General features: G+C 35.6%; 3 protein-coding genes across 3 annotated transcripts; all 3 read left to right on the top strand.

The window, feature by feature from the left end:
• Positions 1-28,841: 28,841 nt before the first annotated feature.
• On the top strand, positions 28,842-44,269 carry LOC128982084 (uncharacterized). The gene is made up of 5 exons (XM_054401126.1): positions 28,842-29,279; positions 30,027-30,200; positions 35,784-36,011; positions 36,906-37,043; positions 43,891-44,269. Exons 2-4 carry the CDS (start codon positions 30,033-30,035, stop codon positions 37,035-37,037), a joined length of 528 nt encoding a protein of 175 aa, XP_054257101.1. The 5' UTR covers positions 28,842-29,279; positions 30,027-30,032; the 3' UTR covers positions 37,038-37,043; positions 43,891-44,269.
• Positions 44,270-54,930: 10,661 nt separating this feature from the next.
• LOC128982083 (protein C-ets-2-like) lies at positions 54,931-98,098 on the top strand. The gene is made up of 8 exons (XM_054401125.1): positions 54,931-55,429; positions 70,593-70,698; positions 75,475-75,852; positions 80,625-81,221; positions 88,652-89,098; positions 89,980-90,105; positions 90,929-91,121; positions 91,838-98,098. Exons 2-8 carry the CDS (start codon positions 70,647-70,649, stop codon positions 92,010-92,012), a joined length of 1,968 nt encoding a protein of 655 aa, XP_054257100.1. The 5' UTR covers positions 54,931-55,429; positions 70,593-70,646; the 3' UTR covers positions 92,013-98,098.
• Positions 98,099-108,192: 10,094 nt separating this feature from the next.
• Positions 108,193-117,828, top strand: LOC128982080 (ETS-related transcription factor Elf-3-like). Its single transcript, XM_054401121.1, has 5 exons — positions 108,193-108,214; positions 108,998-109,444; positions 110,326-110,451; positions 111,275-111,467; positions 112,184-117,828. The coding sequence occupies exons 1-5, from the start codon at positions 108,208-108,210 to the stop codon at positions 112,356-112,358; spliced, it is 948 nt and encodes a 315-aa protein (XP_054257096.1). The 5' UTR covers positions 108,193-108,207; the 3' UTR covers positions 112,359-117,828.
• The last annotated feature ends 26,351 nt before the right edge of the window (positions 117,829-144,179 follow it).

Raw genomic sequence — 144,179 nt, 5'->3', positions numbered from 1 at the left:
ACTAATTATTTATGTTTTATAGTGACTGTAGGAAAAATATTAAATAGTAAACATTGCTCTCGTGTGCAGCAAAGTGCCACTTTCACCACTAGTTACACAAATAACTATTTCCTACAGTCACCTGACAAAGTAGACTTCCTTGCATTGATCATAGTACAGAAAGTTGCTATTTGCGGCATTTACTTTCTTTTGCCGCACGCTTTTTTTTGTCCCACACCAGCAATCCACCCAAACAATAGAAAACAGAGTGGTTTTATTAAGCACGTAATTCGTGTACGCTTCGAGATACTTCGACTACGATCAGCTGTTGCAGTGATTCTTATCTTCTATATATTAATACGCAAGCAGTTTTCTTTTCACAGTCATAACTCAATAACGGCTTGATGGATTTTAAAGTTTGAGGTGTCAAATCAAAGGTATTTTCACGTAGATGTGCAAATACGTCTGAGAAAATTAAGATAGGGCACCACTTAAGTACACTTTTTTTTTTTTTTTTTAACTTAATTTTATTTTACAATCTGTTCAATACTTTGAACAATTAGTAAAAGGGATAATATAAATAAGTGTCTTGACCAAGAATCTTCCCTGTGAAAGATCTTGCAAAATTAAATAGCCATGTCATAACTAAAACTATACAAATCGGTATGGGAGTTCTAGAACTTTCACAATTTTCAGTCTGTTGGGAAAATCACTATTGTCCAGCAAATTAACGGCTATATTGTTCGGGTGGGTTTCGAGTTTTTCTTGATAGTTCTTGCTAATTCTTGTTATTTCTTCAATTACTGTAGGTATTCTGAAATCTTCATGGATTGTTCGATTCGAAACAAACCACGGAGCATCAACTATTCTTCGTAGCGCCTTTGACTGAAATCTTTGAATAATTGCTAAGTTGGATTTACTTGCCGTTCCCCAAAGCTGTATCCCGTACGTCCAAATAGGTTTGATCATAACTTTGTAAAGTGTGAGTTTATTGGTCAACGAAAGCTTAGATTTTTTGCCTAGAAGCCAGTTGAGTTTACGAACCTTCAAGTCCATTTGTTGTCTTTTACACCAAATATGTGTTTTCCAAGTTAATCGTTTATCCATATGGAATCCTAAATACTTAACGCTGTCCACTTCTGTCAACGCTATATTGTTCAAAGTAACTGGAGGGCAGTTTTCTTGTCTCAGCGTGAATGTTATATGTAAAGATTTTGTTTCATTAACTTTAGTTCTCCATTTTTTTAGCCACAGTTCGAAATCATTTAATGTAACTTGCAATTGATTTGAAGCATCTTGAGGATTTTCGTGAATGGAGAGAAATGCAGTATCATCCGCAAACGTAGCAACCGTAATATTTTGGCCCACGGGGATGTCGGAGGTATATAGTAGATATAAAACAGGTCCAAGAACACTGCCTTGGGGTACTCCAGATTGAATAGGCTTCAAGTCGGTTAAAATTTCTTGAAATTTAATCTGGAAGAATCGTTCATTTAAGTAAGATTTTAACAAACTGTAAAAAGAATGGGGGAGCAAGGATTTAAGTTTATACAGTAGTCCAGTGTGCCACACTTTATCGAATGCCTGTTGTACATCCAGAAATGCAGCAGAACAGTACTTTTTTGTTTCAAATGAATTTTTAATGATGTCTACTAGTCTGTGGGTTTGTTCAACTGTAGAGTGTCCTTTCCGGAAGCCAAACTGATGCTCAGGAATCAAATTTAAGTCTTCTATAATTGGGTTCAATCTTCTTAGGATTAGTTTTTCAAATAATTTGGATACAACAGGAAGCAAACTTATGGGTCTGTAGGACGAGACCTCATTTGGTGGTTTGCCTGGTTTTGGAATTACCACAAGTTGAGCTATCTTCAATTGAACTGGAAAATATTCTAGCCGTAATATTGCGTTAAATATGAAGGTCAGCAATAATATTCCTTTTCGTGGCAATTCTTTCAGAATCCTGCCAGTGATTAAATCGTATCCGGGACTTTTCTTTGGGTTTATTTCCTTTTGTATTACTTTTAGAACTTCGGACGGTGTACTGGGTGATATAGGCAAAGATAATTGATTAGGTGAATCCAAATATTCAAAAATATCACTCTCGTCGTTTGGTGGATTGGGAAGTAAGGGCTTGAATACTTCTGAAAAGTAATTTGAGAATATACTTGCTTTCTCCATGTTAGTTTTGGCCCAATTTCCATCATTTTTCCTGATAGGTGGAACATGTTGTACTGGGCGCTTTACGTACCTCGTGGATTTCCATAAGGAGTAATCTGTGGCTTCAGTTGGAGATAAATTGTTGGTAAAGTCAGAAAACCATTCATTCTTTAGATTTACTAAACATCGTTTTAAAGTTTGAGCTGCATGATTAAACCTATTTTTATCAGCTGGGTTTCGAGTATTCTGCCAAATCCGTCTTAGCTTGCGTTTCTCAGCAATTCGTTTTTTTATAAACAAAGGATAGTTTATCGATTTTGTCACCGAGGTTTTTGCTTTAGGAGTGGCTTCCCAACCTGCTTTTTGTATAGTGGTATTGAAGTAATTAATTGATTCCTCCAAATCTGTTGGGGTTTTTAACGGAATTTTCAGGTCAATATTACTGTTTATTAAGTCTCTAAAGTGATCCCAATCAGTGAATTTATTGCAAAGGAACGGTGGTTGTTCTTTAAGAGAAATGATCTTACTGTATGTTATGATAACAGGAGAGTGATCAGAAGAAAGATCAAGGGATGATTCTACATCAATATAGTTCAATGAAATGCCCTTTAGTACGCAAAAATCTAATAAATCTGGCACTTTGTTTTGGTCCGTTGGCCAATAAGTAGGTTGGCCTGTCGAAACACAATCAAATCCATTTTCTGTTATGGCGCTATAAAGCGTTCTTCCTCTAGGAGTTATTAGTCTTGATCCCCAGTGGGTGTGTTTTGCGTTATAGTCTCCACCTGCAATGAATTTTGAGCCAAGAGATGAGAAAAATTCTTTAAACTGGTCTTTATTGATAACATGAGGTGGGGGACAATAAACAGCCGACAGTGTCAGAGAGCTATCATGCCCGTCCTCTAAAACTACGCTGGTAGCTTGTAGAAAATTATTTTGTGTTTTAGGTAGTTCAAATTGTTTAAGTTTTTTGTGAACTAGCACCGCTGTTCCGCCATGCGCCCTATTATCAGGGTGATTAGTACTATAAACATTGAAATCTGAAATATTAAAAAAACTCTTGTCGGTAAAGTGGGTTTCTGAAATCAAACATATATCTATTTTTTGTTGAGTAATAAAAAGCTTGAGTTCTTGACAATGATTTGCCAAGCCGTTGGCGTTCCAGAGTGCAATCCTAAGGAAATGATTCATTTAATTTAGTTTACTTATGACGGTGGTTCATAAGATTCATAAGAGAACCTATTTGCTGAGTTTGCTGGAGCAGTAGCTTTTCAAATTTGTCTATAAAACTTTCAATGGTTTTTTCTAAGCTATCCATCCTACAGGTTTCAGTCATTCGTGGCATTTTTTTAGAAGCAGCAGCTTGGGCGTATGATTGAGGTCGATCAGTTGTATCAACTAAAGGAAGACTGGGCGGAATTTCGGCAGAGGCTTTCTCGTTATTTGATTTGGCGTTGTTCAGAGATCTCTTTCTCAATGGAGGGTGCAGATTGTTTTTGATCTCTCTGTATACGGAACAGCCTTTATAATTTGAAGGATGATTTCCTTCACATAAGGCACATTTTGGTGGTTCAGAAATAGGTTTTTTACATGTTAGCGTATCGTGATTTTGACCGCATTTTACACATCGATATGGGTGCCAGCAATAAGTTTTAGTGTGGCCATAGTTTTGGCACCTTTTACACTGAACAATATCAGGCTTCTTTAGGGGAGGCTCGAAAGTGATTTTAGCATTTAGAAGGTATTCAATATTAAATATGTTCTTATTGCCTGAATTAGGCTCAAGATCGACAAAAAACAATGATAGAGGCGTTTTTGTTTTTTGTTGCCGGATGTTGACTACATTACGGACTTGAAACCCGTAAGCCTCAATAGCGTTTTTTATGTCCAAAACGTCTGTGGAAAAGTGCATGTTTTTTAAAACCACGCGATAAGCTTTGTCTTGCTTAAGCTGGTAAGTATGAAATTTTGCATCAATTTCTTTAAGTTTGTGAACTAGTTTTCGGTATGCTTCCGAAGACTCTGTATTGATTTTAATTTTGTTTTGGCTCAGACATTTATACGTGTAAGAGCTACTGGGTATTACAGACTCAATCATGGTGACCATGCATTTAACATCTAATACGTCAGGAACAAAAATCGGAGGAGGCTTGACTTCAGGAGCCTGAGATGACGCCGCCGCGTCACTCTCTTCCATTACATCAGTCTCACTGATGGCATCAAATCGGTTTGAGGTCTTAACCGTAAAGTTAGACGAGCTTTGGCGGGATTTTTTTGATGTTTCAGAGGTGTTTAGACCAGTATTACTGATAGATCTTTTACTTAAAGATGCGGCTATCTGCCATTCATTTTTGTCATCTTGTTTATTTTCGCTATTGCGTTGCGGGATAAAATTATTTACATGATGTGTTATGCTTGATTTACTGTAACTATGGTCGTGCATAGGATTCCCGTTATTATAAGGGGCTTTGTCATTGGTATTAGCAGTCTCAGGTTGCATATTTAACAAACAATGAATGAAATACAAATGTCAACAAAAACAAAACAAAGTACACTTAAGGGCTAAAGTTTGGAAGGCGGCGCTATCTGTTGACATTAGATCAAACTCATCTCCTTTTGTTTACAAATAACATATGTACGTAGTCTTAAATATTTTTTAAGGTTAACCACAGACTGCAGGACTTAAAACTTCCAGTATATTTTATTATATTTTGTTTATATTATATTATATTTGTTTATTATATTGTATTATATTTTGTTTCAATCTATTAACTAAGTCTGGTTCATAATAAAGAGTTTCACAGGGCAGTTATCCGTTACATTACCATATGATCATGTAATTTACAATGTGTATCAAAATTCCAATTCCTTTATAGTTTTTTCTGTTGTTTGGTTAACTTTCTTATTTCATTTCAATTTAAAATCAAATGCTGTCAGTACGACGAAGAACTGTGAGGGGCTGGAGGGAACGCAAACATGACCGCTTGCATCAACCAACCTCTCAATTGCACATTTGACGGGTACATAGTGGTAGTACCACCGTTGTGATACATCCAATCTCGGACAAATGAACGTTAAATGTTTACATTGTAGTGGCTTACATTTTAATCAAGAAAAGACTGGCCGAGACAGTTAAGTTTTTACTCTTTGTTGCCATAAATGAAAGGTTCGTTTACCTCATTTGTGCAATTCACCTTAATTGAACACACCTTGCATTTCTGATACCTTCAGGATCTTATCTGAAACTCCCAATCTAAAAAAAAGGACTGTGAGACTTATATCCAGAAATTATTTGGATTAAATTTGTCAATTCAATTCTGCCTTTACCATGGCGGCCAGCTCCGAAGCTCATTAAGATGACAAAATTCCACAGGGGATCGACAATTTCAAGGTTCATGACACATTTTACCACCGAGTAGGTCCTCTAATTTCTCAAGAAGGTGATGATCCTGAATACGCATAGATATATAAGTAAGTACAATAATGTCGCTAGAACCCATAGGAGAATTAAGCACAATTCAAACAAAAAATACAATGAATAAATATGCGGGAAATAGGGTCACAATGCCCATTTGCAAATCTTTGTATATAGGGACGAGAGCTCCGAGGAGTCAAGTGAGATTCTTATGTACATAATAAGAGACAGAAGAAGTGTCTTCCCTCGCTACAATGGTGCTGCCTATGTAGGTGTCACAGCAATTTTTAAAGTTGAAAACAAAGCAGCACCTGGCCAAATAAATCGTATAGTTTTTTCCAATACTAATAATGTTAAACGCGTATCCATTCTAGATCTGTCGTTAGATCCATTTGCTTACCCTCTTCTTATGTTCCCAACCAGAGACTTGGGTTGGGCCCTCTAATTGAAACACGCCTAAAACAGAACATATCGTAGAAATAATTTAACAATCCTAGAATAAGAGTAGCAATTGTTGGCGTCAAGAGAGGAATTGAGCTACATTAAGTCAAAAGCTCACTTTACAGTGTGTGGTTGACATCTACGTGCTGATAGAGTGCACCCGCCTACTATACATAAGAGATGACCAAAGCAGTATGCGAGTGAATGTAAATTTAAATATTGTAGATTACTTTTATATTTTTTACATAATAATATTTTTTTATATTCTATAATCAGTCAGATAAGTTATTTTAGAGTTACTCTTTGATTAAGGTCTTGCTGTTTATTTTTTGTTTATTCTTTTAATAAAAGTTTCAGTTTTGCTCGATTTCGAGCAACGCGCTATCTAGAATCTTATTCTTATTTCGTTCAACGCTTGGATTTAAGCTAACCTAAAAGTTATTGTTTAGACTTTGAGAGACTAATTATTTCTATGCTTTATAATAACTGTAGGGAAAAACATGTGTAACACGAGTGCAAAGTGCCACTTCACACAATAGTTACACAAATAACTAAAGGACGCTGGTTATTAAAAGTAATTTTTACTCTATAGTCTGTGACCTATACTCACACTGAAAACATCTCAATAATGTTTTTGGCCAGAATACTTTTCCCACTGCATCACTAGGTTTACACATTTAATTTTAAGTTCTTCCATAACTTTACTGAAACATAGTATACAGTGTGTAAATTAAGTACTAAAACACATCTGTATTTTAACAACCAAATTCAGATCGTGGCAATAATTGTTAACAAAGGTTCCGCACTTTTTTCCATCAAAAATATTTTTTAACCCCCCTAACAGGGAAGGGGGTAGGGGGTGACTTTTTTTCAAATAGCAACCCCTATTGAGTAACCCCTCATTTTGAAGGGGTTGTCAAAAGAAACACAATGACGCAAATCCGAGGTGAATCTCTCACCCCTAGCCAAAATGGCAGATATTCCAAAATGGGTGCTTTTTTACAAAAAATAAATTTTGGAATACCCGTCATTTATGCTAGGGGTGAAATATCTACCTCGGATTTGCATCATTTTTTTTTCTTTTAACAAACCCTTCAAAATGGGGGGTCACTCAATAGGGGTCGTTATTGAAAAAATAAGTCACTACCACCTCCTACCCTGTTAAAGGGGTTGACAAAATATTGTTGATGTAAAAAATTGCTGAACCTATGTTAAAAATCAATTCTACAAACAGAATATTTCTACCTATTTCGGTTTAAAAAAATATAGATTTCTTACCATTATTTGTGAAATTGGTGCTTTTTCACATACAGTAAATCAAATTTTGGAATGCCTGCCATTTTTGACTAGGAGTGAGATATCCACCTCGGATTTGCGTCATTGTGTTTCTTTTGACAAACCCTTCAAATGAGGGGTCACTCAATAGAAGTTGCTATTTGAAAAAAATGAGTCATCCCCTACCCACTACCCCGTTAGGGGGGTTAAAAAATATTTTTGATGTTAAAAATTGCGGAACCTTTGTTAACAATTATTGACACAAACAGAATATTTCTATCCAGATGTAGGACAGAGTAGTTACCAGATGTGCCTCGGTCCTCCCTGGCGAATTCTGTGGCTGAAGGATTGACAGTTTTATGACTGAAGCTCCTCTGTCCGTTTCCCATAACGATTGAACTAGAACAGATAGTCAGCGCTCTGGGGAAAACTATCGGTTTTTGGAGAAGTGAAAGCCAAAGCAGTCCTACACATAATGACAAAGGTTGATGAACTCAACACCTTAAGGGAGAACACTAAGAAGGTCAACTAGTTAAGGTAAAAGTGATTGTGGAACAAAACAATTTAATTAGCAGTAATGTTAAACAATGTCTTAAGGACGTTTTGATGGGTAACATTATTGACTTGTCTGAACAACCTGGTAAGATAAAAAACTTTAAAGCAAAGTTAAATATGAAAGATATCCGTTTAGTAAACGTAATTCTGTACAGAAAGAACTTGATCGAATGGAAAGAGAAGGAATTATTAGAAGCCTGGGGTAATGAACAAAATCAAAATCTTTTTTTTTTATTTTAGTCAGACAATATGCATTGTATTAAAAACGTCAAAGTTAAAAATAGTTCAAAATATTAATTATATTTCAAAAAATATTAATGAAAATACAAAACTGGTAGCAATCAATACCAGTATACCAGTTATACATAAAAATAATAAAATACCCCCGCCGCAGCTAACCTGCATTTTTTATGGATTTCTAATAAAATATTCCCTAAATATTTTCAGATTTATTTCCTATTTAAATAACATTTATTTTAGTGAGTACTTAGGTTTGCTGCTACAGGGAAGATATCAAGGCGTGTTTTATATTGCAATGTTGATAGCTTAGTATGAAATAACGAAATCTCCAAATTTGATTAAAATATGTCAATAAACAAGCAATATATATGAATTGTATTAAAAACGTCAAAGTTAAAAAGAGTTAAAAATATTAATTATATAAAAAAAATGAAAATACAAAACTAGTAGCAATCAATACCAGTACCAGTTATACATAAAAATAATAAAATACCCCCGCCGCATCTAACCTGCATTTTTTTATGGATTTCTCTAACAAAATATTCCCTAAAAATCTTCAGATTTATTTCCTATTTAAATGACATTTATTTTAGTGAGTACTTAGGTTTGCTGCTACAGGGAAGATATCAAGGCGTGTTTTATATTCCAATTTTGATAGCTTAGTATGAAATAAACGAAATCTCCAAATTTGGTTAAAATATGTCAATAAACAATCAATATATGTGAATTTGAATGGATGGTGTTTTTGGCCCCTGGGCACCTCAAAACGAAAAAGTAAATCAGTCCCGGGTTTAGGTCCTACCATGAGACCTACGGTAATAGCTTATTCCCTATATGGGAATTTTGCTAAAACAGCGCAGGTAGACTTCGCCTATGACTGAAATATTTAAACATGATATGTTTAACAAATTATTAAGTAATAGGAATCGCTTGGACATTTTCTGATTTAAAATACAATTTCAACTCATCTCAGTTAATAAATTTAATTGAATCAGCTATTTAATTGATTAAATTGAATATGTTGGTTAAGATTCAACAACTTTATTCATTTCTTCCTCCTTTCTTCATACTAAAGTACAAATTTATCATTTCATTTACATATATTTTCAGGTTACAGCGTAGCAAAGGAAGCAATAATGTTCACATTACATAATTTTTATTGCGAAATTTGTCTTTATTTAAAGACGTATATCCCCAATTATAAATAACTACTTCTAAATTCTAAGGTAGTCTTTTGGGCTTCTAGTAATAATTTGATTACAGTTTGGATAATTATTTTTGTAAAACCTCTAAAATATAAGTAAAATTAGTAATCCACAGCATAAATTAAAGTCAATACGTTGACGAATTATTTAAGACTATACAGATTTTTGGGAGTTATTTAGAATTGGGGATACACGTCTTTAAATAAAGACAAATTTCATAATAAAAATAATATAATGTGAAATAAAGGTCCATGCCTCATTTTAAAATTTTATTTAGTGATTAATAAAATTTAAGCCACACATTTACTGAGTAATTTGAAACTTGAAAGTACTTGATGAAGTATTACAAACCCAAGATAATAATCTTGTAATCAAAACTGATTTCTAAAAAGTTAAATTTAATATTGTGTTGGGGTTCGTAGCTGGTCTCTAACCTGTCTGTTTTAATCTAGATACATATGACATACTTAACCTTAGATACACAACATGCCTAAAGGTTTAAGTTTTTTACATGGGTGGGTGTTTAGCCCATCGCCACAACCCCCAATATGAATGGAGGACCTACTTCTGGTCAGCGGGTCCATCGGACCTAGCCGGGAGAACTGACAAGCAGATCCACCGACCTTCCCCCTATCCGCCACCCAGGGGACGCTCCGTATACGCTGAAGTAGGAAAGCGCACGGATACTTTATTACTACATACATAAAATTCTAAAACTAAGAACAAAAGATACTTAATGCTAGATACATAGCATACTTAATACTAACAAGTTCGTACTAACTATTGTTTTTTTTTCATCTTCTTCAGACTTGTTCCTTCTTTTCTATTGCAAATTGTCTTCAATCGGCAGAACTTTTCGATTTTTTCATCTTTAAGTTTCCCATATATTCCAGCTCCTCGCCCTGTCTGCATTCATCTCCCACATTCCATCATGTTCTTCAATCATTTTCCTATAGCAGATCCTTTGTCCCGTACTCTTAGCAATCCTTTCAACTATGTGGATCCTTCTTGCTTTACTGAAGCAATAAACACCAGGTTTCTGTGTGGCTTTATAAACTTCCATTTTCCTCAGAAGTCCCTATTTGGTCACTTCCTATAGCAATCATCTGCAACTTAGGTCGTATGAAGCAGTACTGACAAAAACAGACGAATCATGCTAAGTTTTCACTGATCTTCCAGAACTAATCCACTTGCTGCAGTAGCAGTACCCTCTGGAATGGAGCTAAGAAACTTAACTTTCTAGAGTCTTTACTCTTCCTTGTCATAATTTTGACATAAGGAAAAATTTCGTCCTGCATTGATTTATTGAACTGACTAATGAATAAAATTAACGGTTTCTATGGAAATATTTATTCACTGTACTGTCAACATGCCACGGTTCAAGAGGCTTTGACATTATACTATTAGTTCGAAACATTTAATTTCCTTAAAATGTCGAAGCCAAATTTAGAATAAAAACTAAAGTATTTAAATTGAAAAGATCTTGAAAACGAAAAATGATATTTAAAAACGGATTTTGGCATTGAAATCAGCGTCAAAATCTAGTTTGTAATGATGTGTCACAATATTGTCATTACTTCCAATATTATCCAATATTATGCGGTCAAAAACTTGTTCCCTATCGAAATGAATTACTAACCACCCAATAAATATTGGCAGTGGTTCAAAGTAATAAAAAAAATGTTCATAAAAATGCACGTGGTATCATTTTTTTCAAAATTGGCCCAATTGTGGGAAATGCCGCTACAGCATTTTTAATCGTGATTTTAGGGGTTTTCCCGTGGACCGATTTTAGCCAACTTTTATTATTTAACTCTGCTCACCCAAAACTACAAAATAAAACCATAAAACGTTTCTTGCATTTTTTAACGATCCCAGTGTCTGTTTTTTAGTTTGCTTGGGATAAATTGATTTTAGTTCATTTATTTTGAAGGTATGTATTTCGGCCATTTTGTGTTACATACTTGGTGTTGGGCTTAAACTGTCACAAATTTATCCTCCGTTTATATAATAAAGTAATATTTTCAGTATATGCTACATGCTACGGTTATTTTAAATGATAAAAATTACAAAATATTTTGAAAATTTACGAATGCTCATTGTTCAAAAATTTTTAATAGCAACATATGTCAAGTGGCACATCATTTTATAGTTTTTTTTTTTAATTCCTAACAACTTTGTATCTTACACTTACTTCGTATCTCTTTTAGTTTTTTGCGTAAATAACAAAACACCTAATTTTCCTATATCAAATGCATGTTATTGGGGTTTAACACTAAAGGCCCCATTTCAATTAAGTGTTAAACCACGTCAAACCCGAATAAAATGCATTTGATATAGGAAAATTAGGTTTTTTGTTATTTACGCAAAAACTAAAAGAGATACGAAGTAAGTGTAAATTACAAATTTGTTAGGAATTTAAAAACCTATAAAATGATGTGCCACTTGACAAGTTGCTATTTAAAAACTTTAAACAATGAGCATTCGCAAATTTTCAAAAATATTTTTTATGGAATTTTTATCATTTCAAATAACCGTTGCTTGTAGCATATCAAAGTAAAGCTAATTTCATAACAAGTAAGAAAATTCAACCGGAGAAGCGCTAAATGCATTGGTATAGAAAACACAGAGTATTAAAAAATATAGATTTTTTTTCTAAAAAACTGCCGCCATTTTGTAACGGAAAAAGATAATAAATTTCTGTTTTTCCAAAATGTTTGTCTATCAAATACCTTTAAAATGATGTATAACATGACATATGTTTATATTTGAAAATTCCGAGATTTGAACTAGTGACCCCCGGTTTTTGGCCCACCCTGTATTGGGAAAAAGTTAAAATATTTTTACGTTATTTCTTGGGGTCAATTTAGCGGGATATAATTTCATTTCATCCTTGTACGCTAAGCCGTTTTCTCGTAATCAATTTGAGACACCTCTCGTGAAACACCATGTATAGATAATGAACACAGAACAGCAAAGATATTGAACAATCAATCGGATGGATCTGAGATCTAAATTAGTTCCGAACATCAAAAGTCTCTCGTCTTCAGGTCGTGATATTCCAAAAGTCAATAGTACTCTTTTTAAAAGTTCAATTGATTGGTGTTATCGTGCATTTAATATTTAATTAGTCTACAGTATATGCATCTGGAACATTAACTCACATCGTGATGTCATAAACTATTTGGATTTGGTTCATTTTACACCAAAACAACAGACTGAGGCAGTTTTAATAAGATTAGTTTCAAAAGTCTTTTGAATCCTTGACATAGTTGGATAATCCTTACCTTCAAACTATTTTAATCTACTCCAAGGATTGCTATCACGTAAGTTAAAGACAACATTTTTGAAAAAACCTTGGAGGAACTTGTCCTTTGGTAACCGGAACACTAACTAGCGTCAGGAAATCCGTTTTGTGTTGCATAAAAATGCTATTGAAAAAACTTCTGTGTAAGTTTGATTATTGTCACACCTAAAATTATCCACCCTGTATAATAGTGATCCATCCTGTATAATTGATAGTGTATAGTATAGCTAGCTGTTAACTGAATGAATCCACGCGCAGTAATCGTATGTCGATCTAGAGAAACGTTAGAAGTTTTTATGGCACTAAACTGGACCCAGCTGTTCACCTTGATCATTGAAATTTTAATAAATGATCCTAGCTATAAAAACAGCTGATCTTAGTCGGTAACAATGCTGTTATCTCATTCATTCAACGCTCATCTTTCGCTCAACTTTCTCTTCAAATCAGCTGTTGCGTCAGCGCTGCATACAGCAAATCTAATGGAAATGCACTTGTAGAAGGTTCAACTAACAAAACCTTTGCTGCACGCCAAAGGTGAAATCAGCTGATTAGCGAGCGGCAATGATCCATTCCCGCACTAGAGCGGCAATGAGCTATTTTGCGTACTGTTTACAGGTATGGCATTGTGATCATTTCCGTGCAGTGGTAGAGAAACTATTATGTAGATTTTTAAGTAGTGAAGGGTTTTTACACGAACTCAGCTATCAGAAACTTACTTATGCTAAATTAGAATGCAAATGATAACAAATAAATTATTTAGAAAGATACATCGAGTCCTCGTCTCTGGAGATGACCGTTCATTATATTGGGGAAGATAGTGACAGGTATTTGAATGCGTTGTAACTACGGTGCAAACCACAATTCAACTTTGAAGATATCTGAACCTGAAGATTGATTTCGCCAATTTTTTCGCTTTTCCAACGACATGGTCATCTCCAACTATCTACTTCGACCCTGAAAGCCTACCATGAAGATAAAATACCCCCGCCGCAATAAACCTGCAGACTGAGCGAATGACCAATGCGTGATTGGATTTTCACTTCAATGTATTTAAATAACATTAGGTTTAGCGAGTACCTGGGTTTACTGCTACAGGGAGGGTAATTTAGTGAGTTTTTTAGTAAATTATTAATTGCTTAGAATAAAATTAATACATTTGCCAAGTTTAATCAAGTTATATCCATAAACATGTCAACTATTTTTACTGCTTTTAAATGCGTTAACTTATTCTCCAAAAGAATAACATAGGAATTAGGTATTTTAAATTTACAATTTTTTTATTTTTCTCCATAACAAATAATGGTAAAAAAAACACTTCAGTATTATTTGTTTTTAGAGCTCTAATGTCTGGGTAAATGTGTATTTTCGGAAATACCTTCACATAAACTGTTTTCTCTCTTTTAGTATGATGATACATATCACAAAAACCTGAAACGATTATTATGGACACCCTGTGGCGTAAGTTGACGCCACATTTCATATAGTGGTGCAATTATTTCACACAAATTAAACATCACTATACATTTATCCATTTATGCAAATTTTAACTAATAGTGTTTTTGGCCTCTAGGGACATCATAATGAAAAAGCATATCGGTCCTGGGTCTTGCCGTGTCACATACGGGTAATAGCTACTTCCCTCCAGGGAAATTCGCTAAAATATCCCCAATCTTTATTTTTAATGTTTGTATTACAGGATATCATGACTTCACGAACTCTAAAACTACAAGGAAAATCAGTATGTACAACAATAGCATAACTATTTTTACCTGTCTACGTGACACCAGGTGTAACCTTGTATTGTCGAGCAGTCCTCGTCTTATCCTCAAACTCATCTACATTCCTCGTTAACAGTTAAACTACTGTACCACCTGTAAACAAGTTAACGGGCCTAACTGGTGTACAAGCTACACGACATTGTGAAAAAACCCAAAATATAGTCATAGAAATAACTTGAGGAAATAACACGTATTTTATGTGATTCGACGTATGCGTTTGTGACAGGCAAATTAAAGCCCCACAAGTCAATTTAAAACCATTTTAGAGAATACAAATTTACGATTGTTAAAACTTAAAAACAAAAGTCTATGAATAAATTATGTTGCCAATTCATCCGGGCTTTGGCATATTCAAATACATGCAGAGTCTCTTATTTGGAACTGTTGAATTAAATTACTGGGAAGAAACCCAAAAGCTATTTTTCATCTTGCAATTATCTGCTAGGCTTGTTAAAATAAAAGAGCCGCCGCGCCGCCTCGAGGGCGTGTCGAGCGAAGCGATCTTCTATATACGGTTATTCCCTTGCCTCTAGGCCTGATACAACTTACAAGGTCAAGGCCACGGGTGGATCCCAGACATTCACGTAATCTGAAATTGCGATCGATTTGTAAACACTTTTCCTTCAACATCACTTGTCCGAATAAGCAAAACAACACTTTGAGATTTGAAAGTAAGTGTGCTCTTCCGCTTCAACACTGTCATGACTTTTGAGGGAAAACTGGATCCAGTTGACCTTGATCATTGGGCTTTTAAAATGGCTCGGCTTGAACAGCTTATAGATCATACACTGCATTACATTGAAGCTCGTTTTTTCGTGTCTAGTTCATGTTGGTGACACTGATCGCTATTGTCGACATAATTTTATTTATATTGTTTTTATGGTTAATTTCATGATTTGTGCTTAACTGTTTGGTTATATTGACTGGGGCTAGTGGGACCGTGTCGTCGTCCTGTAATCCAGCTACTTGGAGGTCACGAATTGTGACATATGCATGATTTGTGGATTAACGTCTGCACTAGTGAGTATCCAAAGTGCTATACTGATAATTAGACCAGTTCGTAAATTACAAGGCAACAATGTGGTTCGGATTCCACTATAAAAAAAACTGTAGGTCCAATAGTTGTCATTGGCTATATGGGCTATTGATTAACAGTCCTGTCCTAGGAACGTGTCGGCCTCACGTGTCTCTCATCCTACACCCATCTTCATTCATACGTGGCTAATACCTACCATAGAATGGTCACCATTTAAATTAAAAATATTAAAGCATAACAGGGAGAGAAGTAATTTTTTATGATTATATCGTTTTATTTTTGTTAAACGATGTTCCAAATGACTGAAATAACAAGAAACACATTGTAAACAAAACACGACCTCTACAGTGCACCAGACGGAACTAAGAATAAAATTGTCTTCTAAGGGTTAGAAATCTACTCAGGGGTATGTTTCATCTATGATTACACACTCTCACTCAATTAATTCAGCATGAAATAGCCTAACTGCATGAAATACTTTTCTGTGTTATATTGAGTGATTAGTAATAGGCACTCAAGATAATTAGTTTGAATATTTCTCTGTTCATCTTTTATTGTGTTTTCATGGACTTTTTCCACGATTAGAACTTGACAAATAAGTACGTAAAACAACGGTCTTCTAGTAATAAATTATTCGCACTTACTTCTCCTCCCCACAATTATCAGCCCCAAAATGCAAATCATTTAAATATTCTTACGTGACTCTAATGTCTTCCTTGACACTTTTCCTTGGCCAGCATTTGCTTGGGTGCGCAACACAGACCTTTTACTTAGAAAGTAATTAATTGCATTTGTTTTTCCTCCTCACGATTATAAACCTTAAAATAATTCATCTGGATACTCTGACGTCATCTACAATGACAAGGACGATGGTTTGACGTCATAGTACAGCTGTGAGGTAATGCTAAGCTTGGCTTTATACTTCACGCGCCCTTTGACCCGCAAAGCTTGGTCCCCTCTCTATGACCTCATACCACATCAAATACTTCAATATACATTCTCGAAGAAAGTTTTATTGTTTTAAGGATACAAAAATAAAGAGCTACACTATACAGGGTGTTTCCAAATTGTCTGGACATATTTTGTGGACTTGTTCCTTGGGCTAAGACAAACATAAAATGCCATATAAGTATCGAATATGACTATAGGTCGGCCGTTTAGAAAACGACCTGCGCGAAATTTTTAGCGCATGTAGGGGAGGTAACGGGGAGGGAGGGTACGTTCCCCCTCTCCGCCAATTGCCGTTTTCACATAATGTGTGCATAGTGACGTCACGTGCTAGCTGATCGTGTTTTATTTTACCAAATCATATGTTTTCTTGTAATTTCCCAAAGACTTTCGAATGACAATCATTACGAATTAGCATTGAATATATAACACTATTTAGCGTTTTATATTTAATATAGTGTTGTATTCAATATTGAATATATAACACTATTTAGTGTTTTATATTTAATATAGTGTTGTATTCAATATTGAATATAGTCATAGTGTTATAAAGTACAGGGTGCGGCCAGTATACCGATTCATCTTCTGCAGAGCACTGTTCAGCGAGAGGTTGTCTGAAAGTGGTAGGAGTAAGCTCGTTGGAAAGCCTACACAATGCCATTTTTTCAAGACACAGAGCAGTGGTTTCCTGAGCTACGTGAGGTTGTTATGGAGTTGTTTTAAAAAGTATTGAATTCATTCATTGCAACTCAACAGCATAAGCAGTTTTGTGCGTTCTTTCAATTAACACTTTAGCTACCAACTATACTCATCCCTCAGTAACAGAGTAGTGTGACGGTCGGTAGGAAACGTGTTATAGGCGACACGGAGAAGTTCCGTTGCGTATAACAATAATGCGGTGGGTTACTAACTTTAGAACAACGGCTTCTTCGTTGAAAAGGAAGCTGAAAGGCCGACCAAAGTCAGATCGGATGCCAGACAACGAACATTCGACAGAGTTCGTACTGCTGTGGAAAACAGTCCTCGCAGGCCCGCCCGAAATCAAGAGGCTTGCCGAAAATGTCTGACTGCTCAGTTACACGAATTTTAAAGTTAATTTTCATCCCTACAGATTAGTTATAATAAAAAATCTGTTTAATGGTGTTATCCATACAGATAATCACGACGGAACCTTTTTTGCAGCTCCTACTTATGTTATATATGTATAATTGAAAATCTCTCACTTAAGTAGCCTTAGTGGAAAATAAATAGTTACAAATAAATTTACAAGATTCTTTTTACATATATTTAACAAAAACAGCACAAAACGTCATATAGCGTAAGTTGTCGAGATATTATTGCACTAAAATGATATACACTAAACCCAAGCACTAAACTACTAAACCCGTATGATCCCCTCGGACTATGGTTTTTCTTAATACCTAACTTCAAAAGTTTACTAGACGCTTACCGAATGGCCTCTCTCGTTTTAAGAAGTGGAAAATCATGACCACAGCAAACAATAACGAATACAGGACCCACCGCAACGGCTGTTGCCGTGATAGGGACAATCACCACGAATCTCGCCGCGATTAAGATATGGCCGCAATCACAAAGAGTCATGAAAGCTGAGATAATCGCAGGAAATTATCGCGGATGTTGCCACGATTGTGTAAGACGCATATAACGTGACTGCAATTAGCCTATAATGGTGTTGCCACCAACGCAAGTAACGATCACACATCTTAGTGACGGCCTTTTAGTGAATTTCCTATATAGGGTATAAGCTATTACCGTAGTACTCATGGTAATACCTCTGGACCCGGGATGGCAAGGCGTATAAAAGAAGGTGTGTGCACGCACATCCCCCACCCCTCCAATCAGCCAATCAAGTATTTACTGCTTTACTGTTTTTCGGTTAAATGGTACCATATAACTGTACAATATAACTAGCTGTAGTAGTGTTATGTATAACACTACTGCAGTATATTCATTCAATGTTGAATCCAACGCTATATTGGATATATAAAACTAATTAGTGTTATATATTCAATGCTGATTCCTAATGATTGTCATTCGAAAGTCTTTGGAAAATTACAAGAAAACATATGATTTGGTAAAATAAAATAATGGGTGGGGTGGGCTGGTAGCGGAGTGGGGGAAGAGCAATATTCTGTCTCACTCCCACAGCTCGGTATCTCTCTCTCGCACCAATGCTACGAGGAGGACGCTTTCTAAGCGGCCGACCTATACCATATATTGTTTTGTAAAATAAAAAACAATAAACAATATGGAAATCTATATAATTAATACGCTACATGAAACTTTGTCGGTTGAACCCCTCCGCCATTTCTTAACCGATTTTATCCATTGATATCTCATTGGAAAGAGCGTGTCACGTAGATTTGCAAACTGGCCTTACATTTTTGAAAACGTCCCGTGGGCTCCGCCCCAGTGGCTTTGAAAGTTCCCATGTTATCCTTATGGAGAACATAATTGTTTACATTTTGATCAGCTGTATAATTTAATTGCTGTTATTTATTTTTTAATTCAATGAAACGTATTGAGTACATTTATTTACTGTTTGAGTTTGTGTAAACATAACCCCCAAGACGGATCGTGTTAGAATGGTTGTATCTTAAATTTGTGTATTTATCGTTGTTTTGTGTCGCTATGACGTGTCGTGTTAGCATGATTGTAACTTAAATTTGTGCGTTTATCGTTGTTTTGAGTAGCTATAATTTGTTTATTTGTTGTTTTTTTTTTTTGTTTTAAATGCCTCCGACGCGACGACAACGAAACATAGACATTGATAACGACCGCTGCTACAGAACAGTGGCGCGTAATAGGCTTAACTCATCACAGTCGGCACCTGACCCTGGACAATCTCAACTATTAGGTTAGAAATGCGCCCTAACACTACCCCAAAACGACTTTTCGTTCTCAATTGGCCCTCTATCAATGAGCGAGGTGTTTTGATAAAGAGAAAACCGGCCGGAATGCTTTAGGTTTATCAATAACAAAGATAAACATGGATAACCTTATATGGCTATAAGTCAGGAAATGTTTGTAGAAATCATTGAAAAGCAATACCAGGATGATGCAATATTTACAGGAAATGTTAATTACTGTTACATACATCGTCAGTATCTCCATAAGTTTTACTCACTGGTAATCTTTGAGTTGACTCTTTTAAACTTATTGCGAATTTGACTGTTATTCCTTTTTAAATAACTCCTGTAATACTTTGCAATTGCTCGAATTCGAGCAACATGTACACTAGTTGCTATTAAATTTCGTAGCCGAATGTAAAAGAAAACTGATAACTCTGTTGTGTGTGATCCGATTTTAGCAAACAAGGTTTCATTTGATTTGGATTGAAATTCTCTATCTTTTTATCCTAAAAACAATTTTCTTAATATTAACTGTTTTTATTAAATTTGACATTAAAGATTTTAAATGGCCGCCATATTGAAACAGTTTGAGATATTGGAACGAAACTTTGTAAGCTCTTTTTGTCTACTAAAATACACATTCATACCATTTTTGAAATATCTATCTTGAAAATTGCTCAAGATATAAAATAATTCTTATATGTATCACAAACAGACCGACAAACAGAAATCTAGGCATTTTAGACCCATACTTATAGGGCATTTTATGTTTGTTTTAGCCCAAGGAACAAGTTCACAAAATATGTCCAGACAATTTGGAAACACCCTGTATTCAAACGAAAAATTACAGTTATAGGCCTACTTAGGAAGGGCATTAAAAGCGTCTTAAATTTAACTAATTCTAGGTAGTTCGTGTGCCTAGGCGTTATAGGTGTGACTGTTCCCTAATAAATCTTTTCAGTAATATTCTCTCTCACATACAGGATACAGTCATAAGTATAGGAGTTAAAATTGTAAATATAAATAATCAATAATATTGGATAGTAAAATACTACTAATCTATCAACTACCAATAACGATTCATAGAATGTCTGGCAAATTAAATTTGCTAGGTTTTGACAAGAGTTACCTAAAACCAGTTTAATTATCGAATGTTTTGTGTCAATTTAATTGTGAGTTAATTGGTGACAGAAATAGGATGCCGGTGCGATTATATCGACGGGAGTGGCGAGAATTTCGAGGAACCGAATTGCAGCTCCAATTGTTATTCAGTAAATGTTTTACGATAAACGGTTTGTATCAATAATTAGTATCGTCGATGACTTTAAATTTACTGTTCAACGGAAATATAATAAACTACGAATAAAATAAAAATAAATTAAAACAAAACATGTAAAAACACAACAAAAACGTAGGCCTAATATAAAAAACTACAAATTATAAAATACCCTACTGAAGCAAACCTGCACAGCAGACTAAAATAATTCCTTTAAAATTGTCATACTTGTTCCCCATTGAAATAATATTAGGTTTAACGAGTACTTAGGTTTGCTGCTACAGGAACAGGAACAACGTGTGTTTTTTTTACATACCTCAGTATATATTTGCCACATTTGATTAAAATATGTGAATAAACAAACAACAACAGTTTACTTACATCCCATGATATATAAACATAGGAATTTAAAAATTAACAGTTTTTTCCTCCACAACCGTTAAACGTATAACAATGCTTTCATATACTATTTTTGGGGCCTTTAAGCTCTACAAAATGGTATGGAATAAACTTTTATGTTTAGAAGGTCAAAAATTAAAAAACCCTTTTTTTACCCCATTCCTCCTATAGATACCCGCCTTCCCGTAGTTTGTTCATGCTGGTTCACGAACTCGTTTGAATAAGTAATTGACATAGCTTTAGAATAAATAATCTATGATAAAGTTTTTGATTAAATAAACCTACTTCATAGTTTTGTAAAATAATATATTTAGTTTCTGTGTATCAGCTGTCTGGAATTGTGAAATATGCAATTTTTTGCAGTTGTTGGTTGTTAACATTGAAATGTCAAAAGCAAATGTAAACATTGTGAGTGTTCTCAATGCAGCCATAGATACCAATCAGTATTTACCACGAATACTAGGAAATATTTAATTATAATAACTCTTCTAGTATTCGTGATCTTTACTTTTAAAATCATTACCGCAGAACTTTTAAAGCTAAATGGGCTATAGTGTATAGTATTTATATAGTATACTAGCTGTAACCCGCGGGCTTTGCCGCGTTTAACTTCTTAATTTTCAAGATTATGGCTCAATCACGTCCTGGTTGAAGTTTGTTCGCTACGCTCACTCACCTTTAGGTTGGAGCTCGTTCGCTACGCTCACTCACCTTTAGGTTGGAGCTCGTTCGCTGCGCTCACTTGCCTTCAGGTTAGCTCGTTCGCTACGCTAACTCGCCTCCAGGTTGAAGTTCGTTCGCTACGCTCACTCACCTTTTGGTTGCAAATTAGCTGTTGTCATAAATGTAAAAGAAATAATAGTGCTGCACCCTGTTGGTAATCCTTGTAACTTTAATGCTATTGAACATCATAGAACAGAACCAACTTGTTTAATTGAAACAGCTGTTAAGATTCAATAATTCCATTTCTCATAAGGTTAACATGGGAAACTCCAGAGCCACTGGGGCGGAGCCCGAAAGGATTTTTGAAATAAGAATATGCCTTATGTTAATCGGGAATGTGAGCTATCATCATGCCAAATTTCAGCCCAATCCGACCAGTATTTTTCGAGTTTACTTTTCCCATACTCACATACAGCAACCACCTCTTTTTTATAATAGTATAGATAGATAGATATAGTATACATGGGCTATGGGGGTAGCTATATTTTTGTAAAATTTTAGCCCAGTCGGTTCAGTAGTTTTTGTGCCTAATAGTAATAGACATACAGACATACACCATTCCATTGTTATATAATAGTATAGATATAGATATATATAGACGATGTAGATATAGATATAGATAAAATGCTCATCTAGTAATCAGTAGCTCGTTGGTTCGATTATGGGAATTCGATAGCTTTTTGATGGTTTGATGGAGCACCCATCCTCGATAGTTGAAATTTCAACAAATTGATTTAGGTGAAAGAAAAAATAACATTATTCAGATACATTGACAAATATATACACAACGTAACTCGTACCATTCTACGCTCTCCTTTACTCATATTCAGGGACAGGAACATGATGAGAAGTATACGTACTTTGGTGTCCACGTCTCGACATGGCGATAATGATAAACTACTATCTATGTGATTTTCCTTTGTGTAAAAGATGGAAATATATTTCAACTGGTAATGAGTAAAAGCATTGTAAAAGTAAGTACCTTCAGAACTTGGCACTCGATGACAAATATTTTGAAACAACAAACCTCAGTTTAAATGTGTTTTTCCAATTAAACGCATTATTAAATAACTGCCGGGAAGTATACTGACTTATTAATTAGTCAAATTAAATATGATGAATTATTTTGATTAGTTACAGTATCATTATAAAGGAAAGAAAAAATCGTTGTTGATAATATCCTTAATTGAACGACTGTAAATCCTCATTAACTTATTAATGCCTACTTAGTGCTGGTTGATTGGTCGATGGAATATTATTTTTTAGGTTTTCCTTGAGCCTGGAGGATTGACTGGTCTGTGTATTCAAGTTGACCAATGTGAGGTAGGTATTTAATTACTCAATGATTGAACGTATTAAGAGTCAGAAGGACCGCGGCCATCTTGGAATTTCTGCCCATAACGGCAATTTTAATGGTTTAAGCATATTACGGCATTATGTATTAAGATAAAAAGTTGCAAAATATCCCATTTAAAATTTATTGAAACCATGGATGTGATTTGCTATCTACTTTTTAATTTTAATTGTTATTATTTTTCCAAACTACATAAATATATTGACTTAAAACTATGTTTTGTTTTACCTCTAAAACAAAAGTTTTAAAAATCCGAAAAGTAATTCACACGGAAAATATATTTAAGAAGCACATCACATTTTCTGCTCGGTAATTAAGCATGATTAAATGCTTCAACGTGAACGCATGTTGTTGCTGATTAGCGCGATGCTCGGGCAAAATAATAATGTAGTTTGACAAAATAGTAATCTTCTATATAAATAAAATTAGAGTTTTGTCTGTACTTTGCTCAGAATTATATACTTTTAGGTTATTTTTAAGTTTTATACATTAAAGAAGCAGAAACGAGTCTTATCTCTATTTCTGTCTGTCTGTCTGTCTGTCTGTCTTTCCCTTTGTCTGTAACACTCAAGATGGCATTTTACGCAATCTTCTCCGTGAAAACCAGAGTACCTTTCAAGATCCAAGTCATTTTAATGTATTCACTGGATTGGCGAGAGTGTCTTTAGTGATTTAAATATAGCCTCACTACTTTGTAAATAAAATTACGGACGTTCAAAAATGCAGTTTTGTGCGATTTTTTTCAAATTTTCGTTCAATTTTTTATCACATAATCGTCTATGAAATAACGAACAGCTGTTCGGATCAAGATTATTTTTTCTAGCTGTCAATGATATGTTTACAAATGTTGTTTACACATACCGCAACCATTTCGAATCACGTTTTGAAAGCAAATCCCAACCAAGTGAGATTAAAAACGTTTTTCTTACATAACGGATTTAATTAATCGCAAGTGCAATAATATAGTCTAATAGTGTAACCGTAAATGAAATTAAATAACTAGACATCGTCCAAATCGGAACCAGAAATTCTTAGAGTATAAAATGTTTCTTGAGTTTTGACAACCAGAAAGAAGACCTTGAATCACTGTAGTTGTATAGGGCTGGGACACTGAAATGATCGTCGCCAATAGCTTACAAAAAAGGTTTCCACTCATTGACGGCGCTTCAATGGCGGTTGTGTAAAGTGTAAAGTAAAAAATCACAACTGCAGTGGGTGATTGTAACAGAGGTTTAACAGAGGAAGTGCTAAACTCGCTTTTCCAATTGTGTCACTTTCTGTTTCTACTCACCGTGTGATGCAATCGCTGGACCATACAGCCAATAGGCCCATAGCTCATATCTTGGGTACGTAAGCCTACATATTTATTCATAACAACCTTTTTGACGACGATCCTTGATACCGGTACTTTTCCATAGAATACATGGCCTACCAACTTAAGAAATATAATTACAAATGACCCAAACCCCAACATTGTGTGATTTTCGTCACATTTCCTTCTAATGTTAATAGATATACTAATCATTGTTTAGAGAATGCGTAATCTATTAAATAACAAAAAGTTGTTTGGGTAAGGTTGTTTTTTTTTTCAAACTGACACCGATAAGTTTACGCTATAACTTTTTACGAGAAAATCCAAAAGCAAGAGATCAATTAACCTCGGGACTAGATATTAATGTATTTAATTGGTCGGATGTACTATAGTTCTTAGGTAGGTTCTTACGTAGGTACTGGTTCTTTTCCTTAGAACCGTTGGTAGCTGCTAGAATCATTTTTACGTAGGTACCAACACATCACTGTAGTTTACAAATTAGTTATCGTTGGTGTTGCACCTTATTTATTAGAGCCGTCCGTATTCAATTTAAGTGATGTCTTAACTCTGTATAAGTTTTGCTTTTTCTGTCTGGATTCCAAATCTTAGCTTACCCGGTATGCTAAGAAAATGATAACCTATTTGAGTAAAACATTTGATGGGCAAACCATCATGAATTGTTTACGCCTTTATATTGTTTATGTATCAATAGTTCGTGGCCTTTTTTGGATTGTTGTGTGTATGTCTGTTGGTAACGCATTAATGTCCTTATTTCTCAGTGTTTCACGGAATGGACAAGAGCACCTTTGATACTGAAAATGTCAACCGGAATAAAGTGTTAAATGGTGAGGTTGAGGTAGTACTTTAAATACGTTTAAGTTAACCGATGTGGAAAGTAACTTTCAATTATAGGCCTACTTTAGGGCTACGCTTCATGGATCAATAAAACATTTTTTAGTTTAATCATTGGACATATGGACCATAACGATCCGGGTGACATTTAATTGCGAAGCATTTATTTTGGCTTGAACTGTCAGATACTGTATTTGCGAAGGTTTATATATAATAGTTTTGCCAGCATATCTGCAAATATGCAAACTAACTGCTGTTCTTAATCTTAATATAAGAAGGTTTTAACTGACTACTATAAGATCCCCGTGCGTAGAACGGGCACACGCAGCTAGTAATTAAAATAAAAACTAGATAACGAATCACAATCATGGTTTCAATAGCTTTAAAATGAGATATTTTGCAACTTTTTATCTTAATAAACAATGCCGTAATATGCTTCAACTATTCTGTGCTTGGGCCTTTCTTCTTTATAATAGCCATAAATGATCTTCCAAAGAATCTAAGATCTGAGTCAGTAATATATGCTGATGACACATCAATTTTTGCTAAAAAATTCGGACAAAATAGAGCTCTTCAGACAGGTGGGTGTAGCCCAGAGAGATGCATTGAATTGGTTTTCCACGAATAAACTACTTTGTAATCAAGGTAAAACTCAAAATATCATCCTCAGCACCTCTCTAAATCTGGATTTACAATCAGTCAAACTATTGGGTATTCATATCGATTCTAAATTGTCTTGGCATGTCCACATCAACAACCTTTGTAAAAAAATTTCACGGGTCAGCTATCTATTTTGGAAACTCAGGGAATCTGTGTCAGATGAATATCTCAGAATTACTTTGGTTTATTTCAATCTCACATATCCTATGGGTTGGTTCTCTGGGGACATGCAACTGCTGTATCAGATGTTCTCCTGATACAGAAATAGGTTCTTAGAACTATGTGCAGAGCTAACAGATTGGACCACTGTAGACCTTTATTTAAACAAATGAAAATTTTAACAGTAATTAACTTATACATACTACATATTCTAATTTACACTAAAGCTAATCTTCACCTTTTTCCCACCAGGCAAGAAATACATGAACGATGAACATGAAACACGCAACAGGACAAAATTAGATATTCCACAGCACAGATTGACAAAATTCGGCATATCACACAAGGCAAATTGCATCAAATTTTTTAACAAACTGCATGAATCGTCAAGGACCTGCACACCCAAAATCTTCAAAAAAAAGGTAACTGCTTGGCTTTTAGACAATCCCTTTTACAATACATATGAATATCTTAATACATGTATAGAAATTAGATTTTAGTTAGCCTTTATAGATATATGACAATCTGTTTTAATTAATTTCATTAATCATATGACAATGACCATTTCATGTACATGATCAACGGCAAATAAATCATTTGATTTCATTTCATTTTCATTCATTTCTATTAACATTGGGCGCGTTCTGGGAACATGTACCGGTGCACCGGTGCAGATTAACCGGTGACTTACTCACCGGTACCGCCCCGGGGCAAGAGTCTTGGTATCCCAGAACGGTTATTCACCGGTTTACGGTACACATCGGATTATAATTTACACATTCACCTATTATTTACTTTATAATATTTAAACCAAACAAACTTGTCCTCACAGAATAAATTATTTGAAAATTATTCACTTAATACGTAATTTAACCCCCTCATAGAATAAATTATTCACTCATTACGCAACATAACCTATAAAACTGATGAACATTATTCGATGGAACCGCCATCTTGCCGTCTGCATGCTGTTGTCCAAGAAACAGACCAATCAGAGGCCGCCCGGTGTATTATGCACCGTACAATTTCTCCGGTGCATAAATCTTGCACCGGTGGAGGAAAAAGTGGAAATAGCTGTCTGCTAGGTTAACTCACCGGTCTCCCAGAACGGCACATTTTTTTTCACCGGGGCAACACCGGTGCACCGGTGCATGTTCCCAGAACGCGCTCATTGCCGTTATGTGCAGAAAATCCTTGTATTGAGTTCAGTTGTGTTTAAGTTTTTAGTTTAGTTAGTGTAGGTGCTCTGTTCGATTTAGCACTAAATGCAGACTGTTTGTAGCCTATTTATTAATTTTAGAGTCCATCTTATCAATATAAGCTTATTAATTTATAAATTTACTAGCTGTAACCCGCGGGCTTTGCCCCGTTTAACCTCTTTCAAGATGATCTCGTTCGCATGGCTCAATCACGTCCTGGTTGAAGTTTGTTCGCTACGCTCACTTGCCTTCAGGTTAGCTCGTTCACTACGCTAACTCGCCTCCAGGTTGAAGTTCGTTCGCTATGCTCACTCACCTTTTGGTTGCAAATTAGCTGTTGTCATAAATGTAAAAGAAATAATAGTGCTGCACCCTGTTGTTTTCAAATGTAAACATAAGTCATGTTATACATCATTTTAAAGGTATTTGATAGATAAATATTTTGGCAAAAACAGAAATAAGTTATCTTTTTCCGTTTCAAAATGGCGGCAGTTTTTTTGGAAAAAATCTATATATTTTTTTAAAACTCTGTGTTTCCTATACTAATGCATTTATCCCTTCTCCGGTTGAATTTTCTTACTCGTTATGAAATTAGCTTTACTTTGATATGCTACAAGTAACGGTTTTTTGAAATTATAAAAATTCCAAAAAAATTTATTTTTGAAAATCTGCAAATGCTCATTTTTCAAAAATTTCAAATAGCAACATATGTCAAGTGGCACATCATTTTATAGGTTTTTAAATTCCTAACAACTTTGTAATTTACACTTTTTTCGTATCTCTTTTAGTTTTTGCGTAAATAACAAAAAACCTAATTTTCCCATATCAAATGCATGTTATTTGGGTTTAACACTAAAGGCCCAATTTGATGAAGTGTTAAACCACGTCAAACCCAAATTACATGCATTTGATATAGGAAAATTAGGGTTTTTGTTATTTTCGCAAAAACTAAAAGAGATACGAAGTAAGTGTAAATTACAAAGTTGTTAGGAATTTAAAAACCTCTAAAATGATGTGCCACTTGACATATGTTGCTATTTGAAATTTTTGAAAAATAAGCATTTGCAGATTTTCAAAAATAAATTTTTTTGGAATTTTTATAATTTCAAAAAACCGTTACTTGTAGCATATCAAAGTAAAGCTAATTTCATAACGAGTAAGAAAATTCAACCGGAGAAGGGATAAATGAATTGGTATAGAAAACACAGATTATTAAAAAATATATAGATTTTTTCAAAAAAAAAAACTGCCGCCATTTTGAAACGGAAAAAGATAACTTATTTCTATTTTCACCAAAATGTTTGTCTATTAAATACCTTTAAAATGATGTATAACATGACATATGTTTACATTTGAAAATTCCGAGATTCGAACTAGTGACCCTCAGTTTTTGGCACACCCTGTATTGGGAAAAAGTTAAAAATATTTTTACGTTATTCCTTGGGGTCAATTTAGAGGGAAATAATTTCATTTCATCCTTGTACGTTAAGCCGTTTTTCCGTAATCAATTTGAGACACCTCTCGTGAGACACCTGTACTTGGCTTAAAATACGTACCTTTGTAGGCCTATGGTCGCCATTTTAGTTTAAGATTAAAGTACCGGTATATATTTTTGTAAAATTTAAGCCCAGTCGGTTCAGTGACTTCAGTCTTCAGTCAGTAGTTTTTGTTTTGCGCCTATACACGTGCAAACAGACATCAGACATCATGGTGAAAGAAAACCATTAGACTTTTATATAATAGTGTAGAGTAGATGAACGTTGTAGCTGAATAGCAGAGAATAGAGTTGGCAGAAAAATTGCAGGAGGCAGGAGGCGGGAACTTTAAAACTGCTGGTAAATAATCAAACCCACGTCAATCCATCAAACATAACCTCAATCTTCATTCTTCGAATGCAAAGGTTAAGTAAGACGAAGACCAATACATTTTACTATTCACTATTCAGGCCTAGCAGTGATTTAACTTAGTATAAACAATACACCAAATTGCTAAATAATTTATTGGCTTTTTAATAGTGAGCTACTATAAACTATGTTTTGAGTTTCTGATTGAGTGAAAACTACATAATCGTCATAGCCTTATCAAGAGTTTGATTTAGCCCTATCTTCATTCAGCCAGAACACAAGTCAAAAGCAGGTAACTTAAGGTTACTATATTAGACACTTATGGGTAAACTAGTTTCTATTAATTGCCCAACAATGGTGAACGTTTTATTTTCATAGCTTTACCAATACAATACTCCTAAATTTAAATTTGGGCCTAGGTACCAATGTGTAAGTGAATTGGAGATGGCAATTTGTTACAAGAGGCCTAGTTTACACAAATCCAGTCGAAGAAGGTGAATCATACATTTTCCGAGTTGATCCCGGACACACTGGTAACTTACTGGTGGAAGAAAATTAGGAGAGATAAATTTATCGAGTGTGAATTACCAAGTGAATATAATGTACTATCGTTTCCACTCAGACTCGCCCTTCATTCCATTATTTGTCTGTGCATTAAGCTGTGAAACTTAAAGTATAAATACATTTCTAGCTTGATCTTGACATATTTAAAGCAAACTCTTTGCTAGCATACTCAGGTGAGATTGCCTTGATGAGCTATTCTGTCTAGGGCAATGTAGTCCAAAGGGATTTTATAAAATATCTCCAATTAAGTTTGAACCACATTTAATGCTTTAGGTAAGCTAAAAAAATATGTTCTGCACTTTAACTACTTACCCTCAACAAAATGTTTTTGTATTAGCTGGACTCAATTTAACATGCTGATCAAACTCTCAAATTAGGCCTAATAAGATTTTGAGATCACTTTTCATAGTCTCTATCAAAGTATTTAATTCCCATCTTACCAACAAGTAGGCTAATTATTTTTGTTGGATTCTAGGAAACTATGAATGCATCATCGAGAAACATTGAAATTAAAGCAAAAGTGAGAAATGTTGAAGAACTGATCGCCAAGGCAAAGCAGTTGAGTGCCAGTGAAGGCACTATCCTTAACCAACATGACATCTTCTTCCACACCACAAATCCTCTTAACCGTCTTAAACTCAGAGAAGAGGTTAGTCTGTTTTAAACCTAATTATGGCTGTTCGTCCAGTAGTGATGTGTCTAAGGCTATTTGCACACACACCGATTTTGGACGGTCGGTAATAAGTCGGTCGATATTTTATCGGTTCATGTTGCTTGTACACATACCGGATTTTTAACAGGAAAATGATCAGTCTTTGTTGTTGTGTCCAGGACGGGACGAGATTATTGAATACATAATCCTAAAAGTGTTGTTGCTATGTGGTTTTTGTATCAACGTTTTAAGCTCCGTAGGATTAAACGTATATTCGGTCCCGTTCCCGGCTGTGGTTCACCATTGGAATTTGGACGGTCGGTAAAAAATCGGTCGTCCAAAATTGGTGTGAGTGCAACGAGCCTTATTTGTGGCTTACAAATAGATTGGTCAGGCCTATTTACAAACTTGCAGTCTAATTTCAGTATTTTGTGACTTAAAGGTATTTAAATATGATTGCAATATTTATGAATTGGGAGCAGGTACTGGCAATTTTTAAGTATGGGTAGGATGTTTTCCTTTAAACATTTTTCCTCCTAACAAGAATAGAAGTTAGATAGGTAGTCTTTACTTTGATTATCCTTAGGCTTTTAATAAATGATCTCGGACAAAGAAGCAGCTGATATTTTTAGTAACACAGTTACCTTACACAAGGAATTAATATCATTTCTGCCGTACTCGTAATCTAATTATATTTTACTTCAAATACACCTCAAGCCTGGTTTACATCCTTTCATTTTGTTTGCGCTCACCTTTTGATATGGGCAGATAAATGTGTGAGTGTGGACCACTGATTGAAACAAATCTGAGAACTGTGCACATGTGCAGTGGGCTACCTATGACATATGAGGTATGAGCAAAAGCATCAAATGTCTGCAACGACCACACACAAGTTGAAACGTGTGGATGCTCTTTTGAAATGTGCACAAATCTGTGTTCACATTGTCAGCTATTTTACTTGCAAAGAAGTCCGTCTGACGTTTCTTCAGTGCATGTAAGAGCTGTTGATTATATGGTGGATATTTGTCACACAGAATTTCTCACAGAATCAACTGAACTTAAGAGAAATTTTCTGTGTTTGTATCTGGTGAAGTCAAAAGAATATGGTGAGCGTGATCATAAAAATTTGGCTTATGACATAATATATAGGACCTAAAAGTACAAAGAGACATCAAGTGGCTACAAGAGACACGGTAGGCTAAATACAGTACACTCCCTCTTATCTGGATACATTTTAACCAGAAATCAGTTTAACTGGACAGGATTGGCTGGAAGTGTAAGGTATTGAAACAAATTTTCTCATGGGAAAGTTTTAAGACCAGTGATCACATGACTAGTTTTACTATTTTTACGTAATAATCATGTTTGACTAATATAGTCACATTAGACATTCCTATTTTAACAAGTTTTAGGAGACGTTGGTTTAACCGGAAAACCTGCTAACCAGACTGGCCTCGGTCCCAAGGAGTCCGGATAAGAGGATTTTTTTAGTTTAGGAAAATTAACTCAATCAGGACTGTTAAAACTCTTAAATTCAAGAAGTCGCGTAGGTGCCGGAGGACAATAAATACAAACTAGTGCACCTGTTGCTCGAATTCGAGCAATTGCAAAGTATTATAGGCATTATTTCAAAACGAATAACAGTCATAATTTCCGATGACTTAAAAAGAGTCAAGTCAAAGATAATGTAATCAATTACTCCACTCCAGTTATTGAAACTGAAAACTAATGTATCATGTATTTAGGCCTACTATGAACAGCTGTTTTAGTAAGCAACTAATCTATATAATTAATACGCTACATGAAACTTTGTCGGTTGAACTCCTTCGCCATTTCTTAACCGATTTTATCCATTGACGTCTCATTGGAAAGAGCGTGTCGCGTAGATTTGCAAACTGGCCTTACATTTTCGAAAAAGCCCCTTGGGCTCTGCCCCAGTGGCTTTGAAAGTTCCCATGTTATCCTTATGAAGAACGTAATTGTTTACACTTTGATCAGCTGTATAATTTAATTGCTGTTATTTATTTTCCAATTCAACGAAACGCATAGGTTACATTTACTGATTTGGTTGAAATTAAATATTTGCTACTTTAATTTACATTCGTACTTTATTCCGATGTAAAAAATCGAGAAAGCCTGGGCAATTTGATATATTTTACCAAAAAAGAAAAATGAATTGACAGGGTACTGTATTTCTTGAGCAATAATTGAAAGAACCGATTTTTTACCATGGAAACATAGGAGTCATAGAACACCACCAAGTAGAAAAAATAAAGATAAAAAAAACCATTTACTATCGTTATCATCCTAAATAATGAAGAGCATTTACAATATGAAGATTCCCACAAACAATGAACAGGGATGTTAGCCAAAGTGTTACTATTTTGTAGTTAACACTGACTTAACTTTATGATGATTGGCAAAGGAAAACACTCTAGGGCTGAATTAAACTGCTACGGCAAGGACATTAAATATATGTTTTCATAAAAGTCAAGTGATTTTAAAATAAAATGACTACATCCAAGAAACCTTAATAAAAACTTTCACTGAAGGATTTGCATTATTCACATTTAAGGGAAACAAAAAACCATCTGAACGACATTTGGCCTTTCAATTCTGCATTTTTTTCAGGTAAATATAACTTACGTTATAACAGTAACTAGGTAGCCAAATTAATGCCAATTGAAGCAAATAAAATTATGACAGAGAGGTTATGCAGAAAATCAGGCAGTTCTTAAGTAATGTAAACAAAATGTCATCGCTATAAAAAATTACTGAAATTTGTAAACATACTAGCGACAACGGGTAGTACTATGCAGACTACATTATCATTGACGAAGATCAACCTGGACCACCTAATGCGGCTATAAGTGGGAAAGATATGTAGAATATACTAAAAAACCAGATCAGCTTTTGAAAAATGATCAAATATTTACTAGAAATGTTGATTATATGTAACTGTTAGTCACGTAATCTATGAGCTGAGTCTTTTAAACTCATCGGAAATTATGACTTTTATTCGTTTTTAAATAAGTTAATTATTTGTTTTTAAATACTGTAACTACTTTACTTCTTTGCAATTGCTCGATTTCGAGCAACATGTACACTAGTACAAATGATTCATCTACAAAATATTTTCTTCATATGAAATACATTGGGATTTTGATGACCTGAGGGGCAAAGTCTGAGGACTTTTATTATAGGAATTGGTGAAAGGGTGCGTCTACAAAAAATACTCGTTTGTAAAAATTGGTCCATTATTAACGGAGGAGTAGTGTTTCATAGAAATCGCCTTCACGTATTATATATAAGGATACTCCTCTTGGAGACAAGGACAAATAAATAACTTTTTTCCAATTAGGCTTATCAGATGTGAGGATAGAATTGTGCATGTGGACAGTCTCGGGATGCAGACATCAGGTGTCATACGCATTTGAATTCTAACAAACGAGCGCATGTATACCTGGCTTTAATTGTATCCCAATATTATAAAAGTATCTTTATTATTATCTGTCATATGGCCGGTGTTGCCGATGCTTGTACTGTAGTGCCGCATGTAGCATAGACTTGTACCTTTAACCATTAATAGAACTAGACATTTCATCCCCATGTTAACACTGTAAAAGTCGTCACCAGTTTTTAAATAAAAATAGACTTAGTTAAGTGAGCCACCGACAGATTTCGCTGATGTTAACTACTGATTTCTGTTGAACGTGCAGAGTTTACTTATAAACTTAAAGTTTACTTACTTAAAGTTAAAGTGACAGGTAAGGTCTCTTTAGGAGACCTTTTTTTTAAGGGAGAGGAGGGAAAATGCTTTTACGCACACAGGTAGCCAGCCTGTAGTGTGAGACTCCTGAATCTATCACAGACTACTCACTAAAAACCCCCCTCTACTCTGTTGGACACAGATCTGGAATTGTTTGTCACATTACTTCAAGTCAGGCCAACATGTGACCTAAGCCCTCAGGGCTCTCACCATTTTTGGCATTTAGATACTTTATGACCTACACCGCATCCCGGTCAAGGTCGAGCATCTTGGCGCGGAGAATATGGTACCCTGGATGTAATGTGACATACAGGTCCAATTGTCCTCACCCTCCGTCATCATCAGTATGACCGTGTCCACTGACAGCAGTCCTACTAACTGTTTAGCCTCCAGGCGGGGCCTTTCCCAACGCTGGCAATGGAAAAAGGTATGTTCCACGTCATCGGGAATGCCTGGGTAGTATTATGCAATCGGGTGACACGGCTTTGCCCATCCTAAACAGGTACGACCGGAAAAAGCCGTGACCCGTCAGAAATTGGGTGAGGTAGAAGTCCACCTCTCCGCACCGCCGATTAACCCAAGGTTGGACTTGCTATATCAGTCGCCTGGTCCAGCGTCCCCGAGTCTCCTGTTCCCAGCTCTCTTGCCACAGCTGGTAGGTGCGGGTGCGTTCCTCTGTTCGTTCCTGGTCCTTCCCACGGCGCTGATAAATTGCCTTTCTCTCCGCCACCAAAAGTTTGACGGGGATGACTCCAGCAACCACCAGGACGGCGGGTTCGGACACTGTTCGGTAGGCGGATGCAACTCTTAGTGCTGCCTGACGCTGCACTTGGGCGAGCCGCATCCCATATACCTCCTTATTGAGAGCGTCTGCCCACACCTCAGCACCGTACAAGAGTACGGACTGGACAGAAGACATTAACAGCCTTCTACGGCTGGACCGAGGCCCTCCGACATTGGCCATCAACCGGCTAAGAGAGACCGCCCTAGCGGACTTGTCCGCCGTACGGAAAATCTGATCCCGCCAGCTAAGCTTGCTGACCACCATAACCCCAAGGTACTTGGCAGAACGAACGGTCTGGACTTCGACGGCCCCTACCCCTCAGCGGCGATGGTGTCAATCCGTTTTTTTTTTGTTAATATCATGATCTCAGTTTTGCTCAAAGCAAGCGAGAGACCGTGGTCTGTCATCCACGCGATTATGGTACGCATAACTCGGTTCAGCTTTAGCTGAGCCAGCTCAACGCCACGTACAGCTATCAAAACTGCAACCTCGTCTGCGTACCCAATCAAAACAGTTTCCTCAGGCATTTCAGACCTCAGGAGGCTGTCATACGTGACATTCCAGAGGTCTGGGCCGAGTATGGAACCTTGGGCAGCACCGGAAGTGGCACTCATCGTCCGTGGGCCCTCTGTAGTATCATACATGAGGAGGCGGAACCTGAGATAATCTTCTATGATACGCATGAGGTATGCCAGAACGTGGAAGGTGTTTTAGGGAGACCTTATTAGCTATAGCATCTTTAATGTTACGTCAACTATCTCTGTAAGAAAAAATAAGGAGAGAAATAGAATTGTAGACAGGAGACACAACAAACAATCTGTAACTGATTCACTGAACTACCTACGTTCTTTTAAAATAAAAAAAAATGGGTGACAGCTGGTCCATATAGTTGGGATGTCTACTTCAGTCAATACTTGTTCCTAGGCCTATAAAAAAAGTGACATACTGACATATAAGTAATATTTACAATAACTTTTTTTAACTGTGTTTTAGTATGCTAACTTTGGTACTGGGAAATTTGTTACAGAACGGAACTGGAACATTAATATCCTATAGTCGCCCAGACGTGGAAGGGCCAAAGTTAAGCGAGTACGTCAAGTGCAACGTTAGTGATGTTCCAGGGCTGACTTCAGTGCTGGCAGATGCTCTTGGGAAAAAAGGATCAGTAAAAAAACAACGGTTTTTATACCTTGTTGGTCAAACACGAATTCACATAGACAGAGTTGAAGAATTGGGGGATTTTATGGAACTAGAGGTAGGTAACATATAAGTAGTACATACTTGTCTGGGTAGCTGAGTGGTTATAGTGCTCGCCTCCAAATCTGAAGGTCGTTGGTTCAAATCCAAGCGAGATCGTTTCCAGACCCAGATACCCCATGGGGCTATAAATTAATGATGCTATCTAACAAATAGGTCGATGTTAGATAGTAAGAAGACTAGGGTTTGGACTGTTCCCTTTCAAAACGTAAAAAATGCCACTGGCGTAAAAACATACAAAAATAAAATTTTGTGCTTTTGGCTATGATATCTTCAAACAGTTGTCTTCAATTTATATTGTATCCTCGATTTATAGGAAAAAAATACAAACAGGTTGAATAAAACTTGACTAAAAGTTTTTTTGTATAACTAGTGGTCAATAATGCAATATAATTTTCTAAAATAAAATCTCAAGTATAGCTGAGATACGTTGCACATGCATTAAAAGTTGGATTTTTATCCAACAGTTACCAAATGAAGGTTTTGCTAGTCATATAACCTCATTCAGGCCTACTGTTGTAGGTACCTAGAAGACAGTTGACACATAGACATGGTGTCTCTAGCTAGAGATAGCTTTGTTAGTCAGCTTGCAAGTTCATCTGTTGCTAATATAGATAGTGTCTCTAGCTAGAGATAACTTTGTTAGTCTGCTAGCAAGTTCATCTGTTGCTAATATAGATATGGTGTCTCTAGCTAGAGATAGCTTTGTTAGTCAGCTTGCAAGAGGTGATGTTGTAGGAAGGTCAGAGTGCAAAGGAGGGAGAGGCCATTGCTGCTAATCTGATGACACAACTTGGAGTCTCTGAGTGTGACTTGCTGTCTGGACCTTATATGTAGTTTCTAGCTAGAGATAACTTTGTTAGTCAGCTTGCAAGGTCATGTTGTTGTACAGGTGATGTTGAAGGAAGGTCAGAGTGCAGAGGAGGGAGAGGCCATTGCTGCTAATCTGATGACACAACTTGGAGTCTCTGAGTGTGACTTGCTGTCTGGAGCTTACATGGATGTGTTGCCTAAATCCTCATAGCAAAAGGTAAACACATATACTTATCCTATAATTAATAATTTGGCAAACATGTATAATTAACTCTTTGAACACCCTCATTCAGTGATATAATTATGCCTATTAAGATTATGTTTTTCCTCATCCCATGAACTGAAAATCCCATAAGAATTGTCAGTGGTGTGGACACACACAGGAAGGAAATGCAAAAAGTTGTAAAATGCATGATTTGTGGTGCAGATTTGTAAACTCCTCTTGAATTGCTCACCAAAGGTAACCGAAACCGGGTTCAATCTCCCGGGCACGGAGACAACTCATTTTAGATCTTAGATCGTCCTCTCATTGTCCAGACCTGTCTCCCGTTGAACTACACAAATAAAAAAAGCCCAATCAGTAGTTCTAAACTTGACCCTCATGCTGCAGCTCAAGGCTTGCAGCTATTGTTTTAAAGATATACTTACAAAAGAGAGCTGTGAGTAGTATGGTTATACTTTTCTACCCAAAGAACAAAAATACCCCCGCCGCAGCAAACCTGCAGACTAAGCGAATTTCAACTTGTCTTATTACATTTTTACTAAAATATTTCCATAAATAAGACATATTTAAGTATTCCCTATTTAAATAAGATAAGATTTAACGTGTGCTTAGGTTTGATGCTACGGGGAAGGTGAAAAGTGTTTTTGACCATACGTCAATAGTATAGGATGAAATAAATAAATTTCCCAAATATTATCAATATATATCCATAAACAAGTAAACTACAATAATTTTCATTTTCTCCATAAGAAAAACATGGGAATTTTAAATTATACTATTTTTTAATTTTCTCCGTGACCGTTAGGCATACAACAGCTCTTCAATATACTAAATTATTTTTTTTTTTAAGCTCTACAAAACGGTTTAAAAAGAAGTTGCAAACTTTTTTGTTTTTAGGGTCAAAAATGGGAAAACCCCATTTTTACCCCATAAAACCCCCCATAAACCCCCGTTCCCATGGTCCGATTATGATGGATCGCGAACCCGTTCGAATAAACGTAGGTTTACATGTTTGTACCAAATTTCATCAAAATCGGATAATTTTTGCTTGAGTTATCGCGCTAACGGATACACACATATATATATATATATATATATGAATTTGAACAGATAGTGTTTTTGGACTCTAGGGACCTCAAAATGAAAAATTAAATCGGTCCCGGGTCTAGTTCTTACCATGAGTACTACGGTAATAGCTTATTCCCTATATGGGAAATTCGCTAAAATGTGGTCTTTAGCAAAAAATCAACAAAATACTTTCACTTTATGGAAGCTTTGGCCTTAATGCAAAGGGGCCGTCTTAAAAGTGACATGATTTCCGTACAGTATATGTAACAAGTCTTCAGAAAAATGTCAAGAAACACTTAAAGTGGTTCATTTAAAACAACTGTTTAAAGACCTGCACACACTGAAGCGATACTTAATCGCTGGAACGACGCAATACATTTCCAAGAATTTTATCTACGATACTTGGGGAATAATATCGCAGAGAACAAGTTCTTCCACACTTAAACATTTATTTAAAAAATATGCTTTTCTGTTTAAATCAAGGGATAAGAATTTTGTACTTTGCCCATATTAGAAAGTGGGTCTGATACATTGGTAGCATTTCGTTTGCAAGGGTGGTAGTGCTGGTAGCAGATGGTGAGTCCACGACAGCAGCGAATCGACGAACGCTGAGCATGCTCTAGCAGCAAATCGAGGAACCTTTATCTGACAGTCTATATTTATTCTATTTGTCTATGGTTATAGTTTTGTGTTTGTTTATATACAGTACTGTTTTACCATGACATTGTCTGAACGGCTGAAGAAGCCTTGCTGTTATTAGCCGTGGTAAAAGATGAAAGAGCAAGGAAAATGTGGGTACGGTACAAATGGGGGGTATAAATAAAGAACGGTTGCAATTTGGCGAGTACCATATGCTCATGCCCTAGTTAAGAAGAGATGTAAAAAGATTCTACATATATTTTAGAATGAATCATGAATGTTTTGATAAGTTGCTGAGTTTTATTGCTGACTGTTGAGGTTGCTGAGGTGAATGCAGCTTACGGCGATAATATCGCTACAGTATTGCATTCGTCTTAAGCATGGGTCACACTAGGCTGCTTGTCAGCCACTGATGATCAGCTTCCGTGGGACCTCGTAACGAGTTCTTAAGCGATAATTGAGGTTGTGACGGTCAGGAAGTTATTGACCATATTTTTTTATTGTTATTATGGATAACATCCCAAAGCCCAGTATTTGACATCGACATTGGTAAGATGGGCAATCGTGTCGCAACTCCGCTAGTCAGCAGTGTCTTGCAATTTATTTGGGGTTTTGTTGAGTGTCACAAAGTATTGGGTACATCGATTGCTACATCACGTTCGGTTGTTTGGATCGTGGCATGGAATGCATGGCCTGATTGTTTTGCTGACATGAGGTGTCATCATTCTGTGTGACGTGTGGGACCTCCGAACCTGGGGTAGTCAGTCAGAGTCGGGGGTCGGGGTTCGAAGAGTCCGTGAGCCGCGGTTACGCGCTATCTTTCCCTCCCCCACGGGTGTCCGTGGGGGTGGGCATGTCCGTTTTGTAAATCACTTTTGCTTAGGCTATATTTTCAATTGATAGTATTTACATTCATTGTTGTTTTTTTCATTGCAAATAATTTTGTTCATTTAACATAATAAATTGAGTTTTGAATTCTACTCGGCATTCGATCTTTGAGTTACTACCCTTCCCGTGCGTGGTTGTTACAAAGTTGTGTGAGAAAGATCAGCTGTGAAGTTTTGCAAAAACTCACTGTAAACTGCTTCTTTGGCATTCCTAAATACTTCTTTGAAGAAACGTCCCACAAGCACGCATAGTTTTGGAATAAATTCAAAAAAATCAATAACCTGCTTCAGCGACAACGTAAAGGTCAGTCAGTTCTATGCTATAAATTACCCCTTTTACTCGTGTAGCTTGGTTCTAGTCGTCCTTGGGTCCTCATAAACCTGTACTCAATCATTATTGAATGTGTGTAAAAGAGAAAGAACTTTATTTAAAGATGCTTAACCGCAAGAAGAGGTGTTAGTGGACCAGACTCCTTAGATATAAAAAAGGAACATTTAGGAGTTTCTTCAAGCTGGTTGCAAAAATCAAAAGGAGAAGACTCTGAAACACACAGAAATGTTTTATAAATGTCCACATAAATTTCAAGGATTGCTAGAATTAGTTGAACCTTTAATTAAAAAAATGAGACACACTTTTGTGTAAAACCATGTTGAAAATTACCTTTGGTAGCCTAGCCGCTGGCACGCTTCTAGAGGTGGTCAGGGCTGCTAATTTTTTGGTCACATTAACACTGCGAGGGGCGGGAATTCCCGCCCCGCTGTACCGGTGCCGCTGGCGCGGGGCGGGAAATGTCTTCCTTCAGCAATGCATACAACTTTGTTGCAATGTGAGCTCAGCCATTGCCGGGGAACGTTGTAATCGTTACCAGCCTGTAGCTTAGAATGTGAGCTTTATTCTGATGTAGATTAGTACTAAAATTGCCCGTAAAATCCCGTCTGGCAATGCTTTTGTCCCGTTTTCGGAGATTTTCTCTATTCGAGCCATATTACAAAGACTCTGGTTATTGATCCAGGCAGTGCTGCTACCTTTGGGTGTTTCAGTGAACTACGTCCACTATCGGGGTAACGCAGAACAATCACCACTGCTCTTTTGTGATTCGTCTTACTGAGATATTTCAATACCAATAGCGATCGTAGATTCAGTTAGCACGTCGGGGCTCCGCCTGGGCCTCGCCGCCATTGGTGAGCGCTTGTTTAAAGGTTTTCAGCAGCGAACGTGTTAAGCTTACAGTAGCGGCTTCCTTTAATTTGCAGTTGATGCCAGCCGCTAGTGATCAGCGGCTGATACCAGCACCATCAAGCAGCATCTAAAGTATCGCGTATCGCAGTTTGCTCTGAAGTGCACAGCTCCATAAGCCACTGTGGTGTCGCACGGACCACTACTATCGCAAGAGATTTTCCAAGAAAAAGTATCACGTCCACTCTGTATCACACAGAGTATTGCTCCGGTGTGTGCATTTAACAAATGGATATGAGCATTTTTCTAATATGTGCTAATTTTGTTATTAAATTGATCTTGTTAGATTTTTTTATGAAATCTAAATTCCACTGTACTAAATTTAATCTACTGGACCAAATTTTAAATAAACATTCTCTTCTTAACTCGCTCCCTTAGCTGTGTGTAAAAATATTTTCAAGATAAACAACCTATATTTCATGAGCTATGATATTGAGAGAATTAAATGAATACCTAGTTAGTAAGCCAAAGTCAGTAAGCAAGCAGGTTGTGGTGATATTGTGACAGTTATGGCAACATTTTAAGATATTTAAATTATCTACGATTTATTTTTTCCGGTAATTACAGATATAATTTTTTGTAGAATATATCTATTTTTTTATGTAATACTAAGTTTTAATGTTCAAAAGGCCAATATATAATCATTTTTATTTTATTAATATTGGTCTTTTAACATTAAAACTTTTGTTTACATTACATTATTTGCCAACAATCCCAATAGATATAAGCTTTTTAATCATACAATACGTAGCAACAAAATCTACTATGTAGCAACTGTACATGCAACTGTACATGCTACCATAGTACCCAATAACATTGGTAAAACCACCTACTAATTGATTATTATTTAAGTACACCCAAGTTACTAATATGATGTCTTAAGTTAGGGACTTGACAGAATTATTAAATTTTAAGGGTTAAATAGTTAATCTCAGTATAAAATCAACAGGATATTACACGTCTGTTTATTTCTGGCCTGATTGTAAACACAACATAACCTTAAGTTTAGTTTATGAAAGAGAAAAAATACTGTTATTTTTTTGTGGTAATAGCCAGGAACATTCCTTACCTTTTCGGTAATAGGTGAAATACTACTACTATTATTTTTGTAACCTATTACTTCCCCATACAGTATGTTTTAGCCTGGTCGTTCTCTGCTATCACAAGGTTATCTGTTGTTATTTTACTTCCTTTTACAAGTTTATTACACCTTGATTATTGTCACATTATCTGTTCATCATGGGAACGATAATAGAATTCAATTAATAACTGTGACGCTGTTAGGAAAGTTTTTCAGCATTAAGTTATCTTTTTCTGTTACGTATTGCTATTTATTCTAAACCGATCCTTAATAAATTAGGAACATTAATTTAATAAAACCTTAGGTGGTTTAGAACGCATCTACAATGATTTGTTATAACTAAATAGCTTTTTATAAAATTAAATGATTAAATAAAAACAGATTTTGTCATACTGCAGCAAAAACAGCCATTTTAAATACACGCATTGCGGATCTAAAATAGCTCTTTTACTCTCTCGGAAGTAAAAATCTTTTTAGTCCCTAGGTAGTAAAAGTAAGTTGTTGTAAACAGTTGTAAGCTTTTGATTGTTAGCAATCGCATGTATCAAAATTATTTATCGATTGATCTAGTCGATTGTAGCTTAATGTTGCATTCTTGTCCATAGTTTGACATATCGATATTGTAATGTACACTTATAGAATTGGAATAGACGAAGATTGAATCACTTACTAAAGAGCTGTTTTTTTGCATTACAAGAATCAGAAACAAGTTCAACGTTGTTATTAGTGGTTATCTTTACATGATAAGTATTTTTATCATCTAACCTTCTTTGTTAATTAATCTTGAAATACGACAAAAAACATAGTTCAACACTCAGCCTAAAAGTGTCCTTTCAACCCTTGCTCATTTTCCTGAGACTTGATTGGTTCGTAAAGAGTCACTTTACGCCCTAGTAATGAAATATACTATTTTCACATTTTAGAATTTTTTATAAGGGGGAAAATAGCATAGTAAATATTTTCAAACAAATTATGTGTTAGCATTCAAGAATAACAGCTCTGTACTGCTTTTTTAGGCTTTAGTCTTGAAGGACATTAGCAAACATTATCTAGGAGGCCAGTAATACACTGTTTACTTTCAATTAATGCAATCAGGAGCGTATCGGTCTAAATTTGTTACTTGTTTATACCAAATGGCAGATTGATTGATTGGTTTACTGAATCAGGGCGAACCTAGTCCCAGTTTGCGTCAGTTACAAATGGGCTTTTTGCACTCCCCACTTGGTGCATCAGAGGCCGTCAAACCTGAGTTGCTTAGTGAACTGCAGCATCCTATCTATGAGCTCTTCTAGATGAAAGTGTCTGCCCCTTGTCATGGTTCCATTACCTGTGCAGTCATAGAGTAGATGATCTGCAGTCTCCTCGGACTGCCCACATTTCCTACATGCAGTGTCCCCAATGTAGATCCTCAAGCGATGTAGGTGCAATCTCAGGAAGCTGTGATCTGTCTGAGGCTAACGCCACATTTTCCAACTTATCGGCCACCTAGTTATCTTTTATCCCTGAGTGTCCAAGGTCCCAGCAGAGCGTCACTGTAGTGCTTCTGCCCAGGACAGATACTGTTGTGAGGTAGTCCCAGACCACCCTGGACTTGAACTCGCAGGAGTCGCGTGTCTTGAGCTCTGCCTGGCTGTCTGAGAAAAATGGATTCAATACAAACTTGGCACCATCCCTAACTAAAGACTTTTATTCAGTTGGTTTATTTGTAGTGGTCTATTTTATGGTATTAAATATTACTTATTTACTCAATTTTACAAAACTACTCCTCGACACCTTAAAACACGTTACCATCCAGCCGTCAAAGCTCCTCGGTATAAGTTGCCTTGTATAACCTGGTAGTGAATGTGGTTATGTCTCTCATTTCCTGATTTTTGTTTTTTAATTTAAGTCGTTGTATAATTTAATTCATCTTTTCTTGGCCCCTTATAGATTTCATTGTGCGGTACAGGATTGAAAACTACACAAAAGTCTACTTCTGTTGTGTACAAGAATAAATTAGTGATAAAGACCAACTCAGCAATAGTTAACATTCATCAAGATAAAGAGTTTCATGTGCTACAAAAATGGAGGAAATGTGTGTATTGTGATACTGGTTATAGACCTAATTACTTCTCATAGACATTTTGCCATCATATTTTCATGAATAAACCGAATATCGCTGGCCCTTAAATGCTTCTTGGTAATCACTCAGAAACAATAAATCCCACATAACATTAACTTCTTACTAAGTTTAAACATGTTGCTTTGCAAACGATAGGTTGATTGCCAAATAAAGTTACATATTTAATTTCCAGAAACTTAACCTGCCATCTCCTACAAAGTGTTATTAAAATCAAAAAAGGAATCAAATAAAAACTGAATCCTAAGAAAGGTTAATTTATTTTAATCCTTACTGAATCCATTTCAAGCAAAGATATAATTTTAACAGTTATTATGTATCTGGGCTTTTGGCTTTATTCATAACACATTCAGGGGGTGGCGGCTTGGTGGTAGTCCTGTAAATAACTGACTCATAAGCTGTTCAAAGGTTACTCAGTGGCAAACAACATTACATATAAACGTTACTACCTATGTAACATTTAGAACTAAAACACGTTGTATCGTTTGTTGCCAACGAAGCTGCACGACTGTTTAAACGTAGCACCCACCATTTCAACATTCATTTTTAGGTTCAGGTACACTACAAGTATAGTCTACTCCTCCCAGATATACCAAATAGAGATTATATGCACATTACACATCCTTCTGTAATCCATATAGTCCAACCCACGTCAAGGAATTCCAACTTTAACAGCAACTTAACGGCCAAACGTCACAAAGTTATGCTAGAGGTTAATCCATTAGCACAGAAGTACACAATGATGACAGAAGTGGAGAGGAAAGGAATCGAACTAGCACAGTTTGAGGGGAAACCTCTCTTTGAAGTAAGAATTTCCCTACTCTCTGAACAAACAGATAATTTGATAAAATGAAAAAAGGATTTACTCTGCCAACCGCTGATAAAATTTAAATTGTTTTTACAAAAAAAAAGGCTATCCCCCACTACGATTTGAATACTATCTGGAGGTTTTTCCAAAAGGAGAAGGAACCAGTTATGTTAGTAATATTAATTAACTCAGATGAAGTACTGGAAATATTCTATGCAATGAGGTAATCCACCACATTTTGTAACGTATGCAATAGTCATTACTGTTTTACCCTCACTTAAGATTTTGATAATTTACTATTTATCTGAGTTATATATATGAATTGTAAACCATGAAACCAATTGTCGTTTTTGGTAGGTTTTAAATATTCTAACAAGTCAACCCCTATATTATTTTTAAATCTTTTGTATTCTCATGTAGATGAGAAAAAAAAGAAAAGTACCACAACAAATCTGTACCATCCATGTACCAACATTGATGTTTAAGACTTTTTCTCCGATTGGGCCTGAATGGTGAATGTTTGAAATGAATTGCGAATGTAACATATTTTAATACATATTTAACACTTTGTAAATTACAACGAGTGAAAGAGCAGTTCAAACAGTGTGATGGCACTATCATTTAGTCCCAAATATTATGAGAGATTGTTTGAACTATACCATTACATATTGAATTACAAACAAAGGATTTATAAGATGTTGTATTTGCAGTATTGGAGCACCTGTCTCAACATTTATTTAAGAGACACTATAATCTACAAAGATTTCACTTCATTTTGATTTGTTCCTTCTGGCAAGGATTACTATTTGTAGTAATCATCAGGCTGTAAGTTTAATGTACCGATAAAGTTCTACAAAACCAATCTTTACTTTGAAACACTGAAAATGGTTTATAAAACAATCATTATTCATTACTTAGGAAGGAATGTGAAACACTTATCATTCCACAAAATGAATGTAAACTGATCACATTTTAGGTAATTCGAATCAGTTAGTGTTATGGTTGCCATGGAGACCAATCAATAAAATCTCTTGAATCCTTACCTTACATAATTATGTACTTTGTAGACCTCTAACAAATATACTTCGTAAAAATATTGAAAATGAGTTCACATATTACACTAGTTATAGTCCATCCTTGTGCTAAGTTTAAGATCAATATTGGTTCAGTATATGTATTTAAAATACCCCCACCGCAGCAAACCTGCTGACTAAGCGAATTTCCATTTGTCTGAATTGAGTTTCAATTAAATCTATTTAAATAACATTAGGTTTAATGATTACCTATGTTTGCTGCTACACTATTGCCTGAAGATGGAAACCTAGTTTCTGAAAGCGCTAGTAAATAAAATAAAATTATTATATATTGGTCTTGTTGAACTTGTACATTTAATTATAACATTTCATTATTAATTGCCAATATCTCCAATATAAGTTAAATCACAAAATATTTGAATCCTCGAAGGTTCTTGCCATACAGCATATGCAGGTCCTAGCTGATCGCAAAGAACTTCTGTATTGCAGATACCGTACCTTATCAAGGTCATCCTTACCCTTTCAAACTAAAGAGGAAATAAATTGATCATACATATGATGATATAATATGCCAAGTCAATTTGTTCAAAAATAGTTAACCTATTTCTCAAGAAAAATTTAGCTTGTTTCCAAGACAGATGAGGACGGTACTTTAGTTCAAGTAAGAGAATTTGTTAAATCTGGGTGGCCTGAAAACAAAATAATCTTGAGAATTCTGTAAAACCGTTTTGGAACTTAAGAGATAGTCTCCATCTCCATGTAATTGACAAACTTGTGTTTAAAAATGATAAATTAATAGTTCCTCGCAGTTTGCAAAAAGATATGTTAACAAAACTGCACAAAGGTCATGTTGGTGTAAGTACATATGAAATGAGAGCAAAAAATGTTTTGTATTGGCTTAGTATAAAGTCAGACATACAGGAGTTTGTAAATAGTTGTATGACATGTGCTTTACATTCCTCCTAGAACTGTAAAGAACCAATCCTGTTTCATGAAATACCATCCCTGCCATGGTCTAAAGTTTCAGCAGACCTCTTTGAATTAAAATCTGTGCACTATTTAGTTGTAATGTATTTTTACTCTAAATACATTGAATTAGTGTCTCTAAATGATATTAGCTCTAAAAGTGTTATTAACAAAATAAAGTTCATGTTTGCAAGACATGGAATCCCCCAAATACTAGTAACTAATCCAGGTACTCAGTTCACTAGTCATGCATGAGTTTCAAAACTTTGTAAATAGCTATGAACTCGGTCGTGTCTTATCTTCACCAACGCATTCCCAGTCCAATGGACAGATTGAGTCAGGAGTAAAAATAGCCAAAGGTATACTGAAAAAATGTGAACATTCAAACACCCCCCCCCCTACATCCCCCTACACCCTACATCCCCCCCCCCACATCACCCCTACATCGGTTTACTCAACTACAGGAACATTCCCAAAGGTAAATTACATTTACCTGCACAATTATTGTTTTCAATAAACTTAAATTCATTATTACCATGTTAAGCAAAGTTCCTGGAGCTAAAGGTCACATAACCAAACCCCACACCTGACATCATGTTTATGGGTCAATTAATTAATAACAAGTGTAATTAGTAGCACAAAATTATTAATAAAGCCACATTGAATTTACAACAGACAAGCTGGTGGCCCGTCCTACGTACGGGAATCAAGTTGTCAACTAAAACGGAATAATTCAGAACATCTAGTTTACACGCATAGACACAAATTCTGGCAGTTTTAATGGGGATGATCACCTTATAAACAAATGTAACGTGACTACCTATTTATTCCATTCGAATATAGACCTAAAATATGGCGATATGCATTTTAAATCCGATAATTTTACCGGAGTAGAGTAGCTGCATCCCACCTCTAATTGCATACTGTACTACTTATGTACTTACCGTACCTTATCTTACCTCCGTGACCACTGAAACTTTTATGAAGATTCTCTTCTATCACCTACCTCTTCAAACTTTAGATCCCAGTCTGAGGACGCATTTCATAACTTGATATTTCCCGTCTATCGTGTGGTACTCCTTGGAATATACTTTTTAAAAGTTTATGCAGAGCCTGTCCATCCAAGCTTTACCTACTTCTGGAAAGCATCCCTATATTTGGGTGTTAACACATTTCTCTTAGCTCTCTGTTCTTTTTTATTTCGACCTCCGGGCCGTAATCTTGAACTGGTCTGTATATTTTCTCTGCACTTTATCTAACCCAGCATTAAGGTTTTTCGGTTCTTTGGTCAGTGCCCAAGTTTCTGAATCATCAGCACTACGGGGATAGTTGGTATGGTATGAGTCGACTTTGGTTTCTGCTGCAGTTTATTTGACAGTTTTATAGAGACCTACTACACCGATTGACGCTTTCATTACTAACCAAAATTTTAGTATGCCGACATACTCACATTCAAACATAAAGAAAAAGAAGTATTGACACGTAAACCACTTATATCTTAAACAATTAAGCGATAAACTGCTGAAAAAATACTTCCCAAATATGAGTTGAAATTTGCAATGCATAAACTAAATACTTGCACGGCTTGCATTTACGACAAAACTTGATTAAACGCAAGTGTTTGAGATGTTTAGTTCAAAATAACACATTTCCTGATAACGCAGATCCTTCACGGTAGGGGAAAACTACCTACATTTTAAAGTGAAGTAGTATGTAGGCAAACACCAACGAACAATATTTTTGTAAACAAACAACTCGTAACATAAACATTTCAATGGCAGTTATAAACCAGCTGTTAGTTAAACCAGCATTGAAAATACTTTAAATTGCTAGCGTCGGCTGCTAGACTTAAAAAAAATTGAAACTTAATTTCTAAAAAACTAAAACCCTAAACTAAAATTATGGCTTCGACATTCCCTAGTTCTCAAATAGTATATTTCATTACTAGGACCGAAAGTGGCATTTTCCGTCGCGCGCTCAAGTTTTTGTGTGAGGCGAAGCCGAGTATGTGAGAGGTATTTTCACGTACGAGGCGAAGCCGAGGACGGGAATAATGGAGCAAGTGCCGGATAATAACTTTCGGTACGAGTTATGAACGATACTTTTCATCACGACGCAAAAATACACTAACACAGAATAGCAGACCTAAGTAATATTACATTTATTTTATTTCTCAATTAATTTGATTGAACATCAAAATAAAATAAAATAAAATTTTCTAAAAGGAAACCTACGTATATTTCTCAATACATTTGGTTTAAATATCAAAATAAAAGAATAAAACAACTTCGAACAATACATCCAGCTGATTCAAATCATTAAACTAAACCAGAACAAAACACTAGCGCTTAGTGAATAAATAGAAAACTAATTGAGAGCGAGGGAAAGTGAATTTAGAGCGAGGGAAAATCAGCTGATCGATTTTCCCTCGCCCTAAATTAGAGCTTGGGAAACGACTACTTTCATTGATGACAGCTGTTATCGAAAGTAGTTACTTTCGTTACGGAGTGATGAAAATTATCTTTCTTTCAACAGAAAAATCATGAAAATCCGTCAAGTGGTTGATTCAGAATCGTGAAATAAAAAAACCCTGTTTCGTTTTAACATTATAGATAGATACACCGGGTCACATGTTGAGGTTGTGGATTCGGATATGCCAAATTGGAGTGGGACTTGGGATTGAAACCGAAGGGTGGAACGGAAGGGAGAATGGAGAGGCATAGAGGAATAGAAACATAGTACATACAATACTGTATCAACACTTATTGTAAGGAAGAGATATTTATTCGATTTTGACATCTTGAAGTAATTTTTCCAGGTTATTTCTTCACAACTTTAACCCCTATTTGCAGTTATTAGAGCTAAGTGACACATACCAGTATAAAGAACAACTCTTTCTAAAACTTTTAGACTAGTTCGCTTACATACTTGTACAAAGTTCTGAAGTGGAATTAGGGTTAGTTTTTCTGATCAAACAGACATGGGCCACAATGAAACACTTGATATTGGGCCACAGTGGAACACCTACATAGGTTTTGTAAAACAGATCAGAAAAATCTGTTTTCCTTTCATTATCAATTTTAAAATATATGGTACATAATTTGATGTATGCGTGAAAGGTTGTTCTATAAGTACATTTATCTTCTGAAGCTGTTAAGCAAACAAATAAAAAAAACAAAAAATTGTTTTGTAATTTTTTTCCATTTTGGCCCACCCTCCCTATAAATTGATGCCATAACTCAATATCCATAGGCACAACAAATGCAATAATTTATTACTTTTGTCAAAAATATATCAGAAACTGATAACTGAAAATCATATTTTTTTCATATTCCTTAACATTATATCAAATCGTCATTTTGTTAAAGTTACTGTAGTTACAAAAGTGGTGATCTATTTTAAGCCCGGTTAATTACACATACAACTGTACACTGTCGCCAATTGCTTGATTGGAATAAACAGTCGGCATTTAGCATGAGCACAGTCGAATCTATGTTAGGCCTACTAGCAGTACAAATGGTAAGTTGTCGTCTGCTAAACAAGTGCCGGTGTGTTAAGTGTCATCTAGTGTCTGTGTAGTAGCAGTCTTTTAGTACCGTTAAATGTTTTAAATTCCGTCAATGTTTAAAGCAAGAATAAAATCTCACCTCGAAGTTTTAGCCTAGGTTTTCGAAGCTAAACACTGTTTTATATAACAAGTTTTTAAAGTTTCTTTTATGAAAACTGAAACTATTTAGACCTATGTTTTGCAATACTGTAGCAAGATTGTCAGTGGAGTCTCCTCAATCCCTTTTGTTTAACACCAAAATTAATCAAGGTTCAGAAAAATCGTAAATCCCTGTGATGTTGCTTGCGTTTGCTTTGTTATTATAACCAACCCTGTAATGATGTGGTTACGGGTCGAGCTTTGAGCTGTGCGTGACGTTTTTCATGGCCAGTGGAATATCACTTCACCAGTTCACCGTACTGTGCGTGTGCGTGTGCGTGTGCGTGCGCCACGCAGGTGCAGGTACAACATTGTAGCTTGTAGCGCCGCAGGTAAGTGAGATGTTTACAGCTAGTTCAATCCACGTCTCTGCTGCTAACAATAAACGACTGTCAAGTGGGAAAGTAAACAGTAACGTTTTTTGGAAAATTGATATCGTCTTGAATTGCTTGTAATTTATTCGTGTTCCCGGATCCATCGGCCAACCTGAGCTTGACAAAGTGTAGGCCTATTTTAGTATAAATTTGAAATAAAAACTTCACCAATATTTTCAGAATTTTTAATTTCATGAGGCCTTTCGTCAGCTATGATGGCATCATCAGACAGCATAGCTGGCAAAAGGCCTCATGAAATTAAAAATTCTGAAAATATTGGTGATTTTTTTATTTCAAATTTATATTCATTCCAATATTACCAGTTTTTCTTGAAGACTATTTTAGTATGGGTACTATTTGCATGTGGTTATAACAGACGAGTACGGTAGTTTTGTTTTGTGTATTACGGCGAAAAGATTTCCAATGCGATCCTGATGGCATTTAGTTATTTGTGTAAGTGGGCAAATGCAGTTTGCACTCGTGTTACACATTATATGTTTCCTACGGTTACTATATATAATAATCAATCTATAAATAATTAGTCTTTCAAACACTGTACAACACGTTTTTAGGTTAGGTTAAAATTGGACCTTGATACAACCCGATAGATGGTTTACAAAAATTCCTGAACTAATATCATTGTTTAGTACAGAATTTTTTACGCAAGCAAAATTACAAGTATACAGAGCCACTGTTTACAGACTAAAGAAGTTCATAAGTTGGCAGTCCTTCTTCCTGTACCGGTACTTACTACAGTAGTTAGATTATACATTTTAGGGTCTACGCGGTTTAGTGTAAAATTGTGAATTATATTCAACGTGTTTTTCTCACAAACGAAAACGCAACCCATGCCATGCTTTTGTTGAGATTGCAAAAGTCAGTATGGAAAATATGTATTATTGATCTTTCAGTTTTATACAACCTGTAATTGTTCGGTAGGCCTATTATTTATTAGGCACGGTACTGGAAGCAAATATAAAAACTTAATTGCAAACATTTCCGGCATAAAATCGATGATTTACCGTTTATGTATTCGTATTCTTCTACAATACATTATCTTTAAGCCAGTGAAAACACCATGTTGAGTTTAATTCGCAATAAATTCCCAGTTTATAACACTAAACTGTGTCTATGCCAATGGTAAAATGCATACCAGTTGATCGACAATGAAGTGAAGGAAGGCCTGCCAAAATATGAGCTTCTATTGTTCCTAAACAGTGAATATCTGTACTTCTAATTTGGGTTGGGTTGCGTCTAGAAAAACCTTTAGATTACTCTGTTAAATCTGAGGATATTAATTTCTTAGAAACTTGTCACATAAGCATCGTCACAACGAATCAGGACAAATTGGACCTTTTACCATAGATAAAAGGAGTAAAGAGTATAGAGTATGTCTACTTCTTTTAATCTATGCTTTTACCGTTTCCTATTCACGTTTTGAGAGCGTGAATAACAAGGTACCATGTAAATATGTAGGTGTGTGCACCGAGCGAAAACGCAGCGTCAACATAGTAATATGACGAGGTAGACAGAAGTTGCTCAAAATGTCAACAGCGACAAATACTTACTAAGAACACAGGCGGATCAATAGTTCAATAGTTGTGCAGGCGGACAATGGATATATGTTGTCAATTTACCAAGAATTGAGTCCGCAATGGATCAAATCGCTTTGACTTCAATTTGTTAAACTTGCGTTGTAACTCAAATACTCAATTGTTGTTTCGAAGTTACGTTATATTTTAAATGATTTACTTATGTAAATGTCACACGGAAGGTGCGATTTACATTTAAAGCTGGTTAGATAAGATACATATTGTATACCAGCTGTCCTTGAGGATCGCCGGTTCGATCCCGATATAATTCAGTAACTTTTCGATGGTTTAGCCTAAAACTGGGCCCTAGCTGTACTTGGTCGTGGAACTTTTAAATTGCACTGGCTAAAGAATACAGGGGATCTTAATCAGTAAAAACTACTCACATGGCACATGCAACGATACTGTTAATACTGTTCTATGAAATGTAAAGAACTACGGCACATGTCATTTCACTTTAGGACTACACTACAAGACTCGCTTTTGGCTCGCTGGGGGCTCCGCCCCCAGGCCCCTTAGCTGTTAGTCGTAATTTGGAAATTTAGGAAGGGGTGAGAGGCCATCACCAAGAAGCCGGGGAAGTTTCAAGTCCGTAGCACACCTAGAAGTGGTCTATATAGCACTCACAGCATTTCTCAAGTCTCTGTCATATTTTAAGTGAACGGTCCTGATACCAAAGTCAGAAACTTTCAATGTTATTTCCCATAGGAATAACATAATGGGGGGAGATATTGTTAAATCGTCCCATCCTCCTTTCTTTTGATTAACAATACACTCAGTTGCATCCCAATGTCAGTGTCGGGATTATATCAGCTCGTGTTCACCCTTTGATAACAAAATTAGAAGAGACAAGTATTTGTTCGTTGTACAGTATGATTAAATTATTGGAGCTTCGTATTTATTTACCTCTACTCTTGGCTGAAGAGGGTATATTTTGACCCTGTTTAAAAAGACTTCCGATCATAGTAAGAAAACCACGTATCATCTCACTCCATTCCAAAATCACCCTGTTTTTAGCGAATTTCCCATATAGGGAATAAGCTATTACCGTAGTACTCATGGTAAGACCTGGACGCGGGACAAATTTTTTTTTCGTTTTGAGGTCCCTAGAGACCAAAAACACCATCCGTGTAAATTCATATATATATATATATATATATATATGTCCGTCAGCACGATAACTCGAACAAAAATGATCCGATTTTGATGAAATTTGGTACAAACGTGTAAACCTACGTTTATTCGAACGAGTTCGCGATCCAGCATGATCGGACCATGGGAACGGGTGTTTACGGGGGGTTTTATGGGGTAAAAATAGGTTTTTCCCATTTTTGACCCAAAAAACATAAAATTTAGCAATTTATTTCCAAACCATTTTGTAGAGCTTAAAAAAACAAATAATTTAGTATATTGAAGCTTTATTATGCGCCTAATGGTTACAGAGAAAATTCCAAAAAATTGTAAATTTAAAATTCCCATGTTATTCTTATGGAGAATAAGTAAACTGTTGTAGTTTGCTTGTTTATGAACATATTTTGATCAAATTTGGAAAATGTTAATATTTCTTACTAACTATTAACATTTTACAAAAAAAAACAGTTTTACCCTCCCTGATGCAGCACACCTAAGTACTTGCTAATTCTATTTAAATCGGGAAAAAATGTTATATTTTTAAGTAGACATTTCAGTGTAAATGCAATCAGTCAAATGGAAATTCGCTTAGTCTGCAGGTTTGCTGCGGCGGGGGTATTACAAATTTTTATTAGTCATGTAATTTCCTTTATGTCTAAAATTAATAATAAAATAACGTCAGGCCAGAACTAAATTACTCTATCCAAACTCAATTAACAACAAACCTTCAAACTAACTAACTAGACCTAGACCCTCCAGCGGTACAATGACCGAATCAGGTCGCTGTGTCAGTGGTGTGACAGCCACGTGCTCTACATACCCACTTGGGAGATGAGATCGATGTTGGAAGTGGGCGTGAACACGGGCAGGGGGTGGGTTTACGGTTATTGATGTTTGGCCGGAGATGATGATACATAACGTCTAGACTTACGAGAAACTGAAAATTAAAAAAAATTATTCATAATGTTTGTATTAGGAAAATTTAATTTTACGTTACTCTACAGATTAAATTAAATTGTGTAAAATTATTTTCACCTACTTGAAATCGTCAGTGGTAAATGATTTACCTCCGCCTCGAGTTTGTTAGCTATTTTGTTATTGGCGTTTCCTATATCAGTGACCTTGGCCCCACGGCGACATGCGCGTGGAGATTTATTTATTTTAGGCACTCGAGTGCCAGAGAGATGGGCAGTAATTATTGGGACCGGGGGGCGAATACGCATGTACATTTTGTATCGAGCGGTGAACGGCTCTATCACCTGTTGACCCGGGCCGTAACCACGTGAACGCGCCAGGATAGTTATTTCGGGAATGGCCTACCAGCGCCAGCCACCACCACTACCGCGCTACAGCTGTGCTGTACAGCCGACAGCGGCGGTGGCGGCGGCAGTCTCTACTCTCTAGATTGTGATTGTGCGGTTAGAGAGTTAAGACGGAGGAGTGTATTTCGCGGTTATAGCGACGGTTGACGGGTGGTTAACCTGGCTGCTGGCTGAATCTTAGCTCAGCTGACTCTATAACCTTGATGATCAGCTGTGAGTTTTGTCGCTGTCGCTGTGTGTTAGTGTGCTGTGCGGTGCGATTGCGAGATACTACCGAGCTTCCGTCACGAACGTGTTACGTGTAAATTCTAACATCTGCCATTTTGATTTATATAGCTATCAAGTGCGCGTTCCGTTTTCAGGGTATTTTGTTCTCGCCTTGTCGATAAAATCCACCAACGGATGGCAACACAAACGTGAGTTGGTGACCTGTCTTGGAATTTATGTTTTATTACGCTGTAATTAAATTAGTGTAATGTGAGTGTGGTAATTGATTAGAAATATTAATTATACTAGAGTTGGAGGTAAACTAATCAATACTGCCATTGATTGTTATGTATTTATTATGAACGAAGAAAATAGCTCCACAAAATACAACAATGATGTGTTAGTGTGTGTAATGAGTTATCCACTTGACCTATTCAAATTCAAGGCCTCGATATCAAAGGTTTCTCTCTAAACACTGTGACGTCACTCAGGTTTAATTTGGCCGACCATTTAAGATATGCGTTTTCCCTGTTGAATAACACATTGTTGTGGTTATATCTGGCTATTGAAAAAAAATATTTGGTACTAATTGATGGTTGATCGGCAAACCTGTTAGTGGATAATGGATAGGTGAAATCGGCTTGTGGCGATTGCTAGTTCCAGTTTGGCCGGTTTAGTTGAGGGTTCCAATATCTTGGAAAGCTTGTCCTTGATAAAATGATACATTGCCCAACACTAAGATTACGAGTATTTTTAAAGTAGTTTATTCTTTATTAACAAAATTGTTAATTTGAGAACCACACCGTATATTCCACACAATTAGTAATGGTTGGTAAAGTACTATTCAAAAGTCAATGGTGAAATGATAAATAATCTGGCATTGTTATACATTCCTGTTTACATGCACTAATTATGACAAATGTAATTTGATTTTATTAAAATATTGAAAATATTGATATATTATTATTATTATAAACCAAAATATAATACTGTTCTCTAACAGTGATGTCAAAACGACTGCTCACAAGATTTATAGTTTATAACTTTTTAAATATACCTACTACTATTCCTGCCTCAAAAACATTTTTTGTATTATACAGAGGCCACATATTTTACAGCGTGCTGCGGCGGTTATGTTAGGTTGGGTTATCTATCATATATGTTTGTAGGACTTTCCTCTTGTTTTGTTATGAATCAAACGATACCTTAATCCTTCTTTTTTTTACCAAAGTACCTATTTTTTTAGAGTTCATAGGTACCGTAGTTATTTAATGTACAAAGTATGTAACTATTGTGTGTATAATAATTTATGTAACTTAATACCTTAAACAAACATAGCCTGGTGTTATTTAACAAATTTATATAATTTATGATATTTTAAGTTATATTATCTACATTTTTGAAACATGGAATATCGATCTGATTGAACTCTCATTGTAGCCAAAATTTGTAAATAATGACCTCATGCCTCGCCTAAAGAGGCCCTAATTATTTTCTCTAACTTAAAAATATACGGGACACCTTTATTATACATACACAGGACGGTTGTCTTTCTTCTTCAGTTTATTTTATGTCAATTGTTAAAATGTATCTTGTTATTGTCAGCCTGGTGAGAACAACAGATTTATAGTTAATTTCAACTTTATTTTGTTTTCCTTTATTGTGAGTTTTTAATGTACCCTACAATAATTATGAATAATGTACAATGCATTGTATATAATTTGAATTGAGAAAATGGACATAATATTTTATTTTATTCTAAATGAAAACATTGGATTGTTTGTTCATTGACACTGGTTTTGAATAAAAACAAAAGTATAACAGTAGTATCTATTATTATAGCTCTACGTTTATGGTGTAAGTAATAAGATACTGTAATAGATTGATTGATTGTAACAGGGGAGGACTCATGGTCCAAGCACGTCAACCGGAGCTTATTGTGCATTCTACTGCAATAAGTGGACCAATCTCTTTTAAAATCTTTAAACAGATTGTTATGCACCTATGGAGCCTGTACTCTGTAAACCACTGACAAGTATTCTTTGGCTTCTCTCCCTCACATTTGTAAGGCAGCCCATTTATATAATTTATTTGAGTGGTTAAAGTGCTAACACAATCCAACATCAAGTGATCAAGTGCCTAACAATCAAAACGTCACTGGTTCGATCCTCAGAAAATCCAGTAGCTTATGATAGTTTTCAACTGGATCCAGTTGTTCCTGATCAATGGGCTTTAAACAAATCATCCTGGCTAATGGCACAGCTGATCTTAGTATAGTCAACAACAAAGCTATAAAAGTCATCTCATGCCATTCTACACTCATCCTTCACTCATATATTTTGGTTAAAATACACACCTAGGTCTCGTCCCCAACTCAATTGATAATTGATAGTTAATTAACTAAAAATAATTAATAATCAATTAATGATTATGTATCACAAGAATTATAGAAGATAAATATTTTTATCCTAATGTTAAATTAAATATGGGAAGCAGGATCAATAACAACTCTTGGTGCCATGATAGAAAAATAACACTCCTTTTGACAACTAATGATACAAAAAGAGTTAAGTACAATATTGAATACCCATTGTTGCATAACATAGATGATAAAAATGAAATATATAAAATTATATACATCGGTAAAACAGTATGTTTTGCTGTCTTACAAGAATCACCTCTGTAAGTAAATATTTATCAATAATTTATTTAGAATTTTCAAATAGGAATTTTAGATTGGCCTAAATGAAATTCAATTGGTTTTGGTTTTGTTTGTTTGTTGTTTTTTCCTGCTAAATGTTGCATCAATTTAAATGGAGACAGTGAAAGGAACTGGAGAATCTAATTTATGTTTTTACATGGACGTTGGCTCACCATTTTCATGTCCCAAAAAATTGTTCCACAATCAAAAGTACCCTAATGTAATTAAATAATTACAATCGTCTCTAAATCTGAAGGTCCCTGGTTCAGTTCCATCGAGATTTATTCTGGACCCAGATTTGTGATTGGGCTAGTAATTAATGTTGCTATCAAACTAAAGGTCCACAGATGGTAATAAGACCAGGGGTTCTCTTAGAAATAAAAAAACGTAAACTGCCAGTGGTGTAGATAAATACAAAGTAGTAAATAAACTAACAACTGATTAGCCATTATTTACACAAAAAGCGAAAATACACAGTTTTTACTTGGTTAGCTGACTCAGATGTAAAAAATATAATCAGAATCTGCGAACATAACTCTTAATAAGCGACAGAAAATACCCTCTGACAGGTAGGGTTTACCAATATTGTCATGCAGTATTCTCTTAGGTCTGATTCTGTCAGGCATTGTCTCTCCAGACAGGAGATACCTGTTAGGGTTATTAAATGACGCGCAATGATGTGGATATGGAACATTTTATTGTCTATTATAGTTACTACACAACAGCACACACATGAAGTAACGAGGACATTACATAACCTCACAACCGACTCCGGACATAGGAAGAATAATACATTCATTCTTAGAAGAAGAAGAAGTCATATAGGCCTAAGTTACAAAGACACTTGATAGCCTAAAGATTGGAGCATGTACTATATGACAAGAATATAAATTTATCCTCTCTAACACCACCCCTTAAATTTATATTCAGCAAAATATGAAAAACACACAGAAAAATTTACTAGGCCCCTAAACATGTTTCATTTTTGCTAGGTTTATGCATTTCAGAAAAGAATATGTTAGGCCCTAAACTAACTATGCCTAACAATTCCAAAATGTTGTACACAACTCTCATGTTTAACTTTTGTTAGGGGCTTGGTCAGAACATCTGCTAACATTTCTTCAGAAGGTAGATACTTAATACAAACAACCCCTGATTCAACATGTTGTCTCAAAAAATGATACCTAATATCTATGTGCTTTGATCTAGCATTAGTTACAAAATTCTTTGTCAACTGAATAGCACCTTTGTTGTCACAATATACATCAAATGGGTTCAGAGCATTTTTTGGATCAATTTCTAAGATTAACTGTCTTAACCATAACAATTCTTGAACTGTAAATGACAATGCCATATACTCTGCCTCACAAGTGGACAATGCTACTGTTCTCTGTTTTTTGCTGAACCAAGATATTAAACTACCAGAACATTTTAACAAACAACCTGTAACAGAATATCTTTCATTTATTTTGTTTCCCCAATCTGCATCACAATAGGCTATTACATTTTTATTCTCTTCCCTTGAAAATTCCAATTTAAAATTAACAGACCCTTTTAAGTACCTAAAAATTCTTTTAACTGCTAACCAGTGTACCTTACTGTAAGAGTTATTGAATCTACTTAATAAGTTGGTAGCAAAAGAAATGTCTGGTCTTGTTATTTGTGACAAATACAGTAAACTACCGATAGCTTCTTGGTATGGAACACTCACCATGTCCGTCTCTTCGTCACTTACTGTCGTGAAGTCCAAGCCTGGATCAAGTGGAGTAGTTACTGGCTTCGCTTCGCTCATACCGAATCTCTGTAGCACTTTCTTGGTGTAGTCTTCTTGAGAGATCCAAATTTTTCCAGCTTCTCTATTTCGAGTGATGGTCATGCCGAGACAATGGTTGACAGGTCCAAGGTCTTTCATATCGAAGTGAGTCTTGAGAGTACTCTTCGTCTTTTCCATGGATTTCTTGTTGTTCGAGAAGAACAGCATGTCATCGACATATAGAGCAATAACTTGTAGGTTATTTCCTTGTCTTGAATAGTAAACACACGGATCAGCTTGAGATCTCGTAAAGTTCAATCCAGATAGCACTTCGTCTATTTTTCTGTTCCAATTTCTTCCAGCTTGCTTCAATCCGTAGACGGCTTTCTTCAATTTCCAAACGTTTCCATCCTTTGAAGTAGCGATCTCTTTGGGTGGTATGACATAGACGTCTTCATGAAGATCTCCGTACAAGTACGCTGTTGTCACATCCATGTGATCTATCTCCAAATCTTCTTTGGCTGCCAAGGATATGAGGTATCGTATGGATGAATATTTCACCACAGGTGAGAACGTTTCTTCGTAATTTATCCCTTTTATCTGGCTACATCCTTTGATTACCAGTCTCGCCTTGAGAGTTTCTTCTTGGTTTTCACATGCGGGCTTAATTTTTAGTACCCATTTAGTTTTCAATGGTTTTACACCTATAGGTAGGCTAGTTTCTTCAAAGGTTTTGTTTTTTATCAAGGAGTGTATTTCTTTGTCAATACTTTGTTGCCACTGTTTTGATCTTTCACCACTTAGGGCTTCTTCTATGGTGATTTCTGTATCGTCATTTTTTTCACTGTAGTATATTACATGATCAGGCCAAGTTTTCGGTTTCTTCTGTCTAGCAGATCGTCGTGGTGCTTCACTTGGTACGTCTTCATTTTCAAAACCAAGAAAATCTTCATCATCAGTAGCTTCATCTTCATTTGGGATATTATCTTCTGCATGATGTTCGTTCTCTTCAGATCCATCTTCACTTGACTCGATTTGTGCTGAAAGGTTTACGTTGTTCTCCTGAACTTGCTTATTTAACTTTTGACTGGTCTCAGGATCCTCTTCTTTTTGGTTTTCCAAAAATATTACATCCCTAGAGATTGTAATCTTGTTCGTCTTAGGGTCGAGAAGTCGATATCCCTTTGTTGATGCACAGTAGCCTACAAAAATAAATTTTAGTGACTTTGGGTCCCATTTCTTTCTTTGCGTTTTTGGTATCTGTACCATGGCGTTGCATCCGAATACTCTCAGGTGAGCTAGACTGGGCTTTCTCCCATGCCATATCTCATAAGGTGTTTTATCTCCAAGGATTGCTGAAGGCGAGCGGTTTGTTAAGTACACAGCTGAAGAAATAGCCTCAGCCCAATATATTTTAGGCAAGTTTGCATCAAACAACATTGTTCGAGCTTTTTCAACTAATGTTCTATTGGCTCGCTCCGCGACTCCATTTTGTTGAGGGGAGTAGGGAGTCGTAAGTTGGTGAACAATTCCTTCAGAAGAAAGATAGTTCTTCATTTCTTCATTGACGTATTCGCCACCATTATCCGATCTGATTTTCTTTATTTTCGCTCCCGTTTGTTTCTCGACCATGGCTTTGAAACTTTTGAAGATTTTTGTCACCTCAGATTTTTCTTTGAGAAAATACACATACATGAGTCTTGAGAAGTCATCAATGAATGTCAAGAAGTATCTTCGTCCGCCGACAGATGCAGTTTCCATAGGTCCACAGAGATCTGTATGTACAAGGTCTAGAATATTTTCAGAGTACATTTTGCTCCGTTTGAAAGGTAAACGTGTCTGTTTTCCCATTATGCAAAGCTCGCATGGATCTTCCACTACAATATTGTCGTCTAAGCCTGTGGATATTTTAGACAGCTTTAACATACCTTTCCGGTTCAGATGGCCTAATCTACGATGCCATAAAATACCTTTATTCTCAGAATAAAAACAGTTTTTTATTTCTGTTGTATTCATACAATAAATTCCATTTTTTAGATGAGCTGTTGCAACTAAATTACCTGTCTCATTATTATGAACATAACCCCCACTTTTGTCAAAGGTTACAGTGTGTCCCTTCTTAACTATCTTACTCACTGATAGTAGGTTAACTGCCGAACTTGGTATGTGAAAAACATCATTGGCTTCTACGTCTACAACTTCACTACCATTATATAGCTCAAGATCTACAGTGCCAGAACTAACTGCAACTAGATCTGAACCATCTGCTGAAACTATTGTACAGCTATTTGGTTTTAGATTGCTAAGCTTATTTACATCGTTTGTAATGTGCGTGGACGCACATGAATCCAAGTACCATAAACCTTCATTATGGGTACGCCGATGACTGTCTACAGCCAGAAAAGCATTTTTCTTACTTGTATCATGGCTATTTTCATGTTTGTACTCATTAGGCCTACTTTTATTGGGCCTATCTGAGAATCTAGATTCATTAGGTCTAAACCTACTGTTTTGGTTAGGCCTATTAGATTTATTGTTACTACCATTTGATTGAGGGCAATTCTTAGCTAGATGGTTAGGCTTATTGCACCTAAAACATTTTAGCGGTGTTGACTTATTGGACCTAAACTGTTTATTGGCATAAAGAGCAGATTCGCCGGTCCAGTCCTCGGATTTCACATCCTGAAGGAGTTTTACTTTGATAGAATCACCAGTGATAGGTGTTCCCGAATTTTCTAATGCCATGATCATCGGTTTGTAGTGATCAGGCAAACCTGCGAGTAGCAAGGTACCAATCCACTCCTCACTAACATTAAATTTCATTTCATTTAACTTAAAAGCTGTTGTTATGATTCTATCACAATAATCATCAATAGACTTACATTTTTCAAGCGTGGTTGTGACTAAGGTTTTTAGTAGGCCAACTTTCCTTGTTAAGCCAGAATCCTCAAAGGCCTTTTCCAGGGCGTTCCAAGCTTCTGCAGCCGTTCTAGTGTCTCTGATGTGAGAATAATTAATCTTATCCACAAATAAAACTATTCTTGAATGGGCTTTCTTGTCTTTTTTCTTCCAGTTATCACTGATGGGGTCCGGTGGGGTTTCCTCTATGACATCCCAAAGGTCATCATGTACGAGATAGGCCTTCATTGCAAATTTCCAAGTTGAGAAGTTTTCCCTCCCCTGCAGTTTTTCAACAATAGGTAGACCTGAAGAAGCACTCATTTTTTGTCGGTACTGTCTTCAGAACAAAGAACAAAAGTCTCACGTAGTCGCACACGGCACAACCTATGTGTAGGTTAGGATCAATCGTTACTCGCGAACCCGTGAACAAACTGATATCACAATGTTCCAGTTATTAATATCCATATCCACAAACGGCCTCTGGGCCCATAACCATTGTTAGGGTTATTAAATGACGCGCAATGATGTGGATATGGAACATTTTATTGTCTATTATAGTTACTACACAACAGCACACACATGAAGTAACGAGGACATTACATAACCTCACAACCGACTCCGGACATAGGAAGAATAATACATTCATTCTTAGAAGAAGAAGAAGTCATATAGGCCTAAGTTACAAAGACACTTGATAGCCTAAAGATTGGAGCATGTACTATATGACAAGAATATAAATTTATCCTCTCTAACAATACCTTTGTGGATCAATGGTTTTAATCCCATCTTTGTTGGGACTGGCATGCGACTTGTGCAAATTACTGAGGTAAAATTGGGTATTGGGTTCATCAATATTGTTAGTGCAGTAGACTGTTAGGTCTGATCAATGTATTCTAAGGTGTTGTCCAATTGGCCAGGAGATACCTATGTAGGATGAAACTCAAATCCCATCTTGGTTAGGACTGGTGTGCAACCCATGAGAAGGTTACTGGGGTACACTTGGGTTTAAAGAATACCAGTATTGTCTTTGCAGTGTTTGTTATCACTGATCAATGCCTGAGCTGTCTGAGATGTCGTTGTTCTGGCTAGGACACCTTTGCAGATCCATGGTTTAAATCCCGTCTTGATTAGGACTGGTGTGCAACCCATGAGAAGGTTACTGGGGTACACTTGGGTATAAAGTATACCAGTATTGTCTTTGCAGTGTTTGTTATCACTGATCAATGCCTGAGCTGTCTTATGATGTCGTTGTTCTGGCTAGGACACCTTTGCAGATCCATGGTTCAAATCCCGTCTTGATTAGGACTGGTGTGCAACCCATGAGAAGGTTACTGGGGTACACTTGGGTATAAAGTATACCAGTATTGTCTTTGCAGTGTTTGTTATCACTGATCAATGCCTGAGCTGTCTAAGATGTTGTTGTTCTGGCTCAGACACCATTGCAGATCCATGGTTTGAATCCCGTCTTGATTAGGACTGGTGTGCAACTCATGAGAAGGTTACTGGGGTACACTTGGGTATAAAGTATACCAGTATTGTCTTTGCAGTGTTTGTTATCACTGATCAGTGCCTGAGCAGTCTTATGATGTTGTTCTGGCTAGGAGACACATTTCCATGGTTTAAATCCCGTCTTGATTAGGTCTGGTGTTCACCCATGAGAAGGTTACTGCAGTACACTTGGGTACAGTATTGTCTTTGAAGTGTTTGTTATCACTGATCAATGCCTGAGCTGTCTAAGATGTTGTTGTTCTGGCTAGGACACCTTTGCAGATCCATGGTTTGAATCCCGTCTTGATTAGGACTGGTGTTCAACCCATGAGAAGGTTACTGGGGTACACTTGGGTATAGAGTATACCAGTATTGCCTTTGCAGTGTTTGTTATCACTGATCAATGCCTGAGCTGTCTAAGATGTTGTTGTTCTGGCTAGGAGACACCTTTGCAGATCCATGGTTTAAATCCCGTCTTGATTAGGACTGGTGTTCAACCCATGAGAAGGTTACTGGGGTACACTTGGGTATAGAGTATACCAGTATTGCCTTTGCAGTGTTTGTTATCACTGATCAATGCCTGAGCTGTCTAAGATGTTGTTGTTCTGGCTAGGAGACACCTTTGCAGATCCATGGTTTGAATCCCGTCTTGATTAGGACTGGTGTGCAACCCATGAGAAGGTTACTGCAGTACACTTGGGTACAGTATTGTCTTTGAAGTGTTTGTTATCACTGATCAATGCCTGAGCTGTCTAAGATGTTGTTGTTCTGGCTAGGACACCTTTGCAGATCCATGGTTTGAATCCCGTCTTGATTAGGACTGGTGTTCAACCCATGAGAAGGTTACTGGGGTACACTTGGGTATAGAGTATACCAGTATTGCCTTTGCAGTGTTTGTTATCACTGATCAATGCCTGAGCTGTCTAAGATGTTGTTGTTCTGGCTAGGAGACACCTTTGCAGATCCATGGTTTGAATCCCGTCTTGATTAGGACTAGTGTTCAACCCATGAGAAGGTTACTGGGGTACACTTGGGTATAGAGTATACCCAGTGTTGGGAAGTAGCGCGCTACAAGTAGCGACGCTACAGTAGCGCGCTACTTTTTTTGTAGCGTTAGCTGTAGCTACGCTACTTTTAAGATTTTGTAGCTTTAGCTGTAGCTAGCTACATTTTTAAAGTAGTTGTAGCGGAATTTTAGCTACTTTTCTCGCTACATTAACATTGTTTGAGATCGTGATTTTTATCATAACCTCAACCTTACGTGAAACAACCTCTTTCAAACTGAGATTTAAAAAAAGGCCTACTTTCTTGGCTTCATACAGCTGGTTGCAGCCGTTTCATTCCATATTACAACGTTGTGTGGACATGGAGGCCATTAAATGAGTGTTATCCACATTTTTGGCTCTCATTTCCTTAATTTACTACTCTATGATTACTGTCAGATAAAATAAAATCACTAGATGCAGACGACGTTTAAACGTTACCGGTGACAAGAGAAGCTATTGAATGCTTGCAAGTGATTGACAGGGAAATTAGTAGTCAATTTAGTTTCTTTATTACTTCGATAGTGTTTCAACTTGGGTTTAAATGGAAACCAAAAACCAACACTAAACCTTAAAATAATGAGAAAGCTGGTCTATCAACCTTTGCTTCAGCTGTTGTGTGTGTGTGTGTGTTTGATGAACATTGGTTCATCATCACAAGCCCTTCCTCGGTTAGATTACGAAGATTGTTCAAAGGTTTACTAAATTAACAGAGAGGAAATTACTTGAGATTTAAGATATGCCTAGACTACATGATAATTGTAACGAAAAAAATCCCCATATAACATGAAACTTACATTGAAAAAATAGCATAGTTTGCTCCTGCTAACAGCTCTTGTATAGGACTATTCCTAGGCTATGCTATGGTTTAAGAAGAATGCCAAGTTCCAAGTTCAATTATTATGAATATATCTGTTCAGTCCTTGCAAGAACAAGCCTACTATAGCCAACTTGTTACATAGCCAAGTAGGCCTACATGTTATTTTCAATTTTGTTACTTTACAAATTTCAACATGTTTAAATTAAAAGCCGATTTCAGTATAAGTTGCTGAATACTGTTTTCTGTACCAACTAGGTTGAAGCACAATTTGCCCTATGCATAATGACAATAAAGGACGATTTCTTGACATTGAAAAGTGTTATTCATAGAACAAGTAACTTATCACTATGTTTAAAAGTTATAGCAATGTCGTTTTTAACATTAAAAGAAAAGAAAGGCAATAAACTCCAATTTCAGTAGGCTAGGCTCTGTAACGCAAAAAATATTTTTAAATAATCGTTTTAAAGTTTTATTGGTCTTAATTGTTGATATAAGACATCTATAAATGAATCTATATTTAAGAAATAAAATGAGATTTTAAAATATAGTTTGGTTGTGTGTCCTTTGAACTTAATGAAATTTACATAAGTTGCTTAAAAATAATGCAATAGGCTAAGTTATTTAAAAGGCAGAGGATACGCGTCCGGTAACCGGACGTGGATTAGACGTCCGGCAATTACTGTCATAACCTAACCTAACCAACCAAACTTGCTGATAGTGAAAAAATCGAATTAAGGTGAAATTCTTTCTTTATAAAAAAAATTATAAATGCCAAAAATTCTAATAAAAGATGTACAGTTAAGAATAAATGGTATTCAATGCAAACTCTTCGACAAAAAGTTAAAGTCATCAATGGGATTCGAACCCTGGACCTCTTGTATATCAGCCGAGCACCTTATCCACTACACCACGAACACCGATGGCTGGTCATTGTATTGTTGTGGTAAAGGCGTTCCAGGCTCCCGCAACCCCATGACGTCATTGCCGTACGCCTTATCCACATCCGGTTACCGGACGCGTATCCTCTATGTATTTAAAAATAAGTAGGTACTTAATATGATGGGACACCCAACTATTTGTTTCTGTTGTTGTAATGTTCGGTTTATAATGCCATCAAATTAAATACACTCTAGGAATAATTTGTTTCCCAAGTAATGTTAGTTAATGTGACATTTTTTGTTTAAATGTTTGTTCAATAAAAATGAAGTTGAAACTAATTTTACATTTACCTAATGTGCCTAGAATAAAATGTAACGTCTTTGGAAAAGTAGCTAAAATTGTAGCTGTAGCTACATTTCATTGTAGCTGTAGTTGTAGCTAGCTACTTTTTCGGAACTGTAGCTGTAGCTGTAGCTAAGCTACTTTTTAGGAAATGTAGCAGTAGTTGTAGCTAGCTACATTTTAAAAGTAGCTTCCCCAACACTGAGGACCAGTATTGCCTTTGCAGTGTTTGTTATCACTGATCAGTGCCTGAGCAGTCTTATGATGTTGTTCTGGCTAGGAGACACATTTCCATGGTTTAAATCCCGTCTTGATTAGGTCTGGTGTTCAACCCATGAGAAGGTTACTGCAGTACACTTGGGTACAGTATTGTCTTTGAAGTGTTTGTTATCACTGATCAATGCCTGAGCTGTCTAAGATGTTGTTGTTCTGGCTAGGATACCTTTGCAGATCCATGGTTTGAATCCTGTCTTGGTTACGACTGGTGTGCAAACCATGAGAAGGTTACTGGGGTACACTTGGGTATAGAGTATACCAGTATTGTCTTTGCAGTGTTTGTTATCACTGATCAATGCCTGAGCTGTCTAAGATGTTGTTGTTCTGGCTAGGAGAGACCTTTGCATGGTTCGGTTCAAATCCTGTCTTGGTTAGGACTGGTGTGCAACCCATGAGAAGGTTACTGGGGTACACTTGGGTATAGAGTATACCAAAGTATTGTCTTTGCAGTGTTTTTTATTTCTGATCAATTCCTGAGCTGAATTCAAAAAATATAGGTAATATTACTTTTGCATAGTAAACAATGTAATGATGAATTTTCACTGGTGATAAACATGTAACAAAAACAGATCATTTCACAGTAGTGTAGCGAAAAATAGCGTTTATGACTCACATATTAATTGAATATGTTTTCCTTACTTTAGTGAGTAATGGCTTCATGTAGAGTTTGCCACGGTAGAGTTTCAGCTGTTCAAACACTGACTATATTTGGACTGCTGTACTAATATCTTTCAGACAAATATTTTTAAGATGGAATAGGTTTTAAGGATAGTCTACAAGGTATAATCTATTTATTTATATAAAAAATAAATAAATATCTATTTATATTAAATAAAATATATAACAGTTCCAACAAAAAAAATAAATACATGTTATGTACGTACACAAAGTCAAAATAATTAAAATTTCGGTGATTATTAATTCATGACATCAACAAATTACACTTCACATTTTTCTGAGAAAATTACTGTCACTTATAGATAAGACTAATGTATAAAACTCTTAAACGTATCTCATTCATTTAAATTCTCAGAAAACCAATTGAACATTGTATCTAGTCTTTATTTAGATAATTCGGAGTAGGCTGTCTAAATATTAGCGAATTTCCCTATATGGAAGAAAGAGGCACAGAAAGACCTAGATTGTCCTTTTTCATTTTGATATCCCCAGAGGCCAAAAACTATTTGCTCAAATTTGTAATTATGTATGTGTGTTTGTGTATGAACAAAATAACTATTTTGGCTAAATTTTGATGAAATTTGGCATGAATGGCGTGGATGGATAAACTTGATTGAGTTTGCGAACCATTAAGATTCCAGGTCAGAAGATCAATGTGTGGTTATAGGGTTATGAAATTGTTTAAAAAATAGTTTTTCTTTTATTCAACCCTTAAACTATGGAATTGCCCAATTTCAATTGCAGCTATCGTGTAGAGCTTAAAAAAGAAACAGTTTAGTATATTGAAGCATTGTTATACAATTAAAGGTCGCAACTTAGTATATTAAAGGATTGCTGTATATTTAAAAGTCGCAGAGAAAATAAAAGAAACTGTACTTTTCAAATTCTTATGTTATTCTTATGGAAAAAAAGAAAACTGTTGGTGTTTGCTTGTTTATGGATAAATTTTGATCATTTGTCATATTTATTTATTTTATCACTATTTACATTTGATCAAAACACACTTTTTACCTTCCCTATATCAGCAAACCCTAAGAACTTGTTGAATCCAATGATTTTTGAAAGAGGGAATAAGTACGACTTGTTTATGGGAATAATTTAGTCAAAATCTAATCAGGCTGAAAGGTTCGCGGAGGCGGGGGTATTTTTTGTAAGAGCAAACCAGAGTTACTCTGCATAACTCCGTTAAAAATATAAAATGTATAATAAAATTTTACTTAAAAATTATTCAACACATAGTTATAAACATTTTGTTGCTAAACCAGCTCTAAAATTTAGTTAAGCAAAAGATTGTCACCAATAATTTTCTGTTTTGGGTATAGAAAATATCATTTTATTAGTGGCTTGAGTCGTAGAAAAAGGCAATTTGCTGATAATCCGCTTAGCCCCCAATATACCACTTCCTTCACATGCAAACAGATCTGTAGTAAATCCGGTACGACCTGCTGATATAGCAAGCAACTACAGCATAGATTTACCTAGTAACTAGACCAGGGATTCGGCCTTTATCTTATAAGTTGAATTGTCTTTTGTGTAGAAACGCAAATAACACTTTTGTGATAATGAGTATACTAAGTACATTCTTAACATTTAGAGTACATTTTCTGAAAGACTTAGTTCGCGTTAGTTGCTTCTACGTCATCTATTACCGGATACGGCATATTTACTATCTCATTTGATAGTAAGTGGAGTACTTGTGAAAGTGCTCAGAAGTTTTCCTCATGCTATCTGTTCAATTGTATTCATTCTATCATATCTATATGTCATGCAAAGCTTCTATCACCTACTGAGAATTTTGCTCAAGTAATAATAGTAGTAGTGAAATGTTATTGCTCAAGTTGTGTTATCCCATTAATTTTGGACACTGAAGACCTCTCATCCATATATGTCTGCTATACTCGAGGTTCCGAATGAAAACATAGTTGAATATACTTCTCATATTGTGTTATTGTTGAATATCTATTTTCTCATTCAATTTTTTACAATGTGATAGTTTGTAGAAACATAAATAATCCTATAGTATGCAATAAGCTGCTTTTGCAGTTTTCCATGATTAAAACATTGGTGCATAGGCCTAAGACGAATAGGTTTAGCACTTTAACATTAATATATTGAGAGCAGCGTTTGATTTGAGCAACAAGCAAAAGACAGCGTTTTCTACCAAAAATTAATCTACGAAGTTGAATAGATATTTATCACAAACCAAATATGAAGTAAAAGTTTGACATGTTGTACATTGACACACCACACAACACTAGTAGCAGTTCAAGGTTTTAATTAAAGAAGGAGTGTAGAATAAATTACTTGAAACCTTGTTTACGGACTAAGATGAGCTGAATAACATAATGATGCATAATCCCAGTTTTAAATCTCCAACAAATCACTTCTTGGTGAGGAATTCACCAACAACATATCTAGCGTTGTTTGTTTTTAGTAAATATTTGAAACTTAATCTCTCAAAAACATTACTCATCTATGGTTTTGTTTGCAGCACTCAGATTGGAGGTTTACAATAGAGGAGTTGATAACGCTCTGGTGGCCCTCCATGGCGTATCACTTCTCTAACCATAGCTTTTCCCCACCTAATCCCCGAGAAGGTAATTACCTTGTAATATTACACTACATTTTATTTTGTTTTAAATGTTATATTTATCAAATTTTGTGACTAGGCTTACTTTTGATCAGTTAGCTGTTGTTTTGATGTTTTTGCTAGTCTAGTGACACATCTGGACTTCAGTCCAAGAGGGATGAGTTCGGTCCCTGACAAATACACTATAATTAGAAAGGTTTGGGCTGCTTTCCTTAAAAGAGTTTTTGTTCTTAATTACAAAATGCCACTGTAAAGTAACTGAGTGTAATATAGCTGCTATTAACTTTTCAACTTATGTGGCCCTAGCCTGAATATTCTTGGAGGAAAGGCTATACCAGCATAATAGCTATCCCAATTTCTCATTTTACTGACAATTTTAACTGTTATCTCGTAAAATAAACATTTTCTTACATCATCTTAATTTTTCAATGAAAAAAACTGGTCATAATTTTGTGAGTGTATGAAAACTGTTTATGCCAAACCAATCTTGAGCCTCCTTTGGCCGCATGTGTTTTCCAGTCATTTTTGACAGCAGTATGTATCCACAGCTGCATAACTAGCTTATAATGTGTCCCCAATTATATTCACATCAAACTAGGCTTTACTAGAGGTAAAAAAATAATAATAAAAAACCAAATACCTAATGATATTTCTAAAAGAGTAGTAAAAGTGGGTTCATCCACCTTCCAAATACCAAATTTGATTACCGATCAATAGGATAGAAAGTTAACCTATGTTTTTTTTTATTTGCTTTGATGCCAGTGACATTTTTACTTGAAGAGTTGCACGGTAGAAGCAATTAAAAGCTTTTAAGGAATGTGGTCCAAACCCACATATGTGTTGTGGATGTGCTGGGAATTGAACCAATTAAAAATATGTTTGCCAACTAATTATCCATCAGCCAAATAACTTTAGCTAACATTTTAATGGTTTATAGTAAGAACTTTATCATGCTACTTTACGCATTAACAGGTCAATGTTAGGTCCCACGTATAAAACTTAAGCTTGCACAAATAACTATCCGACCATTATTTAGAATAGCCAATATTATAAAAATTATCAAAAGACTTATGAATGTTTATTATCTGGTTTGGTTATACAGTATCATAAAGTAGAAACGCTATCTCATCAAGTAAAAATATCCAATAATGTAATATCATTGATATGCAAGGCTTAGCTGTATAAAACAGGACAGCAATAGCACAGAATATTGACCAATTTGGTTCTTAAACTTTTATAGTAACTAGTGATTTAAGTTTACTCCTATTACGTTATATGAAAAAGGTAATATCCACAGTGTAACAGAAAACGCAATTATTAAGGTAATTTTATCAATTCTATTAGTTTAAACGAAGGCTCAATGAGTTGCACAGTAAGGAATACAATATTGAGGAAAACTTGCTGTTGAATTCAAGTTAATTAAAGTAAGATTATCTGAGTTCTCTGAATTCAAGTTAATTGCAATACGATTATTAGAGTTGTCTGAAAACTTGATAGAAATTGAGTTTAAATATCTATAATTGCGTTGTGAAGGTTCACGTTCATTTCTGTTCTCAGTGTTGCTTCTAATGAATGCTAAACGTTCTCCTTAATTCAACACATGTCTGTGATATGTTGCAACAAAGCTTTTACATTATGAAGAACTGAAGACAATTTGTTGCCTTTCCGATAATCTGTGTGAAGCAAGTTGAAGTTGGTCACTTTACTTCTTTGAACAGGAGCACTTTCTTCGATTTGACGCATCCCCCTAAACAAACTCTTTTCCCCACACAGGAAAAGTAAATAATAGGCCATCGGATCCAATCGTGAACAAGGGGGTGCTATCAACCATTTCAGGAGCTATTTTTTTTAGGCATACCACAAACTCTGGGTTACCAACTGAGCAGCTAACATCTGTTTTATCATTTGAAGCAATATCATTGGAAGTTGGTCAATTGTAACGTCTTTTTTCTTGTTGTCTGTCAGAGTATATGCCCAGCATCCAGCATCCGTATATTCTCACTTGTTCATGTGGATTTTTGCTTAATACCTGTCCCAATGTTTTGAAAGTATGGATCTCTATTTGTTTCATAGGTTAAATAACTCTTGCATTAGATTTGGATAACAATTTTCATTTTCTCTTATTGAACAGAGTATATTATTATTTGCCTCTTCTGAATTATAAAAATTAACTTCCCTTCTCTTGTGTTTGGTCTAATATTGCCACTAACACTAACATAGCAAATGAGTTGTTGCAGATTCTTGTTTTGACTTGAAATGTCTTGGCTGATGGTGAATTCCAGTCAATAAAGTTTTTATAAGTTTGATTGTTTGTGGAACTGGCAACGTAACCTTGCCATTATGATAGCAAGAAGTATACAATCCATTTGCTTTTTTCTCAATTGATTTAGAGTGAGTAACAAAAACTACATAGGGCCTATATTGTTCAATTGGCCTGGTGCTATAATTTTCTGAGTTTATATTAGTTTGACCTGTTACATTATTTTTCATTATTTTCAGAAATGTGGTTCTTCCATTTCTTCCAATAAAACTGATTAAATGTTTATATTGGTCTATAACCTCCTGAATATGTGTATAAATGAATGTGGCCGGCTAATGTTTTTAAATGTAGCTGTATCTGTGTGTAAATATATGGACTGTATATGTTGACTTGATATATGTTTTGATGAAGAATTCCGTCGGTTTATAGACTAAGTTCAATTTGATGTGGATTTGGGTCTTTGACCCGAAACTAGTCACCCCCAGACTATTTTTTAAGACCAAAGACGGACAGATTTATGTAACATTTATATTATTAAGAAAAGAACTGTTCTAAACTAACCAAACTTGCAGTACCATTTCAAGATTCCGTTTGATATTCCCCACATGCCTTTTCTGTTATCAAACGGAATTTTGAAATGGTACTGCAAGTTTGGTTAGTTTAGAACAGTTTCATTTCTTAATCCATGTATCATTTTTGCCTAAACAAGATCAGTTGTCAATTTGTAATTTAAATGTGTTTGAACATATTAAAACAGAAGGAAAATGGATCGCAAAGGAAACAAAAATATCTCTACGGTATACAAAAAAAATCATCGATAATAATGAATGTTCCTATTAACAGGAAATTACCTTTACTCCCAAAAAAGCTGACGAGTTTAATCTTATAAACAGCTGTTTTTTTTTGTTTTTGAATTGGTTCTATGTAATGCTTACGGAGGAAATTTAACCATTGAGGGTGTCTCACACACTTAAGGATAAGAACTTTTTAAATTTTAAAACGTTGCAAAACTATAAATCGAGACAGTTTTTTTGACACCTCAAACGTTGAAATTGTTTCTAAAAGGGAGTACTAGTGTTTACAAAAACATATTCACGTGGTGTTATTGACAATGTCAACTTTTTATTCAGCTGTCAGGTTTCGTTGTGAAATGTATTTTGTGACTGTAACGTTTTGACTTAAAATGTGTCGAAAACGTAAATAAATAATGAAGTTAACAGGAAGTTGTGCATAGGGGCTATGACCCACTGGAAAGGTAAATGTACTGTAAAGTAGCATCTGGTGCCCTCATATCATGTACCCTAGACAGAAATGCTAATTTGACGTTCTACGACTTGTTTCTAAAAAAACAAATATTTATTCATAGTACTTAACCCTCTAGGTGTCGCATTGACAACCTCCAAATGTCTTGAGTGTTCAGGCACTTTTCCTGCGTTTTATGTACTGTAAACATCCATAAAAACATTCACCGAAGAAAAGAAATATAAACATGTATATTTTCTTAAACTACATTAAATAGGCTATCTTGAAATATATAGTATAATACCCTTACCTTACAAGACTGAATTCCTATATGAGTTCAAATCCAGAAGATGCACAAATTTTGTTTCTATATCTGAGTAACTAGACATGTGGTAAAACACTAACAGTCACTAAATAAGAAACTGATATATACATTTTATTCTAAATTAAATGAGGAGGGGGAGCGAGCTGGTCTAGTGGTTAGAGCGTGGGGCTTCGGTCCAAGAGGTCCCGGGTGCAAATCCCGCCAAATCACCAATGGATTTCATTTAAGTGATAATGCCGCAACGCCCGCAACCCTTATTTCTAGCCTGAAATAATCTGAAAAACAGTCCTAGGTTCGTGCCTAGCGTCCTAGGAAAAAAAAGAAAAAAATTAAATGAGGAAAAAGTATTTGAAAAATGATTACTAAACATAAAAACAAAGATATGAACACCGAAACGATGTTGCTATGACAACCATAGACAAAAACAAACAAGCAGAAAAACTAACATAGGCCAAAAAACAGTTCACAAAACTGCCATCTTCATTGGTTGTCATGAAGCCCAGAATCTGCTGGATACATAGTTAATGGGATCGTTCGTTAGTACGCTATTATATCGCATGAAACAGAAAGCCTGCAACGTCGCCGTAATTACAGTGATTGACCCTCCGAGATTTAGGTAGTACTTTAATAATACTTTTAAAAGTGATGTAACATGAGGGTCCACTTATAAGGATTTTTGTTGGACAGTATACTTACCTAAGTGTGAAACAGTTTACGCTAAAACACCATACACTATCCGCATAAATCAAACCATTTCACTGTCACCGACACCATTTTCAACCAGGGGCGGTTTGAGTTGGAAAGAGAAATATCTTCCAGTGAAATATCCTAACTTGTGTGTTTCAGTTTAGGTAAGCCTGCTATCCAAAAAAATCCTTAATATTTAAAAAAAGTTAGAATAGCCCTATAACTGTTTTACTCGTATACGATAACAATTTCAAATGCATTGCTATCAGTTTCAGAAGCAGGCTTCAGTGCCGATGACCACTATGAAGGGTGGAAGTTCAAACTTATTGACTATTGGTCCTCCTACGATACACTCTTCTGGCTGCTGAGTGAACTATACAAACTGCAAGTGCAGAACCCGGCGACTCTCAAACTAGAGCACTTTGTCAACACAAGAGGATGCGATCTAAAGAATTTCTCCGTGGAGGACTTCCGCAAGATCATCCCCCAGTATGGAGACATCTTGTATCATCAGCTGCAGACCAAGTTGAAGAGTGTGATGAACGAGGTGTGGGGCAGAGAAGGGATGCCTCAGCCGACCCCAGGTCCGAGTCATCCGCTACACATGGCCTACTTCGACCAACCTCAGATGCCCCCCCACATGCCTGGTAATCTTGCTAAATCATTTCCTGACCAAGAAACACTTTTAAGTTATTTGATTTTTTTTTAAATTTATTTCCTGTCGCTCCTTAGCGGGAGCATAGGGCATCGAGAAGAGCTCGCCATCCATCCCTGTCTTGCGCCAGATCCCTCAGTTGACCCCAGGTCTTCCCGACACTCAAGGCTTCCTTCATTATTGTTCTCCTCCAGGTGTCACAGGGTCTTCCTCTCTTTCTGGTCCCTTGGGGATTCCATTCCAGGGCCTTCTTTTCAATTGCACCATCCGTCTTCCGAAGAGTGTGACCCAGCCACCTCCACTTCCGTCTTCTGATTTCTAGGTTGATCTTTTATTGCCCTGTTGCCTCCCAAAGCTGTTCATTTGATATAGTGTTTGGCCAGAACACTCTCATTATACATCTGAGACACCTGGAGCTGATAAGTACTACACTGATCCATTTTCCAAGTTTCACTGGCATATAGAAGGACAGACTTGACGTTTGTGTTGAAGATGCGGATTTTGGTTTTCATTGAAATATTTCTATTTCACCATATTGGGTAAAGCTGAATAAATGCTGCATAAGCTTTTCCAATGCGGCTCCTAACATTTTCCTTTGCTCCTCCGTCTGCTGTGACTTTACTTCCGAGGTATTGGACTTTTAAGTTTAAGTTTAAATAAATGGTATCAGCAATCTGACACATGCTTTCTCCCATTAGCTTGAAAACAACCTTTATCATGGGTAAGCAGTGGGAGTTACTATGATATCTTATAAGGAAAATCACAAAAGTTTCAGTAACTTTCAAACCGTTTACAGCAATGGGGGATTGCACCATTTTGTTAAGAATTAAAGGACCACAAACAGAATGCCCGTCCTTCATACAGGGTTGGCATATAAGTAAATAGTATAAGTATTAAAATGCTTATTGCAGTTATACTCGTGCTTTGCGTTTGCGATGGGAGAGGACACGGTTTGAGAAATTTTTTTTTAATTTATGGTATGCCAGAGTATAACACATCTACCATAGCCATAATGTTATACCACTACACCTAAACAAACAAAAATTAAATTATCAAATATTTGCAGAATATCAAAAGATTATTTATAAATTAAAAACATAAACTTGTAAACGATCCTAATTTGACAGTTCTCATCGTGTATCACAGCTTTTTCTCGCTGCTTGGTTCAAATTATCTGTTGTCATGAATGCAAAAACATTTAAAAAATTAATCGTCCTGCACCCTGTTGATATACCTTATACCTTTTTAATTATATTGAATATCATAGAACCAACTTTTGTAGTTGAAACAGCCAACAAAGTTTTTTAATTTCTTTTAAATATAAATACTCATAATGCAAACATGGGACACTCCAGGGCCATTGGGGTGGAGCCCAAAAGGATTTTTGAGATAAGAATCCTACTAATATTATAAATGAGAAAGTTTGGATGTATGGATGTATGGATGTATGTTTGTGACAAGTGAACGCGAAAAATACTGGTCGGATTGGGCTGAAATTTGGCATGATGATAGCTCACATTCCCGATTAACATATAGGCATATTCTTATTTCAAAAATCCTTTCGGGCTCCGCCCCAGTGGCTCTGGAGTTTCCCATGTTAACCTTATGAGAAATGGAATTATTGAATCTTAACAGCTGTTTCAATTAAATAAGTTGGTTCTGTTCTATGATGTTCAATAGCATTAAAGTTACAAGGATTACCAACAGGGTGCAGCACTATTATTTCTTTTACATTTATGACAACAGCTAATTTGCAACCAAAAGGTGAGTGAGCATAGCGAACGAACTTCAACCTGGAGGCGAGTTAGCGTAGCGAACGAGCTAACCTGAAGGCAAGTGAGCGCAGCGAACGAGCTCCAACTTAAAGGTGAGTGAGCGTAGCGAACGAGCTCCAACCTACAGGTGAGTGAGCGTAGCGAACAAACTTCAACCAGGACGTGATTGAGCTATGCGAACGAGATAATCTTGAAAATTAAGAAGTTAAACGGGGCAAAGCCCGCGGGTTACAGCTAGTATGTCTATATGTTATTCAGGAATGTGGACTATCATCATACCAAATTACTGCCCAATCCGACCAGTAGTTGATGCGTGATTGAACTTCAAACAAACAAACACACAAACTTTCACATTAATATTATATTATTAGTATGATAACATAATTTTAATCAAAACCAGCTTTTTTTTGTAATCCTTGTTATTTTCTAGGTTTTTTATGGGAACACAGTTAATAACATAAGTTACATTAACTTTTGAACTGCAATTTTTCACAACTATGGGAGTTCTACCATTTTTTTTTCAGGATTTAAATGGCATAACAAACTAAATTTTTATCAAAATCGTTCCAGCCATTTACTAGAAAATTAGATTTTACCACTATTTTATGGGAAAATCACCAATAAAAATCAAAATTCCAAAAAAAAGGGAAACATGCCTAGAGATGCCATGGATTAGTACCCAACCGATATAAATGTACCAAACTTTATGTAAACCGGACTACAGGTGTGTTCAGTAGCTCTGTATACTGTGTTGTTATTCATATCTGAAAGTACTCATTGCGACTGCGATACAAATTACACTGGTAGTACTCATTGCGATGGGATTGAAATTACACTGGAACTACTCATTGCGACTGCGATACAAATTACACTGGTAGTACTCATTGCGATGGGATTGAAATTACACTGGAACTACTCATTAAGACTGGGATACAAATTGCACTGGTAGTACTCATTGCAGGACCGTTCTTGACCATGTCAGAGCCCTATGCACAACTAAAATAGTAGCGCCCCTTTGCAATATATAACAGGGTGACCACCAACCGGGAAATCCGGGAATCAAGCGTGATTTTTTTTTAACCAGGAATTGTCAATTTACCGCGATGGCGCATGACAACAGTGACGTTTCTGTGACCACGGAAGACGGGAGACGATAATATGTCTCCACAAGGCCGCGAGGGATGATCAGAACTATTCCGCGATCGCATGAGACGATGATAATGTCTAAACGACCGCGGGATATGATCATGATTTTACCGAGATCGCGCAATAAGATAATGAGATCTACAGAGCCGTGAAGGATGATCAGAATATTGTCGCGATCGCATGAGACGATGATAATGTCTAAACGACCATGGGATATGATAATGATTTTACTGCGATCGAACAATACGACAATAAGATCTACAGAGCCGCGAGGGATGATCAGAAAATTGCCGCAATCACAGAAGACGAGGATAATGTCCACGCAACCGCGGAAAACAGTCAGAAATTTGCAACGAATGCTGAAGACGATAATGATCTCCACATGACTGCGGTATATTATTAAAATTTTGCCGTAATCGCGGGAGACGATTACGATGTCTTCACGACATCGGGAGACGATTACGATGTCTTCACGACATCGGGAGACGATTACGATGTCTTCACGACATCGGGAGACGATTACGATGTCTTCACGACAGCGGGAGACGATTACGATGTATCCACGACCACGGGAGACGATTACGATGTCTTCACGACCGCGGGAGACGATTACGATGTGTTCCCAACAGCAAGATACGATTGCGATGTCTTCACGACCGAGGGAGACGATTATATGATGTCTACACGACAGCGGGAGACGATTACGATGACTTCATGACCATGGGAGACTATTACGATGTCTACAGGATCGTGGGAGTTACAATAATGATGTCTACTTCACGGCTGCGAGGGATGATCAGAATTTTACCGCAATAGCGTTAGACGATGATCATTTCCACTCAACCACGGGAAAGATCAGAATTTTGCCTCATTCGCGAAAGACGATGATGTCTTCACAGCTGTGAGGGATTATCAGAATTTTATCGTGATCACGCAAGAAGATGATAATGTCCACACGACCCAGGGAAAATTACAATTTTGCCTCATTCGCGGTAGACGGTGATAATCTCATCACGACCGCGGGATGTGTTCATATATTGCCGCAATCAAGGAAGACGATAATTATGTCCACACGTCCGCTGGAAATAGTCCGAATTTTGCCGCGATCATGGGAGACGGACGATGATGATGTATATACAACCGCAGGAAATAATTAACATCTTGCCGCAATTGTGGGAGACTGTTAAGATGTCTACACGGCTGCAAGGGATTATCAGTTTACCGCAATCACATGCAAAAACGGCCACAATTTTTTTTTCTTTTTCCAATTTTTTGGCGCCCCCCAAAAAAGCCAATTGCCTCGCGCCCTAGGCCATGACTCATTGTGACTGTGATACAAATTACACTGGTAGTACTCATTGTGACTGGGATACAAATTACACTGGAAGTACTCATTGCAACTGGGATACAAATTACACTGGTAGTACTCATTAAGACTGGGATACAAATTACACTGGTAGTACTCATTGCGACTGGGATAGAAATTACACTGGAAGTACTCATTGCGACTGGGATACAAATTACACTGGTAGTACTCATTTTGACTGGGAAACAAATTACACTGGAAGTACTCATTGCGACTGGGATACAAATTACACTGGTAGTACTCATTAAGACTGGGATACAAATTACACTGGTAGTACTCATTAAGACTGGGATACAAATTACACTGGTAGTACTCATTAAGACTGGGATACAAATTACACTGGAAGTACTCATTGCGACTGGGATACAAATTACATTGGAAATAGACATTGTGACAGGAATATAAATTCCTCTGATGCAATCCTTAAAGTTAATCCTATAACTACTGTATGTGAGCAATATTTTTCGTATGTTTCAGATACATCAACCAATCATTGGCCGATTGACGGGCCATCCACAAAACATTGGCCTATGGATAGGCCTCCCACCAAACACTGGCCTACGGATAGGCCTCCCACCAAACACTGGCCTACGGATAGGCCTCCCACCAAACACTGGCCTACGGATAGGCCTCCCACAAAACACTGGCCTACTGAAAGGCCTCCCTCAAAACACTGGCCTACTGAAAGTCCTTCCACAAAACACTGGCCTATAGAAAGGCGGATCTACGACTGTTGGGCTTACAAGAGTATTTCAGAGTGGTCACCGAGTGACACTTTGGACTGTTTCATTCATGAATTATTCCAACTGAACATCAACCCAGCAAGCGTCAGTCTCAACAACTTCCGAGATGTCAGCGGCCGAGACCTGGTAAGGATGACATTAGATGACTTCAAGTTGAGGTTGCCTGAGTGCGGTGAACTACTTTACCATCATCTTCAGCTAAAAATAAGGTCAAACTCACAATCTGAACTGGTTTGGAGCAGGACTCATGAAAATCAAGTAATTTCTAATCAAAGTATTAATCAAGAATTTTCTTATGCTCATAGACAAGAAATACCGTACGCCCATCCAAGTAAGTGGTTGTCCATTTCAATATTTTATTTTTACGTGTAGCACGTTTTGATAAGGATTAGGTTATGCATGGGTAGTTGTAATTATTTCTTGTAAAACTAGGTTTATTTTACATAAAAATCCAGTGCTGCAAATTCCGTTTGTAGTGCTAGTATTTTAACCACAGACCTGCAAATCCAACACTGTTTCTTTTTTTTAAAGTTACAGTCATTTCCTATGTATTTTTTTGTAATGAGTCTCCTGATTTGTTATTGAAAATGGTATTTTCTTTAATATATTACCTAAATCAAAGTAATTTTGTTCCGTTTTTTTAACCAGCTCATATTGAGCGATTGAAACGGTAATCTAGAGTGTTGATATGCTATCACGAAACTTGCAAAAAAGTCATGTCTGATTCAAAAATTAAATTAATATTTTGTTGCAAGTTTGAGATCTGTTCTCTATCAACATAAACAACTGGACCAGATTTCCATGGGTTCAATTATCTATGACAACCTTTAGTTCTAAACTAATCTGTCTATTTAACTTTGTACTCATGGAGTTTATATGAATATGGCTTACTCAATAGACCTCGTGATTGATTGATTTATTTATTGACCTCGTGATTTTGTATGTTAGTTTAAAACTGTTTGTGGATTATAGTTCAAATAATATTAATTCTAAACAAGCTCGTGCGGTGACTTACTAATATTGTGATTATATTTTCAAAATCACAATAAGTTGTTTAAGAATTACTGTGCTTATTCACAACAGATATACAGCTTTTGTTATATTTGCACTGTAAAATCAAGAACAAAAGTAATTTTCACATTCTCGTGAGATAGTGGCTAATATCACAGTACTAACACAAACTAAAACAAACCATTAATGTTGTGAGTTTTTTAGACACATAAATTTGGGTAGCACAATATCATTGATTGTTATTAATTGATAAAAATATCACTTAATTGTTGCAGTCATTCTTTAAACCGCTACATTGTGTGCAATAGTTCAGCACAGGCAATTGCCTACAAGATCGGTTTTTGTGTGATGCTTTGTATGTAAATCTGTGAGGTTTTTATGTCATTGTACTCAACAGTCATTGTGTAGTCCTAATGTTCTTTTTGCACACTTGTTAAAGGTATCTAAACACTAAATCTTTGTTGAAACTAATTGTATGAATAGTAAAATGGAAAAAAATTCAAACAAGTCTAAGACAAAAATTTGAAAATATAATGAAGGTTATGTTTTGAAAGTCAGTTCATCAGCTGATTGGATACTAAATTAAATTTGTAACCAATACAGTGTATAGTTATTGTTGAATTATACAAATATTTTTTACTATTCAACTATGAAAAAAATTATTGAATTTCTAAGTGATTGGTATTCAGTTGAATGATAACAAGTTTTCATTAGAACTGCATTTTTAATTTAGTATAAAATCAACATAGTAGATAATACGGCTTATTTCACTTTGAAGTGGGAACAAATCGATGTGTTGCCGACAGTGAAAGATTATAAACAACACTTTCCGAACGTATTTACCTTTTATAGCGGGAAGTATCTAGGTCAAATTTATAAAACCAATACTTATGGTGTGGGCAGTTTCTTTACAACAAAATTTCAAAAATGCCACTGGCAGTAGATAAATACTAAAACATAAAATACTGGAACTAGGTAATAATGTTTACATTCAAACCAATGCCATATTGCATCATTTTTATGGATAACACAATAGTGTATTTCGTACGCAGGGGCAAAAATTAGGTTTTGCCGACTCAAGATCATTTTTTAAGTTCTAGACAAAGTCGATAACTTATAACGATCGAGAGCTGCAAAACCCTTTCGGCTGGTGGTATGAACGCTATTTTTCGACACATTATACAAAATTGAAAAAATACTATATATGCACACAACTTCAACTTAAAGGTTATGTGAAGAAATATTTAGAGGAATTAGCAAAAATAATAGTAAATAGTTGCTAGGCAGCGGTGAATATAAAATAAGTCTATTACAATGCATAATAAGGATACTGCTTGTGTATTTTGTACATTAATGTTTTGAGTAATTAAGCGAACAGCTGATTTTCGGCCGTAGGACTGTAAAAACCTGCTCGGCCCCCAAATGACGAGGACGGCTGGCATTTTGGCTCTGTACAGCAATGCGTAGCTTTCAGCCTCCAATTAACATCTGTAAAACGGCTAAAAACAGCATAGTGTGGTGAACAAATATTATACTAACTTACTGTTTGAAGCTTAACTTAATATTTGAACTTACAAGAAAAAAGAATATTATATTTTGTTTGCTATGACTTTTATCATATTTTTTTTTCTTATCATTACGGGCACCAACTTAGGCTCTGAGTTGAAATTTAACAAATCTATAAAGCATTACACATTTTCAACTCATGTGATTTAAATTTTGTTCTTTAACATTCGAAAGTATTGATTTTGTAGGTTTTTAAGTAAGCCAATGTTTGTAATGTAACAGTTAAAAATAATTCAATTCCAAACTATTAGTTGTCTTCCAAAATCAAAAAAGAATATATTCTTTAGAAATTAGGAACATTCTTGGTCTTTACTACTTTGACAAAACTGTATTTAACTTTGTCATGCCAATATATCGTTTTAGCCACTTTTAAATAATTAATTAATTGAGATGTTGCAGTTAAAAGACACAGAAAATGACTGCAAAAAGAAAAGAAACATAAAATGCAGGTCTGTTTGAATGTTTTTTTTTTTAATGTGGCAACACAACCGAATAAGCATCTAAGCAGCCAGTGCAACTCCGAGGATCGTGTATCAGATCGGAAACCCCCCCACCACCGCTCCATGCCGATGGCGTGGCGTCAACCATTACCGCGACGATACGAATTGTAGTCATGAGCCTTGGTGGTGTACTGGATAGCGTGTCGGGCTGATAACCTGAAGATGCCGGGTTCGAATCCCGCTGGTGTCACTAACTTTTTGTCAACATTTTTTTCATATCAGCAGGTTTGGTTGGTTTGGTTAGGTTATGATAGTTATAAAATTGAATTTAAGATATTTATAATTTTATTTTTAGAACAACTATTTTTTTTCAATTAGTAAACCTTTATTCAAGGTTTTCATTACCAGCAAGATTGGTTAGGTTACGACAGTTTAATTATATTTTATTTAAATTTAACCTGCAAACGATACGTTTTGACAGAAACAGTGATAGAGATAACAATTTTCCGCGAACAGTTAGGCTTTGCTGATGCGCCGGTATGATTCGGAAGCAAACGACATGGTGCGGTGGTGGGGGGTGTTCTGATCCACGATCCTCGGAGTTGCACTGGCTGCCTAGACGCTTGTTGTTGCCGAGGTTCTTGGCTACTTTCACAATTCCAAGTAACGAAACAATATTGAGAAAATATTAGAAAAACTTTCTGTAAATATTGTTGATGCAATATTGTTAGATGTTTTACTAGTAATTTCTCAATATTGATAAATATTGTCCTTTATTAAATACAATAATGTTGTTACAATATTATTTACTATTGACAGCAATATTGTGGTAATATTTACTATTATTGTAGCATTTAATTAATGATAAGTGATAACAATTATATGCTGTGAAAATAAAGCAATTATGTGTAACATCTTGGTACAATTTTGTGATTATATTAAAAATGTTATTTTTATTTTGAGAAACTGATGAAAATTTTTAAATTTATAAATGATTAATAAACATTTTATATGGAACTTGATACTTTTATAATATGTTTAACTATAAATCATCTTGGGTCGCAGGTTTACTGTAATCGAGGTATAATCACATTCGAAAGTTGTTTATGCACATAAAGACATTTTATAACAAAATGTGTTCGGATTGCTTTAACAATATTTAGTATTTACTATTCAGATGTATTAGTTTTAAAATCACAAAGTTAATTATTAGTTGTCTAATTTTATTAGTAGTAATATTGTTTGGAATGAGTGCACATCTGACTAACATTTGTTTTGAATTAGAGTCATATTTTATTGTTGTGAAAGTTTGCATAAAAACACCAACAATTATTCATTTTTCTCTATATTTTACATCTATATAGTTAATACTAACTAATAAGAGTAACTAAACTATAACAACAGAGATGTTAGCAAAAAAAGTTTTTTTCTGATTTCACTGAGTTTTTTTAATTTATCTTACGCTTGGTATGTTACGTTTATTAACAAAGTTTGATTATAGTTCGGCCGCTTAGAAAACGACCTGAACGCTAATGCTAAACCAATGCTGGAGGAGGTCGCTTTCTAAGCGGCCGAACTATAGTATTGTTTTCTAGGAATTTTTTACTTAGTTATACATTATACTATATTCGATAAAAGCTTACTTTAAATTAGACATGAAATCAGTAATTTCATGATAAGTCTATAATTTATACAATTTTGTAACTCAATAATTTCTTATGAATTTTATTACAGTTCTTATGAGTGTCTACAAAGAAATTGGAGGTTCCATCTACAACAATGCATTGTTAAAAGATTCATTACCTGATGATCGTTCTATGTGGCTTTTTTGGTTGTGTCAAGTCCTATTTTTATAACCATCCCTGTAAGATTGACTTACGTGTTAAGGCAATAAGCTTAGTTAAATATTTGTCTTTGATAAATTTATTGTAAAATGGCTCACGAGTATAAAAATCATGCTTTATTCGTCAACATTCAATGTGATTTTATATGGTCACTTGCTGGATTTGAGGGGAGGCAATGTGTTTGTGTAAAGGCCCGTTTTGCCAGAAGCGTCTGGTGCGTCCGACGCTCAGCGATGATCGCTCTCAGCGTCTATCGCTCGGGCCTATTTTGCCAGAAGCGTCTGTTCCTTGCGATTATTTGATCAATAAGTGGTTTACTTTGGTGGCAAAAGGAGTGTTTCTGAAAATGACCTGTAAAAAGCAAATAGTAAAGTATTGGTTAGCTGAGGAATTACACGATGATGAGATATTAGAAATGTTGTGCAAACCTTGGGAAGAAGTGCGTACTATGTTTTAAAAGAGGCCTGAAGAGGGATATTTTAAATTGTTAATTGAAAATCACATAACAATTGACTTAACAGTCGTGTGCTGAAATGGCTTCAATCGGTTTTTCATCTTCTTCACTATTGAATCCCCACTTTGTTTGTGACATGTCACTAAACTTGAAAACACAACTTATTTAAGGAAACAAAAGTTAAGTCAACAACTAAACACGTGCTTATTCCAGTAATAATCGCTAGCGACTGCGTCTCCGTCTGCTCCAGGAGCAGTGGTCCGCGTCAGACGCTGGCGGTTGTAGCGATAGACGCTTCTGGCAAAATAGACTAACCTAAAACAATGCAAAGCAGTGGGCAGCGATTGACGCGGAGCGATAGACATTGAGCGTCAGACGCACGAGACGCTTCTGGCAAAACGGGCCTTAATATTGCACCGTCACAGATTTGGTGAGCATTGTGATTTTGTTGTGATGAAGCTTAATAATTCTACTTTGGCTTTTGTGTTTAACAAGTATTTCTTATTTGGTGGATAGGATTTTAACCTTAGCCGGAAAAATCAGGGATCAATTTCAGAGGACACAGTGGAATGGGGTTCCAATACCTCTCTTTCATAGACAAAATTTCATGAAATTTAGATGACTTGCAAATGCAGGGTTTTATTCCAGGGAAACGTAGTGTAACTGTAAACCAATACAGTAGACTCCCTCTTATCCGGAAACCTTTTAACCGGACTACACTCAGAAGTGACATCTCTTTATCCGGACAATTTTTATCAGCACAACGGTTTAACTGGACTAGATCGGCAGGAAGTGAGCGGTACTGAAAGGACTATTCTTGTGGAAAAGATTTGAAACTAGTTATCACGTGTCTAAATACAATGCTCTCATAAATTTAAGTCAAATACTGTATACAGTATGCACTTAAACGGTCCGATTTAACAAATTTTTGGAGACGTTGGTTTAACCGGAAAAACTGTTATCCGGACTGGCCTTGGTCCCGAGGAGTCTGGATAAGAGGGAGTCTACTGTATTTCTCTTTTGTAGATAAAATTTCATAAGTTAAAATATTATTTTGGTGGATACTGAGGCTGCAAGCTACTGTCTTTTTGTTGTAATATAGCAGAATTGTTTATGGGATGAGGGAATCAGAGCTATAAATGATGGTGAGGAGGATAGCTGGCGTTACGATTCAGTTCTGGGATATTAAATTTTAGACGTCAAGCAATGGGATGCGTATGCGTCTTGTATTCAACTTCAAATTTACTGGTTCTTTCAGTGTTAGTTCCTTCATCATTGACTGTGGTTCATAATGTCAGAAAATGTGTTATTTAGTCATCACAACAATCCAACAAACTCACAAAGCTCACATCTTTCTTGTTCTATTTATATTCAGAGTTTTTGCAGTTGGCAACTTCTCGTTTAACGTGTTAATTTTAAATGCCAACCCCACCTCAACTTGAACTACTCCCTATCCTAAATGTAGGTTTCTTTGTCCGACTCTGTACAATGAGCTGTCTTATCTGAAATTACTACTAGTTTTCTGTTAGTCTGTTTATCGAGTGTATTGTATAAGGTGTAATGTTGATTTTGTTTGTTTACTTATATGACAACCAGTTACAGGGTGATTTGTAGTGGGGGGAGCCAGTGAGCTTAACTCCAAAAGTTTATCGCTTGATGCTCGGTAAGTATCTTATTTGGCCAAGGTTAACATTTGCTAGTCAGTAACTGAGAAATACTCACAAGTCATCGTAGTACATGAGATTGTGGTAGTGAATGTTTCTCAGAGTGTTAGACACGGTGTCTGATTGTTTTAAACATTGGATTTCAGTTTAAAAATCTTTACAGATTCATTGCATGTTTGAAAAGTCCTCGGCTTGATGCTTATTATTCATTTATTTTCTGACCTGATAATTTTTTTAATTCATGGGATGGCTCTGCATAGATTTGGTAATACTACTTCCACCTACTGTATCTTTCAGTGAACCGTTTTCATCACGAAATTGTAATGACGTGTTACAAAAAAATCCTTTTGGCAAATGCCGATTTGTATCAGCCGAGATTTATTTCTTCCGACCATTTTATTGCCTTCAAAGTTCGTTAAACAAAAAGTCTGCTTATTATCCAAGGTCGATTACTACGGACTCGGATTCAAGGGAGGCTTCTATATAGAAAGGAATGAAAAATGGAAGGGAGGAATTCATCTTCCATATAACTGGATAAAAAGGTGTAGCTGCTGCCATTTCGGTAAGTTAGTGACTTTTCAAAGCTTAGAAACGAAACTTGCATGCCCAGTTTTGCATGGTCAATTAAATATCAGAAATATTTGAGCTAAAAAAAAATCAATTTTGTTTGCAGAAAATGAATGAAAGTATAAAACCTTTTAGGTGTTGGTTTTGCAGGTTTGCTTGGTTTTTGATAGCTTATATAACACAGTATGCTAACAATAACGTGTGTGTTTGAACAGGCTGCTTTAGATGGAAACCAGAAGTTTTCCCAGGAGGGTCAGCTGATAATGATACGGTACTCAACTTATCCAGAGAACACACATCGACTTCTGCCTGTGATTTGTCTATTACAAGTGTCAGTTTACCAGCATCATCGTCTGTCAGCAGTTCACAGTCTACTTCATTTGAGCCGGCTCCTACGGTTTCAAAGAGTCAGTGTTCAGTTTCCAAAAGCAATTTCTCAATACTGAATTTAACAAAAGATTGTGTGAAACACACCAGCTCGGTTATCAAACAAGAGAATGAGTCTGATCCCCTTCCCCCTGATACAGCGGAGACCATCGCACAAGAAGTGGAGTGCTCTCCTCAGCGTCCGGCGTCTAGAGACAGTTGTTGTGTGGAAAACACTCAAGACTCTGTCGCGTCAGCTGCTGACTCTGAACACACCAAAGGAGTTGAGGGTTCTGGTTAGTCATTTCAACATTACCACTAGTAGTCTATAATGTACTATTGCTACTTTCAACATTGGAGTGTATACATAGTGCTTGAAAGTGTGCTATAGTACAACAAAAAGAAGTAAAATAATATGCAGCTTTGTTTTAATAGTATAAACTTTAAAAATGCAAAAGCAAAAATGTATCCTTCATGTAAGGAAGTAATGTCTAAATCTTAACTGGTAAATTTCCAAACTATTCTACTATTGTCAATTAATTTCAAATGTATCTAAAACTCAGTTCCGTTCCATGGTTTCAGTATTTTTTATATTCTGTATTGAATGTAACTAACATAGTGCTAATACAAGTGTATTTATGGTTTCTGTTTTTGTTTTCAAACCTTACACCCTGGAAATCACAATGCAAATGCACTGTTATGTTATGTAGCTTTGAGAGATAATGGATCACTTGTGTACATTGTTGACCTTAGCTTTAGCTAATGCAAGCTGCTACCAAAGTCTGTAATTGAGTGTGTAGTTAAAGTTTATTCCTGGCATTCTGCCAAAGGTCTATATTTTTAACTTTATTTTGTACTTCAAAGGGGAACTTGAACACATCTAATTCAGATTACTTAGGGTATTTGTCAAAGAAATAACGATACGTGTCAAAATAGTAGTCAAAGTTCCAGTTATCAACTAACTTGGTCAATATTGATGATGTATTATCATCAAAAGAGCCAAACTCAATCTTTCAGTTTATTTTTAAAACTAATTTGAGTACATAAAACAAAGTATACCTTGAAAACAAAATATCAACTACTTATAAGGAATTGATGAATGAAATGGTTTCATGAAAAGTAAAATTTATTACTGGTGTAAATATTGTACAATAATATGTATAATCCTGCATTACAGCGATGGACCATGGTTACAATTCAGAGACCAATGATGAAATTCAGAGTGACCAAGAAGAGAGTTACAAAAAAGTGAAAAGGAAACCTGGAAGACCACGAAGTTTACACAAAAAGGACAAAGTAAAAGGTATTGTTTCTACCCAAAATATAAATTAAATTATTCCTTTTTATCATGAAGATTGTTTGATTTTTATCATGATGAGGATTGTGCAGAAGTGAATTTAAGGATTTGAACCCATGGTCTGAAAGTAAGTTGCAGGAATTTTAAAATGGGTTGCATCCCAGTTCCTGATGTTCACGATTTTCTAATGCCTGTTGAAAAACAGTGGATAAGTGTGTGAATGTGTGCCTGATAGTTTACCCTGATGCTGTTCGACAGAATTTCTTATGTTCTGTTAAAAAATATTATATATTATATTTTACCAAGAATTTGACTTCCTAATGTGGTCAAACCCCTAAACTTAAAATATAAGAGACCTCCGTTTTATCCGAGAGTGTCAGTAATCGAGGTAGTCTTGGTCTCAACAACCTCGGTTAATCGAGAGTTTATCGTAGTGCTTGTTCAGTTTATGGCTTGAAAAAACGTTCAACAAAATTCATTTTTAATTCAAATGTGTTTTAATTACGTGTAAATTTGCTGTGGTGACGTCAACATTGTGATCATCTTCCGAGGTCATAATAAAATGAGGGAACATCATCCGTGGTTACGGCAAAATCAATTACAGCTTAACAGTTTTTGGCTCAAACTGATCTCTCAGGCCATCTGATGACCCATCCCATTCTAAACATTTGGGGACCTACAGACACCTAGTAAAAAGGTACGCTTGGAAAACCAGGTTTTGCTGCCGGAGAATTTGTGTTGATTTTCCCCAGGAGTTAAGTGGCCACTCTGTTACGTGTTGTCTGTAGTGCCACAATATACTCATGATAAACAATGTATCTGTCCTCAGGTAAGGTGGGTAGAGTTTGGGAATTTATACGTGATCTAATCATGGACCCAAAATACAACCCCAAAGTGATCTCATGGGAAGATCGAGAGAAAGGGTTGTTTCGCTTTCGAAGCGGAGACCAAGTTGCCAAGCTGTGGGGCTGCAAGCGGGGAAACCCTCGCATGAACTTTGAAAACTTCAGTAGATCCATCAGGTTTGTGAGAAATAAAACAGTCGAATAGTCAAACTGGCATTGATTGGAAACTGAACTAGGCAAGATTGAAATGCCGAAGTTTTTTTTTTTGTCCTAAGACGCTAGGCACGAGCCCGGGATTGTTTTTCACATTACTTTAGGCTAGACCTAGGGGTTGCGGCATTATCACTTAAATAAAATCATTGGTGATTTGGCGGGATTTGAACCCAGGACCCCAGGGACAGAAGTCTTGTGCTCTAACCACTACACCATCTCGCTCCCCAATGCCATGAAATGCCATAGTAAAACTATTAATAAAACAACTAAGATAGTTGTGCTTTTACTGAGAGTAGACAAAGGGATATTACTACGCTGCCATCTGATTGCGGATTTCTTTATTTTGTAATTTAGGTAAAATTTTATAAATGAGTTTATTTTTCAATAACGTTTTTGGATAGTGATTTTTCTAGATGTTTGGGTACAGTATTTACAATTCAAGAAAAGTATTTATGCTAACCTTGAAAATGTGTATTTTCTTTTAATCGTTGCCGAGTACGCACGCACCAAAATGTACGAGATCGGCGCGCGCCTAGCGGCGTCATAACGAAACGTTCTTTACTTTCTGGATAGCCTGAGTAGTACACGTCACATAGTACAGTATAAAAAAGTATTGATTATTTCTTTTTGTAAATGTTGAAAAGCCTCTACCACTTTATGATATTCTCGTTTCTTTGCAGGCAAAACTACAAGAAAGGTTACTTGTTGCCGGTGGAGAAGATTCGTCTGGTGTACCAGTTCGGGCCTCGCTCCACGGGTTGGCGTCCGGGTGATCCCCCCACTAAACCCGTCACTCTCCCCTCCAACACCCCCTCCCCCTCCGCCGCGGCTGCTGCCACTACTGTTGCTCAATAGATTGTACCCCCCCCCCCTTTGTAGTGGCTGCAAAGGCTTATTTATGGTGTTACTTAGTGTTTAATGTATTTTTTTATAAATTTGTTATTCTATGTGTTAAATGTCTTAATTTATTTGAATCTTATAACGAATTGACTTGATAGACAAGTATAAAAATGTAATGGTTTCAGTTAAATTCTGGAACGTATAAAAAGCGGAATGAAAATATTCAATAATTAGAATATTTTAAAAGCTTGGTTAAAAAATGAAAGCAACAACTTTATCACTGAAACTCGTTATTTATTTCTTATTACGTTTATGTTGATAATTTACTGTTTTGCTTGAATGTTAAATGCTAGAAAGTTGTAAATAAACGGTTTACTATTACGGTTTAAATATTTCTAAAATTTTATTATATATGTAAATTGTTGTTGATATGGAGATGTAGGTATTTTATTATATAGCCTACCTAGTTTATATTTTTGTATGAAGATACTTTGTAAGAGTAATTTTATAGTTAGTAAGTATAAATTAAATAGGCCCAATTATTCCCTTGAAAATATAATTTTGTGAAGTTTGTTTACAGATAGTGTAGTTATTTGAGGAACAAGGCCCATTTACTACAGGGTTTGTTAGATTTAACGTTTGAGGTCCACTACCACCTGAGTGACTTGAGTCTTGTGTGCTGATGTGTTTTGAGCACAAATTGAAATTAACCTTAAATACTCACTGGAGCATAGTTTGTTTTTCATGGCTTATCTTGTATAATGAGTTTTTCACTTTAACACGTTTGCTGTACTATTCTCTGTCACTTGCATGAGTGTTTGTATGCTTGAACATCATACAATACGTCAAATACACTTATAATTATTGTTGAGCAAATCAAAAAACGAAGTAAAGTTAAGTTGATTTTAACAACTGCTGTCCAAAGTTATGTAAAACCAGTAAAGAAAGAGATTACGTTACGATAGTGAACATCTATCCTCAACAGATTAAACGTTGGTTAAAAATTAAGAGCTTTATCTGTAGAAATTATGGTCAATGATAAAAATAAAAACGTGTGTATATTAAGTTTGATAAGCCTCGCGCTTTGTAGGAGGAGCCTTAACACTTTTTCCAGGATCAACTTGCTTGTTGTGAATCAGTAGAAAGGCGCCTAGTGCCTTTTTATTAAACAAACTGAAACATAGGAACAGCGTTCAGGGCGTCTTAAATAAGTATTGCTTTATAAACTGTGGATTTGTCCTTCAAAAGTGTATTCTTTTGTGGCATGGTAAAAAGGTTGGGACCACAATAATGCATATGTTGAGTTTGTGTATATGTGTTAATTTCTCAGGGTAAAAAAGTCAAACCTTAAAAATGTTTGTCACTAAGATAAATTAAAATCCCTCAGGTAAAGGTGAAAACTATTAATATATTTAGACACTTTTAAAAACTTATACTGTAATAACTTTATATAATATTTTTCTTGTTATTTTATTTTCTGATCTTTATCTTAGAAACAAAATTAACAGTCTGCTTTACCTATCAGCTACAACCCATTTATAGGACTACATAAATGGATTATCAATATGACATCATAATTCATAACACGATGCACATTAGCTTTTTCCATTCTTCAGTAGAATTTATTTTGTCTTTCTTCAACTTTTCTTAATAAGTGTAAGATTCATTTTCATTAGATAAAAACAATGTGTATAACCGCTTTAACACATTTGTGATAGCTTCAAAAGTGAAACTGTTTTAAAAGCATGTGCAGCATTTAATTGTTTTTGTAGTTTAGTTTGGTTTCAACAATAATAATTATTCTCTTTAATTAACACTGCTATTTTTTAAAGGATGATTAGATTTTAGTTCACTTTTTTGACACTGGGGCACTAGTCTTCACAGGATGTATCTCTTTAACTTGATAATGTAAAACTCTTCAAAGTTAACATTGTTTTTTTAAAAACACAGTACACCAAGTCAATGTTACTTAAATTTTCATGGGCTTCTTTAAACCTTTAAAGTGCCTAAAAACCATATTTTCACATGTATTTGTCTCCTTTTACTGTTTTAACAGTAGTTTGTAAATTAGGTTTTCCACCCATAACAATGGCACTAATATCAGGGGCGGTGCCTTATAGCTTTCCTTTTGAAAATTATTATCTTCATTAATTAGTTTTGGAATAAAGTAGGAAATGTATGTTTCAAGCACTTGCATGTCAATTATTATTGGGTTTTAACAGTTTAACTTGGGTTGATATGTATAAATGTTTGAAAATACATTTACGCATGGTATTTAAATACTAAATTAGATAATGTTAATGTTATTGCAAGATTTTATAAATAAAGTAAAGTGCTGTTTAGTCTCTTACAGTATATTTACAAATTGAGCTTTTAAACAGCACAAGGCCTATTTAAGAATCACTGGATTTCGATAAAGTGTAATTTAATTTTGCTTCCTATTAAACCTTAATTTTTTGTATATGAGTAAAAACTCCTTCAGTCTTATAGTTAAATGATTGTTTGAAATTTTAAATATTTTATAGCAAAGATGTTTGCTAGTAGGAAAACGGTCATAAAAAATTGCAAAAGTAAACATAGATAGGCTACTAGATAGATATTATATTCTTTCAATATATGTACAATTCCATTTTTTTTTATCATTGCTAATACGTAGCCCTATGTCTTAAACTCAAACTTTAAAAATCTGGTCCTAAATGTAAAACTTTATTACATCAAAAATTATAGAAAAGGCAATTAGTATATTTAGGCTATGTTTTGCGTTTGTTATTAGCTTTGAAAATCTAAAAAGGCAAACGATTTATATTATCTTAGCCTATATTGCCATGTAAACTGAAGGGTTTTATTTTTTTAAATTGTATTGTAACTCCAATTAAATTCTATATTCTTCGATCTTTTTCTGTAAATGTTGCTACATAATGTCATTAATGTCTGTGATCGTCTTAGCATTGGTCATTGTCATAGGTTCTCCGGAATACCAGAACGTGATTTTTAATATTTTTCAAATGAATTTTAGCTTTTGTTGTGAACATGTTTTCCTTAGTCGATGGTTCTTTAATGTATCTGTTCCACAGCTATTGTATTTTCTGTGTGCAATTTCACCCATAACATGTTATAGACTAGTAAGCCTAAACTGGCGAGCACATAAGCAGACAGTGAAGCCAAATTAATGTACCAATATTATTGTGTTAGGCCTATCGCAAATGTTTAATTGTGAAATGCTCAAAGAAGTACCATGACTGTTAAATGTAGTTTTGGGAATCGGCACACTCATCAAGCACTGGTGACTGTTACACACTTACTTATGCTAAATGTTGTGTTATAACGCCCTCACTAGAGTAGGAAACACCCCTTACCTCACTGTTGGTTATCTTCATCTGCTCAAGAATATTTAATATAGTCCTTAAACTAAACACATTGAAGGTAAATATTGCTATTTGGCACTTTACTTCTGTTCTCCATTTATTTTGATTTTTATTCAACAGTATTGGGGTGAAATATAAATTCAATGGTCAATTTTTCGGCACAATATAGAAAATACATGTTCTTTTTATCTAATAGAAAATAAAATATTTTCAGTAATTGATTTAAAATAATACAATTTGTTTAAGCTGGAATTACTGAAATTCACACCACTCACAATTTTAGGAATAATATGAGTTACAATTTGAGATACAATTTTTCTAACCCTAACATTTTGTGCTAATTTTAAAGTAGGCTGTAGGAAAGTTACTCTCAGAGTTTGCAAGACAGTGAGATATTTTACCTGCAATGTGTTTTTACAGAGAAGTGAGGTAAAGAGGAAACTTGCTTATAGGACAACCGTGCTCTTTCAGCTCTTGTGTGTTGTGCCAAAAATATACTTGTGACAAGCAAGGAAGAGCCCTGCTAGCACTGTGCGGATATTCCTTTTACACAGGGCACAGGGTCTTCCTCCAACGTCAGCGTTGTAGAACATGAGGACATTGACATTGCCCTAGACACCACTTAAGTTTACCATTGAATTTTTCCTTACCTTACTTCTCTGTGGTTTAATATAGTAAAGTATGTACTTCTTGATTTCTGCTTTATAGTGAATAAAGAGTGCTCAAGTCTCTACCAATCTGTACCAAATGAGTGGTTTTTGTAGATGTGATATTCTATTTCAAGAGATAAAATCAAATATTTTTGTAAATTTATAAAGTAAACATTGTTTTTATTATTATTTCTATACTTTGAGAAATGTTAAAATACTGGTAAAATGGATATTGTGTTGATATCTTGTAAAGTAAATTGTTAACCTTCATAAACATCGAATGTGTATTTTACAAGTTAAAAATTTATAAATTTACTCCAGCCATCAAAAAAATCCATTTTGCTAGTTATTGAATATACTTAAAATAAAAATATAATTGGTAACTTTTGATGAACTATATATCTGCTTCTAGTTCAACAGCACATGTTAACTAGTTTCACAAAATAAATACTTGGAATACATAAAAATTGTATTTCTACCTGTAAATCTCAGTAAGCGTGTGTTGTTTGTATTTTTCATAGTAATGCATAGTCCGGATGTGACCATAGGTCTAGTTAATGCCAACATAAATTCTTGTGTTTATAATTGTTGTATCTCTATGAAAGTTTGTACCAGTTTTTGCAAGGTTGTATCCTATATGTTAGTAGCTATGTGTTCTTCAATTGAAACTGTTGATGGCATCTATATGGATTTAATGTTTCATCTGATTCTTTTATCGATAGAATCATATCAGTGTTTGGGCCTATCGCCTACTTCCTCCCCTAAATAAACAATTAATTGTTTGCCATAACAGCATTCCAAGTCATTGAAATAAATATACTTTGAAAGAAAATCATATTGTTAAAAAGTGTTGTTATACAAGGTGATCTTCTGAGTCCATCCTGTTTCTTTATTTAATTTTAAAGCAATAAAATGAAAACTTCATAAAGCAAGGAAGACTGACAAACCAACAGTTTTATAAATGATTGCTTAGTTGTTCACCGTGAAATACTTTACTTTGCCTGTTTAAGACTGAAAATAATAAGAGATCTTGGAAGTGCCATGTTGTGGGGTACTGCTTAAAGTCTTCATCTAATTGTTGTTATAAACAAGGTGTCTATTCTGATTTGCGTTATTGAGAATTTGATTTTTCTATCAGTGTTTTTATTCTTAGTAATTTTAGAATAAATGTTTTTACCAGTTTTCATATAAAGAACATTACCGATATTTTGTACTTGCAGTATTGTATTGCAATTTAAAAAAATATATTTATTTCTAGTTTTTTCATAGTTTTCTACATTCTAATTAGAGACATCAGGAATAGATGCCTTGCATGGTTTGTGTGCACATTAAATGATTTCATAATTCTGTAGGCAGTGCTAATGTAGTTAATTATTAATATATTTACAATTAAGTGTTTTCTTTTATAATGTGTAATATCTGGACCGATACAGGGTATTTAGTGGAAACTAGTAAAAATACTGTAATCAATTATCAATGTTTTTAATCACACTTCCCCTATAAGTAGTTTCAGAAACCTAAAGAAATAACAAATTGCATTAGTAAGTTATTTAATTTAATTTTACAAACCATAATATTACATTTAATGACTATACAGTTTAAAAATATATATATACTGTTTCTCTGGATGTTTTTTTTTATTGTTTTCTGTTAAGGACATTGATCGTCAAAATGTTTCCAAAGTTCTCAATACTTTGTTGGATGAACAGAGGTCAATAAATTAAAGTAAGCTAAAACATCGTACCTAATCTTCTCAGATATATATTTTTATTTCTTTGTGATTTTCAAAATATTGAATGTACTTTAAGAAGAAGCTATACCAATATGTTACAATTTCTGTTATGATATGAAAAGACCAAATAAAGTCTCGTGACCTGAAGCTCGAAGTAAGTAATATTTTCTGTAGACTAAACATAAGTAAATTTTCATTTTAATGACGGGAGAAAGTATGTGCCAGTTCTTTGGTGGTATCTGTTCTCAATGTTGTTGTATTGTTGAATGTATATATGTATTTATTTCATTTCAAGTAAGTCTACTTTGAATGACTGTACTTGAGAATGACCAATAAAATTTTCTATTGTCTGAATGGGTCTATTTTGTTTTTAATTGGCCCATTTATTTCTAAGGAGTCATTTTAGGGAAAACTCGAAAATATAGGTTTTCTAAATAGGCTAGGTGTGAACATATGCAGTCAATTTTACTATTCTTAATGCCAAAGTCTAGTTCAGCATATGCTATGAGTGATAGTGAAAAAAACTCAATATTCAGGATTTTTTTCAGATGAAGTGTTCAGATTGCTTTACCAGAAAAATTATAGTTCAGATGTTTTTAAATACATTGTAAAAGGCTACATAATATACTAATACTTTGTCTCAGTAGAATACTTAAACACTTAGACACTGCTTCCCAACCAACCCGCCTAACAACTAGAGCTAAGTATGAGCTTGGTTGGGAAGTGACTGTGTTTTCAAGCACTTTCTCATGTGCTGAGCAAGTATGTCCCCGAAGCACTGCCGTCCTACTCTCTCACTCAAGGGCAAAAATTGTGCGTCCCAACTCTGCACTCTCTGATCCGCTTCTTCCATCATCTTTCCCCCAAAGGATCACGGTGCTAAACTGGCAGGCTTCTTTACTGAACCAATTTTTTGTCCACTATTTTAATACTAATTTCTCTCTATCCCCTGACTCAAAAATGTACCTGCAACTATCCTTTTCTCAGTTTTACTTTCATTTCCCTATCTAATCAACCCTAAGTCAAGGTGGAACAGCATACGCCGAGGACTGCATGGTCAAGGGTAGCTTGGCCACCCAAGCTAGTATGTGGACTGCTGGATACTAGGCGACCTCCAGTTTCAAGCAGCCTTCCTTGGGCAAGCAGGGCTCTGCCCGGGGCGACTCTTCATTCCCTTGTTACTCGTGGGATCATTCATCTGAGGTGGCTACAAGGCCCCAAGATGTTATCCCTCGAGAGCATAACGTTCCCTCACAAGAGGTGCCCCCGTCTCAGGGAGGGGATGCCATGACACTATCAGAGGAGGAAGGCCTCCTCAACGACGAGGACTACAGCCTTGTTTAGGGGCAGCTTAGCCCTAGGATATATCCCAATTGTTGGAGGGAAGCAAGGGAGGTATTTCTCTTGAAAAAAGAGGGAGAGACCCAGCCCAGCCAAAGTCCCACAGGTCTATATACCTTTCGTCTTTCATGTTAAAGACAATGGAAAAAGTAACTAACCGTCACACTAGAGACGATTACTTAGAAGAAGTATCCTCAGTGGATGTCATCATGCGTTTGTGAAGGGCAAATCAACTTCAACGGCCCTAAGTATCCTAGTGGCAAAGATTGAAGACACCCTAAAACAATAGGAATTCCTAGCAGGGATCTTCATGGAACGGTGCACTGATTTCGAGCACTCACTGAAGCGGCAGTAATAGGATCGCTAATCCTGTGGTGATTTCGAGCATGGGACCTCCAGGTCTGGAAGGACAATGCATCTAACTGTTCATTGATGAAATAGAACATCTATCATTGGTTTTGGATCCTAGGTAGCCTAAATAGGTGTTCACAGTCTGAGTTAACAAAAACGTACTACTGTATTATAAATTTAAGTATGGTTCAATTTTAGTTTTTAATTAAATTGTGCGCGTGAAACCATTTTAAGGTATTTTCAAAGAACCAACATTATATCTTTTGCATACTGACCCCGTTGCAAGGCATGGGTATAGTGCCTACTTGTGAGTATAAATGTCTAAATCAAAATTTATTCGAACGAGTTCGTGAACAAGCATGATCTGACGATGGGGACGGAGAACTATGGTGGTTTTAAAGGGTAAATTTGGGTTCCGTTTCCCTATTACTCTTTACACAATTTTCAAAAGTATTTTTTTATGGTTAAAATTTCAAATTATTCAAATTGAAAATTGATTCAAATAATTTAATTTATACGACAAAAATTCAAAACATCGTAAATCTAAAACTCTCAAGTTATTCTTTTGCATAATAGGTTAACTGTTGTAGTTTGCTTGTTTTTGGAAATATTCGATCACATTTGAAAAATTGGTTTATTTCATCCTAAGCTTTTATTATTTTACTAAAAACCCCTCAAAATTACGTTTCCCGTGTCAGAAAAGTACTAAGTACACGTTAAACGTAATGGTATCTAAATAGAGAATAAATCTGACATGTTTAAGGAGATATTTAAGTGTGAATGGAATAAATATTTGTTTATTTAACGAGGAAAAATGAAATCCAATGTGGATGAAATTTGCTTAGTACATACAGCTTAGCTGCGCCGCGGATTAAAAAACCCCTTCTAAATAAAAAAAAATGTGGAATAGCCTACATAATAAATAAAAATAAATATAATAATAAATAATCATAAGGTCGCCGGTTCGATCCTGAGAAAAGTCCGTAGCTTTTTGATGTTTTGAAACTGGACCCAGCTGTTCCTGATCATTGGGCTTTAAATAAATGATACTGACTAATGAAACCGCTGATCTTAGTCGGTAACAAAGCTACACAGGTCATCACACACCATTCTACACTCATCCTTCACTCATATTTGGGTTAAAATACGCACCTAGGTGGCGTCCGCATCTCAATGATTGATAATTGATAATTGATAATATTTACACACATATTGCATTTTTAGTAATGATTCACACAAAGAAGGGTTTCAAAGGTACAGCACGTACTTTGTAAGGGACACACTCGGAACGGCAGCGGTATGCAGCGTATGACTTTATTACAAGAATGCTTAAGACGAGGCTTTCTGCGACTTCATTTCCATCCAGCCAGCATGCGAGAAACTCGCCATCTTCGCAGATTACTTGGTGGAGACATATATCGACAAGGATGATGCATTTTACCCACCACAGATCTGGGCAGCTGCTTTTGCTGAGCTTTGTAGGACGACCAACTCGTGCGAGAGTTTCCACTAACGTTTCAACATGGGTTGTGCGTCGTCTCATCCAAACATTTTTGTTTTCATGAAATATTTATAAAGTGCCAAAACCGAAACGTACATACGACTGAACAGTGCGTTGCGCAGAGAAGAAGCAAAGCAAAGGGAGGTCGCCCTAGTACGGCAAAAGTTTATCGAATTGAAACTAAAACAACTGAGGGACTCGCACATTAATTTGTTAACTTTTGTCAAGTGTGTAGGCCACAAGGTCAGGAAATAAATGTGGTAGTTTGATTTGAATGTGTTTCTCATCTTCCCCTATTAAATCATCCTTAAAGTTCTAGGAAGGCCAAATGCTCGAAATCACCATAGGATTATGGAACCCATTATTGCCGCTTCAGTGCAATGCTCGATTTCACTGCGTTTTGGGTTTTCGTGCTCGAAATCAGTGCGCCCTCATGGAAATACTGGGTGCCTTTTGATAGTGTGAGCTATAACTCCAAAGATAGATGCAGCAGTCATAAGCTAGGGCATCACCCCCCCCCCCCCCCCCCCCGACATAGCATCTTGGATTAAGGCTCTACTGAACAGCAGGGAGATGACAGCAGATATAGGCGGCTATTAAGCAGCAATCGCAGCACGCCAAGGTTGCCCCTAAGGAGGAGTCATCTCGCCCTTGTTGCGGGCTTTAGAGGTGAATGACCTTTTGAGAGAGGCAGATCGGAGAGACATGGACCTCCAAGCCTTTGCAGACGACCTAGTGTTAACACTCAGAGGAAAACACGCAGCCACTGTGGAGAACCTCATCCATTCAATGTGTCTTTACACTAGTACGGCGCCGTATGACACTCCTGACTGAGTATTTATTATTTTCTGTTCAGTTGATTTGTGATGTAACACGACGGCAAAAGATGGTTTTAGCCATGTAGCTGGGGTTGTTATTATGGAGGTGATGAAAAAGAAGAAGGAAAATAATAGGCGATTTTGGGTTCACCCGATAATTAATAATCGGCACGAGTTTGGGGCATTCAGGATGTTATTTGATTCCTTACGCAACGATGAAGAAAGATTATTTTCTTATTTTCGTATGTCTATTACGACATACGAACCCAACTTACCAACCCTCTGAGTAAATCTCATTAACCACACCTCAGTGAATACTCCACTTAAAAGATCAAATCAAATTAATAGGCTAATTTAAAATATAATAAATTTGTCATTTGAAAATATTGTATTCTAGAAGTCTCAAAAAAATTGTTTCATTACGTATAAACTAGTAATTTAATACTAAATATTCTCCTCTAGTTATTAAGGAAATTTTTTTTATACTTTAAGTTGGCCGATTTGCAATCAATCAATCAATCAATCATTGAGATGGGGACGCCACCTAGGTGCGTATTTTAACCCAAATGTGAGTGAAGGATGAGTGTAGAATGGTGTGTGATGACCTGTGTAGCTTTGTTACTGACTAAGATCAGCGGTTTCATTAGTCAGGATCATTTATTTAAAGCCCATATGATCATGGGAGGAACTTGGGATGTGGGGGTTTTGTGATCACTTAAATACGGGGTGTCCCACGAAGGGGTTTAAACGTTTGATTTTATATTACGTGCCCATTCATGCATTGAACTTTTTTAAACTTTACACAGTTTAAGTAGTAGGATATAAACATATTCTGGAAAAATTTCAACTCCCTAACCTTAGTAGAAACAAAATGGCGGCATATTGAAAAACGATGCTTTAAAAAGATTAAAGAAGGTGTTTTTGGTATTATCAAATATTTTTATTGTTACTTTCCAGGGCAATATGACTTAAATAAAAAAAAAAAACTAGAACATAGCCTTAATGGAAAACCCTAATGTCCAAAATTATTAAAACTGTAACCCATCCACATCAACACACTGATAACAGCGCGTACCTAACAAATTATTCTTAAGCTCTCACAAAGAAACTCCGCGGTATCCGGAGATGTTCCTCTTCTATTGATCGTTTTAGTTCCTCATCATTATTAAAGCTATGGGTATAAACTTGTTCCTTCAAGAAATCGCATAAAAAGATGTCGCAAACAGTTAAATCAGGTAATCGGGGTGGCCAATCTAAAAAATCATTTCCACGACCAATCCAACGGCCATGGAGGTTGCCATTTAGTAATTGCTTGACAGGATTTTCGAAATGAGGTGGTGCACCATCTTGTTGAAAGATTGCTTGATTCATCTCTGATACCGTCAAATGGGGCAAGACCTGTTCATTTAAAACTCATTTTACAATCAAACAGCTGTTCTTCAACAATGAGCGTTAGAACCGCAACGTAGTAAACAAATCAGATAATTAATCATGAAAGTAGTTTTTTAGGAAGCAAATTGGTAAATTTTTCAATATGCCGCCATTTTGTTTCTACTAAGGTTAGGGAGTTGAAATTTTTCCAGAATATTTTTAGAACCTACTTTGTAAACTGTGTAAAGTTTAAAAAGTTCGGTGCATGAATGGGCACGTAATATAAAATCAAACGTTTAAACCCCTTCGTGGGACACCCTATATATTATTTTCTGATACAACAATATACAGGGTGAGTTTTAATTGTCCCCCCCCCAACTTTTTTCTACATTTTTTCAAATATCAATCCCAGACCACTTCCAAACATTGTTGGGTAGGAAGTACTTAATTTTGACCAGGTGGTCATTTCCGGCCGCCATCTTGGATCCGCCATATTGGATGCAAAATATTTTTTTCAAATGTAAAGATGGGGTTGTGACCCATTATTTCGAACTACATTTCTACCCTGATTACAATGCCGCAAACCGTTCTTAAAAATCTTGATTCATTCCAAAGTTATGAGGGTTTTTTAAAACTTTATTTTTAGCCCATTTTAACATTGTGCATTTACAAACTAAGACCATTATCTCAAATTAGTGCTAAATAAAGATAAGTATACACTACCAGTCATTGTTAACCTATTTTCACTTGGTTATGACAGATGTACTTTATTCGGCCACCATCTTGGATCCGCCATTTTGAAATGTGATAAATTATTTTAAATATGAAGGGAGTGTTGTGACCCATCATTTCAGATTACATTTTTAAGCTGAATTCAATTCCATGATCCGTTTTTTCATTTTTATATTTTGATTTTGAAATATTGACATTTTTAACAAAACAATTGCAATATATCATAACAAATAAAACTTGATAACAAAAAATGGATTGCGGCATTGAATTTAGCTTAATAAAGTAGTTCAAAATAATGGGTCACAACACACCCTTCATATTTAAAATAATTTATCACATTTCAAAATTGCGGATCCAAGATGGCGGCAAAAAAAATACATCTGTCATAACCAAGTGAAAATAGGTCGACAATGACTGGTAGTGTATACTTGTCTTTATCTAGCACTATTTTGAGATTATGGTCTTAGTTTGTAAATGCACAATGTTAAAATGGGCTAAAAATAAAGTTTTAAAAAACCCTCATAACTTTGGAATGAATCAAGATTTTTAAAAACGGTTTGCGGCATTGTAATCAGGGTAGAAATGTAGTTCGAAATAATGGGTCACGACCTCACCTTAACATTTGAAAAAAAATATTTTGCATCCAATATGGCGGATCCAAGATGGCGGCCGGAAATGACCACCTGGTCAAAATTAAGTACTTACTACCCAACAATGTTTGGAAGTGGTCTGGGATTGATATTTGAAAAAATGTAGAAAAAAGTTGGGGGGACAATTATTCATTTTTCTCTATATTTTACATCTATATAGTTAATACTAACTAATAAGAGTAACTAAACTATAACAACAGAGATGTTAGCAAAAAAAGTTTTTTTCTGATTTCACTGAGTTTTTTTAATTTATCTTACGCTTGGTATGTTACGTTTATTAACAAAGTTTGATTATAGTTCGGCCGCTTAGAAAACGACCTGAACGCTAATGCTAAACCAATGCTGGAGGAGGTCGCTTTCTAAGCGGCCGAACTATAGTATTGTTTTCTAGGAATTTTTTACTTAGTTATACATTATACTATATTCGATAAAAGCTTACTTTAAATTAGACATGAAATCAGTAATTTCATGATAAGTCTATAATTTATACAATTTTGTAACTCAATAATTTCTTATGAATTTTATTACAGTTCTTATGAGTGTCTACAAAGAAATTGGAGGTTCCATCTACAACAATGCATTGTTAAAAGATTCATTACCTGATGATCGTTCTATGTGGCTTTTTTGGTTGTGTCAAGTCCTATTTTTATAACCATCCCTGTAAGATTGACTTACGTGTTAAGGCAATAAGCTTAGTTAAATATTTGTCTTTGATAAATTTATTGTAAAATGGCTCACGAGTATAAAAATCATGCTTTATTCGTCAACATTCAATGTGATTTTATATGGTCACTTGCTGGATTTGAGGGGAGGCAATGTGTTTGTGTAAAGGCCCGTTTTGCCAGAAGCGTCTGGTGCGTCCGACGCTCAGCGATGATCGCTCTCAGCGTCTATCGCTCGGGCCTATTTTGCCAGAAGCGTCTGTTCCTTGCGATTATTTGATCAATAAGTGGTTTACTTTGGTGGCAAAAGGAGTGTTTCTGAAAATGACCTGTAAAAAGCAAATAGTAAAGTATTGGTTAGCTGAGGAATTACACGATGATGAGATATTAGAAATGTTGTGCAAACCTTGGGAAGAAGTGCGTACTATGTTTTAAAAGAGGCCTGAAGAGGGATATTTTAAATTGTTAATTGAAAATCACATAACAATTGACTTAACAGTCGTGTGCTGAAATGGCTTCAATCGGTTTTTCATCTTCTTCACTATTGAATCCCCACTTTGTTTGTGACATGTCACTAAACTTGAAAACACAACTTATTTAAGGAAACAAAAGTTAAGTCAACAACTAAACACGTGCTTATTCTAGTAATAATCGCTAGCGACTGCGTCTCCGTCTGCTCCAGGAGCAGTGGTCCGCGTCAGACGCTGGCGGTTGTAGCGATAGACGCTTCTGGCAAAATAGACTAACCTAAAACAATGCAAAGCAGTGGGCAGCGATTGACGCGGAGCGATAGACGTTGAGCGTCAGACGCACGAGACGCTTCTGGCAAAACGGGCCTTAATATTGCACCGTCACAGATTTGGTGAGCATTGTGATTTTGTTGTGATGAAGCTTAATAATTCTACTTTGGCTTTTGTGTTTAACAAGTATTTCTTATTTGGTGGATAGGATTTTAACCTTAGCCGGAAAAATCAGGGATCAATTTCAGAGGACACAGTGGAATGGGGTTCCAATACCTCTCTTTCATAGACAAAATTTCATGAAATTTAGATGACTTGCAAATGCAGGGTTTTATTCCAGGGAAACGTAGTGTAACTGTAAACCAATACAGTAGACTCCCTCTTATCCGGAAACCTTTTAACCGGACTACACTCAGAAGTGACATCTCTTTATCCGGACAATTTTTATCAGCACAACGGTTTAACTGGACTAGATCGGCAGGAAGTGAGCGGTACTGAAAGGACTATTCTTGTGGAAAAGATTTGAAACTAGTTATCACGTGTCTAAATACAATGCTCTCATAAATTTAAGTCAAATACTGTATACAGTATGCACTTAAACGGTCCGATTTAACAAATTTTTGGAGACGTTGGTTTAACCGGAAAAACTGTTATCCGGACTGGCCTTGGTCCCGAGGAGTCTGGATAAGAGGGAGTCTACTGTATTTCTCTTTTGTAGATAAAATTTCATAAGTTAAAATATTATTTTGGTGGATACTGAGGCTGCAAGCTACTGTCTTTTTGTTGTAATATAGCAGAATTGTTTATGGGATGAGGGAATCAGAGCTATAAATGATGGTGAGGAGGATAGCTGGCGTTACGATTCAGTTCTGGGATATTAAATTTTAGACGTCAAGCAATGGGATGCGTATGCGTCTTGTATTCAACTTCAAATTTACTGGTTCTTTCAGTGTTAGTTCCTTCATCATTGACTGTGGTTCATAATGTCAGAAAATGTGTTATTTAGTCATCACAACAATCCAACAAACTCACAAAGCTCACATCTTTCTTGTTCTATTTATATTCAGAGTTTTTGCAGTTGGCAACTTCTCGTTTAACGTGTTAATTTTAAATGCCAACCCCACCTCAACTTGAACTACTCCCTATCCTAAATGTAGGTTTCTTTGTCCGACTCTGTACAATGAGCTGTCTTTACTGAATTTACTACTAGTTTTCTGTTAGTCTGTTTATCGAGTGTATTGTAAAGGGTGTCCCAACAAGAACGCCGGATTAAAAATTTTAATAAACCATATATTTTCACGCTAAATTTACAATATGAAACATGAATCTTAAAGCATAGTATCTCCGATTAGTAATGGAATATTATGTCTCGTAAGTGCCCACCTGCTGCCTGCTGACAAGCCAGACATCTATTGACGAAGTTTTCTATAACTTTTTCACCCAGTTCATGTTGAATTCCTCTAATGGCACGAATAATTTCCACCTTCAGGTCTTGGATTGTTTGAGGATTATTGGCAAAAACAAGCGACTTTAAACATCCACAAAGAAAGTAGTCACACGGTGTTAATCGCACGATCTTGCTTAGATGAATGTGTGCGTCATCACTGAACAGCAATGTTTTTTAAAACAAGTCATTTTCATCTCGATTTCCAACCACCTAGTTTACAAATTCAGGCCATTTTACAGGATCTCTTGGCTTGATCTCTTGTTTGAGTTGGAATTTTTAGGGAACATGTGAAGGTCTTTTATCAAAATTCTTTGTGCTGTGCTCCGAGCTAGGCCTAACTGCTGACTACGCCGACGAATCGATGTTTTTGCGTTGTCCTCTACACTATCATGTACAGCATCAATATTTTCAAGGGAACGACCTGCCCGACTACGCACTGGTCTTTTAATGTCCAAAACTGAGCCAGTTCCTTCGAACTAAGAAATTAATTTTCAGACAGATGACTCATTTTGTGCATTATCCCGGCCGAAAATAGCGCGCAGCTTCCGCACCGTTCCAGCGAAACATTCACCGTACTTGTAGTGCACTTTAACTATGACCACGCGTTGATCCGTCATGTAACGATTCATGACTACAAATGGGACATAATACTGATAACATCGCTGATAATTTGGGAATTCCTATTGAAATACAGATAAGGATATGACGCTCCTGAAATCCGGCGTTCTTACTGGGACACCCTTTATAAGGTGTAATGTTGATTTTGTTTGTTTACTTATATGACAACCAGTTACAGGGTGATTTGTAGTGGGGGGAGCCAGTGAGCTTAACTCCAAAAGTTTATCGCTTGATGCTCGGTAAGTATCTTATTTGGCCAAGGTTAACATTTGCTAGTCAGTAACTGAGAAATACTCACAAGTCATCGTAGTACATGAGATTGTGGTAGTGAATGTTTCTCAGAGTGTTAGACACGGTGTCTGATTGTTTTAAACATTGGATTTCAGTTTAAAAATCTTTACAGATTCATTGCATGTTTGAAAAGTCCTCGGCTTGATGCTTATTATTCATTTATTTTCTGACCTGATAATTTTTTTAATTCATGGGATGGCTCTGCATAGATTTGGTAATACTACTTCCACCTACTGTATCTTTCAGTGAACCGTTTTCATCACGAAATTGTAATGACGTGTTACAAAAAAATCCTTTTGGCAAATGCCGATTTGTATCAGCCGAGATTTATTTCTTCCGACCATTTTATTGCCTTCAAAGTTCGTTAAACAAAAAGTCTGCTTATTATCCAAGGTCGATTACTACGGACTCGGATTCAAGGGAGGCTTCTATATAGAAAGGAATGAAAAATGGAAGGGAGGAATTCATCTTCCATATAACTGGATAAAAAGGTGTAGCTGCTGCCATTTCGGTAAGTTAGTGACTTTTCAAAGCTTAGAAACGAAACTTGCATGCCCAGTTTTGCATGGTCAATTAAATATCAGAAATATTTGAGCTAAAAAAAAATCAATTTTGTTTGCAGAAAATGAATGAAAGTATAAAACCTTTTAGGTGTTGGTTTTGCAGGTTTGCTTGGTTTTTGATAGCTTATATAACACAGTATGCTAACAATAACGTGTGTGTTTGAACAGGCTGCTTTAGATGGAAACCAGAAGTTTTCCCAGGAGGGTCAGCTGATAATGATACGGTACTCAACTTATCCAGAGAACACACATCGACTTCTGCCTGTGATTTGTCTATTACAAGTGTCAGTTTACCAGCATCATCGTCTGTCAGCAGTTCACAGTCTACTTCATTTGAGCCGGCTCCTACGGTTTCAAAGAGTCAGTGTTCAGTTTCCAAAAGCAATTTCTCAATACTGAATTTAACAAAAGATTGTGTGAAACACACCAGCTCGGTTATCAAACAAGAGAATGAGTCTGATCCCCTTCCCCCTGATACAGCGGAGACCATCGCACAAGAAGTGGAGTGCTCTCCTCAGCGTCCGGCGTCTAGAGACAGTTGTTGTGTGGAAAACACTCAAGACTCTGTCGCGTCAGCTGCTGACTCTGAACACACCAAAGGAGTTGAGGGTTCTGGTTAGTCATTTCAACATTACCACTAGTAGTCTATAATGTACTATTGCTACTTTCAACATTGGAGTGTATACATAGTGCTTGAAAGTGTGCTATAGTACAACAAAAAGAAGTAAAATAATATGCAGCTTTGTTTTAATAGTATAAACTTTAAAAATGCAAAAGCAAAAATGTATCCTTCATGTAAGGAAGTAATGTCTAAATCTTAACTGGTAAATTTCCAAACTATTCTACTATTGTCAATTAATTTCAAATGTATCTAAAACTCAGTTCCGTTCCATGGTTTCAGTATTTTTTATATTCTGTATTGAATGTAACTAACATAGTGCTAATACAAGTGTATTTATGGTTTCTGTTTTTGTTTTCAAACCTTACACCCTGGAAATCACAATGCAAATGCACTGTTATGTTATGTAGCTTTGAGAGATAATGGATCACTTGTGTACATTGTTGACCTTAGCTTTAGCTAATGCAAGCTGCTACCAAAGTCTGTAATTGAGTGTGTAGTTAAAGTTTATTCCTGGCATTCTGCCAAAGGTCTATATTTTTAACTTTATTTTGTACTTCAAAGGGGAACTTGAACACATCTAATTCAGATTACTTAGGGTATTTGTCAAAGAAATAACGATACGTGTCAAAATAGTAGTCAAAGTTCCAGTTATCAACTAACTTGGTCAATATTGATGATGTATTATCATCAAAAGAGCCAAACTCAATCTTTCAGTTTATTTTTAAAACTAATTTGAGTACATAAAACAAAGTATACCTTGAAAACAAAATATCAACTACTTATAAGGAATTGATGAATGAAATGGTTTCATGAAAAGTAAAATTTATTACTGGTGTAAATATTGTACAATAATATGTATAATCCTGCATTACAGCGATGGACCATGGTTACAATTCAGAGACCAATGATGAAATTCAGAGTGACCAAGAAGAGAGTTACAAAAAAGTGAAAAGGAAACCTGGAAGACCACGAAGTTTACACAAAAAGGACAAAGTAAAAGGTATTGTTTCTACCCAAAATATAAATTAAATTATTCCTTTTTATCATGAAGATTGTTTGATTTTTATCATGATGAGGATTGTGCAGAAGTGAATTTAAGGATTTGAACCCATGGTCTGAAAGTAAGTTGCAGGAATTTTAAAATGGGTTGCATCCCAGTTCCTGATGTTCACGATTTTCTAATGCCTGTTGAAAAACAGTGGATAAGTGTGTGAATGTGTGCCTGATAGTTTACCCTGATGCTGTTCGACAGAATTTCTTATGTTCTGTTAAAAAATATTATATATTATATTTTACCAAGAATTTGACTTCCTAATGTGGTCAAACCCCTAAACTTAAAATATAAGAGACCTCCGTTTTATCCGAGAGTGTCAGTAATCGAGGTAGTCTTGGTCTCAACAACCTCGGTTAATCGAGAGTTTATCGTAGTGCTTGTTCAGTTTATGGCTTGAAAAAACGTTCAACAAAATTCATTTTTAATTCAAATGTGTTTTAATTACGTGTAAATTTGCTGTGGTGACGTCAACATTGTGATCATCTTCCGAGGTCATAATAAAATGAGGGAACATCATCCGTGGTTACGGCAAAATCAATTACAGCTTAACAGTTTTTGGCTCAAACTGATCTCTCAGGCCATCTGATGACCCATCCCATTCTAAACATTTGGGGACCTACAGACACCTAGTAAAAAGGTACGCTTGGAAAACCAGGTTTTGCTGCCGGAGAATTTGTGTTGATTTTCCCCAGGAGTTAAGTGGCCACTCTGTTACGTGTTGTCTGTAGTGCCACAATATACTCATGATAAACAATGTATCTGTCCTCAGGTAAGGTGGGTAGAGTTTGGGAATTTATACGTGATCTAATCATGGACCCAAAATACAACCCCAAAGTGATCTCATGGGAAGATCGAGAGAAAGGGTTGTTTCGCTTTCGAAGCGGAGACCAAGTTGCCAAGCTGTGGGGCTGCAAGCGGGGAAACCCTCGCATGAACTTTGAAAACTTCAGTAGATCCATCAGGTTTGTGAGAAATAAAACAGTCGAATAGTCAAACTGGCATTGATTGGAAACTGAACTAGGCAAGATTGAAATGCCGAAGTTTTTTTTTTTGTCCTAAGACGCTAGGCACGAGCCCGGGATTGTTTTTCACATTACTTTAGGCTAGACCTAGGGGTTGCGGCATTATCACTTAAATAAAATCATTGGTGATTTGGCGGGATTTGAACCCAGGACCCCAGGGACAGAAGTCTTGTGCTCTAACCACTACACCATCTCGCTCCCCAATGCCATGAAATGCCATAGTAAAACTATTAATAAAACAACTAAGATAGTTGTGCTTTTACTGAGAGTAGACAAAGGGATATTACTACGCTGCCATCTGATTGCGGATTTCTTTATTTTGTAATTTAGGTAAAATTTTATAAATGAGTTTATTTTTCAATAACGTTTTTGGATAGTGATTTTTCTAGATGTTTGGGTACAGTATTTACAATTCAAGAAAAGTATTTATGCTAACCTTGAAAAAGTGTATTTTCTTTTAATCGTTGCCGAGTACGCACGCACCAAAATGTACGAGATCGGCGCGCGCCTAGCGGCGTCATAACGAAACGTTCTTTACTTTCTGGATAGCCTGAGTAGTACACGTCACATAGTACAGTATAAAAAAGTATTGATTATTTCTTTTTGTAAATGTTGAAAAGCCTCTACCACTTTATGATATTCTCGTTTCTTTGCAGGCAAAACTACAAGAAAGGTTACTTGTTGCCGGTGGAGAAGATTCGTCTGGTGTACCAGTTCGGGCCTCGCTCCACGGGTTGGCGTCCGGGTGATCCCCCCACTAAACCCGTCACTCTCCCCTCCAACACCCCCTCCCCCTCCGCCGCGGCTGCTGCCACTACTGTTGCTCAATAGATTGTACCCCCCCCCCTTTGTAGTGGCTGCAAAGGCTTATTTATGGTGTTACTTAGTGTTTAATGTATTTTTTTATAAATTTGTTATTCTATATGTTAAATGTCTTAATTTATTTGAATCTTATAACGAATTGACTTGATAGACAAGTATAAAAATGTAATGGTTTCAGTTAAATTCTGGAACGTATAAAAAGCGGAATGAAAATATTCAATAATTAGAATATTTTAAAAGCTTGGTTAAAAAATGAAAGCAACAACTTTATCACTGAAACTCGTTATTTATTTCTTATTACGTTTATGTTGATAATTTACTGTTTTGCTTGAATGTTAAATGCTAGAAAGTTGTAAATAAACGGTTTACTATTACGGTTTAAATATTTCTAAAATTTTATTATATATGTAAATTGTTGTTGATATGGAGATGTAGGTATTTTATTATATAGCCTACCTAGTTTATATTTTTGTATGAAGATACTTTGTAAGAGTAATTTTATAGTTAGTAAGTATAAATTAAATAGGCCCAATTATTCCCTTGAAAATATAATTTTGTGAAGTTTGTTTACAGATAGTGTAGTTATTTGAGGAACAAGGCCCATTTACTACAGGGTTTGTTAGATTTAACGTTTGAGGTCCACTACCACCTGAGTGACTTGAGTCTTGTGTGCTGATGTGTTTTGAGCACAAATTGAAATTAACCTTAAATACTCACTGGAGCATAGTTTGTTTTTCATGGCTTATCTTGTATAATGAGTTTTTCACTTTAACACGTTTGCTGTACTATTCTCTGTCACTTGCATGAGTGTTTGTATGCTTGAACATCATACAATACGTCAAATACACTTATAATTATTGTTGAGCAAATCAAAAAACGAAGTAAAGTTAAGTTGATTTTAACAACTGCTGTCCAAAGTTATGTAAAACCAGTAAAGAAAGAGATTACGTTACGATAGTGAACATCTATCCTCAACAGATTAAACGTTGGTTAAAAATTAAGAGCTTTATCTGTAGAAATTATGGTCAATGATAAAAATAAAAACGTGTGTATATTAAGTTTGATAAGCCTCGCGCTTTGTAGGAGGAGCCTTAACACTTTTTCCAGGATCAACTTGCTTGTTGTGAATCAGTAGAAAGGCGCCTAGTGCCTTTTTATTAAACAAACTGAAACATAGGAACAGCGTTCAGGGCGTCTTAAATAAGTATTGCTTTATAAACTGTGGATTTGTCCTTCAAAAGTGTATTCTTTTGTGGCATGGTAAAAAGGTTGGGACCACAATAATGCATATGTTGAGTTTGTGTATATGTGTTAATTTCTCAGGGTAAAAAAGTCAAACCTTAAAAATGTTTGTCACTAAGATAAATTAAAATCCCTCAGGTAAAGGTGAAAACTATTAATATATTTAGACACTTTTAAAAACTTATACTGTAATAACTTTATATAATATTTTTCTTGTTATTTTATTTTCTGATCTTTATCTTAGAAACAAAATTAACAGTCTGCTTTACCTATCAGCTACAACCCATTTATAGGACTACATAAATGGATTATCAATATGACATCATAATTCATAACACGATGCACATTAGCTTTTTCCATTCTTCAGTAGAATTTATTTTGTCTTTCTTCAACTTTTCTTAATAAGTGTAAGATTCATTTTCATTAGATAAAAACAATGTGTATAACCGCTTTAACACATTTGTGATAGCTTCAAAAGTGAAACTGTTTTAAAAGCATGTGCAGCATTTAATTGTTTTTGTAGTTTAGTTTGGTTTCAACAATAATAATTATTCTCTTTAATTAACACTGCTATTTTTTAAAGGATGATTAGATTTTAGTTCACTTTTTTGACACTGGGGCACTAGTCTTCACAGGATGTATCTCTTTAACTTGATAATGTAAAACTCTTCAAAGTTAACATTGTTTTTTTAAAAACACAGTACACCAAGTCAATGTTACTTAAATTTTCATGGGCTTCTTTAAACCTTTAAAGTGCCTAAAAACCATATTTTCACATGTATTTGTCTCCTTTTACTGTTTTAACAGTAGTTTGTAAATTAGGTTTTCCACCCATAACAATGGCACTAATATCAGGGGCGGTGCCTTATAGCTTTCCTTTTGAAAATTATTATCTTCATTAATTAGTTTTGGAATAAAGTAGGAAATGTATGTTTCAAGCACTTGCATGTCAATTATTATTGGGTTTTAACAGTTTAACTTGGGTTGATATGTATAAATGTTTGAAAATACATTTACGCATGGTATTTAAATACTAAATTAGATAATGTTAATGTTATTGCAAGATTTTATAAATAAAGTAAAGTGCTGTTTAGTCTCTTACAGTATATTTACAAATTGAGCTTTTAAACAGCACAAGGCCTATTTAAGAATCACTGGATTTCGATAAAGTGTAATTTAATTTTGCTTCCTATTAAACCTTAATTTTTTGTATATGAGTAAAAACTCCTTCAGTCTTATAGTTAAATGATTGTTTGAAATTTTAAATATTTTATAGCAAAGATGTTTGCTAGTAGGAAAACGGTCATAAAAAATTGCAAAAGTAAACATAGATAGGCTACTAGATAGATATTATATTCTTTCAATATATGTACAATTCCATTTTTTTTTATCATTGCTAATACGTAGCCCTATGTCTTAAACTCAAACTTTAAAAATCTGGTCCTAAATGTAAAACTTTATTACATCAAAAATTATAGAAAAGGCAATTAGTATATTTAGGCTATGTTTTGCGTTTGTTATTAGCTTTGAAAATCTAAAAAGGCAAACGATTTATATTATCTTAGCCTATATTGCCATGTAAACTGAAGGGTTTTATTTTTTTAAATTGTATTGTAACTCCAATTAAATTCTATATTCTTCGATCTTTTTCTGTAAATGTTGCTACATAATGTCATTAATGTCTGTGATCGTCTTAGCATTGGTCATTGTCATAGGTTCTCCGGAATACCAGAACGTGATTTTTAATATTTTTCAAATGAATTTTAGCTTTTGTTGTGAACATGTTTTCCTTAGTCGATGGTTCTTTAATGTATCTGTTCCACAGCTATTGTATTTTCTGTGTGCAATTTCACCCATAACATGTTATAGACTAGTAAGCCTAAACTGGCGAGCACATAAGCAGACAGTGAAGCCAAATTAATGTACCAATATTATTGTGTTAGGCCTATCGCAAATGTTTAATTGTGAAATGCTCAAAGAAGTACCATGACTGTTAAATGTAGTTTTGGGAATCGGCACACTCATCAAGCACTGGTGACTGTTACACACTTACTTATGCTAAATGTTGTGTTATAATGCCCTCACTAGAGTAGGAAACACCCCTTACCTCACTGTTGGTTATCTTCATCTGCTCAAGAATATTTAATATAGTCCTTAAACTAAACACATTGAAGGTAAATATTGCTATTTGGCACTTTACTTCTGTTCTCCATTTATTTTGATTTTTATTCAACAGTATTGGGGTGAAATATAAATTCAATGGTCAATTTTTCGGCACAATATAGAAAATACATGTTCTTTTTATCTAATAGAAAATAAAATATTTTCAGTAATTGATTTAAAATAATACAATTTGTTTAAGCTGGAATTACTGAAATTCACACCACTCACAATTTTAGGAATAATATGAGTTACAATTTGAGATACAATTTTTCTAACCCTAACATTTTGTGCTAATTTTAAAGTAGGCTGTAGGAAAGTTACTCTCAGAGTTTGCAAGACAGTGAGATATTTTACCTGCAATGTGTTTTTACAGAGAAGTGAGGTAAAGAGGAAACTTGCTTATAGGACAACCGTGCTCTTTCAGCTCTTGTGTGTTGTGCCAAAAATATACTTGTGACAAGCAAGGAAGAGCCCTGCTAGCACTGTGCGGATATTCCTTTTACACAGGGCACAGGGTCTTCCTCCAACGTCAGCGTTGTAGAACATGAGGACATTGACATTGCCCTAGACACCACTTAAGTTTACCATTGAATTTTTCCTTACCTTACTTCTCTGTGGTTTAATATAGTAAAGTATGTACTTCTTGATTTCTGCTTTATAGTGAATAAAGAGTGCTCAAGTCTCTACCAATCTGTACCAAATGAGTGGTTTTTGTAGATGTGATATTCTATTTCAAGAGATAAAATCAAATATTTTTGTAAATTTATAAAGTAAACATTGTTTTTATTATTATTTCTATACTTTGAGAAATGTTAAAATACTGGTAAAATGGATATTGTGTTGATATCTTGTAAAGTAAATTGTTAACCTTCATAAACATCGAATGTGTATTTTACAAGTTAAAAATTTATAAATTTACTCCAGCCATCAAAAAAATCCATTTTGCTAGTTATTGAATATACTTAAAATAAAAATATAATTGGTAACTTTTGATGAACTATATATCTGCTTCTAGTTCAACAGCACATGTTAACTAGTTTCACAAAATAAATACTTGGAATACATAAAAATTGTATTTCTACCTGTAAATCTCAGTAAGCGTGTGTTGTTTGTATTTTTCATAGTAATGCATAGTCCGGATGTGACCATAGGTCTAGTTAATGCCAACATAAATTCTTGTGTTTATAATTGTTGTATCTCTATGAAAGTTTGTACCAGTTTTTGCAAGGTTGTATCCTATATGTTAGTAGCTATGTGTTCTTCAATTGAAACTGTTGATGGCATCTATATGGATTTAATGTTTCATCTGATTCTTTTATCGATAGAATCATATCAGTGTTTGGGCCTATCGCCTACTTCCTCCCCTAAATAAACAATTAATTGTTTGCCATAACAGCATTCCAAGTCATTGAAATAAATATACTTTGAAAGAAAATCATATTGTTAAAAAGTGTTGTCATACAAGGTGATCTTCTGAGTCCATCCTGTTTCTTTATTTAATTTTAAAGCAATAAAATGAAAACTTCATAAAGCAAGGAAGACTGACAAACCAACAGTTTTAGAAATGATTGCTTAGTTGTTCACCGTGAAATACTTTACTTTGCCTGTTTAAGACTGAAAATAATAAGAGATATTGGAAGTGCCATGTTGTGGGGTACTGCTTAAAGTCTTCATCTAATTGTTGTTATAAACAAGGTGTCTATTCTGATTTGCGTTATTGAGAATTTGATTTTTCTATCAGTGTTTTTATTCTTAGTAATTTTAGAATAAATGTTTTTACCAGTTTTCATATAAAGAACATTACCGATATTTTGTACTTGCAGTATTGTATTGCAATTTAAAAAAATATATTTATTTCTAGTTTTTTCATAGTTTTCTACATTCTAATTAGAGACATCAGGAATAGATGCCTTGCATGGTTTGTGTGCACATTAAATGATTTCATAATTCTGTAGGCAGTGCTAATGTAGTTAATTATTAATATATTTACAATTAAGTGTTTTCTTTTATAATGTGTAATATCTGGACCGATACAGGGTATTTAGTGGAAACTAGTAAAAATACTGTAATCAATTATCAATGTTTTTAATCACACTTCCCCTATAAGTAGTTTCAGAAACCTAAAGAAATAACAAATTGCATTAGTAAGTTATTTAATTTAATTTTACAAACCATAATATTACATTTAATGACTATACAGTTTAAAAAAATATATATACTGTTTCTCTGGATGTTTTTTTTTATTGTTTTCTGTTAAGGACATTGATCGTCAAAATGTTTCCAAAGTTCTCAATACTTTGTTGGATGAACAGAGGTCAATAAATTAAAGTAAGCTAAAACATCGTACCTAATCTTCTCAGATATATATTTTTATTTCTTTGTGATTTTCAAAATATTGAATGTACTTTAAGAAGAAGCTATACCAATATGTTACAATTTCTGTTATGATATGAAAAGACCAAATAAAGTCTCGTGACCTGAAGCTCGAAGTAAGTAATATTTTCTGTAGACTAAACATAAGTAAATTTTCATTTTAATGACGGGAGAAAGTATGTGCCAGTTCTTTGGTGGTATCTGTTCTCAATGTTGTTGTATTGTTGAATGTATATATGTATTTATTTCATTTCAAGTAAGTCTACTTTAAATGACTGTACTTGAGAATGACCAATAAAATTTTCTATTGTCTGAATGGGTCTATTTTGTTTTTAATTGGCCCATTTATTTCTAAGGAGTCATTTTAGGGAAAACTCGAAAATATAGGTTTTCTAAATAGGCTAGGTGTGAACATATGCAGTCAATTTTACTATTCTTAATGCCAAAGTCTAGTTCAGCATATGCTATGAGTGATAGTGAAAAAAACTCAATATTCAGGATTTTTTTCAGATGAAGTGTTCAGATTGCTTTACCAGAAAAATTATAGTTCAGATGTTTTTAAATACATTGTAAAAGGCTACATAATATACTAATACTTTGTCTCAGTAGAATACTTAAACACTTAGACACTGCTTCCCAACCAACCCGCCTAACAACTAGAGCTAAGTATGAGCTTGGTTGGGAAGTGACTGTGTTTTCAAGCACTTTCTCATGTGCTGAGCAAGTATGTCCCCGAAGCACTGCCGTCCTACTCTCTCACTCAAGGGCAAAAATTGTGCGTCCCAACTCTGCACTCTCTGATCCGCTTCTTCCATCATCTTTCCCCCAAAGGATCACGGTGCTAAACTGGCAGGCTTCTTTACTGAACCAATTTTTTGTCCACTATTTTAATACTAATTTCTCTCTATCCCCTGACTCAAAAATGTACCTGCAACTATCCTTTTCTCAGTTTTACTTTCATTTCCCTATCTAATCAACCCTAAGTCAAGGTGGAACAGCATACGCCGAGGACTGCATGGTCAAGGGTAGCTTGGCCACCCAAGCTAGTATGTGGACTGCTGGATACTAGGCGACCTCCAGTTTCAAGCAGCCTTCCTTGGGCAAGCAGGGCTCTGCCCGGGGCGACTCTTCATTCCCTTGTTACTCGTGGGATCATTCATCTGAGGTGGCTACAAGGCCCCAAGATGTTATCCCTCGAGAGCATAACGTTCCCTCACAAGAGGTGCCCCCGTCTCAGGGAGGGGATGCCATGACACTATTAGAGGAGGAAGGCCTCCTCAACGACGAGGACTACAGCCTTGTTTAGGGGCAGCTTAGCCCTAGGATATATCCCAATTGTTGGAGGGAAGCAAGGGAGGTATTTCTCTTGAAAAAAGAGGGAGAGACCCAGCCCAGCCAAAGTCCCACAGGTCTATATACCTTTCGTCTTTCATGTTAAAGACAATGGAAAAAGTAACTAACCGTCACACGAGAGACGATTACTTAGAAGAAGTATCCTCAGTGGATGTCATCATGCGTTTGTGAAGGGCAAATCAACTTCAACGGCCCTAAGTATCCTAGTGGCAAAGATTGAAGACACCCTAAAACAATAGGAATTCCTAGCAGGGATCTTCATGGAACGGTGCACTGATTTCGAGCACTCACTGAAGCGGCAGTAATAGGATCGCTAATCCTGTGGTGATTTCGAGCATGGGACCTCCAGGTCTGGAAGGACAATGCATCTAACTGTTCATTGATGAAATAGAACATCTATCATTGGTTTTGGATCCTAGGTAGCCTAAATAGGTGTTCACAGTCTGAGTTAACAAAAACGTACTACTGTATTATAAATTTAAGTATGGTTCAATTTTAGTTTTTAATTAAATTGTGCGCGTGAAACCATTTTAAGGTATTTTCAAAGAACCAACATTATATCTTTTGCATACTGACCCCGTTGCAAGGCATGGGTATAGTGCCTACTTGTGAGTATAAATGTCTAAATCAAAATTTATTCGAACGAGTTCGTGAACAAGCATGATCTGACGATGGGGACGGAGAACTATGGTGGTTTTAAAGGGTAAATTTGGGTTCCGTTTCCCTATTACTCTTTACACAATTTTCAAAAGTATTTTTTTATGGTTAAAATTTCAAATTATTCAAATTGAAAATTGATTCAAATAATTTAATTTATACGACAAAAATTCAAAACATCGTAAATCTAAAACTCTCAAGTTATTCTTTTGCATAATAGGTTAACTGTTGTAGTTTGCTTGTTTTTGGGAATATTCGATCACATTTGAAAAATTGGTTTATTTCATCCTAAGCTTTTATTATTTTACTAAAAACCCCTCAAAATTACGTTTCCCGTGTCAGAAAAGTACTAAGTACACGTTAAACGTAATGGTATCTAAATAGAGAATAAATCTGACATGTTTAAGGAGATATTTAAGTGTGAATGGAATAAATATTTGTTTATTTAACTAGGAAAAATGAAATCCAATGTGGATGAAATTTGCTTAGTACATACAGCTTAGCTGCGCCGCGGATTAAAAAACCCCTTCTAAATAAAAAAAAATGTGGAATAGCCTACATAATAAATAAAAATAAATATAATAATAAATAATCATAAGGTCGCCGGTTCGATCCTGAGAAAAGTCCGTAGCTTTTTGATGTTTTGAAACTGGACCCAGCTGTTCCTGATCATTGGGCTTTAAATAAATGATACTGACTAATGAAACCGCTGATCTTAGTCGGTAACAAAGCTACACAGGTCATCACACACCATTAGTAGTATAGAAATGCCGGTAATCTTGCAGCAGCCTTTTTGTGAGGAGCTGAGGAGCGGGCTATAAAACTTGATTATTTAATGGGTTGAGTCGGAAAACTTGTAAGTTTTGTAATTAATTTTGATGTATGTATGTGATATATACAGAATCGTATACAAAAGCCATACATTTTAGTACACAATTACGTTTTTCCAGTACGCTCCTCTCAACGAGGCTGCTGCAACATTATGTCCAGTTGCGTAAAAATGTTCTGTTATAGTGAATTATTTTATATGGGGTTACGGAAGGCAGATAATTAAATACACACACCTTAAAATATCATATAAAACACCATTCGCAATAAGGCTACACCAAATCAGGATGGATTAGAAGGGTAAATCCTATTACGTTATAATAATCTAAAGCTTACATTTTAAATCCTTTACTTGGTGTGTCATTATAATCTCCGTTAATCTTACCATAGTTGCCTGAGAGGGTTAGTCACCCTGTAATCCACTCGAAAACGTTGCACCCCTGTTCGCTTGGACCACACGCCATGAGATTTAGAATTGTGGCTGATGGCGCTGACCTGGTAATCCCTGTACCCGTGCACAATGGCAATGTCTGAGACATTATAATCCAGTGCAGTGGGCTTTTACTAGGGTATTAGCTCTAATACTTATTCAAGAGTTCATTGACATCGAATTAAAAGGTCGCTTAAATGATTTAATAAATTTAAAAAACACATGAAAATGTAATGATTTTATGTTCCGTGTGGTTTTAAACGTACAATTTCTAGTGTCGTTTGTATTCTCATATGGATTGACTAATTTTAATAATTGATAAACCATTAGAATATTTCATTATGGTTGTTAAAACTCAAAAGATACCCTTGCGTTATATATTTACTGGATATAAATAATAATACCGGTATGCAATTTGAAAACAACTTACGACAAACAGATGAATTGATTCTCTCTTCCTATATGTCAAGCATGTACTCTCTATAGATGAAAAAGTTTAAGTTATTAAAATTGAATAGGTAATAAATACATTGAGCTATTATTGTCTAAAACAGTTTTTCAATTCACTGTAAGCAGCAAATAGATATTTATTCAAGTAGGCTAACACGTGTGTAGTTGTTTAAATCATATGCATTAAAAATGTTGAAGTTGAGTATAATTATGTAAATACTATTATTATTCCCATTGAACAAAATTTAGGAACACATCAACATTACCACCCCCACCACTGAACCCACCCCCACTCACCCCTCCCACGACCAAAGTTTCCTATAAAGACCAGCTGATTATGGGTTGCATGTTAAAGTACAATTTTGTGCGCGTTACATTTACATTGTAAGTTCGCTAAATATTGTTAACAGTGATATAGATATGCAGTCGTTGTTCGATTTGAGTTTCGAAGTGTTTTGTTTGTCGTTGAAGGACGCGAGTGAAATTGAAGACCTACCAATACCCATCTCGATAAAAAGATACGCGAGGTCTATGGTAAAGGAGTTGTGGTTTTGGCAGGAGGCATTGACGTCACCTGAGGATTTCGATTACAGCACACTCGATACCAATCGCATGTCCCGGTTTGAGTTTAATATGTTAATGAACTATCCCATGGAATCACCAGGTATACCAGATTTTCTACCGGAACGGTTTTGCCACTTTACTTTCGAATACTATCTGTGGATACCAAGGGAACCGTTTGCACAAAGTCAGAAACTCTGTAGATATTGCTACATGTATGTCTCCCGAGTAACAAAATGCACAGCGGTTAGGCGGTGGGGGTGCTACAGTGATCCGGCGGGTTGGAAATTCATCAAGACCGTCGGTCACTACCGTGTGAGATCGGAAACTGCGATGGAGTCTGTGATCCATCGTGATTTTTTTTATTGTGACATGTGTGTGATCCGGCCTTTTTATGACATTTTGGACAGAAGCGAGTGCATGAGAGATTTTGGATATCATCAAAATAAAAATGAAGAAGATTATAGTAGTGATGAAGACTCGGAGTCTGTGGTGATATTTAAAGATGAGGACATCATGCACACTTTTGAGTAGTCAGATGAAGTGATTGTAAATAGTTTTCGTGTGAATAGATTTAGTGTAAATAGTTTCAATATAAATAGTTTTCATGTAAATATCAAATGTTTATTGCAATTTTCTGCATGTATTGTGACTATATAAGGTTTGTGTTGTTCACACTCTGTGAAAGCTTGAGCACCCCTCCCGTCAGGGTGCTTCACCCCTCCACCCCCTCTCGTCTAGGGTGTCAACCTATAAGAAGGACCTAGTGAGAGTGAAGCTACGTCAGTGACTTTCACCACCATCTACGAGAACTTCATCTTTTCTCTTCGTGCTACAAGTGGCTCTTCGTGCTACAAGTGGTGATGGAAACGAGATGATCATTTCCACAGTAAGTAATATCTGCATACAATATTTTCCTCAATCTAGGCACTATTTTAAAAATCAATATTATCCAAAGAATAAAATTAATTTGCTTAGCTACTTCAATTAGTTATTGATTGGTTTTAAGCAAGATTTTTTTTATTTCCCTGATATCTATAGTTAGGTGTTAGGGCGTAACAATCCATTGATATTTAATTTCAAACTTAAAATTTGTTAGAGAATATACTATAAACTATTAGTCTGTTATATTGAAAAGTATTTATTTTTACTATGAACAAGGCCTATTAATTGTTCCATTACTCCAAAATAAATCTTGCTTTTAAAGATGATTAGACTTAAATGATAACTTTTACACTATTGCCCACCCTTGTTACGTAGCAATAATATTTAATACTTTAAAAGATATTGGAATCGTACGTAATACCATATAGTAGATTTTTGAAACCAAAACTATTACTCAATATAAAAATAACGTTAATCTTTTGAGTTTGAGTCGCTATTGAAGAAATATTTTTTTTTACTACAAACAAGGCCTATCAAATAAATCTTGCTTTTGGAGACGATAAGACGTAAATTAATGACGTTAATCTTTTGAGTTTGAGTCTCTATTGAAGAAATATTTTTTTTACTATGAACAAGGCCTATCAAATAAATCTTGCTTTTGGAGACGGTAAGACGTAAATGATAATTTAATATACACTATTGTCCACCTTTGTTATGTAGCAATAATATTTAATACTTTAAAAGATATTGACATCGTACTATATGTTGGATTTGTAAAACCAAAACTACTAAATATAAACTAATTTCCTAATCCAATACTTTTCATCAAATGTCTATCATTAACTAAACGTAAATATCACTTTTAAAAGGAACGCTATATTTTTTGTGTAATTTATTTCTATTAAATAGCCCATAATACAAAGGCAAACTTCTAAAATGACAGTTTATGATTAAATTAAAACTCTAGTGATATTTTATTTTATTTTATAGATTAATCATGGAGTTTGAGTGTGAAGACTGCCATGAGAAGTTTTTATATATGCGGAACCTTATCAGGCACAAGGAGGTAACCCATGGGAATAATTCCTTCTTATGTGTGCACTGCGGGAAAAGGTTTTCGAGAAATGACAACTTCAAACGACACACTGAACTCTACTGTGGTAAGGATAACATTATGCTGATATCAACTCATAGCCATTTTGATTAATCAACCCTCTGTTGCAATATTCTTTAAAATACTTAGGTCTATTAATTTGATTATTTAATATGATGGGCTATAACGTAAAGTAAACATTTTTGTATGATATCAAGCGTGCTTTGAAATGAAATACGGTCATATCTTTCTTTTAAAATTCAGCTCAAACAAAATACAGTAACTACAATTATATTTGGTAATACCGTCAGACTATTTGCTGATTGCAAGATATTCCATTGTTGTAAAACAACTAAACCAATTCTCTGAGGATGAAATGCAAATAAGTAAACCCAGCAAGGTGTTTAAAATAAAGTATTACATAAACTTTGAAATTTTACAGCTTGGAGAGATGGAGCTCCTGCAGCAGCTGAACCGCGATTCTCCTGCGAGCAGTGTGGAAAGACATACAGGAGCCGAAAGCAGCTTAGAGATCACATCAATGTCCACAATCGCGGTAAGAAAGCCCCTTTTTACTAATAACACTGACATTTTTGTATTTCACTGGAGTGTTCTGTACTAATACACCCTAGGAATATTATTCAGCAGTAAAATTGTTAATTTAGACAGCGCATATTGCGTTAACTTTTTCAAATATCAGATGTTTAGTCTCTCATTTCAAAATATTTCCCATAACATTAAAATTGAGGATTGATTTAATAACTAATATTCATGCACAACTCAATGGTTTTTACTTTATTTGAAAAAGTCATTCCAAAAACATGGGAGTCAATAAAGCTTTTATAACTAATCTTACCACCTCAGCATACTAGTATGAGGGTGGAGTTTTCTAAAATGTGGGCATCAATAAAGTTGGGTTTCGAAACACTACTCAACTTTCAGTGTTGTAAATTTACAATTTAGCTTAAAAGTTGAAAATTGTTCCAGATTTCAAATGCAGACAGTGTGGCAGTGTCTTTAAGTGAAAACATTCGCTGGAGATTCATGTACGCTTCCGATGTCCAGCCACCAGTGGGCAGAGAACGATCAACGATCTTGGCACATCAACATCATTTTACAACGACCCGTCGTCATCCAGCACGCAGACCGTCGATCCCGGCCCGTCAACGTCAGCAGTTTACAACGACCCGTCGTCATCCAGCACGCAGACCGTCGATCCCGGCCCATCAACGTCAGCAGTTTACAACGACCCGTCGTCATCCAGCACGCAGACCGTCGATCCCGGACCATCAACGTCAGCATTACCGACAGACCCGGTACCGTTGACGACAGAGGAAGACGATGACAACGAGAGTCCATTTCAGCAGACAGAGACTGCGTTCAACTGCCGCTTGCAAACATATCAGCTGAAGAAAAATGTTTCAAGAAAGGTAACGCTAGCTCTATTTTTAACGTTCGTTTTTGAGGACACTGCTAGATTGTTACGGGAAATGCTCGCACGATACCAAACCATAAAAACAAATGTTTTAATTGAGGTAGAATTTTCAAACATTAAGGGGGAAGTTTGTAAAATGAACTTCAAAACGATGAACAAACCTTTGTACCAGGCAGATGATATCGAAGAAGTTTGTTCAGAAATGTTTGACAAACTATTACAGGAAAAAGAGGAATGCGCGATGAAGGGTTCTGGCTGGATGTTTGTCAGAGTTACTAAATTTGAAATTCGAATAAATAAGTACTCTCCCTTGTTAGGTTCGGGATATATTCGTCTACCACAACATTTCAAAGGAGTAGTTAATGTAGAAAACAATGATGAATTTTGTTTTAAATATGCTGTATTAGCGAAATTCGTGTCTGACAACCCAACAAGAGTTAGTAAATATAAAAACCTGCTAGGGAAGTATGATTTTGATTGCATCACATATCCTGCTAAATTAAAAGACTTGCCAAAGTTTGAAAGAAAGAACAGAATTAGTATAAACGTTTTTGGTTTGGACATGGATAAAAAGGTGTATCCGATTAAAATTGTAGAAAGAGAATTAGAAGACCACAGAGACCTGCTCTTAATTACTGGTACTCATAAAGATAATACTAAAGATAGTCATTATGTATATATTAGGGATTTCTCAAAGCTAGTGAATAAACAGTTAACTAAACATGATCATAAAATCCACATTTGCAAAAAATGTTTCACTTTCTTTAACGATCGGCCAAATAAAAATGGGAAATCCGGAGAGGAGAGGCTCATTGAGCATAGACGGGTTTGTGTGTATAAAGAGCCGTTAAGACTCGACTTATCTTCCGAAAGTCATATTACATTTAAGAACACTGAGAGGAGCCAGCGTGTTAGATTTGTAATCTATGCGGATTTTGAAAGTTTACTCAAACCAAATGAAGGAAGTTTGACCCATGAACACTCACCTTTTTCGTATTGCTATCTCATCAAGGATAACATGACTGAAAAAAACATAATTCGTAGGTATAGAGGTGCAAATGTGGGTAAACATTTTGTAGATTCACTAAAAGCTGATATTCTCAACATTGGTAATAAACTCTATGACAATCGACAAATGTTACCTAAACTTACTGCAGCTGAAGAAATTGCTTTCAATGCAGCGTCAACCTGTCACATTTGTAATAAGCCAATTGCTAGTAGTGATGTGAAAGTTAGAGATCACATGCATTCCTTTCCTTTCACTTTTAGAGGGGCAGCACACTCGCAGTGTAATATCCGCTTTGCCGAGCAAGACACGTTTACTTGTTTTTTCCATAACCTACCATATGATTCGCATTTCTTCATCAACGAATTGGCCTTGGATAAGAGTAATATATCCGTAATTGCATCAACTGAAGAAAAATACATTTCCTTTACCAAATACATCCCTTTTAAGAAGGCTCGAAGAGGAACTTTAAAAATTCGGTTTGTCGATTCTCTAAGATTTCTACCTTCAAGCTTGTCCAACCTTGCTTCAATCCTCCCCAAAAAGTCTTTTAAGGAAACACTTAAGGAATTTCCTGAACAGGAGCAATTTAACTTAATAACTCGGAAGGGGGTTTTTCCCTACTCATACATCACCTCTACTGATCGGCTTAACGAGACTCAACTACCCTCCAAAGACGCATTTTACAACAAACTTTCACTTGAGCAAATAACGGATATAGACTACCAGCATGCTCAAAACGTTTGGGACACCTTTAGAATTCAAAACCTTGGACAATATTCAGATTTATACCTTTTAACCGATGTCTTGCTGTTAACCGACGTGTTTGAAAACTTTAGAGACACTTGTTTACGAACACATAAACTAGATCCTGCGTACTATATCACTCTTCCATCATATGCGTGGGACTGCATGTTAAAGAAAACCAATGTTAAACTTGAAACAATCAAAGACTCGGAGATGTATTTGTTCTTTGAAAAGGGGATTCGTGGGGGAATTAGCCAATGTTGTAAGAGATTTTCCAAAGCAAATAACAAAGACTGCCCAAAGTATGACAAGTCACAACCAAGTAAATATATTACCTATTTGGATGCTAATAACCTTTACGGATATGCCATGTCGCAATATCTTCCTACTGGTGGATTTCAATGGTTGGATAAAAGTGAGATAGAAAAACTCGATCTCACCAAAGTTTCCAACGAGTCAAAATTTGGCTACGTTCTAGAAGTAGATGTAGAATATCCAGAGTCTCTCCATACGACACATAATGACCTCCCTTTTCTCTGCGAGCGAAAGACACCACCTAATGGTCACTGTCCGAAGTTATTGACAACCTTAGATGACAAACATCATTATATTGTCCACTACAGAGTTTTGAAACAGGCAATTAAACACGGGCTTAAAGTTAAAAAAATTCACAGGGTTGTAAAATTTCAACAATCACCATGGCTTAAGTCCTACATCGACCTAAACACTGACCTACGCAAAAAAGCCACTAATGATTTTGACAAGGATTTGTTTAAGCTGTTCAACAACAGTGTATTCGGAAAATTCATGGAAAATCTTAGGAAAAGGTTGGACTTTCACCTAGTAAACGATGCCGTGAGGTTGGAAAAACTCCTAAACAAACCTAACTTTAAATACAGAACTATTTTTTCTGAAAACTTAGCAGGTGTTACCTTAGGAAAAACCAATATTGTTATAGAGAAACCCATTTATTTAGGAATGTGCATTTTAGATTTAAGTAAAGAATTAATGTACAGTTTTCTTTATGATGTATTGCATCCACACTATGGCCCACAAAATGTTAAATTACTCTATATGGATACTGATTCATTCATTTTGGAAATATGTACACATGACTTGCACAAAAGTATGCTGCCCATCCTTCATCATTTTGACACAAGCTCTTTTGATAAGAGGAATCCGGTTTATTCCCCTGTAAATGCTAAAGTTTTAGGCAAAATGAAGTGCGAAGTAAATGGTGTATTCATTAATGAATTTCTAGGTGTTAGAAGTAAAGTGTATTGTATTATATTGAATGATGCAAACCATTCAGTTAAAAAACGATGTAAAGGTATTAATAAGCCTGTTGTAAATAAACTATTGACTGCTCAGCAATATAGAAATTGTATTTTAAATGGTGACGATTGGTACACTGAAAACACATCCTTCAGATCTTTGAAACACAAGATTTATACAAAGTCTGAATGTAAGCTAACACTTAGCCCAAAAGATGATAAAAGGCACCTATTGTTTGATGGTGTAAACACTTTAGCTCATGGGCATAAGATTTTAAGAAAATAGGATGAAACCATCATTTGTCTGATACCCATGTTTCTAACTACTCATTTAATGTTAATATATGTATCTTAAGTTTTCTAAACAAACCACTGTATATTAAAATGTATATAATTTGTCTTTTCAGTATTTGTGATATATCTTTAAGATAAATATTTGATTTTTCTCGTATAACCTAGAACTGAGGGCACTACCAACTAAAGATATTTGTTAAACCTATTATTGAATAGGATTATTGATAATTTTCTATTATGTATATAGTTGTAAACTAACTATGTGTATATATTCAATTGTTGAAAAGTCAGGTAATGAATAAAATATTTATATTCCCACAAACTTGTTTATTTATACATAACCTTGTTATATACATATTTACAAAAGTGATTTCCTTCATGACATATACAAATAAATAAACATATCTAACATAAATCTATCATTACTTTCAGAATTTGATGAAAAAAGATCTATAAAATTTGGCATTGAAAACCCATTTGCTTTGAAAAATAAATAACCTAAACAGTAATGTCCACAAAGTGCTGAGCTGTAATCTTGAAGTACCTTGGAGTTATATGTGTAACGATGACAGTTCCTCCTGATGAATCTGATGTGGTCTGGAACAAGTGGGGGACGACCAAAGCTGTCGAAATATTCCAAATGTCCGCTCGAATCCAAGTACAGCGCAACCCAGTGAGTCCCTCTCTTGGTGTGTGGATCTGTATTCACTACAATGGCAGTTGAAGGTGGTATCTTCCTTGGTAGACAATCTGAGGCGTAAACTCCTACACTCTGGGTTGGTAGCATTTTTAGAAAGAAGTACACTTCTGATGAGTTCATTTTTGAGTACCACTTTCTTAAAATCAAACAATGTGATAGCGCGCACTTGTGTTCAGCTGCAGCGTGATTGTTACATCTTCAAGTGTCTAAAGCAAAAAGATTGCCAAGAAAGTTCAACGGTTGACATTCTAGATCAACAACGGTACAATGACGTGGTATAACTGTTCTTAAATAGTTTGCTTTCTCACCTCCTTTTACAAACACGTGGGAAATCGAGGATAGTGCCAGATATAACTTTTCTAACAGTACCTGGTACGGTATGTCGCCACAATTCCAGTCCAGCCCATGATAATATTTAGTGACCCAATTACTTTCTCTTAGTTTCTCCATGGTAAGTAGTCTACGAGGAAATGGTGGGCACACAATGTGGTGAAATAATAAATTTCCAGTTTTAATATTTAACACAGCTATTTCCTTAATTATAAATTTACCGTTGTTATCCTTAAAGCACTGAATGTCAACCACAACACTTTGATCCATCTCGCAGGAGTTGACGTGAACCAATGAGTCTTTGCTAAATCACTAAACTATTTAACTACCATAATCTACAGTTACGTTTCTATTTTTGTCAATTTCAATTATGTTGTCAAACTCTGCGTAAACAATGCAGTTAATTGTTTCTGTTAGGGCTTCGGAAAATCCAAGTTCAATCCTTAAGCTGCCATGCCTAATGAGGTTCCAATGTGTAGTAGCGTTCGCAGACAAATCAGGAGTTAGGTCAAACGCCATTAAGCAGTTTCCTTGTGAATAATCACTGCGGGAAATGTTATTACCCATGTTCAAAAAATGTATTCCCGTTCCACTGAACAATGTGTGATAGGACAAAACTGATAATTCCTTTTCCCTAGAGTAATCTGGTTGTAGTGGCTTTGTAGGAACTTGAACTCCATCCACATAAAGCGAAAAATAGTTAACTTTATAAGATTGGAAATTAAATGGGTTTGATTTTAAATCACCATTGAATGCTCTGTTACTTACTAGCCCGACAATTATTCTTTTTGGCAACTGACCCAGAAAAACATTATCCAAGGTCTTACCTTGAATGCCTGAGGGTATCGTCATTGCTTTCACTTCCACACGGGTAATGGGATACTTGGCTGTCCCACTTTCTAATGTTTTGCTGTGAGCCAACAAAACTGTGGGATTTATTTTATTTTTACGAATCAAAAGATTGGCTTCCTCAATTTTGACCTTGTATTGTTCAGATTTTGATAATAAACAGAATGTGTCTCTTGATCGAACTAAACGTAAACGCAGTTCGACTCCATTTAGAAGGAATTTTTCTTGATTAAACAAATCTATGTGCAAGTGCCCTACCATATCTACAACAGAACCCTGACTTGTAAAATATTTACGATTTACCAAACCGGTATTTTTGCTTTCACAATCATCCATCTCACCAGGTTTATCGTCATACCAGAGAGCACAGCTGAGATGTGTATTTTTCGCACTTTCATCATAGTTAAGTAAGGTTTCAATGTAGGATCTATAAGCATAGGTGTTATTTTGTGGTGATACAAGTTTCTGGTTAACATACAAGTCCACCTGACTGAAAAGCGAATGCAACCAGTTATTAACTGGTCCAACTGAAGTGTCAAGTGTAGGGTCCAGTTTCTTGCCATCAGGTTTTACAATGCACGCTTTAATGTTAATCATTGTGTTTGATAGATCAATATATTCGTCACCATGACCTGGTACTACAAATTCTATGGGTGAATCATCTGTGAGTGATGAAATCGGCTTATATTGAACCCATTTCCCACTTTCTATACTGGTTTGGGTAGCTGGTAAAGAAAACAGGTCTAATTCAGATTTGACACACTCACATGACTGGTGATGCAGGAATGCCATTTTAACCAAAAATATCCTTTACTTGCCTAATAGCAGAGTTTGTAGGTTTCTTCTTTTTACTCTTTTTAGCTTGTTTCTTAACGTTTAAGCGCTTCTTAGAGCGGTTGTGGACAGCTAGAAGCTTCTCCAGAGACTGAGGGGTAACTCTAATTTTCCTCTTCTTATACCCAGATCCACTCATCACACTGTCTATTTTATTATCCGCCTTACGTTTTAAATTAGTTGTGAACTCTTTTACTCCAGCTGATATTGCTTCGTTAGGAGGAACTGAATTAATAACATCTTTCAAAACATTAATACTTGACTTAATAGCTTCTTTACCCATAGTCTTTGCACCAGATCGTAAAAGTGGTGTAATGGTGCGAAATAACCCACCAAGAAAACTGCCAATACCATGCCCTCTTTGATAAGGGGATCCTTTATACACCACACTAACACCATTCCCTAACTGATTTCTGTAATATGCCAAGTAGGGGTCATAAACGTTGAGTGCCATGATTTATTCCTTCTTTCTAAAATGTAGTTTAACGCAAGACGTCCCAAACTTGAATGGGAGTTTTCTTCCTGTGTTGTCCCTTAAATCAATTTCCACACATTCAAAATTTGATTTTAACACAGACACATAGTGGGGGCTGTTGAACTGCATACATTTACTACTTCCATACACATAGGCTGTATTATCAATGTTTATCATTTGCAACAGAGGTGCCATGTAATCTCCAACAAATTGTGGTTCCACAACATCACAGTAAATGTACATCTGAGCCGGTAAACCTACCCTAAGGTTTGCGGGGCGTATTGAATGGTTATTACTAACTAGGTCACTTTCTCCTGGTGCAAAACCGAGTTGTAGGGCTAGCTGGTCTGACAACTCAATCTGAATTACATGATCCTTACTAACGATTTCCACTCTCTTTATGTCCTCATGATAGGCGAAAAAAGCATATGGATGAATCTTCTCGTGTTTATTAATCATATCCACAACCTCTTTAACGTCTAGATAATCACCTGGTGTTAATGCCACTATCTCTATTATTGGTGTGATGGAGTCGAAATCCGGTTCTTCCTCTTTTTCCCAAGCACTGGTCTTGACGATGTCGTAGGTCTCCTTTGGATACGCATGAATGTAAATCAAGCTATTTTCACTCAAAGTGAATAGAGAGCAGGGGTAATGAACTTCAACTATAGCCACCTCCCATGAGCCGTCCAAGTGAATGGGTCTTGATAGTTGAGTAATAAAGTTTGCCACTGTATTATTTGGATAGTAGCCCATTGAACTGTTGCTCGGTAAAGTTAAATAAAATTGATCGTTCATATCGATTGCAGATCTGAAGCACGGATCCAGGAGTTGAAAGCGTCACTATATCCGCACCACTTGACTAAATACCGCTTACTGACCCCCTTTCCCTTTGTCGCCAATATCTTTTCAATCTTGAAAGTTTTGTGTTTTCTTAAAATAACCTTTTGCAACTCCTGCTCATAGAAATACCCATCTACTGGTTCTTTATTTAAATCTAAAAGCGTATACATAGGTTTAGGGAAATCCACAACACCGCTAACCCTGAAGATTTCATCAGACCAATTTGTTTCATAGCCTTTTTCAAATGTACCTTTACTTTTTGATATGCGTACAAAATCGTTAACCAGTAGTTTAGGTTTTATGACTTTTTCCTTTTTCCCATAAAGATTTTTCCATACTTTAAATGAATTGGACTCATTAACTTCAAGAGGAGACATGTTTATACTTCTATGTTTACTGTGGTTGTATGAATCAAGCAACTTACCCAACACATCTATGTACCTATAAGTATTATTGTGCGTTAAATAACGCCACATACGAGTTTTTAACGTTCTGTTAAAACGTTCAACTACAGCCGCTTTGATGTCTGGATTATTTGTAGTAAAATAGTTAATGTTTTTAGATTTGAAAAATAGCCTGACTTCCCTAGCTGTGAATTCCACTCCCTTGTCAGATTGTATATTCTTGGGACATTTATTACTCTCTGTGAGAATTGACTTGAAAGCGTTTATAACCTCTGAAGGAGTTTTGCGCTTCAGCGGTCTCGCATACCCCTGTTTACTAAAAACATCAATAACAGTTAGAATATAATTTACGTTATCATTATACTTGCTCAAACCTCTCATGTCATTTAAATCGCACTGCCAGAGTTCATTTATAGAGTACACTGTAAAGCGATTCCTGGGAAACCGTTTTCTTGCCGGTTTGTGTAATGTATAAGTATCCTGGGATTTAAGCCAATTGCCTACATCCTTATGACTAATACCTTTCCTTTTTGCTACATCTAACAACGGTGCCACCCCACGATAGCCAGCAGGATGTTCAGGATCGTAATAAATTATAGCTAGGTCCGTAGACATTTTATTATTTTAGTGGGAATAATTCCCACTTTCTAGGTCTAGTTTCTCGCACAGAAGATGCTAATGTAGGGGTTTTTGTCTCAACTCTAGGAAATGGTGAAAGTGATTGTTCATCCAGACTAGTACTAGTGTTTGCGGCCTGGAGACTTTTCTCTGTTGGTGACACGTAACCTGTCAGTCTTTCGTAGTAATGTCGAGCAAATGGGTTGTTTATAAACTCGACAGGTGTACTTATATCCTTTAGAGCATGCAATAACTGCTTCCAACCTTGAGGTTGTGTAGCCTTTCTACTTCTTACAATATCATGCAAAAGATCAATTATGTTTGAATTTGGAACAATTTCACCATCAATAAAAACCAAACCATTATCATTCCAATCAATTTTCTCATGTCTTTTACTAATATGTTTAAGTAAATTCAAACCTTTGGATTTATATAATTTTGGCAATGTGGCAACCAATTCTTCTGGACTTAGTGAATTATACTTTTGAGTTTGCATATCAATTACAGGTATTTGAACGGGTTTTCTCTTTTGAGAAGCAAAATGTAAATATCTTTGTAACACCTGTTGATATTGACTCCACTTATCCTGATCACTTAGGGTTTTATTATTAAGCAGACTTAACATTTCACGATCGAGTTCACTTACTGTATCCTGTCTATTACCACAGGACTTCACTTGAAGATGTTGACTCTGCATTCTTTGAAGATCGTCAGGAGAAATAATAATCATTTTCTTTGCATTTTCCATTGTTAGCTAAGTAAAGCTTGTAAAACAGCACTTAGAAGTATCGGTAAAACTACACCCCCACCTTGTTGAACAATAAAACGTTTTTTACTTTTAAACTTTTCACCCTTCTTTACTAGTCTTCTTAAAATTGATTTATACTTTGACAATTTACGCTTTACTTGAGATGTGATACTAACATTACCCAGTAACAGGTTGTAGGCACACTCACAGACTGACTGAATCAAGTCCCTGTCAGCAGTTTTTAAAACATTTCTCCGTTGCTTCGGAGTCATGAGAGAAAGTGCCCTCAACAGGTTAATGTTCTTTTTGACTGTCTGAGACATCACGAAAGACTGAATAATACTACAACTTGATCTGAATTTATATCTACTTCTGTTTTGGTAAATAGACATAATTATGACCATCACTTGGAAATATACTAGATCTAAACCTAATTTCATCAGGTGTTGATTGTTTCATATCAAGTAATAGATAGCCATGAGGCAATTTAGTTGCATCACTATATGCATCCTGAATAAATCTAGGGTTTTCTGGATACACCTGCTGAGCCAAATGTCTAATTTGAGCTTTGTCTCTAGGATTTTTAAAACAAACAATATAATGTGCATTTAGTGATATGTCTCTTTGCCCCCTACCTTGATGAAACAGATTTTGTGTTATGAAAAATACACTAATGTTTCTATGATGACAACCTTTTGTAAATAGATCAACCACTCTATTATCAGACTCTCGCATCAAATCATCTATAATAACTAAATTAGCCTCAGACCCATCAAAATCACTCATATTTGGAATACCTTCCCTGTAAATAACATTATCTAAATTATAACCTGGCTGCCATTCAGCATAGTGCCAAAACACATTTTTAAAAACACTGTCACACATTGAATCTTTATGTTCAATAAATTTAGATACGAAATGAGATTTACCACACCCAGAAGGACCAGCAATTATTGCTGAGAAAGGATGTTTCCACCTTGAATCCATGGTACACACTGTTAAAACTAAAGACTCTTGGACTATTTTATAGAAGGGAAAAGAGGTTGTAACATAAAAACTAATTTTAGTTTCAAATAAAATATAATTTTCATAAATATAAGACTAGATACATGTATTGATTTAATTTTAAAAATCAAAAAGTAACAAAATCATTTTACAAATTGTCTGAAATTACTTGAAATAGTTAAGCGATTAAATTTTGAAAATGTTTAAATAAATTCAACACCCTTGCCTTTGCCGAGGTACTGTATGGACATTTGTTGTTCCTCCGCCTGGTTGTAGCAGTCTGTGTCCTCAGTCAGCAACCGCAGAAACCGCTCAGGAAGGAACACTCGAAGATATGTGTCTTCGTCCAAACCTTCCAGGATGGCTGCCACAGCTTCTCCATAGCGAGTTGTCGTCCTCTCCAGCTTGGCAATGCGGTAGGGTGTCCCAGGGCGAAGCTCGGAGATCCTTGTGTACTGTGGAGCACGGAGGTTGTTCAAGCTATTCTTCAGATCGGTGAAGTTCATCTTGCACTAAATTTCACAAACACCACGAACTGTACTATAACGAATCACCAAGTGTACTATGAGCTGTGCGCGAGAGTGATGCCCTCCCCTCACATACGCTTTGGTTTTATACTGGAAGTGTGCCCCCAGGACTTACCCGGTCGATTTTAGACATTTAATCCGAGGGGTTGCCAGCTTTCTCTCACAACTCGCACTCTAACGCACTGTACTAGGCCACTTTTATGTTACATGTAACATAACTAACTGATATTTTATATCCTGATTTCATTAATATAGCTTACTTAAACCCATAAAAAATTATTCACTATAACAGAACATGTATACGCAACTAACCATAATGTTGCAGCAGCCTTGTTGAGAGGAGCGTACAGGAAAAACATAATTGTGTACTAAAATGTATAACTTTTGTATACGATTCTGTATATATCACATACATACATCAAAATTAATTACAAAACTTACAAGTTTTACGACTCAACCCATTAAATAATCAAGTTTTATAGCCCGCTCCTCAGCTCCTCACAAAAAGGCTGCTGCAAGATTACCGGCATTTCTATACTACTACCATTCTACACTCATCCTTCACTCATATTTGGGTTAAAATACGCACCTAGGTGGCGTCCGCATCTCAATGATTGATAATTGATATTTGATAATATTTACACACATATTGCATTTTTAGTAATGATTCACACAAAGAAGGGTTTCAAAGGTACAGCACGTACTTTGTAAGGGACACACTCGGAACGGCAGCGGTATGCAGCGTATGACTTTATTACAAGAATGCTTAAGACGAGGCTTTCTGCGACTTCATTTCCATCCAGCCAGCATGCGAGAAACTCGCCATCTTCGCAGATTACTTGGTGGAGACATATATCGACAAGGATGATGCGTTTTACCCACCACAGATCTGGGCAGCTGCTTTTGCTGAGCTTTGTAGGACGACCAACTCGTGCGAGAGTTTCCACTAACGTTTCAACATGGGTTGTGCGTCGTCTCATCCAAACATTTTTGTTTTCATGAAATATTTATAAAGTGCCAAAACCGAAACGTACATACGACTGAACAGTGCGTTGCGCAGAGAAGAAGCAAAGCAAAGGGAGGTCGCCCTAGTACGGCAAAAGTTTATCGAATTGAAACTAAAACAACTGAGGGACTCGCACATTAATTTGTTAACTTTTGTCAAGTGTGTAGGCCACAAGGTCAGGAAATAAATGTGGTAGTTTGATTTGAATGTGTTTCTCATCTTCCCCTATTAAATCATCCTTAAAGTTCTAGGAAGGCCAAATGCTCGAAATCACCATAGGATTATGGAACCCATTATTGCCGCTTCAGTGCAATGCTCGATTTCACTGCGTTTTGGGTTTTCGTGCTCGAAATCAGTGCGCCCTCATGGAAATACTGGGTGCCTTTTGATAGTGTGAGCTATAACTCCAAAGATAGATGCAGCAGTCATAAGCTAGGGCATCACCCCCCCCCCCCCCGACATAGCATCTTGGATTAAGGCTCTACTGAACAGCAGGGAGATGACAGCAGATATAGGCGGCTATTAAGCAGCAATCGCAGCACGCCAAGGTTGCCCCTAAGGAGGAGTCATCTCGCCCTTGTTGCGGGCTTTAGAGGTGAATGACCTTTTGAGAGAGGCAGATCGGAGAGACATGGACCTCCAAGCCTTTGCAGACGACCTAGTGTTAACACTCAGAGGAAAACACGCAGCCACTGTGGAGAACCTCATCCATTCAATGTGTCTTTACACTAGTACGGCGCCGTATGACACTCCTGACTGAGTATTTATTATTTTCTGTTCAGTTGATTTGTGATGTAACACGACGGCAAAAGATGGTTTTAGCCATGTAGCTGGGGTTGTTATTATGGAGGTGATGAAAAAGAAGAAGGAAAATAATAGGCGATTTTGGGTTCACCCGATAATTAATAATCGGCACGAGTTTGGGGCATTCAGGATGTTATTTGATTCCTTACGCAACGATGAAGAAAGATTATTTTCTTATTTTCGTATGTCTATTACGACATACGAACCCAACTTACCAACCCTCTGAGTAAATCTCATTAACCACACCTCAGTGAATACTCCACTTAAAAGATCAAATCAAATTAATAGGCTAATTTAAAATATAATAAATTTGTCATTTGAAAATATTGTATTCTAGAAGTCTCAAAAAAATTGTTTCATTACGTATAAACTAGTAATTTAATACTAAATATTCTCCTCTAGTTATTAAGGAAATTTTTTTTATACTTTAAGTTGGCCGATTTGCAATCAATTAATCAATCAATCATTGAGATGGGGACGCCACCTAGGTGCGTATTTTAACCCAAATGTGAGTGAAGGATGAGTGTAGAATGGTGTGTGATGACCTGTGTAGCTTTGTTACTGACTAAGATCAGCGGTTTCATTAGTCAGGATCATTTATTTAAAGCCCATATGATCATGGGAGGAACTTGGGATGTGGGGGTTTTGTGATCACTTAAATACGGGGTGTCCCACGAAGGGGTTTAAACGTTTGATTTTATATTACGTGCCCATTCATGCATTGAACTTTTTTAAACTTTACACAGTTTAAGTAGTAGGATATAAACATATTCTGGAAAAATTTCAACTCCCTAACCTTAGTAGAAACAAAATGGCGGCATATTGAAAAACGATGCTTTAAAAAGATTAAAGAAGGTGTTTTTGGTATTATCAAATATTTTTATTGTTACTTTCCAGGGCAATATGACTTAAATAAAAAAAAAACTAGAACATAGCCTTAATGGAAAACCCTAATGTCCAAAATTATTAAAACTGTAACCCATCCACATCAACACACTGATAACAGCGCGTACCTAACAAATTATTCTTAAGCTCTCACAAAGAAACTCCGCGGTATCCGGAGATGTTCCTCTTCTATTGATCGTTTTAGTTCCTCATCATTATTAAAGCTATGGGTATAAACTTGTTCCTTCAAGAAATCCCATAAAAAGATGTCGCAAACAGTTAAATCAGGTAATCGGGGTGGCCAATCTAAAAAATCATTTCCACGACCAATCCAACGGCCATGGAGGTTGCCATTTAGTAATTGCTTGACAGGATTTTCGAAATGAGGTGGTGCACCATCTTGTTGAAAGATTGCTTGATTCATCTCTGATACCGTCAAATGGGGCAAGACCTGTTCATTTAAAACTCATTTTACAATCAAACAGCTGTTCTTCAACAATGAGCGTTAGAACCGCAACGTAGTAAACAAATCAGATAATTAATCATGAAAGTAGTTTTTTAGGAAGCAAATTGGTAAATTTTTCAATATGCCGCCATTTTGTTTCTACTAAGGTTAGGGAGTTGAAATTTTTCCAGAATATTTTTAGAACCTACTTTGTAAACTGTGTAAAGTTTAAAAAGTTCGGTGCATGAATGGGCACGTAATATAAAATCAAACGTTTAAACCCCTTCGTGGGACACCCTATATATTATTTTCTGATACAACAATATACAGGGTGAGTTTTAATTGTCCCCCCCCAACTTTTTTCTACATTTTTTCAAATATCAATCCCAGACCACTTCCAAACATTGTTGGGTAGGAAGTACTTAATTTTGACCAGGTGGTCATTTCCGGCCGCCATCTTGGATCCGCCATATTGGATGCAAAATATTTTTTTCAAATGTAAAGATGGGGTTGTGACCCATTATTTCGAACTACATTTCTACCCTGATTACAATGCCGCAAACCGTTTTTAAAAATCTTGATTCATTCCAAAGTTATGAGGGTTTTTTAAAACTTTATTTTTAGCCCATTTTAACATTGTGCATTTACAAACTAAGACCATTATCTCAAATTAGTGCTAAATAAAGATAAGTATACACTACCAGTCATTGTTAACCTATTTTCACTTGGTTATGACAGATGTACTTTATTCGGCCACCATCTTGGATCCGCCATTTTGAAATGTGATAAATTATTTTAAATATGAAGGGAGTGTTGTGACCCATCATTTCAGATTACATTTTTAAGCTGAATTCAATTCCATGATCCGTTTTTTCATTTTTATATTTTGATTTTGAAATATTGACATTTTTAACAAAACAATTGCAATATATCATAAAAAATAAAACTTGATAACAAAAAATGGATTGCGGCATTGAATTTAGCTTAATAAAGTAGTTCAAAATAATGGGTCACAACACACCCTTCATATTTAAAATAATTTATCACATTTCAAAATTGCGGATCCAAGATGGCGGCAAAAAAAATACATCTGTCATAACCAAGTGAAAATAGGTCGACAATGACTGGTAGTGTATACTTGTCTTTATCTAGCACTATTTTGAGATTATGGTCTTAGTTTGTAAATGCACAATGTTAAAATGGGCTAAAAATAAAGTTTTAAAAAACCCTCATAACTTTGGAATGAATCAAGATTTTTAAAAACGGTTTGCGGCATTGTAATCAGGGTAGAAATTTAGTTCGAAATAATGGGTCACGACCTCACCTTAACATTTGAAAAAAAATATTTTGCATCCAATATGGCGGATCCAAGATGGCGGCCGGAAATGACCACCTGGTCAAAATTAAGTACTTACTACCCAACAATGTTTGGAAGTGGTCTGGGATTGATATTTGAAAAAATGTAGAAAAAAGTTGGGGGGGGGGACAATAAAAACTCACCCTGTATAATCCTACTAATATTATAAATGAGAAAGTTTGGATGTATGGATGTATGTTTGTGACAAGTGAACGCGAAAAATACTGGTCGGATTGTGCTGAAATTTGGCATGATGATAGCTCACATTCCCGATTAACATATAGGCATATTCTTATTTCAAAAATCCTTTCGGGCTCCGCCCCAGTGGCTCTGGAGTTTCCCATGTTAACCTTATGAGAAATGGAATTATTGAATCTTAACAGCTGTTTCAATTAAACAAGTTGGTTCTGTTCTATGATGTTCAATAGCATTAAAGTTACAAGGATTACCAACAGGGTGCAGCACTATTATTTCTTTTACATTTATGGCAACAGCTAATTTGCAACCAAAAGGTGAGTGAGCGTAGCGAACGAACTTCAACCTGGAGGCGAGTTAGCGTAGCGAACGAGCTAACCTGAAGGCAAGTGAGCGCAGCGAACGAGCTCTAACCTAAAGGTGAGTGAGCGTAGCGAACGAGCTCCAACCTAAAGGTGAGTGAGCGTAGTGACCAAACTTCAACCAGGACGTGATTGAGCCATGCGAACGAGATAATCTTGAAAATTAAGAAGTTAAACGGGGCAAAGCCCGCGGGTTACAGCTAGTTTCTTATATAGGCCTAACTGTTGCACCCTCTTGGTCAAGTAGTTTGCCTAAATTGAGACAGCGTAGGGGTTGGGACGTGCGGCGCGCGCCGCACCGTGTGAAAGCTCTAGCTAGATGGCTATGCTGATCGTTTTGCCGTGCAGCACAGGGGGTGGGGGCACATTGAGTAGTTGTAATCAGTGTAAATAAAACTTTGATTTTTTTTTCTTTCTAACGGTGAAAATTTATTTTTTCCCAATTTATACTTTTCGATATACAAAGACCCGAAACTGGGTCAATATTGAATAGCCCTGAACAAGTACAGTAAGTGATGTTAGTTGTTTCGTACTAGGTTAGTTTCGAAGCCTGCGTTTTACATTTCACTTTGAGGTGCTGTACACGTTTGTATGTTTAACGTTTGTCGTTTGGAGATTGAAGGAGTTAACGTTATATTCAACATCTACATTGGGACAGCAAAAGGATGTAAAAAATACTATGTTTATAATAACCCTGCAAAAAAGTATAAAATAAATACAGGGTGACACAAAGGAACCGGACGTTTTTTAAACAGCTGTTCCATTGTGGTTGCACGTGATAGGAAGATTGAAGTTATGTCATTACCTTCAGTAAGGCTTGCCATTTTTGTTGAAGTGGCTCAGTGGACCATAGACCATCGCGTTTTCGCATACGACACTTTGGTCCAAAATGGTGAATCCGTCGTCAAATCCAGCGGGAATTTAGTCGACATTTTAATATTGAACGCCATGGAACGGTTCCAAGTTGAAATACGCTATTAAGATGGGTTTCAGGGTTCCGAACAACTGGGAATATAACAAGAAAGAAACCACCAGGCCTTGTCAGAACTTCGAGAACACCCGAAAACATTGCCAGAAAGAGAGCAGTATTGAATGAATGTTTCCTAAGGTGATTTCTCGCTTTGGTGACATGCCGTGGCCGCCAAGATCACCCGGCTTGTCCACTAGTGATTATATCCTTTGGGGGTTTCTTAAGGAGCGTGTTCATGCTCACAAACTACTCTAGGGGATTTGAAGTTTGCAATCATAGAAGATATCAAATGGCATTGAACCTCCTGACCCGAGTTTCAGATGATTTTCAGACCAGAATGAACATTTGTAGATAAGTACATGGCCGCCATTTGCATGACGTCATTTTCAAATAATGACGGTTTTATAACAAATGGCAAATGTTTACCTCACTATGTACAGTATTAAATCCAGTTTATTCCTTTTAACTACTGTGTACTACTTATTTAAAAAACGTCCGGTTCCTTTGTGTCACCCTGTATTAACTATTTTTAAAGAAACTACCTATGTTTAGTTGATATTAGTTCGTGATAAATATAAAATGCAGAGGTAAATTTCAGCACTTACTATGAGTAAAAATATGCTTGAGCATAATCAATATTCCAATCACCAAAACGCCTTCAAAACAAGCTTTTAAAACTGTTTCTAGCGTTTGCCGTTTTTTAGAACAAATTAATTTACATCACAATTACAACAATCACTTGTTGGGTTTAATAAAAATTCTGCAAACTTATACATTAATTCATTATATATGTGTCTTATAGTGTATTGAAGTTTGATGAAGTTCAACCTTTAATTTACATTGTGCGAATTAAAAAAAAAAAAAAATTATATATATATATATATATATATATATATATATATATATAAACAATCTACAAAATATTTGTTTTCACAGGAATACGTACAATAAAACAAAGAAATGTTGATATATTCCGTGTTTTTTTTCTAAATGGTTTGTTAATTACATTTTTCTTTTTTTTAGAGCTCCAAACTCAAGTGACAATTTTTTTTAACTTTTCCCCATACAGTAGTTTGAAAACTGCCCTGCAACAAAATATTTCTCATTCCCATTTACTCTAATCGGTAGGAAATTAATCGGTAGGAAATTGTTATTTTAGAGGCACTTCTAACCCTTCCTCTAATCTTCCTTAGTTTAAAATTTATTTACTTTAAAAATTAATAATATGTGTTTGGCATTAGTTCCATATATTACTTTGTGTTTTATATTGTAATCAAGGAAACACGCCTATTTTACACCCTATCATTTTATGTAAGCTTGACAAAATATACTAAAAAATATAAGTAAATATTTGAGTTTCGCTAGCATAATTCTTTAAAAATATAAATTCTACTCAAATAATGGCTGTCATATCCCCCTATGGCGGCTAACTTTAAAATTCGAATACCGTATTTTATAGTTTTTTTTTATGCAGATGTTATTTTAAGACTTATCTATTCGTTGCATTTCCTCTCTAACTCGTTTATGAGCTACAGGATGCATAATGTACACACTTTATAGAAAAAAAATCGAGAGTAAAAATGTTTTTTAAAATCACGTTTACATTTTTATACGACCATAAAATATAGGTCGTTCCGTAGTTATACATCGATGGACGTTCCTTAATTCATCTTGGCAGCTTT

The sequence above is a fragment of the Macrosteles quadrilineatus genome, unplaced genomic scaffold, assembly GCF_028750875.1.
Source record: "Macrosteles quadrilineatus isolate MER2022 unplaced genomic scaffold, UCM_ALF_1.0 Scaffold_105__1_contigs__length_354404, whole genome shotgun sequence".
NCBI lineage: Eukaryota > Metazoa > Arthropoda > Insecta > Hemiptera > Cicadellidae > Macrosteles > Macrosteles quadrilineatus.
This window is presented reverse-complemented; position numbering and strand designations above follow the sequence as displayed.

Coding starts and splice junctions, on each gene's coding strand:
- LOC128982083 (XM_054401125.1), top strand. CDS start 70,647: ATGGCGTATCACTTCTCTAACCATAGCTTTTCCCCACCTAATCCCCGA. Junction 89,099..89,979: donor CAAAGGAGTTGAGGGTTCTG/GTTAGTCATTTC, acceptor CCTGCATTACAG/CGATGGACCATGGTTACAAT. Junction 91,122..91,837: donor AACTTCAGTAGATCCATCAG/GTTTGTGAGAAA, acceptor GTTTCTTTGCAG/GCAAAACTACAAGAAAGGTT.
- LOC128982080 (XM_054401121.1), top strand. Junction 110,452..111,274: donor CAAAAAGGACAAAGTAAAAG/GTATTGTTTCTA, acceptor ATCTGTCCTCAG/GTAAGGTGGGTAGAGTTTGG. Junction 111,468..112,183: donor AACTTCAGTAGATCCATCAG/GTTTGTGAGAAA, acceptor GTTTCTTTGCAG/GCAAAACTACAAGAAAGGTT.
- LOC128982084 (XM_054401126.1), top strand. CDS start 30,033: ATGAATGCATCATCGAGAAACATTGAAATTAAAGCAAAAGTGAGAAAT. Junction 30,201..35,783: donor GTCTTAAACTCAGAGAAGAG/GTTAGTCTGTTT, acceptor AATTTGTTACAG/AACGGAACTGGAACATTAAT. Junction 36,012..36,905: donor GGGATTTTATGGAACTAGAG/GTAGGTAACATA, acceptor GTTGTTGTACAG/GTGATGTTGAAGGAAGGTCA.